This window comes from Rhamphochromis longiceps, linkage group LG3, assembly GCF_057381845.1.
Source record: "Rhamphochromis longiceps isolate RC_006_pf linkage group LG3, R_longiceps_female_GT1.1, whole genome shotgun sequence".
Taxonomy (NCBI): domain Eukaryota; kingdom Metazoa; phylum Chordata; class Actinopteri; order Cichliformes; family Cichlidae; genus Rhamphochromis; species Rhamphochromis longiceps.
Genome location: NC_140559.1, coordinates 15,023,631 through 15,129,812, shown reverse-complemented (window position 1 = coordinate 15,129,812; position 106,182 = coordinate 15,023,631). Strand labels below are relative to the sequence as shown.

Sequence of the window (106,182 nt, the reverse complement as noted above, 5' to 3'; positions counted from 1 at the left end):
AACAATGAAAGATGGAGGATTGGCCAGATGCTGGCCGGTGTGTAAAAATAACTCAGTTGTTTGGTGGTGGCTTTGGCGAAGCTTCCACAGAGGCCAGCAGGTGGATGAGGGAGAGGGAAAGCAGGAGGAGGAGAGACCCCAGGCGGCCGCCGGCCCGAGTGTTAGGTGAATTGAACTTCAGGTAAGAAGTTATGACCTGCAGTCTATCTGAGTCAGATATAAACCAAGTTTAGGTGGAATTTATTTTCATTGTGCTGACTTTTTAGTCAGTTACAATAACTCCTACTGCGTAATAGCTAGCACGAGTTTCTATACAGCTGGGTGGGTGCTATGATGTCACTGATAGTGAACTTTATTTTATTCATAAGGTTAGTTAGTAGAGTTGCCAACCGTCCCGTAAAAAATGGAATCGTCTCGTATTCAGAGAAAATATTATGCGTTTCGTAATAAGGAACACAGTTTATCCCAGCTGCCTCTTCTTCTCTCATTCCCACATAGCAAAATTGGTATGGAACGGATCTGGCCCACACAATGTACATGCTGTAAAAAATGACATACCTTTGGTGGCCCAGACCAGGTTTGCCAGAGGTAATCCACACATGGGCCAGCAAAGGACCACCAGTGTGTCTGCAACTGGCCTTGTGCTGTCCCATGTGTGGGCCACCTTTGGCAAACCAGATCTGGGCCACCAAAGGGCCGTCATTCTTTGAGGTATGGGGGCCATGTGTAAGAACATTGTGTGAGCCAGATCCGGACCATACCAGTTTTGCTATGTGAGATATATGTCAAAGTACAAGCTTATTAAAAAGAAAAACACTTCAATAGGAAAAAAGTATCATAAAGTCTTCACATCTTTCACATATTTTTATTTCAAGGCTGCTATGGCATATAGTGAAGTAAAATACCATAACAACAGTTACTTGTACTTGCTTTCCCCCCACTACTCCCTCACTCATAAATTTAAAAAAAGATAGCACAATGTATCTACAGCACTGACCTCTGACTTTCAGATCCACTTGTTTCTTCAGCCGAATGTTTCCCTCCCTGCTGTAGACGGTGCAGGTGTAGGTGGAGTTGTCTCTCTCTGTGGGGTATTTCAGGGTCAGACTGAGGTCTCCAGTTTTCAGCAGGTCTTCATTCATCTTCGTTCGGTCTCTCTAAACCTGGTCCTGTTCTTCAGGCTGGTCAGAGCCGTTCTCATACACGTGAACCTTCCTGTTATCAGCGTTTCTCCACTCAATGTTAGCATCTTCAGGCAGGGGAACTAGACTACTACCAGGCAGCTGGACAGACTCTCCTGACTCCACCTGTAGCTGGGGGACTGAAAACACAACAAGACAGTGTAAGATTTTGCATTTTACAATGTGTGTCCACCGGGAGCCTTTTCTGATAAAATCAGCTGCTGATTGACAATAAATTAAGAGCTGCTTCACTGTGAATCATCAGTTTTGAAATATACATTATTTCCCTTTAACCCTGTTAACTCAAATCTCATCTCATTATCTGTGATGGAAAATTTCACGATTCTGCCCTTTTCTGTGGTAGCACGACCTGGCTGGATGGATGGAAGCCAGGGGCGGAGCGTGGGGGTGGCTTACTGGGCTTAAGCCCGGGTTGTTTTGTCAGAAGCCCGGGGTCTTTTGGAGTGTAATTTTTTCATAGTTAGATGCCTGGCTGACAACTGTATAAAACAAAAAGTACACACAATATTCGAAGCACATAGTGCACACTGTGGGAATTTACGACTGTGCGTGAATCCCCCCTGATATTGGTATGATCCGAGCTCAGGCACTAAGCGACTGAGCGAGGGGGCGGGGCAGCTGCTGCCTGTGAGTGTGCTGTTGGAGAGACGGAGCCAGCCATACTAAGGAGAGCTTAAGTTTGACCAGGTACCAAAGCAAATCATTCATACCGTACAAATAATGTAAATATGACGGTGCATCACGAAAGATTGATATCAAACTGATCACTTGACCCATATTACGTTACTTGCTCTTCGAGTGAATCAACAAATGGCGAAATGAAAAGTCGAACAAATGCTATTTTTTAGAGAGTCTTAGCTTACGTGTGTTTATTTCATATTTTCAGTTCTTACCCTCCCCGACTAAATCGGTTTCAGTTATAGTAACGGGTACAGAGCCTGAAACAGTAAAAAGACAAAGAACACCGCTTTTATAGGGGCTTCCATCAGAGGCGGAGCCAGACATTTGAAACACCCGGGGCTTAGCCCTAAAGGGCTAAAATATTATATTAATAATATATTATTAATCTGTACCCGTTACTATTCACTTAGCCTGTATGTCCCAGTGAATGTTCTTATAGTTCATGGTTTTCAGTGTCCCCCCCTTGGCCTTTGTGTACCTTTTCGTTCCTAACATCCTTATAATGAAAACCTCACTTTAAGTTTGCCTTTGGGCTGCCTCCATACTTATTCAGAATTACTTGAGCTCACATTCTCACATTATCTAGCATTGTTTATGCGGCATGGTGACTGTTCTGTTAAACCTTTTCTGAATGTCTGTAAAAGACCAAAGCAAATGTGCTTTGCTGGTCTTGTTACCTTGGTAGCCAGGTACATCACAGAAAATCTTGTAGCAGTTGGGAGATGTTTGGCTTTTAATGTGTGTTTTTTAATCTTCCCCTGAACTATCTTCAGTGCAACCAAACAGCAAATAAAAAGAAAGAGAGCAGTATCTTAATATGATGTATCCCTCCCTGCTGTAGACATTGCAGGTGTACATGCCTTCATCTCTCTTTGAGGGGTATGTCAAATTGACACTGAGGTCTCCAGATTTCAGTGGATTTCTCTTCATCTTGGTTCGGTCTCTGTAAAACTGGTGCTGCTCTTGAGGCTGGTCGGAGCTGTTCTGATAAATGTGGACATTATTGTCAGCATTGTTTACCCAGTTCACTTTAACATTTTTAGTCAAGAAGTCTCTGGTATTGCACGGCAGCTGGACAGACTCCACCCATGAATTGACCTCCAACCTGTAGACTGAGAGGACAACAAAGTACAACATGAGCTGTAAAGACAGAAGGACACTCTGGTGTTCATTTTACAATGTGGATCAGCCTGGATCCCTTACTGATGAAATCTGAATCAGCTGCTGACTTTCACTAAACTAAGGAGTCATATCTGGAATTACAAGTATTTTCCCCTAACTCAACAAATTCCAAGTCTCAGCATCTTCATGTCCCAAAGTGACATTAAAACACAACACTTTGGTTAGGAATGGAAATTAGTGGAGAAAAGGAGATAGTAAAAGTACATTTGAGCAATAATTAAAGCAGGTATTGTGTTCGGTTGCTGAACTTCGACTTTCAGCTGTATATCACTTATAAACATAAAGAAAAATATTAATTTTTCTTTGTCTAAAATAAATCAGTGCACTAAAACATCATTCCAACATAGTCACTTGCTCATTTCCTCCATCGTGTGTGTGCCTCTCTGTGACATAAGCTAAACATCTAGCTAGCTAGCTCATCATGTCTCAATCTAAACTGTACACTCAAAAATACAGGAAAGAGTGGGAATCAAACCCTGAATTTAAGGGCTGGTTGAAGCAGTTTATTGGAGATGATACACATGCATACTGCTTGTATTGCAAGGCGGATTTCTATGCCAAACTGAGTGATGTGAAAAAACACATGCTAACACAAAAAAATACTCAAAAGGCAAAGCATTATAACAGTTCCACCCAAATGGTAAATGGCCTGTATTTGTATAGCACTTTCCTAGTCCTTACGGACCCCAAAGCACTTTACACATTCAGTCATTCACACACACATTCACACACTGGTGATGGCAGCTACATTGTAGCCCCAGCTACCCTGGGGCGCACTGACAGAGGTGAGGCTGCCGGACACTGGCACCACCAGGCCCTCTGACCACCACCAGTAGGCAACGGGTGAAGTGTCTTGCCCAAGGACACAACAACCGAGACTGTCTGAGCCGGGGCTCAAACCGGCAACTTTCCAATTACGAGGCGAACTCCCAACTCTTGAGCCACGATCGCCCCATTGAAAATGAAACTGCAGTTTCTTACTAAAAAAAACAGACTCTTCAAAAAAGGCCGAAGCCACCATGGCATTAGCTATCGCTGAACACTGTTCCATGCTCGCATGTGATTATATTGGAGAGGCATGTAGAGCTGCTTTCTCAGACTCCACTGCTGCCACCCATTTCAAAATGCACAGGACAAAGTGCACAGAAATGATTAATGGTGTTCTAGCACCATACTTTCTGAAAAAGTTGGTTGCAGATGTGGGTGATCAGCTTTTCAGCCTCCTCCTTCATGAGTCAACGGGTATAAGTGTTTCTAAGTATCTGGGGGTCGTCATAAGGTACTTTAGTGACACCAAGCAGACAATTGTGTCCACTTTTCTAGGGCTTGTTGAGTTGGAGGGAGGAGATGCCAGATCTATAGCTCGTGTTGTTGTGGGTTTCCTTGAGAAGTGTTGTCTTACAAAAGACAAACTCTTGGGGATAGGAACCGACAATGCATCTGTGATGACAGGGATTAACAATGGGGTCCATAAAGTGCTGAAGGAGGAGTATGGGCTCAAAGATCTTGTTCTTTTTCACTGTGTATGCCACTCGCTGCAGCTTGCTGTAAGTCATGCTTTCAATGACACCATACCCGGTAGTGTGGAGTACTTGGTACGAGAGACTTATAAACGGTTTTCAGTGTCTCCAAAGCGCAGGGAGGCCTACAAGGCCATTTATGAGATTATCAACTGTGGGGAGAAACCTTTACAGATAACCAAGGTGTGTGCCACACGTTGGCTCTCCATTGAACCTGTGGTTTCACGCATTTTGGACCAGTGGGACGAGCTTAGGCTGCATTTTGCAGTCACCAAGTCCAGTGAACACTGCTACATGGCTGAAGTTTTATACTCCATGTACAATGACCCTCAAAATATCTAGTACATGACTTTTCTGAAGTCAGCGCTGGGAGAGGTACAGACCACCTTCAAGGCTTTTGAAGGAGAACATGTAGATCCTCTTAAACTACTTTACAGCTTGATTAGCCTGATCAAGTCTGTGAGCAGCAGGGTGCTGAATCCACTGGCAAATGTTGATGTACTCAAAGAGCCAATAGAGGGATACATCAGTTACAAACCATACCTTGGTTACCTTTTTGAGTCGAAAGCAGCTGAGTTGCACCTTGCGCCTGAGGATGAAAAAAATGTCAGAAAGCAGTGTGTAGCCTTTACCATATCCCGCACTAATGAGTTGTGGGTGAGACTGCCGAACAATATTGAAGCATTGCAGTACATGTCAGTTTTCAATGTGGAGGAAACTCTAAAGCACAACAAGAGCCCTGGAGAAATGGAAAAAATTGCTAATCTCCTTGGCTTCTCCCTTGAAGCAATAGATAAGTTTGCCCACCAATGGCGTACCATCCATCTTAGTAAATGGAATGAGACAAAAAACACAATGAACTTCTGGGGTGAGATTTGGAAGTACAGGGATGCAGCTGATATCAACCCATTTCAAAAACTTGCCATGGCTGCTGTGTCTGTGTTGTCCTTGCCACACTCAAATGCTGAAGTTGAGAGAGTATTCAGCCAGATGAGTGTGGTAAAAAGCAAACTTAGAAATCGGATGTTCTTGCAGAGCCTTAACTCCATCCTGTACATCCGATATGGACTGAAGCTGTCTGGTGAGGCTTGCTATGAGCACCAGCTGCCTGACAATGTTTTGCAGCTTTTTGGCACATCAGCTGCGTACTCATTTAAGTCAAATGCTACAGTTGCTGAACTGTAGAGAATCTTGACAAAAATGAGGATGACCCACTGCTTCTGTGAGCCAGCACAGCCTGGATGTCTGAAAAAAAACCCAATCAGCCTGAATTAGGACCAGACTAGTCCCCATCATTTTTTCGCATTGCCACTGTTTATTTCTACTGTCTGTTTTTGGTCCATTTAGATTGCTAATGTAGTTTGTTAACAACATTATGGTTAAAATGTTCTTCTTTTACCCTTAGTCTTGTGTGGTTTAAAACTACTTTAAAAAGGAAGAAAAAAAAGTAACTCCGCCAGAGTGCCTATTTTGGGTCACTTTTTCCGGTCCCAAGCCCGGATAAAGGAGGAGGGTGGGATGATATGATATTAAAACAATAACTGCTAAAAGAAATGTAACTTTTAGTTGTAAATATAAATTCCCAAATGCATTTAGGATGTTTTTTACTCACTTATTTCTCTCTCCTACAGCGTAGTTTACAAGCATGACCAATTATGCAAATTAGGCGATGACATCATTTAGCGACTTCTAGCGACTTTTAGGACAGCCAATAGCGATTTTCCTTACTGAGGAGTTGGCAACACTGATCTGAGAAAGCAAGACCGAGACAGTGAGACCAAGACAAGACCAAGACCACGTAAAAGTGGTCTCGAGACCAAGACCGGTCTCGAGACATCCAACTCTACCTTGTGCTTGACCATTTTCATAGGAATGTTTTTGCTAAGCCATTGAACTTTGACCTATGAACCATTCAAACATAAAGAAGGCACAAAAAGCAGTCTGTCACAAAAACACATTGTTTGTTGTCTTTTCTTTAGTCGTATCTACGAACAGTGCTAAAGGTAACGCAGCCTGACAGCAATAGAAGAGCATCTTTCTCCGACATGTTGATCCGCAAAGAGCCATTGGCTGAAAACCTGGCATTTCTCAGTTTGCTGTGCAGTGTGTCCTTAAAAAAGTTGTCCTTCCAAACCAGTGGAGAACAAAGGAAGAAGCAGCAGGCCTAATAATCTATCTACAGCAGGTGGACAGCATGAGAAAATCACATCTTAAGAAACAGACACACCATGCACTCCCACATGGAAAGCATCTAACTGTGAAGATTGGGACGGTGGTCCAAACACACTGTCAATGGTGCATTCGCTTCTGATTCAAAGACTGGGGATTGTCCACATTGAAGACGCCCAATCAGAGAGAAAATCAGCTTCCTCATGGTGGAACATCGGCCTTTATGTTTTGCTTTTGTCAACCTGTGTTAACCTTGTGCTCCCTGTGCCTGCAGTCATCCATGCCCACATCATGTCTATATTGAGTCCATCCTTTAATGACCAGGTGTGGACATTTATACGCCATCCAACCATTACCCAACCTGGACGCCAACATGACATTCAACATTTGGACTTCGAACTGGGTAATTTTTTGGACGTTAATTGGACGTCTATGAAAGGTGCAGGAAATTTAAATGATTAATAAGTAATTTTTTTTTTTTACAAATATCAGTATGACACATGAGAATACAGATTATTTATAAACACACACGATGTGCTATGTGTTAGCCTATTGATTTTTTCAGTGTGTGTACCTGTTTTTATTTAACTTGTTTATTTAGAATCAGAATACTTTATTGATCCTCAGGGGAAATTATTTGTGGTTACAGTGATCCAGTATAAACAAACAGTAACAGAGACAGACAATACACCATGTAAGAATAGCACAATAAATTTCAATTAATCACCTTATTTGTTTGTAACCAGGTTAAAAACGTGATTGATTTAAATGTATTGAAATACTAAAAACATTGAAACCATAAACTGTAAAATAATAATGTTTAAAATATTCAAACAAATTTTTAAATGCCTTTTAAAAGGAGTACAGTGTGTTTAACAAGTTTAAACGAGCATTTACATTATGTATGGTTCATTTTTACAAGTTTCCTGTTTTATTGTGAAATGCTTCTGAGAGGAAGTGACTGTGGTTGTGATCGGTGACTCTAAGTTTGTGCCAGTGTGTATGAACTGGACTCTCTCCTCGACAGTCTTTGTGGATGTTCATGTTTTACAAACTGTCTGTGAGAAGCTGGAGACATTTCTGCTCCACATCCACTGAGCAGCTGCTCACTTTTGTCTGAGCCCAGGAGCCCACATACAGAGGTCCTAAGGACACCAACACAGACATTAAAAGAAAATGTTGACCGGTGTTACAAAATAAACCTTTAGTGGACCAAAATTGGAAGTCCAAAATGAACTTTTAAAAGATGTTACTCCGACGTGACTTTGCGCAGTGCGAGTGACATGTAAACATAACGATGTATCAATTGCAGAGCACTCATATGAGGTCCGATGTCACATACACACTCCTAACTAACAAAGCTCTATCAGACTGATTTAAGATTTATGTTATTACCGGGCATCAGCACGTCAAAATTTTCCAAACTACTGATGTTTTTTGCCTTTTTGGTGGCTCCATAATCTGCCTCCAACGGCCATGCACGCTTGTGAAGTTCCTAAAATCACCTCCGATCTAGATCTTTGTCTTTTCAACAGCTCAAATCACATAATGAGGCAGTGACATCATTTCAAAGAAACAAGGCCTCATTTGTCTTTGGTCTATGGGTCTCTTTGGGCCTCAACACAGGCTTCATTTGGACATGCCCCCTGTGCTCAACACAGAAGATACATTTCATCATTACATTAACTATGTAATGCCACATGGAAAGCATTAGCTGCAGTTAATATAACATACTATGATGTATGTAGTTTGTACCTGTAAATAAATTAAGAGGCGCTGTTTGCATTAGCTCCTGTGAAAGCTGTAGCAGTGACAGACTTGGTTAAATGACAGTTTATTTGTCTTCATGAACAAACATGATCAGATTATAGAGCTCATATGGAGTCATGACACAAACATGGTTTTACCTGCTTTTAGTGACAGGCTTTGTAATTCAAGCTGAGGATACAATGGTGTGAGACAAAGATTTACAGCACATGAAGCAGAAACATTAAAACCATCACCTTATCTGAACTAAATACAACAAACATCCTGCTACAGTTTAATAATGAACCAATCCAGCAACAATGAAGGAAGAAACCAAGATGCTCCTGACTCTGGTAAAGGAGAGGACATGAAACACAGACTGCTCTCTGCAAATGTCTAAGCTGCAGGTAAAAATCTGTTGGTCATTTTCAAATCCAGAGACTGTAAACACTGAGCAGAAACACAGAGTTCACCCCAGAACATCTACATGTCCAGCTAAGAAGTGACTTTAGGTTTAAACTTTAGTGTTTTATACAAATAAAATTAAATGTCTCATTTTTCCTCTGTCTGACCCACTGCCCTCCTGTGGTCATGGCCGCAGACATGCCACAGTCTTCACTTCCCCCTGAAGCCCACCTCTCATAGCACACTAGGTTGTCATTGACCCAGAACCATAAACCCAGAGTGCAGGAGTACTGCAGTCCCAGCCACACGAAAGGAGTCGAGGCGTTTTTGGCTCTTTCCTGGACCCATCGCTGCTGACGAAGGTTGCTGATTGAAACCAGGTCATGATGTGTCTGTCTGCAGTAATTCAAGGCTTCCTCCCAGGTTTGGTTTTCCCTGATCAGAATCAGTTTATCTGCCACAAAATCAGAGACAACATCAGTCAGTTAAATCTGGAGTTAAAATATCTGGATGTTTGGTCCAGTTTCACTGGAAGAACAAAAGAAAACATTTCAGTGATTCTTCAGATGAATCAGTCGCTCTACAGAGAAATCTCTGTTCCAACCATCAGCTAAACATCTTCACCTGCAGAAATAAGTGGCTGAAGAAACATACTGACCTAAATCCTCTCAGAGACTCCAGCAGTTCATCTGTTGGACAAACAGCTGAGATAAATCTGTGTAAACTCACCATCATAGCAGAAGAAAGGCTTTCTGTGGTCACATCCAGCAGAGCTCCATCTTCCTGATCTCTCTAACAGAGTCGTAGCACATGTCCTGTTGTTTAGTCCATCATTAAATGAGTCCATGTCCCAGTATCTGAAAGAGAAGTTACTCCCATCTGACCACCTCCAGCTGTCTCTGAACAGGCCGATCCACGAGGCTGTAGATTTCTGCAGCGTCTTAAACTCTTCACTGTATATCTGATCGAGTCCACTGGCCAGGTCAGTGTGATGCTGTCTGCAGTAGCTCTGAGCCTGAGTCCAGGTCACAGACTTATCATTCAAATGAAAGGTTTTATTGTTTTTCATTGTTTCTGTCGAGTCAACAGAAAAACACAAAAACATCTTTATCAGCTAATTTGTTTCATTCTTCAAACTGTCTCTTTCAGGAACATATGATATAACACAGATTATAAACTACATTATAACATTATTAAATATTGTTTCATCATATTACTGTTCACATATTCTCACCGTCATAGCAGATGAACTGAAATGTGTTAGTACATGGATAATCTGCCCACTTGTCTACTGTCCTCACACAGTTCTCAGGGGTGCCACCATAATCATTTGGCTCTCCAGCTGCCCAACAGCTCTTATTTTCAGTGTATTCCTCCCCCGGCAGAGACCAGTGCCACCTCCTGTTGTCTCCTGGCTCGCTGTACAGTCCAATCCAGGCTTGTGTTTGATTCTGTGCAGAGTCTTGAAGTCTTCTCATGTCTGTCAGGTCAAACACTTTGGCCAGGTCTGTGTAGTTCTCTCTGCAGTATGCCCATGCTTCATCCCAGCATCTCTTCTTTAATAAAGTGGTACTCATACAGGTGACATGTGATGAAGACACACTGACCTGAAACAGAAGAAATACTGTTGAATATCTGCTGATACAAGCAGGAAACTCATGTTCCCATCAAACTGTCCAGTTTACAGGTCAATCCTTGATTGTCTCAGTAAGAGTTCATTTGTTTAATGAGTCCTGATCAAACTAAAGGATTTCAGGTGGAAACAATCAGGAGTCCTGGTAAAATGATCACTCACCCATCAGAAGAAGCAGAAACAGACTCCACTGCATCGTCGCTCTGTCACATGAAAATGACTTTTCTTTCATTTAGAGGAAACAATGAATCCAGCAGCTCTTCAGTGTTTGATGGACACGCAGCACTTTATATTAAACACAGATATCTAGTTTGTCACACACTGCTGTAAGAAATATATGATTGTTCTTAATAAATGATCATCTGTTTAAAATTGTCCAAGAAGAAAAAAGCAACAGTTCAAATGTGGTCCACACAGCACCTCTGTACACAGACATGAAATGAGCCTGCAGGTTTGAAACTTACATCTGGTTCTTCTCTGGTGTTCATGCAGACAGCTGTGCAGTAAATAACCATCTGTACTAACACACTCTCTCTTTGTACTCAGCATTTCAATATTAAGATACAAATTTCCCTCTGACACAAAGACACAGTGTAGATATGAGTTTTGAAAGGACTTGTTTACATTAAGTTATGGAAAAATAACAGGAACTGTCTCACTGTGGACTGTCCATCCAGATAAATGAGGAAGTGTGATAATAATATGTAAATATAACTTCCTACTGTTTGTGGTGCAGGTGAGAGACAGTCTATGACTCTCTTTTATATCTCAGGTTTTAAACACCAGTTTCTCCAGTAAATTCTGAAGGAATATGTAAATTATCAACCTTTTCCTTCTTACTTTATGTTACTGGGTGTACTGGTTAGTTGGGAAATCTATATTGCAGACAGATATGAATGTGAACATGAATGGTTGTCTCTGTCTATGTGTTGGCGCTGCTAACAGAGTCTGGTGACATGTCCAGGGTGTGCCAAACGATCACCCTGAGTCGTGAACAATGGACATCACTGGGGTGCTGGGTTTCCTCCTTTTTAGTGCACAGCCAGGTTATTAATGCAGCGGCGTTTAGTTGTTGTTTGTTTGTGGGCCTTTCTGTCTGAAGATAAATGGGAGAAAGGATTCGTAACTCATCCAAGTGACTTCTTCAGTCTGGGCTGACTGCTGGTTTCCCCAAACTTATAAACAGTGCACTTGTACAATGACTGAAACTATAGCACCACTAAAGGAACAATGGGCTGTGAGGTCAGCTTTAGAGATGTCAGGATTTCACTTTTTTATGTCCGATACTGATATCATAAATTTGGATATCTGCTGATATAGTCTATAGTCTATTTTGATAATCAATAAAACTGTTTTTAAAAATATTTTTGTTGCATTTTGTGTAAGTTCGTACTCTTGTTTTAAAAAAACAAAACACTAAAGCTATTCTGTTAACCCTGTATGCAAAAATGACACTGCACCCAAATATTTCATAGTTCAGCAAAACTGATCAGTCTAATAAACTTAAACCTACACCATCCTCCCCATTCTGGTATTTTAAACAGTACTTAGCAGAAATATTAAACAACCCAACTGATAGGGCTGCCAACTCCCTGCAAAAATATTAGGGATTAGTGATGGTTTATCACACATGGTAAGTAAACCAAGCTAAGTGAGGTGGTCGTTGAAACTGCTGGCCCAGATGGTCTCACCCACCACACCCCCACCATTCTCATGGTCTACATGGGAAGGGAATGATGGGACAAGCACAATCGCAGCGGGATCGGCTGCAACTGAGGCGGATGAGAAGCTGGGGTCATTGCCAGTTGCAGTGGAGGACAGACTGTGCAGACCCAGATCACAGTCTGCTGGGTCATCCTAAAGCTGGTGGTGGAAACTCCGTAGGTGAGCAGTGATGGGCTTGATCAAGAACCCAGGTATTGTCCAGGGGCTGGCGGCAGTGAAAATGCTTTAGCTGGTCATGCTGGGCAACTTTCACTTTAGACCTTGGGTTCATCTGGATCCGATAAACTAGGTCATCAAATTGTCCCAGGACAAAGAATGGTCCTTCATACAGTGGGAGGAACTTTTTTACCTTGTTCCTTTGATGAGATAACACACTATCTCCAATCTTGTACTGTGTCTGGAAACAGTTATTGTCGTATTGTCTCTTTGCACAAGTGAATGACTCACGCAGGGCTTCCCTGGTGATGAGGTGGGCTATCTCCAGCCACTCACGCATCTGCTACACATACTCTGGAGCTGAGGGTTGGTTGTCTGGATCGTGGGGTAAACCTGCGACCGCTGGCTTGCTCAATTCTAAGCCAAACATCATGAAGTTTGGGGTGGAGCCTGTATTACTTTGCTTGGTCGCCCTGTAGGCCATAACGGCATACAGGATCATCAGGTCCCAATCCCAATGGCATAATGTGGAGGCCATTATGTTTTGGAGAGTGGCATTGAAACATTGCTGGCCATCTGTAAGGAAGAGGACTCCCTTGCTAGGATTATTTATATTATCTGTATAGCACTTTACAGCACCCCTTTTACTTTATTAAAAGCACCTTATGAAGCCCTTTATTTGGCATCGCACTTTAGACATAGATTTGCACAAAAGAACATTTGCACACAAGTAGTTAAATTTTGTATTTAATATTTATTGTGTATTTTAAAATCAGTTGGTAGCCTTTATTCCAGGTCCTGCACAGCTGCTCCTCATCAAGGAATGTGGTGGCTGTCTCTGAGGAAAAAGGAATGGTGATTGTGAGAAAATAAGGTTTACCACTAAGGAGAACTAATGCAAGTGTGTTTGTGGAAAATCTAGTGATAAAAGTGATGCAAAGAAGTGATTGCAAGATGTGATTACTTACCTTTCTTTCCTGTGTTCTCTCCAAGGTGTTTGGGCAAATGTTTCCCCAGGGGTCCAGACACCATTTAAAGGTTCTGGGAGAGACCATGGGTTAAGGGAGTGTGGGGAATCTTTTGTGCTTACCATGATCTCCCACCCCCAATAATCATGGAATCTTTTCACACAGTTTCTTTAAAAGAACATCCTGACGAGGAGAGAGCCACACTTATATCACCAAGATTCTTCATCCTAATTCGCCAAACTGGATCCTTAGATTTACCAATACTGCTCTTCTAGCTATTCCACATTTACTTTCGCCTCTACGCACCATTGACTCTGTGGCTTGTTTAAAAAACAGCTGAAAACTCATCTATTTAGATGACATTTGGGTAAAGAAGGCTGAATGTTTCTGAGGAACAGAATATGAATATATATAAAAGCAGCCGCCGAAGGAGGACTACCCTTCCAACTTGTCTTGGCACCGCTGCCCACACCTAACCTCGCTGATCTTCCTGCTATACAATTTGCCTCCCATGAGAAAACTCTCAGGCGCAAACATGGCTGCACACTGGTTGAATCTGTCTGGCGCTCCCCTGATGGCCGCCCATGTCTGCCTAAACACTTCTTCCCCTGGTTTCTAAAATGGGCACATGGGTTAGACCATGTGTCCAAAGGGGATGCTACAAGCTGTAACATCGCTATGGTTCACCAAAGGGTTTTCCACAGCAGCTGAGAGGTATTGCAAAAGGTGTCTCATTTGTGCCACCAAGAATGTGGGACGCCCAGTACAGGAAAACACTGCACCAGATATGCCTTTTGACAATCTAATTATGGATTTCATTGAATTGACACCAGCTGAGGGAAAGAAGTATTGTCTGGTAGTAGTGGACATGTTCTCTAAGTGGGTAGAAGCATTCCCGACTAAAAGTGCAGACAGCAGTGCAGAGGCAAAAGCCCTCCTGTCAGAAATCATTCCCAGGTGGGGTATCCCGGGGAAAATCACAAGTGATAATGGCGCTCACTTTGTGAACCAGTTTCAAGTTCAAGTTTCAATTTTATTTCTATAGCACATTTAAAAGTCTCAGGTACATCAAAGTGCTTCACAGACGAACCGCATTTGCGGGGTTACAGCAGTAAAGGAGCAGGAAATACAATTATCAGCAAAAGAAATACAGTTTTAAAATGGTGACGTGACAACAAGCATGAACCGGGGAAAAGTTAAAAACGAAGTTGTTTGGAAGGCAGGTGGGGTTTTAAACGTGATTTAATGGATTGGATGGATTCCGACGCACGGACATCAATCGGCAAGCTGTTCCAGAGTTTTGGTGCGGCAAAAGCAAATGCACGATCCCCCCTAGTCGAGGCATTGCTTGCATTAAGAGCCCCTGGTTAGAGGATCTGAGTGCTCTCGTGGGGATGTATAGGTCAAGGAGGTCGATTAAGTAACTGGGTGCCAGGTTATTTAAAATTTTAAAAGTGTATAAAAGGATTTTAAAAATGATACGATATTTGACGGGAAGCCAATGAAGGTTGGCGAGGGTGGGTGTGATATGGTCATGTCTTAAAAGGCGTGCTGCGGCATTCTGGACTAGTTGCAGGCATTGGATGAGGGAAAGTTGGAGGCCTAAATAAAGAGAATTACAGTAGTCCAATCTCGAAGTTACAAGAGCGTGAATGAGCTTTTCAAGGTCATTATGTCGTAAGTAGGGCATTGCCTTAGAAATTTGGCACAGTTGGTAGAAGCTGGTTTTCACCACTGCAGCCACTTGCTTGTCTAATTTGAGGGAACTATCCAGTACTACTCCAAGGTTTCTGACAGTAAACGATAGATGACTGGCATAGGATCCCAGGCATTGAAGGAAATCAGTGAGCGACTAGGTTTCAAATTGCAAACACACTGTGCATATCACCCACAATCTGGAGGTGCTGTGGAGAGAATGAACGGCTCCTTAAAGTCCAAGCTGGTGAAGTGCTGTGAAGAAACTGGCCTCACGTGGCCAAAAGCACTTCCCCGCGTGCTGATGTATGTGCGGACACGGACCAGACCCCCAGCACACCTGGGCTGTTACCCCGTATCGGGTTCCCAGCCCTCGAACTCTCCAGCCTTCAGGCTCAATCCATGGACTCTTACTTTATTGTTTTTTTTTTTTGTTTTTTTTTTCTAAATGGACTCTTACTTTAGAGTGAATTCACAGCACACAGCATCTATCATAGCTCTGCTCTAGGTTAATCATAGTATTGTTGTAGTTCAAAGAGATCATAGTTTTGGCTTTTGCTCCAAGTTTATTCCTATTGAAATGTTAGTTTAATTTTGCTCACAGTTTTTCATAAGTAAGACTCCAGACTTTAGTTATAGTTACTTTATTGTCAAGTGTCATTGGTTAAATGAGTACAGTACTCTCTGTATATAGTAACCATTGTCCTTAATGTAAATATGTAAGAAAAATTGTGTATGTTTCTGTTCTGTGCCCTGTGTACTGTTTGTTTGTATATGTGTCTTTCTGGCTGCTGTTACAACCAAATTTCCCCTTGTGGGACAATTAAAGGATTATTCTATTCTATTCTATTCTTAAATCATCAGGCACCTTGTGTGTAGTTCAGCCGTTGTGTTTTCACATTACTTCACTGAACATATGAAACCACAGAGTGAAGCTTGACTAACATCTTTTGAGCTGCTTAATCTTTGGATTCCTACCATATATTCAAAGACCAAGGCAAGAACACAAGTACACACACTGAGAAACAGCCAGAGTTAGCTAGTTTAACGTGACCATGTGAATAGCTGACAGAGGAGGTGGGAATGTAGGAGCAGGAGAGCACAAACACTGGGAGCAGGGAAATTCTACTTCGTTAAATTTTACATGCTAGAAGTGCACGTAACCTGGCAAGGATGCTGATGTAGATGCTAATTAGCATTAAGCTAACTCTGTTACAGAGTGTTAATATCGTACACGGTCCCTTTTCAAACAAAACCAATTAGATAAAAATAAAAACAGCACCTTTAATATTATTATCATCATCACTCCCGAATACAGGATAAAGTGTTTCTTTAATGTGGCCCACATGTGCTCCTGCTGTGGACCTGATTTCATTGGTTAGCTGTTTAAACCAGTAAGTACCACCAACAAAGGGGCCTCACGACCAAACCAATATGTATATTCCCAAAAACATGCTCTCATCTGGTCACAGTTCAGCAGCTAACCTTATAATAAACATCATATAGAAATGTTAAACTGAGATCTGAACTGTGACATGAGTGCAGTGTAAACATGCTAACTTCAGGAACTTATCTCAGCTGCTGCAGGACAAGAAACATGTCTTTGGACTGTAGGAAGCATAAAGCAGCCAGTGGACAGCATGAGATCCAGTATTAAAGACAAACTGCTTTGATCTCAGTCTAACAGGCTGGTTTATCAGTCTACTTTAGGCTTCACTGACACACGTGGACCATCACATATTTGTAGTGACTGCCTTCACTCCACTGTGGCCTCCTGAAGACCGACCTCTCCACTTTCACTGCCTAAAGAACAGAAAGGACACAGAGCAGAGCATAAGGACAGACACATGTGAGTGTGACCCTCCATCATCTCCTCTGCTGTGTAACCAGCAGCTCCTCACTCCTGCTTTAATTAATGTAATGTATACTTTATTGATCCCTGTGGTGAAATTACTTCTTTTTTTTCTCAGTATTTCTCATTCACTCAGTGAAGCAGTGTGTAGGGATGGCACCTTGCTCAGCGGTACCTCAGGGTAGCCGTTCAGTGGACATACTGATCAACCACTCTAGCTACTGAGCTATCCCTGCCCTGTGTTTCTCTGACTTGGAGCTGATTGATCTATGAGGCGGTTTGCTTTTTGCTAAAGACACACAGAGACACAGAATCACATACCTTCTTTTTAGCCGTCTTCTACCATTGATGTTTGCGAACACCCCAGCAAAAGCCCACAGGAATAGAAATGATGATCGCAACAATGACGCATGCCAGTGTGATTATTGTTATGTTGTTGGATTTGTATTCTGTCAATAAGAAAAGACAGAAACAAAAAATCAAAACCCAGCACATCTGAAGAAATGTCCCACCAACGTTGCCCTGAACTCTGAGCTGGATCTTTAGTACTGACTGCTAGATTGGATCACCTGGAGGGTTGCCCTGCTGTGATTGGTTGTTAGGTTACAAGTGTTACCTTCTGTCATGCTCTGATGGTGGCATTTCTTTTATTTCTTTCTTCATTTTTAGCTCACTCATAACCAGTGTTGGTCAAGTTACTTGAAAAAAAGTTACTTAGTTACTTTTTAAAAACACGATTTACAACCTGAAGAGGTGATAAAGCGATAGATCTTTCAGCCCAATTCTAATTTTTCTGCATAATCCATCATACAAAATGTAATCAAATGGAAAAGTCTCTTTTTAAAACTTGTTTTATCAGTTTTAATCTTTTAACTTTATGCATCAAGCAAAAATTTTATTATATGCAACATTCACTGACTGGAAGAACTTTGTTTAACATTTAAACCTATTTTCTACACATTCCAGCACATAAAATAAAATATTTTTTGTGTTTACACTCAGTCTTTCAAATAGATGCAAGTAAAACACAGCAGAAAATAAATAAAGTCAAAGACTCAGCGGTCCTGTTGCTCTATTTTCACCTGTATAGCAGGAGGAGGTTTGCCCTGCTGCAGGTGTGCCGCAGCGGTCAGTTGAAGAATCCGCGAGTTTCTCTGTGAGTTTCCCATTACGTCGTTGCGCACTCAGTGCTTGCTTGGAAGTTTAGGGGTTTTTTTTCGCACAGCGGACACTAATGTTTTTGTCACTTTTTATGGAATCAAACTCAAAGTAAGGTCAGTACTTCCACGCTTTAAATGCTGCACGCTCATACTCTCTCCCACAATCGATATGTGATCCATTGTTGATTACAAGTAACGCGTTACTGCCCATCTCTGCTCATAACACTTGATTCAGATATCAGTATGTATCTACAGCACTGACCTCTGACATAGAGCTTCACTTGTTTCATCAGCAGGATGTTTCCCTCCCTGCTGTAGACGGTGCAGGTGTAGATGTTTGTGTCTTTTTCTGTGGGGCGGTCCAGGAACAGACTGAGGTCTCCAGTTTTCACCAGGTTTGCATACATCTCTGTTCGGCCTCTCTAATCCTTACTCTGTTCAACTGGCTGGTCCAGGCCATCTTGAAATACATGAACCCTATGATCACCACTGTCTATCCACTCCACTTTAGCATCTTCAGCCAGATGAAGTGTGGTTTTGCAGGGCAGCTGGACAGACTCCACCCCTGAATCCACCTCCTCACTGTCAGCTGAGAGAACAACAAAGCACATCATGAGCTGTACAGACAGAAGAAAATCCTGAAGTTCATCTTTACTGCAGATCAACCAGGTGTCCTTTCTGATGAACTGTGATGCAGGATTTAAATTGAAATCAAAGAACTGAAGATCGCTGATATTCTGTGTGATATTCAGTTCCTGCACAGTAAAAATGAATGTATATAGTTTTGCGATGGCCAGTGGCTGAGCTGTGGTCTAGTTCAAAAAGCAGTAGTTTGCTTCTGTGTATGCCTTTGATGATTATTGACTTCATCAATTGTTGGTTTAAAATGGAGCACTGTAACAAAAAATAATTTCCCCCAGGGATCAATAAAGTATTCTGATTCTGATTCTGATTCTGATCAGAGGGGACTCTAGAGACTTCACTGAACTATGAGGGCACCACCTCCACGTGTGCTTCACTCTGTGTTTTCTGGCATGTGAATTAGACACTTAGTCAGAATTACTTGATCTCACACTCTGGTATCGTTCACAATTGCTTCTCAGCATGCAGCACATTTTGAATTTCCCTGAAAAAGAACCAACAAGTCTGCAGGAATGAAAGAAAACAGAAGATAATCTCCTTGCAGATGAAATAAATGTAGCTTCTAATGCAGTTATTCTTACATTTGAACCATTGGTCTGACCAGTGAATGTGATCAAAGGCGGGATTCAGATTTCCATGTTTTGGTGGGAGGTTTGTGTTCAGCTCTTCCAGTTTGCTAAAGTTTGGGTGAGTGACACAGAACGACTCATGAACTGCATTATGGGTACTGTAGTATAAGAGGATAAACAGACATAGACCTCTGAACAGTATTGACCTTTGACCTGGTATCATAGGTGTTGAGATTTGTGGCTGACCTTTGACCTGCAGCTGTACATCTGTCAGTGTCCGTTCTTTCCTCCCATCACTGAGGGTGCAGCTATATTTGCCGCTGTCGGTCAGTTGTGGTTTTCTCAGAGTGAGGCTGAAGTCTAAAGAGTCCAGAGCATCAGGCCTCATCGATGTGCGCCCACTGTAATGCCGGTTTTGTCCTTTAAGATCATCTCCTTCTTCTCGTCGTAGGTGGACAGTTGTGGGATCGAGATCATTGCGGGTCCAAGTCACTGTGGGATTGTCGTCAGGTATAAAACCTGAGTGCTGACAGGGCAGCTGGACAGACTCTGCCTCTGTATTTCCTTCTACCTCCACAGCCAGAGCATGCTGGGAAACTGAGGACACAAAACAAAAGAGCACAAATTAACTGCATGCTGTGGGTTTCCCAGTGTCAACGCGGTGAACTGCAGCTCACATCAACTGTTCAACCATCCTCAAAGTGTCACGGGGTGGAAAGGGACAAGTCATCTAAGTTTTTCTACTGTGCATGTTTTGCTGCGTTTTACCTTTTTAATATTTTAATATTGTACACTGGTTTATTTTTATGAGTTTTACTGCATGTTTTAATTGTATTTATTTGGTGACTTGTCCTGGAAAGACTCCGCCCCTACCTGATAATAAACTGATCACACCTGCGAGAGATCCCAGAGAGGCCAATAAGAGGGCCTGGCAGACCAAAGGAAGGGGTTCGACCGAGAGGCAAGAGAGGACTGAAGCATGGAGGCACCCATGAGTGTCACGGGAACGGACGAAAGCCTGGAGTGACACGGAGGCTTAAGAGATGGGGCCTGAGAGGCCTGACGTGAGGCTGTAAGATAATTTACAGAGTGACATATAAGGCGGCTAGAGTTGGCTAATGGAGGACCAGCGCGCAGAGGCACCAGCGCGCGGAGGACGGACAGCACCAGCGCACAGGGCACCAGCGCACCGGGCACCAGTGCAGAGAGTGACAGTACCAGCGGGGAGAGCGGAGACAGCACCAGCGGAAGGCACGGGACGCCTGTGTGGCTTTGCAGTTTTAAAGAAGCGGCGGGCGGAGTTGAGAGCTCTGCCCACCCGGGGTAAGTCTTCGACTTATCCCCTTTTATTGAATAAAAACTGCCGGAAGAATAGTGACTGCCGCTCCTCCCTTTCTCTAGCATATCAAGACGCGAATGCGGAAAGGAAGGAGAGGACTCCGCTGGGTTTCCCTTTTACTTCGCTGGATTTCTTAACTCCCTGGGACTTTTATGCTGTGGTGGATCCCACTGGACTTTTAATGTTGTGTTTTATTGATTTTTATTGTGTTATCCCTTGGCCAAGGTTGTTTTAGTTTATCTTACATTTTTAACTATTTAAATATAATAAATTATATTTTTAATCTTACAGTTTAAATTGTGTGTTTCCCTTGGCGGCTCCACTGCTCTGCCCGTTTTTAGGAAGGTCTCCTTCCTTTTAAAAACACAAAACATCTTGGAAATAAATCAGCCTTTCCGCTCTGTTACAAAAGCAACAACAACAACAAAGCACTTATCATAGATGGTTTATCCATGATATTAATAATAAAAAATAATAATAAACTAAATAATAAATTAATAATAAAGTATAACATTGTTGGCTTTTGATGATGGCTCCTTCAGGCCTCGATGTGCTCCTCATCCTCTCTACTCAAGATCAGACATCACCATTAGTAGATTCATTAGATAAGAATAATTAAAGTGATTTGATAATGAGACTGGTGAAACTTATGGCCTTAAAAACTGACAGATCCTTGGGGCCTATTTTTTGCAGCACAAACATTTGATACCACTTTTGTTGGATTTTGAAGAAGGTGGGGAGGCCAACTTCACTCACATCAAAGAAATGGTTTTGACTTGATCAGTGTTAACCCCGCCCCCTGGGTTTGATGGGTGAGGTTGACAGATAAAATTATTTCATGGTGAGACCTGAAGGAGTCAAGTGTGCCAAAATGAATGAATTAAGTACACCATTAAATAATTAATTACATTTGTCAAAAATATTTATTTATTATTTCTCATTTTAAATAATTATTTAATGGTGTACTTAATTCATTCATAATGTCAGCCCTGGCGTTCTGTCCTGGTGATCCGTGTGGGACTAAAAAGCTCTGATAACGTCCATCCAGCAGCTGATAACAGGGACATTTGGTGCCATGTCAGAGCTGCACAGTCAATCATCCGTTTGGCTCTTTAGTTTGAAGAGTTCAAAGCAGCAGCAGAGAATCTAAAGTGTGTCACACAGCACCAAGTTTCCTTTGGTCACATATGAAATGTGAGTCCGAGCTTCAGCTACACAACAACACACACAGCAGCTGATTGTAACATGAGCTCATCTGAAAGGCACCAAGAAGAATCCAGAGATTTGAAAGTTGCTGCTTTGGATTGTTAGTTTGATCTGAATCAGAATCCAGTGTTTGATGGAAATCTCCTCCTGCTGCACTTCAACACATTAAAGAGAGAGAGATGAAAGAAAAGCTGATGATGAGAGCAGAGAGAGGAAGGTGTACTTACCGTGCAGGAGGATCACAAACACCACAAACATCTTCATGTTCCTGTCAAACTCAGAGACTCTTTAAAAGCCCTTCAGGACATCAGCTCACAGCAGCTTCACTTTCCTCTGCTGATCATCTACTGACACTCTCACACTGCTTCAGACGGGACATGAGGCTGACGGCTACAGTACCCACTGTGACCATGTCACAGCTGATCCACAGAGTTAAATCAAAGTCTGTGAGGAGAAGTGTGAGCAGACGGGTCATTAAGGTGTGTCTGTGTCACAGATCATTTACAGCCCGACTCGACCAAACTTCAGCAAAGCAGCAATAAAATGTGAACTTTGCTAAGAAACAAAATAAACTTGTTAATGTTTAATTTTGGTTCTTAAGTGACGAGTTTAAAGTTTCAGGTCAGTGTTACAGTCTGTATGTAGAGAATAATACAGACATAAAGCCTGCTTCTATGTTATAGATCAGTGTTTGTACGAGTATCCTGGTGACTTTTATGACATGTCACTCGTGTGATGACTGAACTTCGACCTTCACACAGAAACTCAAACTCTGATAAACTGAACCTGCAGCCGAGCAGGTCAGGACTTCCTGTAAGATCTTAGTTTTTACTCTCTGATGGTTTAACTTCAGCTTTTCAGCACATTTATTTAAAATCACAGTCAGAGCCAATAAAACACTTTAAACCAGCTGCAGGTTTGATGTGTTTCATTCATTTAGTGTCATTAAATAAGTGAAGCATCGATGCAGATGCTGCTTTTTTACATGTAAAGCTTCACAAAGACAAACAAAGAAGAAGAAGCAGTCACTTTATGTGACACAGACACATGAAGAAGTCAGACAGGTGGAGTAAAGCTGTGATCCTGGCAGAGGGTAAAATCAATGGTTAACTTCTACAGTTCAGGACAGAAGGACTCTGGGCTTTGTTTCAAAAACCGTGTTAACGACAGAGACGTTTTACAGGCTCAGGATGGACTTCAGTCTTTTCTGGGTGTGACAGAAAGCACACATGCTAACACTGATATGTATATCCTGGTCCCGGTGACTTCACAGTCAATAAAACTGACCCTGCAGCTTCTGTTTGCCCAGTGTCACTGAAAATGCTTCCACAGAACTCAGCTGTGGGTGATTCTGAGATCACACCTGCTCATGATAAAGATCATAAGATTATATTTGAGATATTTTGTGTGGTCATGCAGAGAAGGAGTGAGAAGTGTGGGCAGAGTGAGTGAGATGAGCCTTTGTGTCACGGTCTGGCTGGCAGACCGTGGGGATGTGGGGAAAAGGAGGACCCAGGCGCGGTACTCTGTGTATAAACAGTGCGTTTATTTACAGTGATGGAAAGTAACAATAAACCCCAGTGTATTCCCCAGTCTCCCGTGTCGTGTCTCCCTCGTGCTCTCTGCTCCCGTGTCAGCACCCCCCGGTGCTCGCTGCTCTCCCAAGCCTTCCACGCTCCACCTGTGGGAAACAATAGCGGCAGCTGTCAGGACACTTAGGAATGGCAGGCATACACTTTAAGACAAAACCTAGACAGGGTGACTAACGTGGAGTCTCATGCAATGATCCCGCGTCGGTAGGAGCTCCAAGACTCTCCTAAGTAGCTCCCCCGACGAGCCCTGATCAGCGGCAGGTGTGTGGCTTCGGGTGTGGCCAGTCCCTCCGCAGGGCCACACCCCTCAGGCCTGCAGGTGGCCGAGCTCCATCCTGCAGGCACACCCGCAGACATACACACCCATACCTCGCCTAAACATATGAGTGGGACACAGACTAACACAGCACAGAGAAACACACATATGTACACGCACAGAGAAGGGGAAACGACACCAAAAATACATAATAATAATAATAATACACAGGTCCATGACTGCCCAGGGATCCTGGGTCGCCCAGTCCCAGGACCCTGACACTTTGAGAGCTTCACATGATCACAGCTCACCTACTAGTGATGGGTCGTTCGCGAACGAAATGGCTCTTTTTTCTTCTTTCTCTCACCCTCTCTCGCACTTTTTTCCGCTTCACTCCGCACACGAGCCTTGTGCTTTACGCTGGGCAGAGGGGGGAGGGGCGGTAGTTACACTCAGTAGCACAGGAACAGAGCGGGGGGGAGAGAGAGAGAGCAGGGACAACAACGTCACATTAGAAAGGTATAGTAATCATCCACAATTATTTTCGGTTGCAGATGATAAAGGATTGAGAAAGTTTATTCATGCAGGTCCATATGACAGAGAATATACATGTTCTTTTTGTTTTCATATTATAATTTATATTTAATTGTGTTGTGGTTTGCAGTGTTTTGTGTTGTTTTCACTTTAAATTTGTAAAAGGAAAAAGCTGAAAATTTAAATAGTTAAAACTTGAAATGTGAATAGTTGATTTTTGTATTAAATGATTTATTTATTACATTTTATGTGGAGTGAATAAATAAAAGTATATTTACAGTGGCCCCTACAGACAAAGCACATACAAACTTCAAATCACGTACGAACTCTGAAGCACGTACAAACTCAAAACACGTACAAAAGACAACAGAAGTGCTCCAGGATGCTGGGCACAGTGTTGAGCTTCTGTTACCTAGTGGCTACACAAGCCAGCAAGTACCAACGACCGGATTTGGTGTGTGGTAATAACAGGTAAATGAACTTTTTTTTAAATTATTTGAATATATATGAGTGCCTGTGTATAAATACACAAACAATACACACATGCTTTCAATTGTGTAATTTAAGTGATCTAGTAGCTCTGCTTTGGAAGTTCAGTTCATGCTAGAAATGTGTTTTGGAGTTTGTACGTGTTTTGTCTCTAGGGGTCACCGCATATATTTATATATAAACATATATAAATAAAACCACTTTTTTACGTTAGTAATTCCTTTTGTGCATAATTTTATATTATTGTTAATAATAAATTAATTAAAGCAACAAAACAACCTGAAGAGCCGGTTCGGAGCCGAAAGAGCCGGATCTCTAAAAAGAGCCGGAAATCCCATCACTATCACCTACAGTCTCACTCTCTCTTTGTTTGCAGCTCCTGTGTGACTTTAGCTCCACCTGGTGGTCAGAGGCAGACACTCATCCAGATTTAAATAACTTTATTGGTATTCTTACACACAGAGCGGTAGGAGGGGTTAAACAGGAAGATGGAGGAAACTTTGTGATCCAGCTGGTCGTCATGGTAACGGTCACACAGTTTCAGTCAGGTGATCAGTGGAGTCAAATTGAAAGGATAATAATGTTTCTTTGTTGTGAGCGTAAACAGGTGATGATCTAACAAAGAAAAACGCTTCAATAATGAATCACAGCGTTTATTTTACACATTATTTCATATTTTTAACATAAATGTTGTGTAGGTACTCACAGTATTTATTTCAAAGGGTCATTTTTATTATTTTTTTTTATTCTCATTAAAGAACAGCATAATTTGGATTTTTCTGATCAGAATGAAACTGAAATAATAAACTGAGCTTGGGTCAAAAAGCTCCAGCAGAGTGGAAACATCAGGAAACTCGACTGGTTTGATTATGAATGTTTGAATTATGCAGTGAAAATTAATACTGATTATTTCAGTGTTTAAAAGACCAACTCTGATTATAAACTGTGGGTAATAAACACCAACGATGAGCTTTACTATTGATTTTATTTTTACATATTTCCAGCAGTTTGTCTCTGTTACTGACTTTGACTCTGAGCCTGATCAGCAGGTTTACATAAATACGTAAGTCACACAGAGCCCATGTGAAGCAGGTCTGATTCATAGGAATAAACACCTGGTTAAATGTTCTTGATCTTCTTCTCGTGCACCTCTGGATCATTTTTACCCCAGCTGATATGCTCAGATCTGTCTAGAACCCACGTCTGACCTCTGACCTCTCTGTGCTGACCTCAGACTGACAGCAAACATCAATGTCTGCTTCAAACTGACTTGAATTTGTTGTGTCAGCTGATGGAGCTGATCTGTCCTCCTGCCAGCACACACTGGTGGATCTGCAACATGAGCTCTACTCCCAGCATCAGACGGAGAACCTTCAATGACACAGGAAACAGTCTCCACCCTCCAGATTCAGCAGATTTACCTCCATCTTTATAGACGCCACATGAATGAAAACCAAGTTCCAGCAGCTTCACAGCACACTGAGGAACATAAAGGGACTTCCAGTCAAACATCAGCCACACTGAAGCCGGTGCACAGGTGGTGTTTCTGATTTTTACAGCCTGAATCACACAGCTTCACATCCACCCATCAGGAGACCAAAGACCTGTCAGCTACCTGGTTAAAGTTCACATGTTGGTGTTTTGTTCATGTTGTAACCTCCACTGAGTCACATTAATCTTACTGTGTTCACTTTAATTGAGATGGAAAGTACACTCGTTTCCTTCAAGATGTTCCAGATGTGAGGAGGTCCTGACTCCTGAGAGGTCCCGTCTCCTCAGGTTGAGCACCACTGAGTTAAATTACTTCTCTATCTAAACACACACAGGAGGGAGCAGCAGCTACATTCATAAAATACACATTTCCCATTTCACAATAAATATACTCATAAATATATTTTCAGTACAGAGTACTCAGGAGCAGGCTTTTATTTTGAAATACAAATAGCGCTTATTGATATACGGAAGCCTGTGAATGCCAAAGCCTAAAAGAAAAACTCTGGATTAAATAAAAATACTTTTATTATATATATTTACCTGGAGTGAGAAGTTTGAAGCATGATTGTGTTTTTTACACTAATTTTAAATTTAGTTTACTTGTGCCTTTATTTCATAAATGTCCTAATATCATAAAACATAAGGATGTAGATCACAGCGGGGCTTAATATGTGATGATAAAAATTATAGTAATATATAAAAATAAAACTCTACGTTCATGTGATATTTGTGATTGTTTACAAAATAAAACCAAGTTATTATTTCCTAACTAGAAAAAAGTTTGTGCTTCTGTTTGTACGGATACACGTTTTATTGTTATACATATTTATGTGTTTCACAGTTTCATAAAATCTAGATTTTTATTTCTGCAGCTCCTCACAAACATTGTTTAATTAAGGAACTTCCATAAATCCCTACATGATTAACTAGGAAACAAACATATTTACATTTTAATGGTTTTACCATAAAAGTTTCCTTTGATACCAGCTTCAAACCTTCTCGTTATTTTTCTCTGTTTTTAACTGTTTTCGTGTCACAGTTTATCCATCTGAATATTTTACTGTATTAATGAAGATGTGAAGATTAATACAAGAATAAATATTTCTGATTATCTACAGTCTGAACTCTTCCTCATCTTCATCTTCTCGCCTCCTTCTTCACATTTCTTGGCTTGTTGCCCAGCAACGCGTCCATCTCGGCGATGAGGGGCGGCGTCAGCTGAGACAGCACCTGAGGGACAGAACAGGAAGTGGTTAGTGGCTACCAATCACAGGCCTCAGACTGGACCTCTGACTGGTTGTTTCCTGTTATTGTCGCATTTTTTGTCTTTAACAGCTGATTTTTTATTTAAAATGTGAACTTCCTGTCATATTTCTGTCTTTGCTGTAGTTTTAGCTGTTGTTTATTATTCTGCGTTTATTCAGAAACCGTAAACTTCAGTCAGCCATCTCGTCATAATAAACAAATATATATTTGTTTATTCCAGACTGAGGCTAAATCTGCATTAGTTCCCTCAGATGTTCCCTCGCTGTTTGCAGATCTTGAAGATCTCAGAAACGTCCCAGAAGCTGTAATGTGTACTCGGGGTTAAAGGTCAAAGGTGAAGGTTCAGTGCCATGTTGTTACCCTGACAGAGCCGAGGTTCTCCAGCAGCTGTTCTGTGTTGGAGACGCCGAGCAGCACCGAGCTGACGCCTTCACTGCGGAGACACCAGGCTGGCAAACACACAGAGACATCAGTTAATATCACACACACACACACACACACACACACACACACACACACACACACACACACACACACACACACACACACACACACACACACACTTGTGGTGCTGTAAGATTACCAATGGCCAGCTGAGCAGCCGTGCAGTTCAGCCTGTCAGCCAGCAGGTGGAGCTCTTTGATTTTGCTGAGCTGCTTCTTCCCCTCATCGCTGCAGAGGCGCTCCTTCAGCCAAGCATAGCCCTGCACACACACACACACACACACACACACACACACACACACACGTATTGATCAGCAGGGTAACAGATGGCCTCATTGTGCTGCTCCGAGCTCAGATTGATGGTGTTTGTGCTGCTTGTACCTTCATGGCGGCTCTGGAGCTCTCAGGGACGCCCTCGTTGTATTTGCCCGTCAGCAGGCCGCAAGCTAACGGGGACCAGGTCATGGCTCCGACACCTGACAGACACACAGACCTCATGTTGGAGCACTTTTGTTAAACGGGTCTAAATTTAGAGGCGGACCTGAACAGCTGCTGTCCCCACAGACCTCGGCTGGGTCTCAGCGTCCAGTTAAAGACACAGAGCAACATTTCATCATCGCACCAGCCTGAGAGCTCATCACTGACAGCCACTGACAGAACAACAGACACACAACTGCTGATCGCACAGCTGTACTCTGTCAAAGTGACCTGTGAGCAACAGTAAACATTCCCACACAACCCACAGCTCCCACAGCTCCCACTACAGTGTTTAACGCAGGTCAGCCTTCTACCTGGCCGATGAGATCAAAGAGATGAGATTAAAGCAGGTTCATGGTCAGTGTGTGACCAGGACCACAGCTAAAGAGGTGGCCAGGGGTGGTTCTGGCCCCTCTGAGAAACGTCCTGTCACATAAATGTAACCACAGCTGGAAGTTAGTGGAAGCTGGACGAGGTAAAAGCAGCCAGACGAGCCTCGAGCTGACAGCTTTCACCAGGGTGATGTTTTGAAATTGGCAGTAAAACCACCGTCATCATTCACTTGTCAGCTCATGAGCTCCGAAACCCTCCTTCCTGATTCTAATGAGACCAAATTTCCAAACTGAACATGATTTTTTTTATTTAGTAAGGCCTGGAACTTGACCAGAAACACATCAGGGACAAGTTTACAGAGCCCCCTGCTGGTCATAAAGAGGAATGCATATTTAATGCACTCCAGCACTGACTCGTGTTTCAGACCTGCACACTGCAGCTGTCTGCTACTCAAAGGGTTGATGGTTTGAGTCCAGCTCCTCCAGTCTGCTGCAGCTCAGACTGCTCCTTGTTTACATTGATGATGCAGGACGTGGTTCATAAGGCCGAGCAGACATGTCCTGTAACTGTGCGATCATCACAGTTCTGTGTTCGGCTTTCTATAAGAAACCTCAGACACTGATGAGATAACTGAGAAACCGTGTGTGTGTGTGTGTGTGTGTGTGTGTGTGTGTGTGTGTGTGTGTGTGTGTGTGTGTGTGTGTGTGTGTGTGTGTGTACCGATCTTGTGGTAGAGTTCGGGCAGGTGCAGCTCCACTTTGTCTCTCTGGAAGTAGTGATACTCGGCCTGCTCGCACACCGGAGGGATCAGGTTAAACTGCCGCGCAATGGAGTACGCCTCCTGGTGGACACACAGGTGAGACACACTCGGGTGTTTCGTTAATGAATCTGTCCTTAGATAGAAGCTCATCTCTGTCTATATTTATTTATTTTAATATACAGTATCAGGAACATAAATGTCAAAGCTCAGAGTAAAGCTGTGCAGGTCCCACAGCTGTGAGTTGTGTTACCATGATCTCCACCACGTTCCAGCGCGACGTCCCCCAGTACATGGCCATGCCCTGCTCGATGACGAAGGTCATGGCTCGAACGATCTCTGCAAAAAGAGAAACCAGTGAGTCCCAGCTGCACACAGACTGAGGCTCTCTGCTCTGCTTCATCCAGAACAGGAAAAATGATGTTTTCATCGTGGTTAGACAGAACGCAGTAGATAAAGTTCTATTTCAAACTTTTACATTTGTCTGCTGCAGAGAAAGTTTCATTCACTAAACGTGATGAGCTGTAGCTTTCAGTTACTGAAAACTTTAAATACTGTTGTATTTTGTCTCCATGTGGAGCTACTTTGTTCACGTGTTTGTGCACGTGTGCTTGTGCACGTGTGCTTGTGCACGCTGACCCTCCATCGGCGCGTTCACGTCCGTTCTGTTGGCGAAAACGATGTCCACATAGTCCAGCTGTAACCTGGAGAGCGAGCCACGCAGACCTGCAACACACACGCAGATGGCCATTCTCAGCATGCCGCCATGATTCAATCAAATAATGAAATCAGTTTTATTTCCAGCCTGAAGGACACAAAGTGCAGCTGTCACTCAGCCCTGCAGCATCTGTGCGTTTGGCCCTCGCGGGCCTCCGTATGGCTCACACTGAATCATTTTCTCTCCTGCAGACGCTGAATTTTGTGTTTCTGATCAGCGCTGCACATGAAAGTGATCAGATGCTCTGCTGGTGGAAAAGCTGGAGGTGCGTGGGAAACGTGGTGGGCGCCTCCTCCACCTGCACCGTCAGCAGGGACGCTGTGAGCGTGTGCATCTCTGACAGCTCCACGGAAACCTGCGTCTGCTCTTTCTGTTGTTTCTGCTGTTGTTTTGATGACTGTTTTTGGTGTGAGCTGACGGCAGGAATTATCTCAGACGACCTCGTGGAGGACGCTCGGAGGACTCGGGGGGTTTGAATGACGCTCAGCAGCAGCGCGGCGAAGGCTCGACGTCCTGGATTACTGCTACTTTATCCAGACTTAAAAGATCAGCACAGGAAGATTCTGCTGCTGGCACATCTGTGAGGAGCGATTCAAACACAGCCAGTGTAGTCCAACATAAAGAACCGGACCCTGTGAAGGTCCAGCAGTTTGTCTTTGTGGTCTGACCCTATCAATCAGCTGTGGTGTTACATCATCACCAACGTGCCAGCTAAGCAGCGTTCTGTAACACTCAGAATGTTTGTGCGCTCACAAATCCTCAAAGTGCTGCAGAAAACAGACGAGCTGCACATTCTGCTCAAACAGGATGAAGCTGCTGTGTTCAGCTGCTCCCTTACAGACAGTCGTGCACACGTGTGACCGGGATCAAACCTGCAATCCTCTGATTGTGAGGTGAATGTTTAAACCATGAAGACACGAAGCCTCCGAATACTTCTTTCACTTCTGTCGTGTATACCAGCTGTTTTACAGGTGTAACATTTTAACAGATGGGCCCCTGGAGAAAGCTCCACCTCCTTTCTGCAGCCACTGTAGCTCCGCCCACAAATGTACCAACTGTTGTGTGAAGGTTGAGCATGTTTGTGTCCTTTAGAAAACCTCCAGAGAACGTTAGGACTTCCTGCTTTTACAGGACGAATCATAAAAGCAGAGCTGCTGCTAGATTAGTCTGACGCCTGGACCAGGCTTTACATCAGCGGCACGAGCGGTGCGTTTACTGTCCTGCTGCTCCAGCAGATGAATAAATAACTGGAGGTTTCCACGAGGCCGCGAGTGTCTGTGAGCAGCTGCTGCAGAGACGTTCATCAAAGATGAGGGTTTGTCAGCATCACGGCGACTTCCTGCCACGCTCTCAGGGGTAAATTTAGCACTTAGCATTTCAGAAAGTGATTTAAGTGAACTGAGCTGTTAGCAGCTTTCAGTGGGACGGATGATTGATGCTGCTCAGTGTGTGTGTGTGTGAATGTGTGTGTGTGAATGTGTGTAACTCCTAATCCTGTCTCGGTGTGACTGAGCCTCTTAAAGCCTCGACGACCTCCAGCAGCTGACAGAGGACACTGACTGACCGCTGACAGTAATTAGTCTCTGACTTTTCACCGCTCCGCCTCCTCACATGCGACTCTGAGCTGCAGAGTATCCGAGTAAATGTACTCGAGTTTTTCAGCGTGCTGTGTTTGTTGCTCCTCCACACCATTCAGAGCTGTGTATGAACTATGTGCAGAGGATGCTGGGTAATGTAGGAGAAGTGTGCAAACGGTGTGGAGGGTATTTACAATGTGTTTGAAGGGGGTTTACCTTCAATGATGTGTTTCCGCGACAACCCTCGCTCCGTCTCTGCCCTGTAAACAAACGAACAGTGACGTCACGGTGATGTCACGGTGATGACCTCACAGAAGAACTGAAACGTTAAACACGCCACAGTCACGTGACTTTAACACTGAGTAATCTCATGTAGTCGACAGGTTCTGTGCACAGTGCAGAGAGGACACTGTTACTGTCACTAATCTCTTCTTCTCTCTTCAGCTGCTCCTTTAGGGGGAGCTACACCAGCCCGCCTGCCTACACCTCCTCCGACCTCAGTGTCCTCTGTTACACCGACCGTCTGCATGTCCTCCACAAAGCTCCCCTCGGCTGCAGCAGGTCTCACCTCCATCTTTAAATCGTTAATTCTTTCACTCTTGCTGCTTCCTTCTGTCACACTCCAGTGGATGGAGAGGAGCTCCGACACTTGTCTCCGCCTACTCCACCCTGTTGTGTCTCTCTTCTTCACCTTCTTCTTGCCCTGACCCCTGGTAGACTCCCCCACCTTCACTCCCCCTGTTCCTGCACCTTCCTCCACCCGTCTCCCTCTCATTCACACACACGTATTCCTTGTGTGAATACCTCCACCTCTCCAGGCTCTCCTCCACCTGCTCCCTACTCTCACCACAGGTCTCAGTGTTGCCCACAGAGACTCCTGACAGACCTCATCCATCAGTCTGTCCTCCACCCCTAGAGAAAAGAGTTCAGAGCTGATTCCTGATATAATCCCGCGCCCGCCTTGACCTAAACCAATCATATAGCATGAAGCCCATCTTTCATATACAGTCTGTTGTCAGTGGTCATGAACAGTAAGAAAAATCTTTGTTTCCTGAGTCGTTGTGGCTTCAGCTGTTCCAGTTTTCAGTGTTTCCGCCCGAGTCTTTCTGCTAGTCATTATATCTCACTGACCTATGGTGCAGAAGCACCTGTGACACACACATTCACACAGCTTCAGTCTGATGTATCTGCAGTCAGAGCTGATCTGAGAACAGTGCAGGCACTCGTGATTATAGTAATATGAAAGCATCACTCACTGTCCGCCCCAGTAGAGCTTAGTGGTCACCACATAACTGGACCTCCTGGTGGAGACACACACACACACACAAGTTATTTCAGTGGTATTGCTGTTGCACCGCCATCAGTCAGTGTGAGAGATGGAGCGCGGTTGGAGGGAGGGGAGGAAACGATGGAGATTAAAATGAGGTGGAGGAGACGGATGGAGGGAAAATCTGCTGAGTCACACATCAACACGTCTTCAAGACAAAACACACGTTATTATTCTGGGAGTTTGGTCCAGCAGCACCTCGCAAACACAGCAGTGTGTGTGTGTGTGTGTGTGTGTGTGTGTGTGTGTGCGTGTGTGTGTGTGTGTGTGTGTGTGTGTGTGTGCGTGTGTGTGTGTGTGCGTGTGCGTGTGCGTGTGCGTGTGCGTGTGCGTGTGCGTGCGTGTGTGTGCGTGTGTGTGTGTGTGTGTGTGTGTGTGTGTGCGTGTGTGTGTGTGTGTGTGTGTGTGTTAATGTGAGTCATGCTGAACTTTTGTGTTTACATTAGCTGGACACTGGTTTTTATGCTAACATGTAATAAGGTTGCTGTAGCAGCTGCTCTGTGCTTCACTGTCAGACACAATGTTTAAATCATTAACCCAACGTTATAAAATATCATATGTTTCACTTATTTATGTTCCAGCACTAAACTGCTCTCAGTTTACTTTAAAAACATGTTCATATACAATATGACATCATAATATAGTCAGTTCTCTCATTTTTGCTGTTAAAGATTTAGTGTTAGAAAAATCACTCACTACAAATTCAAAATTTTAAATAGGATAAAGATTAAAATTAAGCATAAGCTAAAAAAATGGATCAAAAGATCCCTGAAATTAGTATAGACTTAATATCTTCTTTTAAATCAATACAGTTATTTTTAAAAATGTAAGAAATCAAAGAAACAAAAAATATCCCAAGAATATGTTGATACAATTACAATTCAAAGTAAATATTATTAAATTAACTTTTTAAATAATTCTTATTGTAAAAAATTATGTTAATTGTATTTTTTAAAATAATGAAGAAATAAATAAATGTTTAAATAATGAGATAAAATGCGAAATAACATCATTTCCATTCATTACACGTTATTTCCAAACCTAAAAAAATCTAAAAAATCTAACAAATTGTAATAAATTTAAATACAAAATTTATATCCCAGAAAAATGATGAAGTGAATACACAATAAAATAAATCAAATCAAAGTAAAATATTTAAGAGACACTAAAAAAATGTAAAAACAGGACTAAACAGAAAATAAAGGATAACGCCAGCATATAAACACAGATTTAGTTCTTTAGGTAAAATATTAATTCACCAGTTTTAAAGCCAGAATCTCTCAATCCCAAACATTGTTGATATAAATGAAATGATTTCATTTCATTTAATGATTTTTCTTGGTTTCTCACAGGCTAACAGTGACCAGCTGGTTTACCTCCATCCTTTCTTCTTCAGGATGTTTCCCAGAGTCGTCTCCGCCCTGAAACACAAACTCACACAATCAAAGATTTACATCCAGATTTCAGACAATCTTATAAATGTAAGATATTTAACCTTATGATAATTCATCTTTTGTGTATGAGCTGAATCACTCCATCAAAGAAACTCTGATGAGAGAAGAACTTGGAGGGTTTATTCTAAATAGAATCTGAGGCCGGGATGCTGTTCAGAGTTTACATGTATGTTTCATGTCTCTGAGAGCAGAGGCAGAGGGGGTTTTTGTTTTTTAACGTGCACTCTGCGACGCCCCCCGGCGACCTCCACTGTGTCCATGCAGCCGCCCTGCAGCGGTCTATACATCCTTTCTTATGGACTAATTAAGGCTGCGGTGCAGCGAGGTGGACGGGAACCAGCTGAGATCAGATGAGCAGACAGACAGTCGGTACTGTACCTCCCCGAGGCGTAAACCTCCGCTGTGTCGAACAAATTCACTCCGCTGTCGTACGCCACCGTCATCACGCTCTCTGCCATCTACACACACACACATTAATACAAGCACAGATCTGCAGAAGTGGTTATGTAATATGTGTTCATGCATTTAGCACACACACACACACACACCCCTACATTACTAACAGTGGACCGTCTGTCTGCACTGACCAAGTGAGGACCTCGTTTCTTTGGAAATATAACTTAAATCTATTTTTTAATGTAATTTCAAACTAAAATGAAACCTGACAAACAGCTTTTTGATTTTTCCTTCAAAACTTTCCAAGCAGGAACTTTGATTTCCTGTCTCCGGAGCCTCGGTCGCCTTCAGTGGAGCCAAAAATGGACATGAAAGGATGTGAAGCAGTTGTTAAAGACGTTCTTATAAAAGTACAGCTGCTTTAACTATATTATTTTTAACATTTAAACATGCTGACGTGACTCAAATATTCCCAAAATAATCACAGACGCTTCATCATTGAATAAATTAATTGTTGCATATAATACACCTCTGACAATAATAGATAAATGAAGAGTACAGCTGAACTTTAAATGGCAGCAAAAGGGTCAAACCTAGAAGAGCCACGTTAAAAGTATATACTGACTTCAAATAAATTCACTAGACATCCTGTAGCTTGATTTTAACTGAACCCTTTTGGTTTGCAGGTCCTCCGTTGGTGAGTGGCAGTAGCCAGGTCCACATTTGTGTAGGTAAACAAACACACCAACACTTCGTACCTCGTCAGAGATCTGAGAACCAAATGTCACCCATGTTCCTGTGAAGACAGAAAAAAGTAACACTGACTGTGTGTGCTGGATATATGGAAATGTGCTTACAGTGTGTGTCTGCTGCAGCTCTCACCCAGTCCTAAGCAGGACACCCTCAGCCCAGATTTCCCAAGATTCCTGCAAAACAACCAAATCAGCAGGTCCACTGATGGATCATTACACCAGCAGGAAGTCAGACTAACCCTCCTGTTACATTAACAAATAAATTCATTTATTTATGCATCATTTAAAGGCACAATTAGAACATCGTTCGCAGACTGTAAATGCTGTTTTATAGAACTACATGGATCTGTTTTCCACACACATCCGCATCATTGTAGTTTGTGTCTCCAGATTCATATTACACAGTCATGATTCAGTTTTTGCTAAATAAATGATGACACGGTGTAATATGTCATGTGTTCATCTGAGGCTGTGTTTAGGTCAGAGTGTTTAATTTATGTCCTGATACGTAAACATTTAGAACTTAAAAAGGTTTAATTTCTTTTATACTTCACTGCACTGATCAGTGTTCATGGTTCCAGTTTGACTGATGTTTCGATCAAGTTTAGTGCTTATTTTTAATGGTTTAACAATCAATTTGTTCTTATTGCTGCTGCTGTTGTTTTTCATTGAGTTTCACATCCTGTGGACTCAAATTCCACTTTCTTGGTCTTCAGTTTGTTGCAGCAGTTCTTGTTCTGCTCTGCAGCCTCAAAGAGCTCAGCACAGAGACACTTGAACCAGAAATCCACCTTAGCAGGAACAAAGACTTCTATCATCACCGGTAAGATAGCGGAGCTGGGATGGCCACAGGGTGAGTCTCTGAGGAGCACCACAGCAGCGACCTCATGGGCCTGCTGGCTGGAAACGTGAGATGGCTGGTGATTGCTTATTAATGTTCAAAATAAGTTCATGGAGACTCCTCAGTATTCTTTCTTTTTTTTTTTAAATCAGCCCATTTTACAAGCACTCTTTAAATGACCGTAACTCAGTTAGCATTTGTGCCATAGAGATTTAAATGGTTTCAGAAAGAAGAGAAGACAAGCTTTACGGGTATATTTGATCTAGAGCAGCGGTCTCCAACCTTTTTTGCGCCATGGATGAGTTTAATGCCCGACAATATTTTCACGGACCGGCCTTTAAGGTGTCGCGGATAAATACAACAAAATAGTACCGGTACCGAAAAAAAGAAAATTTATTCATAACACACGTGAAAAGACCAAGGAAAACAGAGTAAACGATAAAAACGATAACAAAATAACGCTAAAAATGGATAAAAAACCTGAAAACTATACATTTCACACCTGAGCCTCAACTCTCGTGGCCCGGTACCAAACGACTCACGGACCGGTACCGGACCGAGGCCCGGGGGTTGGGGACCGCTGATGTAGAGCATGAAGCCTTCTGAAGGTACTGTCGTCTGAGTACAGGCAGAAGAATCAGCTCTGCCTGCAGTTTACTGTGTGCGCTTCACTTTACTGTAACTCCTCATAACCACTTTGGGCTAGAATAAGTTGAGCTCCCAGTCAGAAATGGAGTCTGGAAAGTCCCATCAACTCACATTTCCAACTAAGCCAGAACAGCTCCAAGTTAACAATTCAAGATGGCGGCACTAAAGGTCAACAGTACCAAAACTTTAAGGTGTACTTCTACCGTTACATACCTGTGACTCAGTAAGTAAGCAGTGCACTGATCGGACTCTATGAATGTTCTGCACTGATGTTTTTTTAAGTGCAAAACAAATGAGTGTTATCATGTATTGCTGGTGATACCTAAAAAGTCATGTGTTTCCTCGCTTTATCTGGAACACCCTAACTCGGGTTTGACATCATTCCCAAGTTCAAACATCCGTGCTCTGATGTATTTAAGTCCACTCAGTCTGTATGATCATTAAAGGGGTAAATGGACTGCATCATTGTCCTGGACAGAGAAAGATGCTAGTTTCAGCTAGGAACAGTCAGGAACAGTCAGGAACAGTCGGGAACAGTCGGGAACAGTCAGGAACAGTTGGGAACAGTCGGGAACAGCAGGTACGGCAGCAGGTAGCTCCGCATGTTTGATTAGGCAGCTTTATGCTGAATCCAACCCCAAAAGGGATTTTGAGATCTTTCACTTGCATTAAATACCAACATTAGCTTTGTATGCAGACGGTCAGCGTTGTAGCTTTATCGATGATTTGATCGCGTTAGCGTCTAATTGATTTGTTGCTCTTGTCAGGCTGATACAGTGATGACCACTGTATCAGCCTGACATATAAACCACACGCAGCATCAACAGCCTCCACGTGATTTCATTGGTCATCACCTTGTTAATGTGCTCAGTGGCAATAAAGCAGACTGAGGTCTGCAGCCAGGCTAATGAGGACTGCTGCCGCTGCATTTAGGGAGCAATAGCAGGAAGATTTAAAGTCACTGTTGGAGTCAGCAGCAGTGCATGATGGGAGCTGTGGTCATCAGTCAGCATGATTTAAAGCTTTATGTCGAAACCAATCAACTTATCGGACAGTGTGATTACAGCAGTGCCTTTAATTTAAGCAAACTCGCTGTACATTCATCAACATGAGTGTGAGGTCAGAGGTCACAGAGCTGAGGCTGATTAACGCTGTGCAGATGCTACAGAACATACATGAGGGAGGGAGCGCATGTTTCATGTCAGGATAAAAAATACCACAAACAGCAGCTTCAGACGGCGCTGCTAAAAATACCCCCAACAGCAGCAGCAGCTGACCAATCAGCTGTGTTTTTACTGACGTTTACAGTTTTCACACATCAAACACAGCCAGACACAAACATCCAAACATCAGCCGGCCGCTTTAGAAACACCTCCACCTCCCCTCTGTTCAAGTCTGGCTCTGATGAAATGACCTCCAGTCTGAAAACCAGCGACACGCTTCAGTGATCGAACAGAAAGAGACTCAATTAAAGTCTGACACGTAAACTGACTCGAGTAATTCAAGTCTGCAACACTCATTCACATCCAAGACCGAGGCGCTTGTGTTCGAGATCAAACAAAGGCTCACATCGAAGTGGAATAAGTATAAATCCATGACATTTACCTCTAAGTCTGAGGCAAGAAAACAAGATTCACATGCAAGTTACCAAGTCTTACACCAGCTCATTGAGGTTTCAACAATCGAATTCAAAGTCGAGTCTGAAATCATCAATGATGACTCAAATATGAGTCCAAGCTGAAAACATATTCATGTTAGTGTCCAAGTTAAAGTTAAGTCTAGGAACACGTCTGAGCTGAAAACATCCAAATTCACATTAAAATTCAAGGTCAATCCAGCAGTTTTTAAAAACTGCACTTCAAGTATTTCATTGAGTTATTTTACAGGAGTAAAGCCTAAAGTTAAGGACACATCCAAGCAACAATATTTACAACCCAAGTCCTGATTAAAGTCAGCAGTTTAAAAAACGCAGTCTGAGACCAAATTACTGGACAGAAGCTGTTTACAATGTGCACATCAGATAGATTACATTAAAGTACAAGTCAGGTTAAATAGATAATAATTGATATATATACATATTAGAGTCCAAGTTCGTTCCACCGTCTTCAAACAAGTCAGCACACAGTAAGAGTTTATCATGCAGTTCAAAGGCATTATTTCCAAGTCTGGGTCAAGTCTAAAATCAATTACAGTCAAGTGAATCATGCATGTAGTCCAAGTCCACAACCAAAGCGTGATTTAGACTTCTGCAGGAAATCTATACTGTAACTTGTGATGTAAGTGGAAACCTCTTTTAACCCAGTGCTCTAACCTCACAAATCATCCAGTCATTGCATCGAGTCTGCGTTTAGCCGCATTCTCGGGAGGCTCACGTCAGGTGACGTGGAAGAATATGGGGCTAAAAGGAGTTTCCAGTTATGCCCTGAGTTTTGTCGTTGATTTCCCGCAGACGCATAATTCAAGCTTGTTTCTCAAATAAAGTCATTTTTCATCTTGAGACAACAGGATTCATACCAGATCCAAGCCACTGGTTTTAAAATGTAGTCTTAGCCCAAGACATGAAACCAAGCAACACTGTCATCAATACTCCTTCATAGCCGGATGTCAATAACGTGCTTCATTGTAAGTCTTGTAAACCATTTCTGTGCCTACGTGTGAGCTCCGGTCTGAGTTCGTCAGTCTTGCTCTGGCTGTGACAGTCCAGGTCCTCAATAATCACGTTTAAGAAAACTGGCAAGTCAAATGTGATTGATATTATATGTTTGAGTCCAAATCATAGACGTTCATGCACACGTCTGAGACATTAAGGCCCAGGTTAGTGTCAGTAGAGTCCGAGTCACTTGTGCTTCAGTCAAAATCAAGTCATTGATGTACGTGAAGTCAGGATCAACAGGTAGAAAGACACGGAGATTCTAAGTCATCGGTTTTAGTACCTGAGACCAAGCTTTCAATGCTAACATGAGAATCATAGTCAGCAATAGTCATGTCAAATAAACATCCAAAGTTTCATGTCCAAATGCAAATCCTGACAAAATCATTAGATGGGACCCTTTTATGTCAGTGATGAAGTCCTGGTGTTAGATTTATGTCCACGTCCACTTTATTCTTGGTCTGGTACAAGCTCTGATCTTCATATGTGAGTCATAATCTGAAAGTCAGTCAAGCAGACGTCCGAGGTACTCGTGAGTCTGTGCCCAGGTTGGTGTCAGCTCACGGCATGTGCTTCATGTTTATGGTGACTGATGTTAACGCCTGAGTCCAGGTCACAGTCCACGATGAATTCATCAATATTCAATCAGGATCAATTCTGAGCCTCGCTTTGAGTCATCAATATCTGAGAGACGAGTCGCCCTGAGACGCACACTCGTATCAATATCTGGCTTCAGACCATTAATATTTAACCCGACTAATCAGTATTCAGACTACATACATGTCACCTGATCGGCTCTACCAAACGCATCAATCAGCAATATAGAATCAATGCCAGGGAGGGGGCGGATCAATATCTCTGATCGGTTTGCTGTACTAGCTCGTTGTTGCTGGTCCTGACAGAACGACCCCGGGTACACAAACGCACACACACACGTGTATGAAACATGAACCTGAGTCACGCTCTGCACCTGTCGGGTCACATGACCACCTCTTTGTGTCACTCTCACTGCCTCACCTGTACTTCATGTTGCTATAACGCCCGAGGGCCTCCTTCATGTGGGCGTGGCCTAGCAGGGTGTTCCGCTCCGAAGGCTCGGCCCTGACCTTTACCTGGCAGATGGGGGCGCTGCTGGTGTTTGCCGCCGCCCTCCGCTCCTTCAGCTGGTGCTCGCTGGCCCCTCCACCGCCCCCACCTCCTCCCATGTTACATGCTATGGACACCTGCATCCTGATTGCCGCGGTAACGAACCTTATGATTATACAAAGAGTTCTAAAGTCTCAAAGCATGATGAGGAGACCGCCGCTGCCGCCAAGGATGCCAGTCGCTATGGTTACGATGGAAAGAATTCATGAGTGGGATGTCAAGTTTGAGTCCACCCGCTGCGTTTGAGCCAATCAGCCAATCAAAGAGATGCAATCAACTTTCCTTCAGTGTGTCCGTCTGTCGGACACCACCGTCCCACAGCAGGAGCCCCGGGAGCACAAGGAGGAGGAGGAGATGATGAAGAGCGTCCCAACAAAGAAGAAGAAACAGAGACGAGGGAACGCGATGCAGAGATGAACGCAGGAAGAAAAACTGGGCGTCCGTCCGTCCTCTGGACTGTGCCGCTGAGCAGGAGAGGGGGAGAGAGGGAGCCCCTCCCCCGCCTGTCATTATTCAGAGCTGGTTGGCTGCACACTGGCCGAGCGAGCATTCAACAAAGAAAGAGAGAGAGGGAGCGCGAGGGCTGTCACTGTGCAGAGAGCACTGTGATAATTGCTACTGTCAGACAGCATCATGGGAAACATGCTGTTAATGTTAGCGAGCTGGAAGCAGCTGAAGGATCTCACCTACAGCCCCAGCACACCTGAGCCTCCTTCATCTGCATCGCATTTAATGAGAAACATGCAGATTAATGCCTGCAAGAGGCAATCGCGACCTGCAAAGAAAAAGAATTAAAAATGTCCCCTCATACATCAGCTATTAAACCCCGGAGAGCGATTGCTGAACAGCAGATAGACGCAAGCAGGAAAAAGCAAAAAGACAACTGTGAAAAAATAAAAAATGACAGAAAAAACAAACAATAATGGAACAAATTTGACAAAAAAACCCAACAAAAACAGAAACAAGAAGGAGAAAAACATGAAAAGGGAATCAAATTGATGCAAGAAATGAAGAAAAACAACAACAACAACATGACCCCCCAACAAAAACAACCTCTAGGAAAAACAACAGCAAAAAATGTAAAAACTCATAAAGGGTCCTAAAAAGCCAATTAAGTCTAAAAATGATAAAAAAAAAAAAACAAAAATGATTTAAATGCCTCAAAGGCACATACAGTTACATGGAGGGGACTTTTCCAACTACACATGCCCTCAAAGGGTCACAAAGCTAGCACAAGACAACCCGAGAGAAGCAAAAACGGGGGGAAAGCTACTACAAAAGAGAAAACATGGACAAATAAGAAACGTTTCAGATTTTCAGTGAAATTACAAGTCCATAAAAAAAACTACAAACATCATGGCTGCTTGTTTTTGCTGTCACTGATAACAAAACAGCGCCACCTGTGGCCGCAGGAGGAACTACAAGACAAGCTCCTGAAGCTTGGAGGACTCAAATAAACTGAGAGAAGAAGAAGACACATGAACCCTTCTCGTATCCCTGATGAAAGTTGATTTTTGGCATTGGTTTAATTTCTCAGGATGTTTCCTGCACATGACAAGATGATGAAGACCCTCCCCCACTCCTCTTCCTCCATCGGACACACTCGTGTGCGCTCATAAATGCGCTGCAGCAGTGCATTAGATGTGAGTGCAGACTCGGCAGGACGCCCGAGGCCAAAGGTTTGGTGTCACTAATGTGGATTACAAGAGTAGCTGCACACTTAGGCGCTGCCTCCATCTCTTCCTGCTCCATCACAAACACTTCACCACAGAAAAGTGGCTCCACGAACCTCCGAGCGATCAGGAAGTATCATCATCAAACCTTCATCTTTGTCTGCAGGCTCCTCTCAGCAGAGACAGCCCGTCACATACACGCTAACGTTTACTAACGAAGGTTTCTGCCTGCATTCTGTCTGTTCGTCTGTTTGTGTTTTAATAGTAAGAAAAGTAGCTTTTGTTCTGCCATCATCACTCCTACGCAGAATTAGAATTATTAGTATAATTATTATTATTAGTAAATAAATTTCAGTGTTTATTTGAAAAGCCGTGGTTTTTCTCAGTGTTTATTTTGAAAAGGCGTGTTTTTTCTCGGTGTTTATTTTGAAAAGCCGTGGTTTTTCTCAGTGTTTATTTTGAAAAGCCGTGTTTTTTCCTCAGTGTTTATTTTGAAAAGCCGTGTTTTTTCTCAGTGTTTATTTTGAAAATAGAACATTAATATATTTTTTAAAGCTGATAAATAATTTTAACTAATTCTTCATTCAGAAGTCCTATTTCAAATCTGTCCAATTTAAGTGCTTAAGTCAGGTGTAATGATTATTATTTTTTTTTATTATTATCATTATTATTTTTCACGCTATTTTTGTAAAACATTATTTTAATTTTATTGAATCTTTTCGAAAATAACACATCTCTGTTCCCATATTATATATTTTTTAGATTATTACAGGTTTAAGACACGTTTAGACATATTTTTTCTTTTTTATTACAGTGAGCATCCATAGAAAATACAATTCAAAACTGGAAAAACTGACTTCTTTTTCTTCTGTTAGAGGTTTCATTGGAAATCTATCAGCTTAATGCTAAGTGGTCTGATGACTTTCAGTTATTAATAAAAATACATTGATGGAAAAATCAAACCCATTCAGAGCTGCCATTAAAGAAGAGTGTAGTTCTGAGTGATTTGATTTCTGGCCTCTACTGTTTTATTATTATGTAAACATCTGTGTTGGGTGTAGTATTTAGCCAGTGGCACTAACTCTCCAGTGGAGACGTCTCAATGGAAATCTGATGAAACACTGAGCTTATTTTGTTTTTTTAATGAGGTTTACATGGACGTCTGTCACCTGTTCTCTCACTGAGGATCACTCTGTACTGAAACCCAATGATTTTACAGAAGGTTGTCAGACACAGGCAGGACTGTGTTTGGTAATGTAGCGTGACCTCGGTCTGCAGAACAAACTGGTCTGTTCATCGACATATTGATCAGGTATCGGCTCGGGTGCTGCTGCCAGCTGCTCACATATTTACACTGTTTCAGTTTTATATATGATAACATTAGCTGAAGTCAGGGATGATGCAGCGCTCACTCTGAACACACACACACACACACACACCGAGCTGATAAACGACTGGAGCAGAAAGTCTTTAATAACAGAAATGTGACTCAGCAGCTCCAGGAGCCAATCAGAGTGAGCCGAAGAGGACACCACACACCGGTCTGACCAGTAACAGCTGCTCTCCAGGTTAACCAGTTCAGCTATCTTCACATTAAAACCAGCTCATCACTGTAGCCCAGTAAAACCAGTTCAAACTGCCATGTGGTTCAAATTATGTGTTTCAGTGTGCCTGTGCCCTCTGGTGGTTACTCCGTGTTACTGCACCTGTCTTTTATGTCACCTGTATTGCATGTCCCTCTGCTCCATGGTGATGTCACACTCCTTCAGGTAGATCTCAAGGCGTCGCCTCTCCATCAGCCTCCGGGCGGCCTCCAGGATCTGAGATGCCAACACCGACTCATCTTTCTCCTTCACATCCTTCTTCACTTCGGTTTTCTCTGGTTTCCCAGAAATCCCCCTGTTTACTTTGGGCTTCTTGCTGAAACCATAGAGCTCCTCCACTGACAACTTTCCAGCTTTTCCTGCTACGGCTGCTGAGGGTCCAGCGGCTCCTGCGGCTGACGCCCGACCCGCAAACATGGCTGACACTGAAATGATAAAACAGGCCTTAAGTCAGCAATTTAACCCAGGAACCCATTAGCTGTGTGGTATTGTTTCGTTTATTGTTCCAGGCTTTAGATGTATAATTTACAAGTTTGCAAAATGCTGCCTGTGTGTAGCTACAGTGACTGATCCCACAGTCTTACCAGCCTTCCTGCAAATGCGGTCTATCCAAGACACTGTGACAATCAGGGTACAGAAACTTCCAGAACAGAAAGCTAAACGTTTGAGTCTCTGATTTCTGTACTCTGGCACAAGAACATCCTGTCATACAGAAGCTTTTTCAGCAAACTTAAAATGATCGTGCATGTACCTTCTTGACACATAACGATGCAGATGGGTCACACATTTGTAACAAAGGATAAGTACAGCAGCTTTCTAGTTTGAAAAATAATAAAATTACACCTGTATGGATGATGTCCTGCTTCACTGTAACACAATTTACACATCTGAGCTCCAATGTAGCAGTTTAGACTTTCACGGTTTTCCCTGCTATTCCTGGCTGTTGTTTTAATACCAGCAGAATGTTTTTGTCTTCTGCTCTAGGCTGTGGCTACTCCATAAATGACAGGTCGCTGTCATGAGGTTACCACAAGCCAACAGATGGTGCTGCTGTGGTTCTTGTATTCAGTTTAGGGTCTGGAGTCCCACAGGGCTCCATTCTTGGTCCTCTACAGTTTCATTTCTACATGTTTCTCCTTCATCAGCAAACACACAATCATTTATCAGAGCTGTGTAGATGATGCCAGCAGCAGCTGCCTCAGGATTACAGCGTCACTTCAGATGCTGGAATTATATCAATCTGTAATAGACTCCACATTAGCTGTAGTGCATATACCTGCTTACAGAACTTATTTTTATACTCATGTCTGCCTCAAACTGTAGCTGACCTGACCCTTACAGCTAGATACACTTTCTGCTTTGTCAAACAGTTTTGTTGATCCTCGTCTACTTTTAACAGTCAGTTTAATCCTGATTTGTGCTCTACACACAAACTTCACCTTTAATGATAAAAAGCTAGTTTTACAGCATGTGCATGTCGTACCTGTTTGTCTGGTTCCTGTCGCCCGCAGCGTCCGTCCACCTTCATCTGTCTGTCTGTGTCCCTGCTGCTGCTCTCATATTAATCCCGTTGGCCTGATCCCACCAATCAGAGAGCAGATATCATGTCTGTCTGATTCAAAAAACCAAAAGTCTGAGTACAGATGTTAAACATGGCGTCCTGCCCATCAACCTCATGTATCTAGCTCTAATCTCACACACACACACTCACACACACACTTAAGTCTTTTTAAATAGAGAGAGGACAGTGGTAGAGTGAGATAGACAACCTGTCCTGGTTCAGGGAAGGCCCTGAATGCACCACGCAGCAGTGGATTAACCTATTTGTGTTCCTGCGTCCTCTAAACGTTCATAAAGCCGAGGCTTCCTTCACAGCAGCAGCTCGAGTGACGTGTGTCTGATACAACAGTACACACATGGTGGAGGAAACATCTGTAAACATCTGTTGTGCTTTTATCTTCATCTGTGTGTAATCCATCACATCATCTGTCCGAGCGGCAGCAGCCTCCACCTGCTGTCCACAGATTTCATTTTAAACCCTGAGATGCAAACATCTGGCAGAGACGGCACACACACAGAAGTTATAATAGCCCTGTGTTCACTGACACCTGAGGGAAACCCCCATGACCACAGGGTGGGGTTTTACGGCTGCCTTAATATGTCCCCTCCTCTCCTCCACATCGAGAGGAGCTGGTTGAGGTCGTATGAGGAGGCCAGCCGCAGGACATGATGGAAATTATTATCTCTTTATTATTTTTATATACAGATTGTTATATCTCAGACGAGTGAAGGGAAATTGTTTCACCTGCTCACACTGATTTTTCTTGCTCGTTGTGATTCCTGTGACGGTAACACTGATACTTTTTGTTTCGTGAGGTCAAGTTTTGCACGTTTAACAGTGTTTTTTTCCACATTACAATCCTGGCAAAGGACCGTACCATTTTCAGGGGCAGGGATGTTAACCTGAGTCACAGTAACTGCACACGTTATTTAAAGTGTTGTAAACTCAGACATTTTAGGGTAAATAAATGTTTCTGTGGCTTTAATACTGAACTGCATGTGTCCATATTACTCAGTCACACCTGAATCCTGTGTTTAATCAGCACAGTTTAAGTCCTGTATTTATATTTCGTTTACACAGGTGATCCCACTGACACTCGGTGTCTCAGTTACAACACAGACCTGTTTGACCTCGATCTGCTGACACAGAGGTCATCCAAAGGACTGCGGCTGTGCTGAATGGGTGTGGATAAATCATGGATCCTGACCAGCCTCTGCAGTTTGTAGCTGCTCTGACACACACACAGGAAATCTTTACCAGCTCACAACACCTGCTTGATTTTAGATTTAACATCCAGATTGTATCAGATTGTATTCCTGCCTCGCACAGGAATCCACCGAGTTTGAGAATAAGTAAAGTGTTTTAAATCTTAGTTTATTTTTACAAAGTGAGGACAAGGAGAGGAAATCTTTATAAGTTGAGGACATTTTTAGATTCTTGGACACTTTCCTGTAAAGAAACAAAAGCACAGATTTCTCTGTGAGCACAAAGATCAGTGTTTAAGAACCGTACAGATGTTGGAGAAACACGGACCATTGTATCTGAATACACCAGGGACTTTTGTTTATGAGGACATTTTTAAGTCCCCACTTAAAGGCAGAAATCCCTGTGAAGTGGGGACTTGAAAGATTTCTTCTTGAGGACAGGGTTTAGTCACTGTAGTGAGGACATTTCTACATGTAAGGACATTATGATGGATACAAAAGTGCTACATAAACATGTTTCCTAGTCCACACATCTGTCTGCAACTGTCTGTCTGTCTGTACTCGTGACTGTTTGCAAGATGGTCCTCACATGTATGCAAAGACCAACGTGTGTGTTTCCAGCTGTTTGTTGGCAGTATGTTTTTCAGTGGGATTAGAGATTACACTGTGGACACACACACACTCCAATCATGATGATGTCATCACTTCATCTGCGGCTCCACCTAATTTTTGCCTCTGCTTGTATTACCCACAATGCACTTGAAAAATGATCAAAAGCATCTGATAGAAGCTGTGTGTTCGTCTGATGAGTGAGGCGGTTCAGCAGGTTGTTTCTGATTGATTGACTGATCAGGTCTTCTTTGTCCACAGTCGTGTGTTCAGCAGGTCAGGCGAAGTGTTCAGGTGTTGATGGAGACTCCGGTATCGGAGCTGCTTCCTACAGCTGAAGGACAGCATGTGGAGGGGGCGGGGTCAGCTCAGACTGAATCCAGCTGTTAATCAGTCAGCAGACCTCAGGCCAGTTACATCACTCACATGTTAACTGTGTGTGTTCAATCAGAGCTGGTTTCTGAGGGTCGATCACACTGATTTCTTCAGCTGTTACAGGATCAAACTCTGGGTTTATCAGCAGGATGTTCACAGACTCACATCCCTCACACAGGCTATGAGTCACGTGACGTGACAGACATAACGCTACACGCAATAACGAGGGTCAGAGGGCAAGTCTGCGCTATGCATTCTGGGTAATTCCCTCAGGCAGTGTACTTCTGCAGAGTTCACAAAGGCTCAATTTATCTGCTGTGCTGCACTTCGTGAGCTCACAGCCAGCAGCAGCGCCCCCCAGTGGTACCACCCAGTCAGCACAGTTTAAACCCTCAGCACTGTGCACACAGGGATCACTGCAGAGACATCATCATAAACTCCGGGTGTGAGCATCAGCAGAGAGTGACGACAGTTTCCAGGAAGTTCCACAGAGCTGCTTTTATTAAAGGTCAAAGGTCAGAGTGGCTTCATATACGTTTAATTCAAAAGACAAAACTTCCTGCCAAGGACATGAAAGAACAAAATAAATACATTAAACTCTCACTGTGAACGTGTGTGTGTGTGTGTGTGTGTGTGTGTGTGTGTGTGTGTGTGTGTGTGTGTGTGTGTGTGACGCTCAGGCGGCTCGTGGGCTGTAGTACGGCAGCGCTCTGATGAAGGCGTCCAGTCGGCTGCTGAACAGCTCGCTCTCCAAGGTCTGCGTGGATGTACAAACCGGGTTCTTCACGATTAGCTCCACGTACAGCTGACAAACACACACACACACACACACACACACACACACACACACACACACACACACAGTGTAAGTCTCTTTCACAATAAAGCCTGCAACACTTCCTGTTTAGCACAGACAGAAAACAGCAGCTCACAGATGATTATTATTAATATTATAGCCCGTCCCTTTGGATTCAGAACAAAACCAAACTGACAAGATTAAAAAAAACACACGTCAACATTTGAAGAGTAAAGTTTGTAACACACAAAGATCTGAACTAAAGAATTAAACGTTAATATGTGACGAATGAAATCTGTCAGCTCAACCCTTCAGGTGAATGAATTCTGGGTAAAAAAAACATTTTAGTTCAGCCTCGGTGTGATAATCTCTGGTCTCTCATGGACCGAATCCTGATGGCCGTTATAGAACGAGCAGATTTCTGTTTATATTATAACCATGATTCAACATGTTGTTCTCTCTCATTTTCCAACTTCAACTCTTAAAAGATTCTTTGAGAAAGCAGATTAAATTTCACATAATTCAACGAAAAGCTGCAGTTCAGCCTGCTGGTTCTATAGATGAACCCACTCATAGGTGTGTGTGTGTGTGTGTGTGTGTGTGTCTCACATTGCTGTAGATGTGCTGCAGTGTGTCCCTGGCGTTGGTCACTGACAGGTCGGTGTTCAAGACGAACTTCAGGCCGCTCGGTGTCTCGTAGTGATGAAGACGATACTTACTGGTCTGAAAGGACAGGAACCCCTCCTTCCTGAGCACAGATAAGGACCACAGACAGGAGGACAGGTGGACAGACAGACTATCAGGAGGACATATTGACAGGTGATGTGAAGGATACATGTCCAGAGGAGACATCTTGCTGACGAAGGAGCGGATGGAGAAGAGCATCCCGTACATCAGCTTGAACTCCTGCAGACACACATAAACACACCTTTCCTTCACACACACTCTCCGTGTCTGATTTATTGATTGCTGATTGGTTTTGAGGCTCACCTCCTCCTTGGAGATGCCCGCCTGCTTCTTGCGGTTCCACTCGTTGTAATACAAACAGTTTCCATTGCGGTCAAATATGTACAAGTTATGAACCGTCATCTGCAACACAGCCGATCACAAATCAATTAACAGACATCCACCGATGATCACTCAGTGGCTCGGGGTATGCCGAATCAAAGACGAGCTCCTCCACAACATAAAAAGTGTTAACATTACTTTCTGTCCCGTGGGTATTCTTTTTACTGCAAAGTTTTAAATACCAGGGATAAAATTGCACATTTTTTATTGTAGTCTGGTCCTCCGCGATGCTGAGACGTAACACAACAGCCACTAAATTATCTGTTAACCTCATTTAAACACACCAGCTTTCTCTAATATGTTTAATTACTCCATTTAACGGAGAAAAACACGTTAAATGTTTTAAAATAGTCGTTATAATCAGGTTTAGCCGAAGTTTTTCTAATCCAGCTCAGTGTTTACCTTATCTTCCTGTTTCTCGCAGGACCCCAACGGCAGAGCTGTTCACTTAAGTGCCCGAATAAAACTGTTTCGAGGAAATTTATACAGCTAAGTTAGACTCTCTGAATTGAAAGAAGGTTGAGTTATTAAATCTAACTTGTAATTTAATCATATGCGAGTTGGTTTGTAACATGGATATTCCGCTAATAGCGTAAATAAAATAATGTTAGGCTTTATGCGCGGACAGCCTCTACTGAGTCCAGTTATTCATAGAGAGAAGATGGCGGCAGCACCGGTAATGATGCCGTACTTCGGCCAGCAAATTTCGTCCAAAAGTGACCTGGTCCCGGACTGGACCCGCCAGGAAGTCAGCACCGGGGTAAGTACGTGTAGCTGTGGTGTTGGGCCGGACCGAACCAGGCCCGGTTCGGTCCCGGTGGAGCGTCTTTAAACGGCAGGTAGCGGCTGAATGAGACAGCAGTTCTGCAGCAGCTAACAGCGGCTAACGGTAGCTGTGTTTGTGAGGAGATTCGGAGCACGGCGGGACCGGACCGGGCTAAACTGGGGGGTAGAGTCCGCGGAGACACACGTGTATCGGGTGGTTGATGAAAGATATTTAAATAACTACAGGGACGCGTGGAGAGCTGGCTAACGCTATGGTTGCATTATGGGACAGACTTGAACATTTCTTTGTTTTTCTCACTTGAGCGTTTTCAATGTGGCTTAAATGGCTTGTCCGATAATGAGCTCACCCGACAAACGAGTCATTTAACAGTCTGAGGAGGAGGAACACGGAGGGTGATGAAGCTGAGAGTTTAAACAGGAGAGATGCTGTCCGATAATGAGTGCAGGGTGTTTATCAGCCCGTTTACCTGTTTGTTTGTTGTCGTGTGTCAGACCACCATCATGGCCGTGGAGTATGACGGAGGAGTGGTGATCGGGGCCGACTCTCGCACCACTACAGGGTGAGAAAACAAACACTGAACACGTGATGATGAGTGCAGGAAACACTCCTTTAACCTCACCTGTCTGTGTGTGTTTCAGAGCGTACATCGCCAACAGAGTCACAGACAAACTGACTCGCATCCACGACAAGATCTACTGCTGCAGGTCAGTCCTGCTCACTGGGCTCCATCACAGGAACTCTAATCAGAGCACAGAAAACCTTTCAGAATAAAACAGCTATGTTTTTAATCTCAGGAAGCTCAGTCTTTCAAAATAAACTAGGTTAGAATCAGCAGTCCTCACAGAAACCCACAGTCTGCAGTCAGGACATTTTAGGGACTCTGTAGCCTTGCAGGAACACAAAGTAACTGCTTTAGCAACCCTGAAAACCACAGAGACATGAAGGGATCTAAAGCCTGGGACCAAGTTTAGGATCTCTGGGCTTCTTATTAAATTTCTGTGCCACTATCATCTTAAATAATATTAACAAGAACTTTTCTGAAGAAATTTAAAGGGGCCTGCCAGTTGGTGCGTATCAGTCGAGCCCGAATTGCAGTTTCTGTTGACCAGTCAGGTCCAGCAGGCCTCAGGTTGGAGCATCAAACGGCTTACAAAAACAGATAGTTTGTCTGTCTTTGCTCAATGTGATGGAAATTTCCAAAATATTGTAGGTTTCCCTGCAGGCCCTTAGTGAAGGTCTTTCTATCTGTTGCATTGTCTTGTGTGGGTGAAAAGGTAAGTGTTTATTTTTATTTATATATATATATATATATATATATATATTACGTTACTCCATCTAGTGTGGTACCAGCAGGGTAAAAGCTAATTATTGCTAATGGTAGCATGTGGGTTATCACTAGCATGTTAACAGGTTAACTAACATTAAGCTAATAGTAAGTGAACTGTAGCTTTTACATCAAAGTTAGCTGAAATGCTAATATTAACTGACATTAGCACGTGGGCCAGCAAGTTGTATAAAATGAACAGGAGTGCACGTTCAGCAGAACCTAAATGGCCTTTAATTGGGCTACGACTGATACGCACCAACTTTCTGTAGAAATGTTCTTTCTAAAATGTTTTTAAAATGATAGCGGCACAAACATTTGACACCACTTTGTCGGATTTGAAGAAGGGGGTCTGTTGAACCTTTGAGATGCCTGATGTTTCTGTAGCACCTTGAGAACTTGTCTGAGAAACTCTTGCCCTCCTGATGAGCGGCTCCTCAGCAGATGTCATGTTTGTGTTCTGCCTGCAGGTCTGGATCAGCTGCTGACACTCAGGCCATCGCTGAGGTCGTCGCCTACCAGCTGGGCTTCCACAGGTAACACACACAGCTTTGCACAGCCTTCCTGTCAGCTCAGGTGAGGCCAATACTCACCTGTGTCTTTGGCCCCGCCCACAGCATCGAGCTGGACGAGCCCCCATTGGTGGAGACGGCAGCCAATCTGTTCAGAGCGAGCTGCTACCGTTACAGGGAGGAGCTGACAGCTGGGATCCTGGTGGCAGGCTGGGACAAGAGGAAGGGCGGGCAGGTGAGACCGCACACCGCCTGGACACATGTGCTGGTGTAGTCCTTTGTGTGGCCAGCAGATGGTGCTGTTTCCACCCTGCAGACTGTAAAGCATCGTCTGTGTGTTACCTGTCTCAGGTGTACAGCGTCCCCATTGGTGGGATGTTGGTGAGGCAGCCGGTGTCGGTGGGCGGCAGCGGCAGCACCTACATCTACGGCTTCATGGACGCCAACTACAAACCCGGGATGAACAAAGAGCAGTGCATGGAGATCACCGCCGCAGGTAACGCACCGCCGCTGCTGCAAGGCATGCTGGGAGCTGCACTCCACAACCGTCTCGCTGACTCACTGTCTCTCCTCAGCTCTGTCTCTGGCCATGGAGCGGGACGGCTCCAGCGGGGGCGTGGTCAGGCTGGCCAGCATCTCGGAGGAGGGGGTGGAGCGACGCGTCATCCTGGGAAACCAGCTGCCCAAGTTCTCCACACACTGAGCGTGCTCCGTTCCACTCACGTGTCTGTTATGTTAATAAAGTTTTCATTTTGTCTCCTCACTGTCGTTGTCTCTTTGATGCTAAAATAACCACAGATCAATCACACCAATACCATGGGTCACTTTGTGGGTGCAGTTCCCCGAGTGTCCAGCAGAGGGAGACACAGACTCAGCAGTGAGCTGAGTGCTTACAGTCAGGGCGATTCTGGGTTTAAGTTTGAGGTCAAAGGTCAGATCCTCAGGGGGTGTGGCACAGCCCGAGTCTCCTCTCTGAGCGCTGCTTTGAAGGTTTTATCTCATGTGTCCGCGCAGACCGGCGTCTGTCCGTCTGTCTACAGAAATAAAGGAGTTTAAAAAGTCGCCTTTCATGGAGGCGCTTAGAAACGCTTCAAGCTGTGCAACAGGAAGTGCAGCTACCCACTGTCTTAAAGTGCTCGACGGCTGAGTTGGCCTTTTCTGACTTAAACGTTTTCCGTGATGAAGCGACAGGCCACTGTCAGTGTTGTTACTTTGAGGTGTCGTCTGTGGCTGATCTGCTGCGAGAGGAGACCAAAGGCTGGAGGGACGTTTCCACTGCCAGGTCACATGGGACGACCGACACTCACTGTTACTGAGTGAGAGAGGGGAGGCGTGAAGTCCACTTTTTCACCTGGACTCTTTATTAAGGAATAAGAAAGTGGATGTTCTCCGTCACAGCGACCCTCCTTCACCCATGAATCTGAGCTCTTCCTGTGTTTCCCCTGCTTGCAGCTCCACCCCCCCCCCCCCCCCCCCTCCTCTGCACGCGCTCAGACCATCTCAGGCTCTGACGGACTCGTGCTGCTCACGCCGGTGTTGAGGTCGTTACAGTTTCTGCTTAGCAAAAGTTTTATTAGATCTTTTTACTTTATTTGTTTGTTTTTATTTCCAGGTGGGTTTTAATCTTATAATATTTTAAACGTTTCCTATTTTTTATGATTTTTTTAAAAATCATTTTCTTATTTTTGTTTTTCTTCTTTTAATTAAAAAAATCCCTTTTCTCAGTTAGTATTTATTTATTCTTTATTTTTACTTTATTTCTGCGTTTTGTGTTTCCCATTTTGTTTTTTTATAAGTACATATATTACCTCTATTTAAATTTTGTTTGTTTTTTTAATTTGTGTGCAGTTTAATTGTTTCATTTCTTTTTTTAAATAAAAAACTTTTTATGATTTTTATATTTTTTAACCTTTTTAATATTTTTTCCACTAATTAAAAATAAAATATAAATAATATTTGGTCTTTTTCATAATAGTTTTTCCGTATTTTCGTTGTTATTTACTAATCCCTTATTTTTATTTATCTTATTTGTTTCAATCGTTTTTAGTTATTTTAAAAATTTCTCTGTTTCATTTTTTTCTGCAGTTCTGATTTTATTTCTTTTCACTTCTGACAATATTAAGTTTTAGGTTTTAAACTTTTAAATTCTTGATTTTTCCGATTTATCTGACTTTTTTTTATTTTAGGAATTCTTTTTAATTTCGACTCTTGCTATATTTTTTTGTCATTTTAAATTCATTTTATTTTGTTTTTCACCTTTTCAATTTAATTTAATTGAAGATCATTTTTATTTCTGCATTTTGAATCGTCGTGTCTTCCTCCGCTGTTGTGACATCACTGGGGGGCGGGACTCTCACCTGTCTGTCAGACGTGTCCGCTCGTCAGTCAGGTGACAGTTTCCCACAGGCCTCCTCTCCTCTCCATCCTTCCTCCTCCTCCTCCTCTTCCTCTCCTTGCTTTGTTCTCCGGGCCGTTCACACCTCTGCCGACAAAGAGCAGAAACAAAGAGCAGCAGCAGGAGGAGGAGGACACCTGACTCTGTCTTTTGTCCTCAGACTGGGAGAAAGAGGAGCTCTCCTCCTTTCATCTCTCTCTCTCTGTCGGGACTGAATGTCTCTCGCCCGCTCTCACCTGTCTTCATGGAGCTGCAGGTGAGAAACTTCAGCCTGACTGTAACCCCGCCCCCTTTAACGTGACAGTTAAAACGGAAACCTGGATCCTCACCAGTCTGACCAGTTTAACTCCAAACATCCAGAAAACACTTCACCTCCTCCTCACAACAAACTGCTGGAAACTCTTCAACAGTCGTGCTGTTCGTTTTCATGAACAATCCGAGGCCGTGCCGCTGAGGATTATGGGATAGATTTATCTCCTGTCCTTCCCTAAAGGAGGCTCCAGTGTCTCCTCAGCTGAAGAATGCAATAAAGGAGGCAGTGCAGCTCCTTCCCTCCATGTTTGGGGAGTCACTGCAGGTGTGACTGTTTCTGCAGGAGGTCAGAAACTACCTGAGAGTGAAAGCATGGCTGCTGAGGAGTGTCCTCCTCCTCAGGTGTGGATTCAGTTTGTCAGACAGGACGAGAGACATTTACATAACAAACACCCAGAGAGAGAGAGAGGAACCCTGCTTCAGTTTCTGCTGTTTTATCTTTAATGTGGAGAAAACGAACCAGAAACAACATCAGCACAGTCTCTCTCTCTCTCACGCACACTCACACACACACAGGACTTCTCGTCAAGCTGAAATGTGACTTTTTCCCACTGTCAAGAGTACTGACCACTGATTAGAACCATCAGGAATAAATAAGACAAAGTGTAATAAATGTATAATAAATGTGTAATAAAGTAATAAAGCGGAGCACAGTGATGCAGATATGTGTCAGTATCATGTGTGTTCATCAGCTTTTTTTATAACTGATGATTCAGCCCTGATTACAAAGACAACAGACAGATTAAAACACAGAAAATATGATTTGTTTAGACTTTTATTAAAGCTGGTTTGATCATTTTGTTCATATTTTATTTAATTTCTTTAATTTTTCAGGAGCTGAACTAGAGAAATTTTCTTAGGGTGGCATGAAAATCAAATAGGGTGGCAAAATGAAAGCTTTTAAAAAACACACATGTGCAGGTACATGTGTTTAAAATGATTCAAGTGCAGTAGGTTTACACGTTTGATATAAATACAGTCTATTTTCTCAGCTCACATGAATGAACATCTCAGTTAAATTAAACATGTGAGTTTTCATTGTATTTACTGTGTCGCCTGTATAATAAATAAACATGTAGCCATGGGGCGGTTCATTACAAACACAAGTCTCACTTAAGTTTCACCTTTTTTTGTTTGAAAACAAAAGATGTCATGAACAAAATCTGAAGCCAAATTTGTCAGGATTTGTTGGATCAACCCTCTGAGGTCCAGAATATAATTGGCCATTTTGACTCGCTTTGATTTTCCATTTGTATTTTATCCTTTCTCCGCTGCCTTGCTTGGGATCATTCTTTCCGGCTCAAACTCACGTGTCTGAATTTTCAGTTGTTTTTTTATTGACATTCTGTAGTAACACAACTGATGTGAAATCACACAAAAACATAAAATCCTACTATCAGTTATATGTTTTGTAAAAACCACATGTTTAGTAAATTATTTTCTGCACACATTTTGGTAAAAAATAAGCTTATAAACAGCTATTTATCTAAACATGCAGCCAATGCATCTTCCGTTTGTTGTACAACCATTTAAAATACTACTAAAACTAAACCAAAACAATCAGGTGTCGCGATAAGATGCCCACAAATTATGTGTGCCGGTTAAAACAGGACACAGGAGAACACCACGGGGATAAACCTTGACAACAGGCTGGATTTCGACCTGGAGACAGTTTACACTGCTTTGTGACATTCATTATTACTCTCATTGTCACACGAAACAATACAGTGACTACACAACAAACTACACAACACAACACACTAACTACACACTTCGCGCTAAGCGCCACAAATCGGGCACATTGCCGCGCGTATAGATCCGTCCCTGCTTTTTTAAGGAATTTGAAGGTTTTGGTCGATTTGGTCTCCAGGCTTCAAAAACAGACATGCGCAGACACGTTCTCTCCACATTCCTTCACAGACTGTCTTCGCTGAGCCCCGCCCCCTTTGGAATGGCAGGCTCCTTCAGCCACTCACACTGCGGCTGCGGGTGTGTGGGCGTGGTCTCATCCAGAGGTGGAGGCAGAAAGTTGGAGCAGCTTTTGTTCTCAACTTTTTGTGCGCGTGTGAGCTGGAGCCGCAGACTGGAAGCACTGGGAGCGCTGGTGTGAGCTCCGAGAGTGTGTGTCCGCGGTGTCCGTGTGACTGTAACTGCGGCTTGGCGTGTGTGAGTGTGTCTGTGGTTCGGGACCCCCACCTCCAGCTGTCCCACCGACCCCTGTGCGCTCTCCAAGCCGCCTCTCGCTGCTCCTCAGACGGCCTCGCAGGCAGCCGCGCCCCGCTGCTCTACGCTGGAGGAGAGAGGAGGAGGGGATGGAGGAATGAGGGGGAGCCGGGTGGGAGCAGAGAGCAGGCTGAGAGCTCGGAGCGGCTGAAGGAGTCGGGTGCCGTGACTCCCTCCGGCCTCCATCTTGGACACTTTGAGGACTTTTTTCTTTTTCTCGAACTTTTCGGCTCCAATGAGGCGCGCGCGGCCGGCGGAGACCGAGCCCAGCTGACGTCAGTGATCGGTGATCGATAGGTGCGACCGGGACGGAGTAATGGGGGCTCAGCGGGGCCCCGTGGCCCACGGCCGGGCCTCCTCCTGCCGCGGGCTGCTGCTCCTCCCGCTGCTGGCGGTGCTGCTGGGCTCCTGCAGGGCGGAGGAAGGTGAGTACTGATCAATACACTCATTATCGACCACAGCTGCTGATCGATCAGACTGCATCGGCCCAGAAACGATGACGTAATGTTACAGACCCATCGATCCTCAGAGAGAGGTTCAGTCACACACCTCGGAGGGGAAACCGGACCCCTTTCTTCTTCTTCTGTGGTTAATACGTTTTTACATTCAGCTCAGAGAAGATTGACAAATATTCACACAAAAGTACACAAATGTACGACTGACGTGCTTTTACTGCAGCAGAGTCTGAGCGGCAGTGAAATCCGTCTTTACTGCAGTAAACTCGGGTTTCTTCGCTCCGTCTGTCCCATCAGCAGGTCTGTGTTCAGGGTTTGACCCCGTGGTTTATGATAAATAGGATTCCTGTGACACTGCACAGTGAGAAGACCTTGTGCCTGTAAGCAGGTGCAGGTAGTGAGCTGTGCACACCTTTACCTGCATGTTCATGAGTAGCTGACTAACTGCTTGGGTCCGTTGCTCATACCGAGGCTGCGGGTCAGCCTCCCCGCCTCTGTGAGCCTCTGCAGGGCGACGGCGTGGAGCCGTGTGGCTCTGAGGGTCTGATGAGGGCTGTTGTTGTGTTGTTGTGGCTCTGCGGTTTACTTCTTCACTCATTCTAAGGAGCCTCCACAGTAATGACATGTTAGCTGTGGCTGTGAGCGGGACACACGGCAGGTCAAAGGTCAAGGTCGAGGAAAACAGAACAGCAGACAGTTTGAGGCTTTAGGTGGAAACAGCTGAACGTGTTTGTGTTCTCACTGTTTTAGTTTTAACACAACACAAACGTAAAACATGAGAAAAATCTCAACTGTGACTTAAAGTTGCTGTTTAGAAGATAAAGTGTGTAGAAATGTTTGTGCTGATCAGATTAGAAATCAGATTCACTCAAAAATCCAACCTTTTATATTTTGTGCGTTACAGTAAAACTTAAACTGAAAACTTTTGTGCTTTTATAAAAGTGTCAAACATTTTGTTAACGTGTTTTATTTACATCTTGATAAAATCTAAAAGAGCCAATCAGACATCAGGACAGCAAACACGGGGGGAAATAAATAAACACGTGAGAATAAAACGATAAGAAACGAGGAAGCATCCTGTTCACTGAGAAATAAACAGAAAAAATCAGTAGTCTCTGAGAGCGCACACTCACAGTTTACCGTGAGCCTATCATCGGCTGTGACCGAGCAGGACGCTGTCTGAGCGCGCTCAGTCGGCTCCAGCGTTTCTCTGGTTTTTGTTGTTGAGCTCTAACGCGAGAGGAGCCCAGGCTGAGCTGAGCTCCCACCTGGGCTGATGTGGCCACAGATCAGCCCAGCCCAGCTCAGACAGAGCTCTGGAGCTTTTTACTGCAGCTGATTCGAGGATTTATTGGTTATTGATCAGGAATCCTCTTACACGTTCAGTGCTGTGTCTGAGCAGCAGTAAAAACAATCATCCTTCTGTCATCACACGACTCCACCGTGTTTAAATTCAGTTTTTAGCTTCAGGGCCATCTGGAGATAACAAATCAGCGTTAGCACTTTCAGGCTGTGTTAGCTCAGAGAGCAGAAGCTCGCCGGTTTATTAGGACCAGCCAGGCTAAATGTGACACGGTTTAGTTTTCCTGATAAAGCGGTCATGTGATCAGAGAAGCTGCTGTTTCCAGAGCGCCTGTTGACGCCCCAAAAAACCTAAACCAGCTTTAAAACTGTTAAACATGCGTGCTGATACCCGCTGAGGGGAGCCAGTTTAAAACCAGCAGGCAGGAAACCAACAGTGCTGCAGCTGCTTCAGATCAGCATGTGACTGGTTACCAATACCTTATCTATCATGCCGTTTGTCAACACAAAGGAGCAGCTGACTGTCACGTGACCCCCCTCCCCAACAGGAAGAGGACAGGAAGTAGAGACGCAGGGGCCGAGGGTCTGAGAGCTGAAACAACAAACTGTTTGATAGCTGATAAATGGTTTAACTGCAGGGTTATTGATCTACAGATACCTGCTCGGTAACATTTCACTCATTAAAACCGGAGCCGAGACTTCTGGCAGCCATGTCATTGGTCAGGTAGTGCCATTAAAAATGCTCAAAAAGGCTCCAACAGCAAAAACTTAGCTACAACCCTAATAATGCAAACTTTAAGCCTTGTTACAGTTTAAACAGCTGAGTTATTAAGGCATTCATCCTCCTTCACAGTTGTGCTGTTAGAAACGAGCATAATTACATGTGAATAAAAAGTAGAGGACCGATAATGAAGCCCTGTGGAACTCCACCACCTGTAAAACAACACCTGTCTCCACAGAAACTCTGAACTAGGCCTAAAATGCTTTGAGTGACGGCTTCTGAGGTTCTTATACACACGTCCTCATGTTTCTCTAACACCTCCTGCCTCTGTCATTAATCTGCATCTCTGCCTCAATAAACCACTACACTTCTGTTTCACAGTGTTTTTGTCTCAGACTGATTGTATTCATTTGTGCTGTAAACATGGACGTTTTAGTCCGAGGATGGAGTCGGCGCTTTAGTCTCGAGTGGACATTGGAGGAACTCACGACCGTATTAAACCTCAGCAGCCTCGTGAGCGTGTGTGCAGTCGACTGAAGTTTACACAAACAGACACTCAGGAAGACTTGAGGATAAATAAATAACAGATTCACACACACTCGCTCTTTAACGGCAGGTTAATCAGCAGCTGAGTGTGTTTGTGTGTGTGCTGGAAGCAGGATCATTGTTTCCTGCCAAACCAGAAAATTACCAGTTAGAAAACAATAGTGTGTGTGTGTGTGCGTGTGTGTGTGTGTGTGTGTGTGTGTGTGTGTGTGTGTGTGTGTGTGTGTGTGTTCAGACTCTGAAGGCTGTTTGAAGCCTCTCTGGGACTTTACTGTTTAACCCTTTGAAGGATCATCCAGCTTTGCTTCACCCGGTTAAGCTTCGCTCTCTGTGCCAGCTTCTCGCGCTCCACCTCTCAGCATAGAGGGTCACATGAAATCAGGAGTTTCTCACATAAAAACAGTGAAATTAGCTAAAGTGGTTAAATTAGACATCTTTCCTCTGGACTCTGGTGCCGCAGAAGCTTTTTTTTACTGTGGGTGTGTCCACATATTGTGCTCCATCTGCTCCCTGTCTTTTCTCTCCTCTTGTCTTTGTTCTGTTGTTCTTATTTTAACCCCGCGCACACACCAAACCTCCCCCTCTCCACCTCTTTCTCCTGCCTCCACCTCTCCCTCTCGGCGCCTTTCTTCCGTCCATAAATCCCTTTAAAGGCGCTGGATTTAATTTCTGACTGAGGATTTACATGTTAAGTGCCGGTTTGTTAATCTGTTGATTGGCCCTTTGGAGGTTTAGCCCTCACACTCACAATAAAGACGGGCATATGAGACCTGTGAGAGTGTCGCCAGAATTTTCAAAATAAAATGCCAGCCACATGTTAGGTTTGACCTTTCTAACAATATCAGCTGTAACATTTAAATGAGTGCACAAATGGTATGTCCAGAAAGAGAAGCACGTGACGTTTTTAAAGAAAGTAATAATAATAATGCATTTAAAAGCCCAAAAATAGGAATTTTGTTCTCTCAAAGTTAAAAGTGTTTGCATTTTTCAGTGTTAAAAATAACCTGACCAGGTAGAGGAGGGTTTAGGATAGGGCTGCTCAATTAATCGAATTTTAATCACAATTACGATCGGGGCTTTCAACGATCATTAAAAATGACTGAGCCGATTATTAGCCCCTCCCTCGTGCTTTACTCTTGCGCTGCTCCGTGTGGCAAATCCAGCGCACCTCTCTGCATTTCGAACACGCGTCACAACAATTAAGAGCGGCGGTCCCCAACCCCCGGGCCTTGGACCGGTACCGGTCCGTGAGTCGTTTGGTACCGGGCCGCGAGAGTTGAGGCTCAGGTGTGAAATGTCTGGTTTTCAGGGGTTTTATCGGTTTTCAGCGTTATTTTGTTATCGTTTTGATTGTTAACTCGGTTTTCCTCGGTCTTTTCACGTGTGTTATGAATAAATCATCTTTTTTTCGGTACCGGTTTTATTTTGTTGCATTTATCCGCGACACCTTAAAGGCCGGTCCGTGAAAATATTGTCGGGCATAAACCGGTCCGTGGCGCAAAAAAGGTTGGAGACCGCTGATTAAGAGGACCCGAGGGAAGCTCGGAAAGCTAAGCAGAAGTTATTTGGAGAGGAGAGTGACTGCTGTTGGTTGAAAAGAGAGGTTAAAAAAAAAACTTCAGTGGTGTTGCACACTATTTTATATTATTTTTTAAAGTCATTATTCAATACATTGTTATTGTTAACCCTTTAAAGCCGGTCAGAGCAGCACGCTCCGTTTTGTGTAACTATTTTTAAATCCCTGTAGAACCTGAACCGTGTAAGCTAGCGCAATATTTTTTTTTGCATATGAAACCGGAGGAGTTGTACTTACATCTTATGCCATCAGCTTGTCCTCTGTCATGGTTTCCTTCCACATAAAGCTTTGCAAAAATTGCATAAAAAGCGCTTGCAGGAACAAAAACATAATATTCCAGAAACACGCTTTGCCGATCCGATCAGCTGTTCATAACACTTCCTACAGTGAAACAGACGTCAGCGCGAACTATCGCATGTCCGCCATTTCCTGCCCGAAACCGGAAGTGACGTCATTTTCGCGGAAAATGTAGTTTTTTATTTGTAGGCCTTAAAAGCCTATACTGGTCATGTTTGACTTTTCTGAATAGTTTCTGAGATGCTTAGAACTCAAACATCACTGCTGGAAATAGTTTATTTTGATGCACATGCTGTTTTCTTTGCAAATTTGCATCATAGGATTGTTTTTTCGTTTTTTCCTGCAGTGTATATAAAAATTGCTGTATCTCCAAAATAAAACTATGAAGACACTCAAAATAAATTTCCTGTTGTAAACTATTTTTTGCAACTTTTTTGTATTTAAAGTTTTGAGGGATAAACCTCTTAAATTTCTCCAAGTAGAAATATATGTAAAAAAACAAAAACGATTTTCAAATTTTTTTGTAGTTTATTGCACTTTTTTGCAATTAATGTAGTTACTATGGACTTAATGCATACATATTATTAAAATATGGGCTATAACAGTTGCATAGCAAATTGAAATGCTCCCAAAAATGGCACTACAACATGTAAAAAAATAATATAAGCTCTGGCGGACTTGGTTCTATGGTAGGTCTTAAAGGGTTAAATAAATATCGTCAAATAATCGAGATTTCAATTTCAGTGAAAATAATCGTGATTATCATTTTTGCCATAATCGAGCAGCCCTAGTTTAGGATTGTAAACACACTAACAGTGAACACCCATCTGAGTCCCAACATTCATAAGAATCAGACACCAATAAAGCGTTCACATTAGTATTTGCTGTTACCATAACCGATATAATGTATACATAATATTGTAAAATTATTACATTTGAATTAATATTATTATTAAAGCATAATTTGAAAAGCTGAAGGAAAATATTTCATGTTGTGATGCAGAAGAACCTATCTCTGAGGAGCCTGGAGTAAACCAAAGCATCTGCACATTTATTCACAGATGGTAAATAAACAGGCAGAACAACAGCTGAGAGCAAAGCTAAAAATATGTTTTAAAAGAGATATGATCTCAGTGTCTTCAGTTTGCCCACAAAATAAAATTTTTAGAGAATATATAAGATCATTTGCTTAAAATGTTACTGATACAAATATGAAGTTCCCCTTTAACCTTTGTGACATGCGCCCCAACACCCATCAGTGGACATTAAAAAACATTTTTAAAAAGTGTAGAAAAAAACCCTTAGTTTTTCTGTATATGGAATACTTCGTGGAAAACCGTCAGGATTTAAGAAATCTTCATCAGATGAAGTTTTGTTTGTAACCTCACCCTGTCCGGCGTGCTGTGACAGGCAGATATTTAACGCTTTCAGCTCTGTTATTTAGCAAGACTATAATTTTACATGATTTGTGGATGGTTTATATTACAGTGAAAGAGGTTAAACCAGAATGGCTGAGGACCAACAACAGAGCCCTGGGGAACTCCGCTGGTTAAAAGAACACATTCATTAAAAAGTAGTAATAATAGTAAAACAGTGGTGTTACCTGTTCTCAAAGCTGTGTCTCTGTTTCATAGTCAAAACAAGCTTTTCATAACTGTAGAAGCAGATTAAAATCTTTCATGTTGGAGCAGAGGGAAGATTTGCTTAGAGGACAATTTTAGGATTCTGGGAAAGCGTCCAGAGCAGCAGGAAGTCAAACTACCTTAACTGAGAGTGACGCACGCTGATGCTATGATCTCAAGCTTTTTCTGACATACCTGTTTCTGAAGCTAAAAAAGTTCCTTCACCTCACATTTAGTCACCGAATGATTAGGTTCAGTGAAAAATGTCCATAACCAAGGGTAATTCTCTCAAACGCCATCAAAGCCTTTGATTTCATGTTACACCCCTACACCAACCCCCACAATGGCTTTATGTCCTCCCAGAGGGCTCCACCCCCCAGGGTGGAAAGCCTAAAGCTATAATGTAATGTCAAAACAGTCGATAGCTGAACAGCTCTGTAATCATCCCATCGAACCTTCCTGTTTCCATTTTTCAGCTCACCGCCTCCATCATTAAAACTGATTCAGAACACTAAAGTTTGAATCATTACATTTTCTAACTTCAAACCTCATCCAGAAAAGAGGATTTTAATGACGTTTCTAAATTTTCCTGTTCTTTCATCTTTTTGGAGCCTATACGATGAACAGTGGAAAGTTTTGGGAACCTTCACCCGACTGCTTTCACTAAGTTTAACGAGCGTCAAAGTTACGTAACCACGGTTCTATGAGTGTAGGCGCAGCTGACCAAGAGCTGGCGGCTGCTTTTGTGTTTGTTGCTTTTATGGTGAATTCTCACAGTGTTTGCTGTTCTCCATCTTCCTTCATCGGGTTAAGAAATTGTGTTTGTTCTGAGTTAAGTGGGTAACGGAGCCCACCCAGTAGTGTTTCAGCGATGTTTGGAAGTGCCTACATTCAGATATGTCAGATGAGGTTTTTAATTGCACAAAAGCTTTCCATCCATTTCAATCGAGTCATTTTCGATAAACAAATCAAATCAAAATCAAATCACTTTTTATTGTCACATCACATGTGCAGGCACACTGGCACAGCACATGCGAGTGAAATTCTTGTGTGCGAGCCCCACAAGCAACAGAGATGTGCAAACACAACAACACAAACGAGCAAAATACAAGAATGGCCAACCTGAAACTAATAAATATATGTACAATATATAATAGTGTATGCATTTCTGGATGTGTATACTAAATATTTTCCTACGTGTGTGTGTGTGTGTGTGTGTGTGTGTGTGTGTGTGTGTGTGTGTATACACATTTTTACAAATTAAATAGTAAAAAATAAAATAAAATAATAATAATAATAATAAAATATATAAAATAAATAAAATATACAGAGTTGAATATGTGCAAATATAATAAACTTAATGTGAAGGCTCTAGGATGGTTATTTTTTTAATTATAATAACTAGCCTGATAAACCCAAATTGTTTAAATGCATAACCTCCAATCACTGATTGATTTACTTGTTTAAGTTATGTTTTGTCTGGCAAACATGTCACATTAAATAAATAACTTTGTTGCGGGTAAAACTGTATTATTGTAATGCAGAGAAAACACATGTGCAGTCTTTTTAAAGTCTTAAATATTTAATGTGAATTACCTTTTGAATGCACCTTACTCCTCTTTTCATTGTGAGTGCCTAATCTAGAGCCAGTTTCATGCATTTCAAATTAACCAAACAAAAACTAAACCACTTTCTACGACTGAAAATATCTCCCACATTTTGCCAAAAAAGACATTCACCAGTGATTGGTAGAAGGAGCCCACAGATGCTGCGGCCTCCATGAATTTCGTTTTTCCTCGTGTAAATTACCCCCGGTTTCCCTTTGTAAAGTTCAGCCTTCAAACCTGTTGAAATGTGGGCTGGTTGTCAAAAGGCACAGAGGCAGAACTGGCTCTGCACTGGCATCACGTCGATGGAAAAGAGATAATGGAGTAGGCCCTATTTTTCTTTCTCCGCAAAAACATCCCTGGAAGAGGTCCTGCGGGGGCAGTTCCTGTGGTTGGAACAGTCACAAAGGTGCACTCTGACTTGAAATAACCTGTTTCCTGCAGTGGAAATCGGCCTCATTAGTGCAGTCAGGTATTGGCATACATTCAGTCATAGTTTCACTGTAGGCATTGGAGTAAATGAGGAAAAGAAAATTAATGTAAAACTCCATTTTTTGAAGGGTTGGGGGGGAAGCTGCTCGGAGCTTGCACTTTGTTTCCTTGACTCTCTACAGCAGAGGTGAGCATGACCCACAGAGACACGGCGGACACACTAATGGGAACTACAGCAGGCTGAAATAAAGCGGACTGATCCTTTAAGGACGCTTTGAACCATCTGGAAGCGAACGCACTCAGCCTGAGTTCCTCCTCTACAGCTAACGAGTAACTTTCCATTCTCCAGACAGACGTCCTCAGGTGGTTTGATTTGTCCGCGGGCCAAAACTCCGATATTTTATAAACTGTCACATGTAAGAAGCAGAAATGTTCTCAGTGTGATTTCTTCCAGTTGACTGTTGGATAATCTCTGCAGCTGTGGAACATTTTTCCAACCGGATGGTTCAAAGAGTCTTTGAGGATTGAGTAAATATCACTAGCAGGGCAAGTTTTAACCGTCCTCCTATGTTTTCAGATGTTTTATGTGCTGATTGCTGAGGAGAACAAACAGAGCTGCAGCTCGTTGTGGAAGATTCCTGACATGTGAAATGAGTCAGAGGCAGTTCAAACAGCCTGAATCATCGATCGGAGTGTTGACAGAGAGAAGATAAGGTGCTCAAACAGAGAGCGATGAAGACGAGCAGGAACAAACACAACCTGAACATCTGTTCCTCCATGAAACTCTCTTAAATTATACAAACACTGTCTGTCTGCTGGCAATGAAATGTGTGTGTTTAAGACGTACAGTAAATATACACATCAGAAACAAGTAGAACCAACATAGTGTCCAGTAAAGGCTTACCTTGTCTGTGCTCATCATTCCAGTGAAGTGCAATGATAAGATCCAGTACAAAGCTTGGTGTGGTTTCTCTAACTGACTATTCAGTTCAGCCTGTTGGCACTGGGTGTGAACCAAACCAAACACTTACTAGAGGTGGGAATCTCCATACAACTCACGATACGATATTATCACAATACTTAACGCACGATACAATATTATTGCAATTTTTTAAAATATTTTGCGATATTCAGATTCTGTCCATAAAGGTAAACATTAAATAAAAAAGTTTTAAACGTAATTAAAATAAGACATGTCTTAAATTAAAATAAGTAAACTGTCATGTTTATTGCTGCCAAAAAAAAGTTAAACACATTTGGACAGTTTCAGGATTCTTGCTCAGAAAAAGGATCAACATGCTCTGAAGTCAGAGCACAAAAACCTTTTTTGTAACAAAATATCGATTTCTGCTGTCCCTGTATCGATACATTATTAGCAAACAAAATATCACGATACTACACAGTATCGATTTTTCCCCCCACCCCTAACACTTACTGAGGATGGCGGACCTCAGGAGGTAGAGCAGGTCATCTTCTAATCAGAAGGTTGGTGGTTCAGACCCTGGCGGCTCCAGTCTTCATACCAAATATCCCCGGGCACGATGCTTACTCCACTAACTCCTCCACTAACTCCACCAGATAGTGGTGTCTAGCTGCTTCCTTCCAGGAATTTACTGACATATGTGAGTCCTTATGTTGATGTTGTGATTATTCTTCCATCATACTGAGGCTAGGATCATTATTCTCTCACTGATGAATTTGAACATTGTGGTGAAAAAGCAGACAGAAGAAATCTATGGAGCTGAACGGACCAATCACAGCGTTTGCAGCTGTGGCGACGTGTATTTCCATTTCCAGGGAGATGCACGTCAGGTTACAGCGTAGGGTTTCAAAGAGGCTTGCAGTTACAGCACAGTTTTTCCCGCTGAAGCATAAATCTTTAGTAACTCAGCTGAACCTCATACCTTTGTCAGGAACACCTGGACTTTATTGGAACACGTGGGCGAACAGCCACACTGACCGTTTTATTGGAACTGAGCTAATTTGGACCTTTTTATCGCTCAGCGGTGCCTGAAGGAGCGTTTGGAGCAGGAACTGATTAATGACATCAATTTTAATGGGAAGATACCATTCCTCTGTGAATTAATGCCTCCTGCTGATGACATACATGTGAAATTGTCCTCTAACAAACTGAGCTGAGCCACATGATGATCCTGGCTGCAGTGTGATGACAGAGGGAGGCATCCACGGACCCACACTTTGTCCCCTCACCTTTTCCAGGCAGTGTAACCAAGCTCTGGCCCGTTTGATCTGCAGCTGTCTCTGCTAAAGTTAGAACATCCTTTACGGCCCCAAAATCAGCCATAAATCTGCAGTTTTCTCCACATCCTGCACCAAAGTTTCCACAAAAAGAGAACACGTCATTGACGTTTGCAGAATGAAAAAGCTCCATTGTTCTTGTTTGTTGTCTTTTAACAAGACTGAGCAAATGAAGTGACCCTCTGGAAGTACTTAAAGCACTGAGTGCGCGGGGTGTTTCATTAGTGCAGGCTGGTACGATGTGTGGTTTTTAGCCCTGATGTGGAGTCACATCACATGACATTCAGTACAAATCTTAATCTGCACCAGAGTCAAACGTTTGTTAGGTTTCTCTGCTCTTCCTGCACAGCCGGTCAGATGGTTGTTTTTAGATCTTTGAGATAAAAAATCGCACAAAGTTCAGCGAGCAGAAAAGCAGCAACTGAAGCAGAAGAAGGAGAGAGTAAAAGGCAGGAGAAGGAACGAGGAGTCGAGGAATGAGAGAGAAGAAAGGAGCGAGGAGGAGTGAGATAATCGGGTTTATTAGAGAGCAAGTCGCAGCACGAGACCACACACACCAACACACACGCAGCCCGACCGGCTCGTGTAAACATCCCGCCAGCGTTGTCATGGTAATTTCCGTGTCCTCGTCATGCACTCTTATCGCAGATGCACTGTTTACAGCGTGTGTGTTCCTTCCTTTGTATGTTTGTGAGGACCAGAGTGCAGCAGCGCGGGGACATTTCTGCTGGTCCGAGGATCCAGACCCCAGTCCTCGCAAACACAGGACTCTGTGTGTGTGTGTGTGTGTGTGTGTGTGTGTGTGTGTGTGTGTGCAGTTTACAGAGTCTATATGGATGTAAACCAAACACACACATGCTGAGGCTTTAATTGGCTCAGGCTGCGATGCTGATTAGAAACGCGTGTGCATAAACTTTATTCGTCCTCTGCGGTCGAGACTTGGAGCTCATAACTTCGGCAGCTTCAGAAAAACGAGTTAATGTGGCGGCTTGTAGAAAATCAACAAAAAGAAGACGAACCTGCAGGCTCGGCGATCTCGTGTCACATCACCGCAGGTTTCTGCGGCGTTTGCTATCACCTGACTGCGCATCCAGCACTTAAGATCCGAGGCCGTATCCCTGATCACATAGCATGACATCACAGCCCTGCGGTGTCAGAGGGAGCGGCGAGGCATTCAGGTGCTGCAGTAGATCAGATACATGAACCCGTGGACATCCTGAAGGGAGGAAAGACGAGAGCATACCAGAGGGGAGTGTCACTAAAACTGCTACACAACCTGAACCCTAAAATTATGTCAGCGGCAAAACCTGCTGTTCCTCTAACATCCCTGCACACCACCAGGCTAAAAATGTCCAACTGCAGTAAAAGTACTTGGACTTTGGCAAAGCCTGTGAACATCTGACATGCCGTCAAATAAAAACACTGCAGATGCTCTTTAGACTCACACAGAGAAACAGAGTCAGGCTTGTATATTTATAACAGACTAAACATAATAATACAACATGAGCACATGTGTATATGAAGCGTATATGAGCTGAAGCGTTTTCTGATCAGTGTTTGCTTAGGTGGTGGAGTTCCACAGGGCTCTGTCATCCATCCCTTTTGTTTTTAAAGCCACTACATGTTTATCACTTTATAAGTCAGTTTGGTTTTATATCTCATAACTCAGGCTTACATTTTGCAGCATTTGAAGTGTCGGGGCTTCCATGACTTACAGGCGGGTGTAGCTGCTAGCTTGTCTGCTAGGCTTCACCTTAGCTGGTACCTGAACTGGTCCTCTGGACTGTTTGTGTGCTCTTGGAGTCTTTTAGAGCATTTCTAATGCAGTTCTTTGACCAATGATATGGCTGCTGTGTGGTTAATGGTGAGATTGTAGGATTTTAGTTGCTTGTTACTGAGCACGAAGTCTGTGGATGCAGCTCGATAGCCAGTCAAGCTAGCTGATAGCATAGCACTTGAACCTCTCGTGCTCTAACTGCACTAACATGGCAGCCACACTACTAATGTTGAGACTCAACTCTGTCTCTTGGTTTTTTGTGGTTTCCTAGGATTTATTAGTACAATAGCAGACCCAAAAGTAGAAGCACCGTAAGTGTTTCTACTGCTTTCCTAAGTTTAGAAGTTTATCGGAGCTCCCCGTGAAGAAATAAGAGGCCCGTGTGTGCGTGAGGAGACGCTGACCTTCTTCTCCTGAGCATATCACACTGGCAGAGGTCACATTTTCATCATGTTTTCCACTCTTGGCGTTGGAGCGTCTGCTGCAGCAGATTAATCATCACACAGTGAGCTCTCGACTCGGCGCTCGCTGCTCATCTGTGTCCGTGAGCTTCGTACAGGCGCCCTGAGACACCCGGGGAGAATTACAGACGGCTTCATTCCTCAGCTGCTGCCAAGCAGAACGATGGAAGGGCCGCTTTCCCTTTCTCCACGCTGTAATCACACACACACACACACACACACACACACACACACACACACACACACACACACACAGTCAGGCGCTCCAACTGTTTAAATCTGCCTGTCGGTTAATTAAAACGAGAAGTGACTGAAGCTATTAGAGCAAATGAATGACGAGACTGTGTGTGTGTGTGTGTGTGTGTGTGTGTGTGTGTGTGTGTGTGTGTGTGTGTGTGTGTGTGTGTGTGAGAAACACAGGCAGGTCAGTGTGTTTTTTCACACCACTACAGATTATTAATCTGGTTAAAGAGAGCTGATGAAGTGTAACTGACGTGGACTCACAGACTCACAAACACACACACACTCTCTCCAGAGCTGTATTTGTGTGTGTGTGTGTTTTGTCTGCCTGTTTTGTGAGGACCATGGTTAGATCTAGACCTTATAAGGACATCAGACCTACAAGTGTCCGTTTGAAGGTTCAGATCACAGACTGTAAGAACAGTTTTTCACTTTGAAGCCTGAACTTTGGATGATTTATTCATCCTTCAGTCTGCAGGTCGACGATCCTTTAGAAAAACAATATTTAAGATTGTATGGACGATTCTTTCTTCTTTCTTTGTCTTAAAGCTGTGCGATCAGAGGTTTTAATAGTTAGTGTGGACCGTCCCCCACACCTCTAAAGCTAACACTCATTTTACCTCGTACGCCACTTTAATCGGAAATGGTCCAGTGCAGCTTTAATCCTGGAAATACAAGTATAATATGTGTTTTTCCCCATGATAGAGAAATTCTGCTGTAGTAAATGACAGAAACCTAAAGTGTAAGAAATGAGTGTGTCAGCAGTTCTGTAGCTCATTACTGTCATTATAAAACTGAAAGGTTTTGTTAGTTAACACAAAATCTCTTTTTTTGTCTTTTACTTAATTTACTGTGGACCCATTGCATTAAAAAAAATAAAAATATTTCTTTCTGATCTCTTTTAGGGCTGTTCGATATAACGATATATCCGATGACATTCACATTACGCTATCGTTTGTTTTGTGGTGTCGCAAATGTGCAGTTTTTGTATATTTTTTTCATCGTTTTATATGAAAAAAATACAAAACAACATCTTGTTTTTATTTGTATTTATTTCTTAGGGTTCTCTCTTTCTCTCATATTTAATATAAACACACTGCGGCCGGCAAGCGACTGTTTTTATGCGTTGACGGTAAAACCATCGCGTGGCTCCTGCGTCTGCTTGTTTATTTTCCACATAAACCTTTTCACAATAAAGCTCAAGATCCTGTTGAAATTTGTCTGCTAGGCTTCATCTTAGCTGGTACCTGAACTGGACCCCTGGACTGTTTGTGGGCTCTTGGAGGCTTATAAACATTTCTAATGCAGTTATCTGACCAATGATATGGCTGCAGTGTGGTTAATGCTGAAATTATAGGATTTTATTTGCTTGTTGCTGAGCACTTTGGCCTAAGAGGCTGTTGAAATTTTAAAAAATAAACTGAATCAAGTGAAAGAGTACACAGAGTGTTTACAGATGAAAAGCAAAAAAAATAAACCTTAGACTCGAACCTTAGAACTTTTCCCCGCATTAATAAATTAATAAATTAATAAATATTTATTAATAAAATTAATAAATAATACATACTCACAAAGAAAATGTCTAAAAATGTATAGTTTCATTCATCGGTCAAAACAACTAACTCCAGGTGCACGACCTGCAAAAAAAAAAGTGAAATCCAGAGATTCACAGAATTTACAGAAAATGTAAACGATGTGTGATATATATCGTTGCCGGGACGATAAATGTCTTATATCGGGATATGAGCTTTTGGTCGTATCGCACAGGCCTAATTTCTTTGTTGGTCTGTTACTTGGTTACTTTGGTGTAGTGTTATTAGCAGAGACAGGGAGAACTTTATTAGTTACACAAAGTGTGAAACGTGAAAATACAGTTAAAGGTCTAAACTTTAATGTCGTGCAGTCCAGCAGGCCAGATTGGAGCTTTACAAGGCCTGTTTCTGGCCCCTGGGCCTTATGTTTGACAGCCCTGGTCTGCACAAGATGCAACCTTTTTTTAACCGTATGCCCTTTGTAAATAAGAATATTATAGTCTGGATGAAGCCAAGTCAAAACAAAGTTATTATATTTTTTTCCGGCACAGCCAGCCTGAAGTGTCTTCACAGTCTCCGTTCACGTGGAGACGTTCCTACACGACTGACAAATGTCCTCCGTATTTTGAATAAAGTAACTGTGAGAACTAATCTTTTAAAAAAGCAAATCTGTAATAATAACAAAGGCCAGTTTCCATAATATTGGATTTTATAAGCCTAAACACTCCAGCCTAACAAAAGTCATCGTGTGGGATTTATGTTATTTTGAAAGCATTCATCCATCACAGCCAATAGCTGCAAGCGACACAGACACTAAACAGGAAGTGAGCCACATAAAAATGTAAAAAATGTCAGTCGGGCCTCAAATGTTTCCACGCGCCTCCGCCCGCCTCACTAAGCCGTCACGATGATTTTATTGATGTATTTGTATTATTTTGAAGGCACCTGGATGTCACAGTCAGCAGAAATGAACAAAGGTGCGTATTAAACAAGCGCTGCTAAAGAGGAAGTGAGATCACATCTCAGAAAACGCCCCATCAGTGCTTCCAGCTGTGCTCGTGACACGCTAAATTTAAGCTTGCAGCAGAGCGGCGCGCTGATTTATGCAGAACTACAGCACCAAGACGTTTACGTTGTTTGGATGTAGGCAGTAACATCAAAGCCTAAGCTGAGGCCTGTCATATTAAAGGTGGGGGAACACCACCCTCCCGTGTAAATGAGTCCTGCAGCAGTGAAACCAGCACGCTTAGATTTATCGCTCTCTTTCTGCGGCTCTGAGCTCTGACTGAAAACAGAAATCCTCAGAAAACAGCAGCATTAATGTTGTATTTGTATGGGACTACTTTCTGCAGAGGACTGATATGAACGTATGGTGGTTGTGGAGGTCTAAGAGGCTTAGGAAGAGGGGAAAAGTGTGAGAAACGTCTGCATTTTTCACCGTGTGTGTCAGGGTTAAGCCTCCTGAGCCTCTCTCCTCCAACGCTGATTACACACCATCACTCACGGCAGATATTACACATGTGCAGGCATGCTTCGAATGTGTGTGTTTGTCGGGGTGTAGCCTGGTCTTCTTCACCTGTCCTCCTTCCTCCACAGAGACACGCAGAGGGAGAAAGAAGCCCTTGTGTTGTATGACCGTCTGTGTTTTTACTTTCCCTGATTGAAGCCGCTGAAAGACCTCCTGTGGGTCGTCTGGCTGAACCTGCTGACTTCCAGTGAAAAATCAGAGCTCATATCAGAGCGCCGCCTTCAGCTGATCTGGTTCTGTTGCTCCGTCTGAGGCCTCCGTGAGTTTCTCTGTCTGCCGGAGTCACCGAGCGGTTCTGATGGTTTCAGGGGTTTGTTGAGCTTCCAGTGGTTGTGGACGCGAGTGCACAAGTTCACGCGGTTTTCCAAACGCTTTTTCAAAAGCTTTCAGAGACACCTAGGTGTTTTCAAAAGAGGTCGTAAAAGACGTGATTTTTAAAAAAGACTTTAAGGAGCTCTGGACACGTGGGATGTTTTCAAAGGGGCATTTTAGTAAAATTGAAGAGTTTTTGCATTAAATACAAGTGTGTTGGAGGCATCTGAGTGGCTGAGAGGCTTTGAGACACCTTGACTGATGATTTGAAGGCTTCAGGCTGACTTTTAGGAGGTTTTAAGCTTTATAAGGTTGGAAGAAGCTGTTTTACAGGTGGTTTGAAGAGCATTTAGGAGAACTTTGGAGGAATTTCTAGGGAATTTAGGGGCCTTTTTAGAGGTTTTGAAAAACTTATAGGAGGCTGCTGGGACCATTGAGTCTGAAAAGATTCCCAAGTGGCATCACTGCTGTTTGAGGAACTTGTTGATAACCTCGAGGGGTTTTACAGATAACTTTAATGCAGTTTCAAAACATTATATTTTATTTTTAAGAGGAATCGAGGGACCTTTAACACATCTAGGCTTCAAAGAACCATCAGGAGGTTCTTGTGTTCTTACATTACCAGTTTGTTGTGGTCATTTGGGCGACTGTTAAGAGGCTTTTTGAGATCTTTAGAAGGTTGTGGGGGTCCATTGGGAGTCTCATGACTTGAAGGTATGTTGAGGACCTTAGGAGGGTCTTTTAAAAGGTTTTAAGCAAACTTTTAAGAGGTTTTAAATAACATTTGCAGCTGTTTTAAGAGGTTTGGAAACACTTCTAGGAGGCTGCTGGGATCTTTAAAACGGTCCAAGAAGTCTCGAAAGGTCCCAAGTGACGTCAGTGCTGCTTGAGGACGTTGCTGACAAACTCAAGGAGGGTGTTTGAGGAATGTTTTAAGGGGCACAAGCAAGCATGTCGTTGGAGCATTTGAGGGGAGTGTGGTGACTTGCCTGTAGAGGACTACGTCGAGGTTTTAAAGGAGTGCTCAGTAGGTTTGCTGAAGACCTGCAGTGGGATGAACTTTGGGTGATTTTTAGAGGATGTTTTATTTGCCCAGGACTTGCTGACTGTTGCTGTCTGTGTTTCAGATGTGCTGATGAACACCAAGCTGGCCACATCTGACCTAAGATGGACGAGCTACCCTGCTGATGACTCGCAGGTACACATCAAAGCTAATCTGTTAGCTTATAGCTAACACTCTGCATTGCTTTGAATGAAAAGCTCACCTATGATCCGTCTCTGTCCTCAGTGGGAGGAAGCGAGCTCGAGGGACGATCAGCAAAACACTGTGCGGACCTATGAGATCTGCACCATCACTAGCACTTCTTCCTATTGGCTGAGGACGCGTTGGATCCCTCTGAAGGCGGCGACCACGGTCTACGTGGAGATCTGGTTGGTGGAAATCACAGGTCGTTTGATGTTGATTAACGCGGAGAAGCGAATATAAGCTCTGAACGTGTCGACGCAGGTTTTCCATGATGGAGTGTTCCAGTCTGAGGCAGCCGTGTAAAGAGACCTTCAACCTGTACTACTACCCGTCAGAGGCTGACGACGCCACGCTCACCAGCCCGGCCTGGATGGAGAACCCTTACATCAAAGTGGCGACAGTCGCTGCCGACCACCTGATGCTGCGTGACGCCAGGGGCCGCCCTAATGTCAAGGTGCTGCGGCTGGAAGGACTGCGTAAGGCGGGGCTTTACCTGGCCTTCCAAAGCCAGAGCGCCTGCATGGCGTTGCTCTCTGTGCGTGTGTTCTACAGGAAGTGCCCGCCCCTGCGCCGCGCCTTCGCCTCTTTTCCTGAAACCGTCCCCCACTCGCTGGTGGAACAGGTAACCATAGCAACAGTGGAGTCTAGCGTTCTTGTACATAACAAGCTCACCTTTGAGTTTAAAAATAAAAGCACTGTAACTGAAGCTTTTGTGTCTACGAGCTTTTATTTTGACATTCTGCTGCAGGCTCAGGGTGTGTGCGTGGAGAATGCCGTGACGCCGCCTGGCGAGCAGTCACAACCTCCCAGCATGCTTTGTGGTGAAGACGGGGAGTGGGTAGGACAGCCGACGTCCAGCTGCGCCTGTCGTCCTGGATACGAAGCAGGAGAGACCGACGTACGCTGCAGAGGTGAGAGTGCAGTCCATAAAACAAAAGACCTCCTGTTAGTTTTCAAAGTAAAAGCGTCATCACTGAGATGGAACGAATGAATCCGGCACATTCGAAGGCCCGAGCCGAGACCTCGGGTTCACCGTCACGACTTGAACTCACTAACAGCTCCGACCATCATTTGTTTTACAAAGTAAAAGCTTCTCCTGTGCGCCGCTTCATTATCAGCACTTAAAATTCTTCGTGGTCAGAACTGCGAGTCCGAGTAAACAGAGAGGAGAAGCTGGAGGCGATTAGAGGGAGAGAGAGCGACGTGTTGACAGTGTGAGAGCGAGCAGAGCAGGGGCCCCAAAGTAAAGCAGGATAAAACTCAGCAGTAATCAGATTACTCTCAGTGTTACAGCTTTACTCAGTAAACACTTTAAATCTGAGGGAAATGGAAACATAAGAAAGTGTTTCTCTTTCCCACCATGAGCTCAGATCACAACGTTTGTTTACATATAACCAGATTATAACCAGATTACAGTCGTTGTCTTACGGCGTGTAAGAGGATTCCTGAAACGTATCAGTAAACAAGGATTACTGTTTCTGTAATCAGCACAGGTATCAGAGGAAGCCGTCACTTCCACAATAAGACCGCAATTGTTTGACAATAGACATCACACTGCTGCCAAACATTACATTTTGTAATGTTTTTATTTATGATTGTTATTAAAGTTATAATGAGAAGCAAACTGATCTTAAGATTAAAAAGAGTCAAAGATTTATAGACAAACAATCTGAAATAAAAAAGCTTTAATTGTTTATATTTTGGTATAACTGTACCTGACTGTCTGACTGTGATACAATAGTATTATTATTATTATTATTAGTAATATTAGTCCTACAAATCTTATTAAAGTCAAAATAGTCACAATACAGAAGTTAAATCACTTAAATTACAAAAGGTTTTGAAGAAAAAAGTAAAATGGTGTTGATGGAGTTTACAATAAAGTTTGTTTAATATTGTAACAAAACAGACAAATCTGATGTGTATTAGTACATTAATTGTTTCAGCAAATCAGCAGTTTTATTAAAACTTGCAACATGTTGAAAAATAACTGTCAACAGTTACAAATAAATGAATGTCTCAGTTCATCAAGGTGATTACAAACAGCTGTTGTGTTTTTATACGAAATTCAACTGAATTTCTAAAACAATGAAAAGAAGGCGAAAATTGTATTTATTAACAAAATTAGTAGAAAGTGAGTTTTTAAAAGTGTAAACGTAATATTTTTATGAAAAACATCCAAAAAATGAAAATGTATTATTTAAAGAAACTTCTGTTTTAAAGTTATAACGAGTCAAATGTTAAAATCCTTTAATTAAGAAACATGTAGATTTAATTTAATGTTATAAAAACATTTGTTGCGTTTGAACTGAATATAATGAAAATAAGATGTGAGATTTTAGAGAAAAAGAGTTGAAAATATGTAGGAAACTTTGACCGAGATTAAAGAAAAGAAATGATCATTTCTCTGATTCTATCCTGAAAGTCAATGTTTAAAACGGTTTGTTAAAAAACAGGCACACTTAGGACACTGTTAACAGTAACTATAGTAACTATTGTTAAGTAAATGACAGGAAGCGGTGTGGGTCACAGTAGAGGAGTGGCTGTGTCAACAAGTGTTCAGCTTCTTACAGTGAGTTTATAATCCACTTTTCACACACAGTCACAAACTGCTGCGCAGTGACTAAAATCACAGTCTGTGCAAACGAAATATGGTTCATGCTGTTATTCATGAAGCTTCACACCAGCTGAAAAACAGAGAAGCACGTGATTATTTGTCATTAAGATGTTCCTTTATTTACTTTTCAAACGTAGCTGAAAATTCTGTTACTTTTAGGTTTAAAGTTGAAAGTTTTAGGAGATTTCTAAAATAGTTGTGTTACACTTTGATAAATTGTTGTTAAAGTATTCGGGGAGTCTCGCGCCGTGCCGGCTCCTTCACGCCGCTCAGGCGTCCTTTCAGAATAAGACTGGCGGTGTGGGGGATGGTGGAGGCCTGAAGGAGAAAGTTATTATTGAGCTGTCGTTGAAGTCGTGTGCAGCTGTTTACTTTAATGAGTAAGTGAGAGGGGTTGTGGGTAAACTGCAGGAGCAGCTGCTGCGGTGTTTCTCTGGAGGAAACGCGCTGTAATCGGAGTCCGTCCTGCCTCCGCGCTCGCCGCACGTTTCCGTCCTGTTTCCACGCTTCCTCTCCTCTCCGCCATCGCCGCGGGATGAAAGCAGAGCGAGGTCGACGCGGGCCGCAGACGGCTTGGTTGTCCAAGTTTCCTGTTATTCTGTGTGAGGTCAAAGGTCAGCTGACTGCGAGCGGGAAGCGCTGCAGCGGCGACAGCAGAAGCAGCGACGTCCTCTGCTTGTCTCTGCTTCTGAGGGAGGGGGAGGGGCAAGAGCCAGGCTGAGTGAAGAGGTCAGAGGTTAACTAGCGCTGCTTAAGCAGAGTGTGTGCATGTGTGTGTGCTTACTCCTGTGCTTGGCAGGGGAGGCCAGTGATGACATCATGGCAGCACTTTCCACATCCTGTTGAAGCCAAGGTCACTTCCTGTCTCTTATTGTCTGTGAGTCTGCACTCCTCCCTTCATCCCTTCATCCCTCTGCGGTGTTCCTGATCCCAGCTCTGAGCATTACTCACATTCCAGGCCAGAAACCCACAGAGCCAAACCTCTCTGCTTTCACTCTCTGCTCTTTTTAACATAATCATGTGTTCATTCTTTAATATTTCCTATAAATGAACCATTTTTAGTTTCCAACCATTTTTAAACCTCAGTGACAGAAATCGACCTCTACGTCACAAACATGTTTCATTTCTAATAAAAGGCTCCAGATGTTCATAAACATCTGTTTGCTGGAGTGTGCATGAGCAGGAGAGGCGGGTGTGTTTCTTTGGGACTGTTTGATCTCTTTCGGGGACAACCACTGACGGGTTTGACCTGTTTCTGGACACACTGAGCTGCTTTTACTGCTTCGAGGTTCACTGTCATGTTTGAGTGGAACATTTGCTTTAGTTGGGACTCGCTGGCACGCCTGATACCTTCATTGTTGGTTTTAGTCCCATTGTTCTGAAGCCTCGTCTTTTTAGAGCCTGAGGCCAGGAGGCAGCAGCCTGTGTGAGCTCTGACTAACAATACAACAGCTCAAATCTTCTCTGACTGACTCAAACTGGTTGTGTTCAGACAACAGGTCACATTCAATGTTTTTACGGTTTGTAGAACTAATTATTACTAAAAGATCTTTATAAATGCAACTGCAAAGCAGTGTGACTACATTTTATTGCTTCAAAATAATTTTCGTATAATATTCGCGTTTTGGCTGCTGTCACGTTCAAATAAAATTCTGGAATTTCACACAAAAATGGAGCCCAGCTGTCTTTTAGTCCAATTAACCTCACAGCAGTTTATTATTGGTCAGATAATTGTATTAGAAATGCTCCAAAAGGCTCCAACGGCACAAATACAATCCAGAGGTCCAGTTCAGGCTGCCTGCCATAGAACCCACATCGCTAATAATTTAAACTTTAATCCTTTTTTAAGCCTAACCAGTTTAAACAGGTGCGGTACAAAAATAGTAGACCCCCCCATAGATGAAGCAATAAACATCCAGTGCATTTACAAGCAGAATTAAATGAAACCTAATTAAAAAGTAGAGGACCAATAACAGAGCCCTGTGGAACCCCACCACCTGTGAGAAAACACTCTGATGTCAGCTCTGGTTTCTGTAACGCACATTAATCTGAGCTTTTTACTGCATTCAGAAAACAGTTGTTTGGATGTAAAACGCTTCAGGTCATACCTTCAGAGGCTTATTATACACGTGTAATCATGTTCTTTTTACTTAAACACCCTGCTGTTCTCTGCACTCTATGATTATACCTGGTCTATTGTTGATATAGGCCTGACTCATTAAACCACAACACGTCGCTCTGTGTGTAACTGAATCTTGTTATTTTTTATATCAGGTTGTAAACATGCTGTAGAGTTGAAATTTTAACATGGAAGTCTATGAGCACTGGCACGCTGCTGGAGCCCCTAGTGGACAATAGAGGAAGTGCGGTTTTTGTAGCGCTTCTGGAGATCTGATGTGTGTGCACATGTGGGTTCAGGCTAATGGTGAAGGTGGACAATCCCATATGTGTGTGTGTTTTTAGAGGTGAATGCTAATTCTAAGCCTTTGTCTCCAGCCTGTCCATCCGGTCATTTTAAAGCCGAGTCAGGACCTGTTGGCTGCAGCTCCTGTCCAGCCAATAGCAACACAAGAATCCCAGGCTCCGCCTACTGCCCGTGTCACTCTGGTTTCTATCGAGCCGACTCGGACCCGCCGCACAGTGCCTGCACACGTAAGTCCCTCTGCTTTTCATTTAATTTTCTTTATTATTGTAATTTCTGACAACACTGAAACCTCTTGTCCTACATTTCCCATCATGCAGCTGGAGAGTGTCTTTCACTAGGACCTCGCCTCTAGTCTCCACAGACTGACGTGATGTAATTTGTTATTAAATAATCTGGAGACCACTTTAAACTCTGTGTAAACTCTGGACCACAAACACACGCACGCACGCACGCACACACACACACAGGGCTCTTTGCCAACAAGCCTCCACGCCTCTTTAAGTACCCCGACCCACCCCTTTAACTACATCCCCTCAGGCAACAGCAATTAGGCAAATTAATAGGCTCATTACCTCTTTGTGCTTGTGTCCGTGTGTGTGTAATGTCGAGGTCTTACAGGTAACGACTGCACACACGCACACACACAGGTCTCAGGTTACTCTGATGTTTGTGTGGAGGCAGGAAGTTCTTATCTCTCAGCTCCTCCATCAGTCTGCAGACAAAGAAGAAAAACTCATTACGCAGGAATGAAAACAGGCCGCCTGACTCTCAGGTATCAGCCTGCCTGAGAGTTGCTGCTCAGGGAAAAAAACGTAGATGATGTTGAGCGTCTGACAGGTGATACTCAGCAGGCACTGACCTGTGACCTTTGACCTCCGCAGAGCCTCCCTCGGCTCCTCGCTCCCCGGTGAGTCAGCTCAATGACACCATGGTGACTTTGGAGTGGAGCGAGCCACTGGACCGCGGAGGACGACATGACCTGACCTACAGAGTCCTGTGCTCCACCTGCGGGCCCGCCACTGCCACCAAGGTACGCCACCGCCATCTCTGTCACCATTAGCACCAGTCTGAGCTGTCAGATCTGACCCCGCCCCTTTTCTTCTTTCTCCTCTTCAGGTCACTTCCTGCTTCCCATGTGGCGACAGCATTCTTTACCGGCCGGCGCAGAACGGCCTGACCCAGCGGCGTGTCGTCGTCTGGGGGCTCCGCCCACAAACAAAGTACATCTTCACCATCCAGTCGCTAAATGGCGTGTCTGCACTCAGCCACTCAGAGCCAGCCTCCAGCAAGCTCAACATCACCACCAGTAGAGATGGTACAGATACACACTACATTACCCAGAATCCTTTCGTGCACACAAACGTAATGATCAGTGAATGATGGTCTGTGTTTCTGTAGTTCCTCCTCCAGTATCTGGTCTGAGGAGGGTGGAGGCCTCAGAGAGCAGTCTATCTTTAGAGTGGAGCGTCCCAGTTGTGCACAACCAGTACAAGATCCTGGACTACGAGCTGCGCTACAGCCCTGAGGTATACACACATGCGTGCATCACTAGGACCTCTATGCTAAGTTAACCCTGAAGTAGGGCTGCTCAATTAATCGAATTTTAATCACGATTACGATCTGGGCTTTCAACGATCATTAAAAATGACGGAGCCGATTATTAGCCCCTCCCTCATGCTTTACTCTTGCGCTGCTCCGTGTGGCAAATCGAGCGCACCTCTCTGCATTTCGAACACGCGTCACAACAATTAAGAGGACCCGAGGGAAGCTCGGAAAGCTAAGCAGAAGTTATTTGGAGAGGAGAGTGACTGCCGTTGGTTGAAAAGAGAGGTAAAAAAAAAACAAACTTCAGTGGTGTGGAAACATTATGGGTTCAGTCAGACGTGGATCAAGTAGACACAGTGTGTAAACGTTGCTACAGTGTTGTAGCTGCACCACAGAGCAACACTGCAAAGTTCACTAAACACAGATGTTTACATTTTTCATTTATTTCTTATATCGCAAACATTTGCACTGTTATCAGTATTTGCACACTATTTTATATTATTTTTAAAAGTCATTATTCAATACATTGTTATTGTTAACCCTTTAAATCCCTGTAGAACCGGAACCGCGTAAGCTAGCGCAATAATTTGTTTTGCATATGAAACCGGAGGAGTTGTACTTACATTTTATGCCATCAGCTTGTCCTCGGTCACGGTTTCCTTCCACATATAGCTTTGCAAAAATTGCATAAAAAGCGCTTGCAGGAACAAAAACATAATATTCCAGAAACACGCTTTGCCGATCCGATCAGCTGTTTGTAACACTTCCTACGTCCATCAGCACGAACTATAGCATGTCCGCCATGACCTGCCTGAAACAGGAAGTGACGTCATTTTCGCGGAAAATGTAGTTTTTTACTTGTAGGCCTTAAAAGCCTATACTGGTGTTTTTAAAAGTCATGTTTGACTTTTCTGAATAGTTTCTGGGATGCTTAGAACTCGAATTGCACTGCTGGAAATAGTTTATTTTGATGCACCTGCTGTTTTCTTTGCAAATTTGCATCATAGGATTGTTTTTTGTTTTTCCTGCAGTATATAAAAATTGATGTATCTCCAAAATAAAACTATGAAGACACTCAAAATAAATTTCCTGTTCTTGTAAACTATTCTTTGCAACTTTTTTGTATTTAAAGTTTTGAGGGATAAACCTCTTAAATTTCTCCAAGTAGAAATATATGTAAAAAAACAAAAACAATTTTTAATTTTTTTGTAGTTTATTGCACTTTTTCGCAATTAATGTAGTTACTATGGACTTAATGCATACATATTATTAAAATATGGGCTATAACAGTTGTATTGATGTATAGCAACAAAAATGCTCCCACTAATGGCACTACAACATGTAAAAATATAATATAAGCTCCGGCCGACTTGGTTCTATGGTAGGTCTTAAAGGGTTAAAGCTCGTCAAATAATCGAGATCTCAATTTCAGTGAAAATAATCGTGATTATCATTTTTGCCATAATCAAGCAGCCCTACCCTGAAGTTAACCTGGGCCCTGAGTCCATGTGAACTTCAAACCGAAGCCTTTTTTACGTTCTGTCTTTTAGTGTGTGTTTATAAAATATATCTAAAATTCCAAGAGCGTACTTCTTTGTAAAACATTCCATCTGGTTTTAGCAGGATCATCTTTGTAGAACAGGGTTTGGTTCTGTGCTGGAGCGAATGTATGTCTGCATATGTTAACTCTCTCACACACACACACACACACACACACACACACACACACACACACACACACACACACACACACACACACACACACACAGATTATAAGCGCAGATTAGATACGTTGTTTAGTCCTGTGAGGACCTTTGTTAATGCGTGTCACTAGGACTCCTGCGTTACTCTAATGCCTACTCTTAACGTGTCCTTATCAGGATGGTGAGGAGTCGGTAGAGTGGCAGTACGTGTTCAGCAGGTCTTCTTCTCTGGTGCTAAACGGGCTGCAGCGGGCGACGAGATACCGGGTGCAGGTCCGCGCTCGCTCTCAGGCCGGTTACGGCTCATTCGGTGCCGAGACCGGCTTCAACACGCTGCCTGACGGTACGAGGTCGCATGCTATTACATTTTCTTTAGAGTCTGAGAGGTGAAAACACTGAGATTCACTCCTGCGTGTTTGTTTCCTGGGTAGGTGTGTCCCAGCTGATGGTGACTGGAGTCTCGGCCTCTTTGGGGATACTGGTGCTCGCTGTGGCGGCCATAGTTGGCGTGTTCTGCTACCGGTGAGTGCGTGTGTTCAGGATGCACCCTCCCTGCTCCCCTCTGCAGAACAATAGAACACACTGACCTCAGGTTCACACACACACACAGAGCAGGGTGGGACATGTCGACTATATTAAGATGGAGAAACTCGACACTGTGAGAGCGATGGCGAGATACGGCGAGATAATCACATTCCTGAGAGAGCGACAGAACAAAGGATGTGTGTGTGTCTCCTGAGGAAACCAGAATCCCGCAGCTGCTCTGAATCTAAACAGCCGTCTGTACCTGTCTGTCTGTCACCAGGAGGAAGAGGAGCGCGCACATCCACGACAAGAGCGGCCACTACCAGATGGGGCAGAGTGAGTCTGACAGCCAATCAGAGACAGAGCTACAACTCGGCCAATGAGCCAGTCTGATACAAACGGTTTTAAATGAACGCGGCCGACTGACGATGATGATTGTGCTGTTTTTGTAGCGATGAAGGTTTACATCGACCCATTTACCTACGAGGACCCAAATGAGGCCGTGAGGGAGTTCGCCAAAGAGATCGACGCCTCCTTCGTTAAGATCGAAGAGGTCATCGGAGCAGGTAACCCACACCTGTATGTCTGCGTGGTGTAAACTTCTGTCACGGGCAAACTCCGCCCTCCAAGCCATAAGTTTTTGATGAAATTCTCATCAATCAGACCATTTCGGGTGTTTTAAAAGAAACTGTGAATGCTCAGAGAGTGTTTTTACGACTCCAGGAACCTTTTGAAGGAACATCTGTGCAGCTAAAGGTTTTAGAGACGTCAGCCTTTTTGGGAATGCCAAAAACCTTTGAATGGTTTCGTGATTATTGTAATAAGTAAATCATTAAAGATTCAGGAACACATTATTAGTGGATATGGTGGCGTATATTTTGGGAATCTTGAGGAATTTCTCTGGGATCTGGAAGCATTTGTGGATGCTGTTCACCTCTGGAGCTTTGTTAGGGAGTCTGCACGGACGCAGCAGCACGACAACAAAAAGCCCAAATATCTTCTGTTGTTTCTGAAAAGCCAAAACAAACTTATGGGTCTTAATAGGACTTTTATTTTGTAAAGTCTTCCAGATGTGTTTGTGACCTTTGACCCCCTCGAGAGCGGAACATTAACTTTCCCATGATGAGGCGAAGCTGTGTTCGCACTAAAAGAAAACATCAGATGTCATTTGTTCTCCGTCATGAACCCTGTTTTATTAAAAGTAAACACGCCACGTGCGCGTTTGTGCGCGAGTGTGTGCGAGGGCGTGAGAGAGCGTGATTGATTGAGTGTGTGTGCAGCTACTGTAACAGTAGTGCTCTCAGTGATGACATTGGTGAGATGTAACTGGATAGCGGTTGCTGCGGAAACAAGGGTGCAAACTTTTCACCGCCGGCTGGCGAGCGCGCTCAGACACACACGCAGGCCACATGTGCGTGAGTGCTGAGGGAGGTGTTGACGTGCTGGTATGCGCTAATGAGCCTTAAAGGAACATTACACCCCTCCAGTATCAATAACACGAGTCCTCTTTATTGAGTAGATATGGGGCTGCGCGGCGTCGAGGGTTCGGCCCTGCTGCGATTGGCTGTTTTCAGGTGACCGTGTGACCTCATTAGTTGCTCTGACACGTGGAGTCCCTCAGGGTTCTGCTGTGGGTCCTCTACTGTTTCCGTCTTCAAAGAACGCAAAGATCTGCCTCCACTTAGGGAAACTTCGTTGCCTCCGGCTGGCGTGGACTCGCTCTGCTCTCACCTTAGACGACGCTCAGCGGCAGGTCTGTGTTTGGATTCTGGGGCTCTGCTGTCAGCCGATCTCTGCACCTCCAGATTTACATCCACCTGAACCTTTTTACACTCACTTTAAGCTCCACCTCCACCCTCTCATTTCCCGTGACCCCGCTCTGTCTGATTGGCCAGCATCCCCTCAAACCTCCTCCAGCTTTTCTTACCTTTGCCTATTAGATAAAACGAGATATGAGGCTGTTGTCTTCTAGCCTACAGGTGGAGGTGAATTTGGCAAGGTGGCTTTTCTTTTCTCATATTAGATATTTCTATGACATTAAGCCTGAAGGAAAACAAACACCTGGGAAAATACACCTGTGGAACGTCAGGTCATTACATTGTTGTTATGACTCGGCTGGATACACCTGGGCAGGAGTATGACTGTTTATTTTTACGTTTGCTGTCATAACCATAGCCAATGTTACTACGTAATCTTTCATCACCTGCCCATGTGATTGTTTTTTAACAAAAATAACACCACCTCGGTGTTACCTTCCCATTTCCTGAATCCACGTGTGGGACTAATAAAGGTTATCTTATCTTATCTTATCAGGTGAGGACAGGTGCACAGACAGTGTTGTGTTCAGTATATCTGAAATCTTTTCACGTGGCAGTTTTATCATTAATCTGGGGATTAAATTTGAATAAATTATCCCCAGTGAAATACAGGTGTGTTCTTCCATTTGAATTGTAACTATTGTAAAAGTAATGTAACCTGTGCCGTATACCTGTACAGGTGAGTTTGGCGAGGTGTGTCGTGGTCGGCTGAGGATCCCGGGCAGGAAGGAGAACTACGTGGCCATTAAGACCCTGAAGGGTGGCTACACGGAAAAGCAGAGGCGGGACTTCCTGTCGGAGGCGTCCATCATGGGACAGTTCCAGCACCCTAACATCATCCACCTGGAGGGAGTCATCACCACTTCCTGCCCCGTCATGATCCTCACCGAGTTCATGGAGAACGGGGCGCTCGACAGCTTCCTGAGGGTGAGAGGGGGACAGTCACAGAGCAGCAAACCTGTCTGACCTTTTCCCTGTCTGACCCTCTACCTGTCTGACCTTTTCCCTGTCTGACCTTTTCCCTGTCTGACCTTTTCCCTGTCTGACCCTCTACCTGTATGACCCTCTACCTGTCTGACCCTCTACCTGTCTGACCTTTTCCCTGTCTGACCTTTTCCCTGTCTGACCCTCTACCTGTCTGACCCTCTACCTGTATGACCCCCTACCTGTCTGACCCTCTACCTGTATGACCCTCTACCTGTCTGACCTTTTCCCTGGCTGACCCTCTACCTGTCTGACCTTTTCCCTGTCTGACCCTCTACCTGGCTGACCCTCTACCTGTATGACCCTCTACCTGTCTGACCCTCTACCTGGCTGACCCTCTACCTGTATGACCCTCTACCTGTCTGACCCTCTACCTGTCTGACCTTTTCCCTGTCTGACCCTCTACCTATATGACCTTCTACCTGTCTGACCCTCTACCAGTATGACCTTCTACCTGTATGACCCTCTACCTGTATGACCCTCTACCTGTCTGACCTTTTCCCTGTCTGACCCTCTACCTGGCTGACCCCCTACCTGTCTGACCCCCTACCTGTATGACCCTTTCCCTGTCTGACCCTCTACCTGGCTGACCCTCTACCAGTATGACCTTCTACCTGTCTGACCTTCTACCTGTCTGACCCTCTACCTGTATGACCCTCTACCTGGCTGACCCTCTACCTGTCTGACCTTTTCCCTGTCTGACCCTCTACCTGTCTGACCCTCTACCTGTCTGTTTTCAGATGAATGATGGCCAGTTTACCACCATCCAGCTGGTGGGGATGCTGCGCGGCATCGCAGCAGGAATGAAGTATCTGTCTGAAATGAGCTACGTCCATAGAGACCTGGCGGCTCGTAACATCTTGGTGAACTCCAACCTGGTCTGTAAGGTGAGGGTGTGGCCCTGCACACCTGTCCGCTCGACTAATCTAAACAGATCTGACAGTTGTGGTTTTGTGTTTTTCAGGTGTCAGATTTTGGCCTGAGCAGGTTTCTGACTGAAAACTCGTCAGACCCGACGTACACCAGCTCTCTGGTGAGTAACTGTCACAGTCTGTCTCTTTATGATTTCTGATATCCTTATCTCAGACACAAAGGCCACACCCATCTGCTGTAAGGGACAGCCAATCAGGATAAAGTTGGCTTAAAGGAAAGAAGATGAAACGGGCTCTTTGAGACAGAGGATGGACTGGGGGGGCTGGTTTCAGATAAAGGTTTACTTTGAACTGTGAATCATGCAAAGCTGCTCAACTCGCATGTTGTTGCTACAAGTTGAGTTTTGTCTCTGGTCATGACAGCTCTTAACAGGAAGTCTTTTATTCATCAGTAGATGATGAATGTTGTCTTTAAGACCTTCATCATCAATCACGTCTGTCTGGTTGGTCTTTCAGCTCTGTTTTGGTTCTGCTGGAGATCCTCAGAGTTCTGGTCTCAGTCCTCTGTTGTTGAGCATTACCTGGGTGCTTTTATTGTGAAATTCGGTTATTACCTGACTGATCCAGTCTTGTTTTTTAGGGCGGCAAGATTCCCATTCGGTGGACGGCTCCTGAAGCCATCGCGTACAGGTGAGTGCCAGTACTGCAGGCTGGCGTAGTGGATAAAGGCTTCCTCTTCTTATTGTTATTATAGTGTTCTGTAGATAATCATTTGATGATTTTACTGTCTGATTGCAGGAAGTTCACTTCAGCCAGCGACACGTGGAGTTACGGGATTGTCATGTGGGAAGTGATGTCATACGGGGAGCGACCGTACTGGGACATGAGCAACCAGGACGTAAGGAACAAAGTTATACATTTAAAACTTGATTGTTTGGAGGTTCATGGACGTGAAACTACGACTGAATCATTAGTGCTCATTTACAATAAAAGAAGCTGAAATTATTCCAGCAAAGGTGTCCAAAGCTGATGGTTAAAAAAGCCGTTTCATCAGAATGACAGAGTGCTCACTGCCTCTCACGCTTCTGCTTCATCAGGTGATAAACGCCATCGAGCAGGACTACAGGCTTCCCCCGCCGCCGGAGTGCCCCGCCTCCCTGCACGCGCTCATGCTGGACTGCTGGCAGAAGGAGCGAGCCAACCGGCCGAGGTTCTGCGACGTGGTGGCGTCCCTCGACAGGCTGATCCGAAACCCCACCTCCCTGAAAGTGACGCACCCAGAGGCACAGAGGTGAGGCTCGATGAAGGAGAGGGGGAGGGGGCCAGAGCCGTGGAATGTCATTCAGGCACCAGCTGGTGGGTTCGGGGTCAAAGGTCAGAGTGTGGTAGGGAGACAAAGGAATGTGGGGCAGCCAGCTGTGTGATTGACAGCTGTTTACACAAGCAGGTGCACATTCCTGGATTAAAACTCCAAATGAAGCCGTGTCCTCCCGACTGTCCACCTCCTCTTTCAGTGAAGGAACATCAGAGACACGAGGAGGAGGAGGAGGATGGAGATCAGTGTCAGATAAGAATGAGATTGTTTTAACGGCGAGAGCAGAGGCGGCGTGCATGTTTGTGCTTTCTGAGAGGAATAAAGTTCCTGTAGTTTGTTAGCAGCAGATAGTAAAGCAGTACCACGGGTGGAGCAGCCGCTCCTCGTTCTGCTCCGCAGCCTCGGGGAGCTCACCGTGGGCCTTTCAGGTTCTGGTTAAACTGTGCAGACCAAACAGGAAGTTAAGTTTCAGCTCGCCTTACGTGCATGAGTTCAGTTGCTGGGTATTTTGGAAATTCACAAATATTTGCCAAAGGGCGGAGGAGGAGTAAAGTGATGCGAGAATCTCAGTGCGAGGCTTCTGTGACACAGCGCAAAACTATTTTTTCTCTCTTTGCCAAAGTGGACATATTTTCACTTGCACGAACACGTATGTGGCACTGTTGCCTGGCACGGATTTCAGGTTGTTTTGAACACACCGTGAGAGCAACCCTCCATAGCAGGACGAGGACCTCCACCTGAGTCCAAGAGGTGGAGGTGGTCCATCCACCACAGCAGCTGGCCAATCTGCCGAGAGAAATCGGAAAACAGGAAACCTCTGGGATCAGTGGTTAGCAAGGACTGAACTTTCAAAATAAAAGCAGGACAAGTCTCCTGTATAATAAGTTGAAGCAGTGATGCAACACTGTAAAGAAAATAATTTAATACCATAAAACCATCAGACTGGGTGTGACGGTGTGGTGGAAACCAGCAGGGATGAGTTTATCCTGCTGTGTGACACGATCCTTCCTGATGTTCAAAGTAAAGTCATGTGCTTGGATACAACATGGTAACATTTCTGTCACATGAACACAAACGTTTTCACATGACTCCGGTCTGTCTTCTCCATCATCATTAAGTATGGGTGCCTTATAAAAGCAGACGTTTCAGCCGTTTGTTGGTCTGAAGCTTTCAGATGCAATTTGCAAACAATTCAACATAATCATCACAGCAAATTAATCTCAGACTCTGCACTTAGATCAGGACTGAAAGTGTGAGGCTTGTTTGGAAGAGCTGACAGGAGAGAATAGGCAGGTTTGGAAACTATCTGAGAAAACTCACAAGACAACGTCCCAGCCTGGAAGTGTAAAATACACCATCATGGTCGGAGAAAACCAAGTTGACCATGAGCTCCTATTCTGGAGTCTGTCTGACAGCCAAAGCTGGGCCATGAACGGGATAATGATCCCAAACACAGCAGCTCCTGGGAAAACTTTCTTCTTTACACCAAATTACACGTCTTTGATTTTAAGACTGAAAAAGGGGTTAAAATGTAAACCTTAGCAGCTATATTTAAGACCTACATGTCATTTTAAGGGTTTCGTGGCTTGAAGCCAGCACGCTCTGCTTATTTTAACCTCAACCATAACAGAGCAGGAGAATAAATCTCGCGCTCACATATTCATGCCACATATTTTATAGGCTGCAGGTCTGAACACGCTGCTCTAATAATGACTCGCTGAGGAATGTCATCGTTCACATCTGCCCTGTCCTTTCAGCCTGTCCCATCCTCTGTTGGACCAGCGAGTCCCGCCTCCTCTGTCGGCATGCGGTTCGGTCTCCGAGTGGCTCCGAGCCATAAAGATGGAGCGCTACGAGCAGAGCTTCCTGCAGGCCGGATTCACCAACCTGGACATCGTCTCGCAGCTCAACACTGAGTAAGACACTTATTCTTTCTGTGATTGGCTACCTGCCAGTCATCACTCAGGGAAACCAAGCTCTATATTTGTATTTATTTATTTGCATCACCCTCTTTCTGTTTCCATAGAGACCTCCTCAGAGTGGGCGTGACCCTCGCAGGGCACCAGAAGAAGATACTCTCCTCCATCCAGACGCTCAGGATACACAAAGCTCCACCCACCATGCTCTACTGACCAATCGCAGCCTGGTCACAGCACAACACTCAAAATGACCCTGACGCTGTCCACCGTTGTACCCGATCCAGCCAATGGGAACGCTTTACAGCCTGAAACACTAACTGATGCAGTTTCAACCAATCAGAACGAAGGAATGAGATGACTATTCTTTGACGGGCTGGTTGAACCTCAGGATTTCTATTGGCTCGTCTCGCTGAACCACATCCCGAGGTTGCTTGTTTTTTTAAATCCACTCTGAACAGCAGAGCTCACAGAAATCAGCCAATCAGCATCCAGCACAGAAAGGATGTTGGAAGACTTTGGAAACTATTCCTTATGTGGACTCTTCTGATTGGATGTTCCTCCACTGTAAAGACTAAGCTCCGCCCCTTGCTGGGAGCATAGCTTTCCCAGCCTGTTTGATGGCTGGATTTCCAGGGCAGGAGGATTTTCCACTGAAGAAACACCAAGAGAGAAAAATTACAGGCAGAAAATGACTAAATTCTGCTGGAAACACAAGCAGGATACTTTGGTTTGTACTTCCTGTAGAAGAAACAAACCCTTTGCAGGATGCTGCCACTGTGACCGCACAGACCTCAGAGCCTTTTAAAATGAGCCGAACGGGTTTTACGGTGACATGGCCGGTGTTTGAGTTTCTTCAAGCAGGAATCTGAACACACGTGTTTCTGAATGACATCTTGGGAATGTGGGACATGCGGGAATTCCAACGCACCGGTCGGTAATCTCCCTCTCAGTGGGATTATTTCCACACCAGCGTTCAGGACCATCTGAAGGGATTCGTGATGTGACCTGTCAGCATGTTCTAGCAAAGTTTCAGCATCATACTGTTTGTAATCTGTGAGGAATATTCTGGGTTGCCTCAGAAAACACCAGTGTACTTTTCAAGGAAGTCTTTGGGAATGTTCGCTCCCTGCTCAGACCAGAACTTCTCCAAATGTGACTCATCGGGTGCTGAAATTCTCTGGATTAAGGGAAGTCATGTGGGAGTATTTAACTGTACACACGGTAGTTTTCTCAATCAGACTGAAAGTTTTTTAAATTGTTCGGTGCCTACAAACGATCGAAGCCCACCTGTAGTGGGTTTCTGTGTTGTGAACGTACTCAAGTGTATTTTGTCCTCCAGCTGTAAGGCATCCATCATCTACATGATCTCCCCTTTATAGACTCAGCTCCCTGTGGCCTAAACGTACGTGACTGTCATTTATCAGCCTTTCACGTGTTGGGATGAAGCCACTGCAGGTTTAATGTTTTAAGACCATTTTCCACAGGAAGTGAAAAGCCATTCAAAGCTTCAGTGTTGGACACGAGGACTACGTTTGAGGACTACAGCAGACATCTTTTTGTTTAATCGTGAACTATTGATGCTTTTGTATCGTAGCACTTTTTTTTTTGTACCTGATATTTGATCGTATTTTTACACAAAGCAGGAGATCAGAGTTTTTATAGTAAACCTACATTTCAGGCGAAACGTCGTCTTCACTTTCTGAAGAGAAACGTATAAAAGCAATCTGCCTTAGCTTTCACGGAGGCGAGTGAGACGATCCAGGTTCAGGACCAAAGATCACATCTGCCCACTGGAGCGAGACTGTGCGTCTGCCTCGCTACATAAATGTTTAACGGCGGCCCACAAACCAGCTCTTCCACTTTTACAACACTAACATTAACCATCAGGCCAACATTTGGCAGTTTGCCTCTTCAGTCTCTTCTGTTCTCCGGCCAAACACTCATTAATGTGAGGAGCAGTGTTTGTTAGCGATGCTTCACAGACAGGAAATACCTGAACACTGCCATCACCTTCCTCACAGAGCCACCATCGTGGTCATCGTCTCAGGTGTAACTCCAGCAGACGATGATCAGCCAGTTAAAACCACCAAACTAATCATGTGACCTGGAGGAGATTGTCCACTGCAGTGTTTCTGCAGAGGTTTGCATGCATGCAAAGGAGCTGTTGGGTAATAGAATATAACAGGTGTTCTCCTACATTTTAAACGTCACGATAAGTCTTGTATCCTGTCGTTGCAGAGCAGTAACCTGGTAGGAACAGACGAGACTGAAAAGGCCTCTGAGATCAGAGCTGACTGAAATATAGAACAAAAAGAAGGGATTGTTGGCTGTAGATCAGGGGTGGCCAACTCCAGGCCTCGAGGGCCGGTGTCCTGCAGGTTTTAGATCTCACCTTGGGTCAACACATCTGAATCACATGATTAGTTCGTTACCAGGCCTCTGGAGAACTTCAGGACATGCTGAGGAGCTAATTTAGCCATTAAAATCAGACACATCTAAAACCTGCAGGGAGGCCTGGAGTTCCCCGCCCCTGCTGTAGATCCTTCGGTTATAGGGTGGGACTTTTGGATGGATGAAAACATGAAACTGCCAAAAGGAGCTGCCGACATACTTTGGTGGGCCTCCAGCTGGAGGCTGAAACATCCAGTAAACCTTCTGTCATCCGAGTTCTGATCATCAGGACTGAATCACCATGAAAAGTCTGAGTAATCCACTTCTAATGGTATTTTTACTGAATCGCATAAACTGGTTCATTGGTCCATTACCTGCCAGTCAAAGCACTAACAGGCCAATAACAGCTCCTCTTTGTCATGCCTCCTTTCTGTAAGTCACAGTGTTGCATGATGGGAGTTTGAGTCAGTGGCAGTCCACCATCGATCCACTTTCATTGGACAGACAAATGTAAACACTTTGTTTTGGGAAACAAATTTTATTTAAATGCGTAATTTTGAATGTTGTGAACTCAGCTCTGCCTTTTATACGTCCACACTAATGTATGAGAATATTTTTATTGTTAATAATGTTGTCATAAAGAAGGATGTCCACTGGGCGAGGGAAAACTCCAATAAAGATGCCCGACGACACGTCTGCTGCCTGTCTGTCTGCTTTACGTTAAAACCAGGAGAAAACTTTTACTGTGCCAAACGGTTCCAGTTATTTATGAAGTAAAACCAAACTCAGGCGCCTCTTTGTAGCCGTGTTACGTCTGAGTCACCGTCAGTGACAAATACGTTAGCGCGCAGATATCGGAGGACGGGTTGTTTTGAGCTCGCAGAGGTCGGGAAGGAAACGTGGTTTGGCCTGATTTAAGCTCCAGATGAGACGGGATAGATCCACTCCAGGCTCAGCAGGTTAAACCCCCGATGGGAGCGTAAGAACACGGCGCTCGGCAGATCAAACCCAAAGGTGGGCCAGCTTTAAGACGAGCTACAGGTTAAGGTTAGGTATGAATCGTTGTAATTATGAGTTTAGAGCATCTGAGTCAGAGGGCTGGGTTTGGATTAGAGCGGGTTTATCCCGTTAGAAGACGGGATTTTGGTTTTTGAATGTTGTTCTTTCAAGTCACGCAACCAGGTAACAAGGAGATCATTCTGTAGAGTGTAGATAATAATAAAGGGAATCTAACCCAACCCTGTGATTGGGTAGTTTTAGGTACTCCGCAGTAAGCTCGGCTTCACTTCTCTGCAGACAAAATGACGCCACCTTGGTACTTCATGGTTAACAGACTCTTGCAGTTCATGGTTACATTCTGCCATCGGCTTCATCCTGCTGGGTCATATCACACGTCCCAGCATCTGGTTTACCTGATCTAACAGGAACTGATGCAGTCGTCTTAGGAACGTTTCACACACAGGATCGTTTTAACGATTTTGATATCGATCACTTCTAAGGCCGCTCGTGGCCTCACTCTGAGCTGCAGCTCTGACCTCTCACTAAGAGCACATACCTTTAAATCCTCGGGCAGATGTCTTCAGCCTGTTTTGGGGCGTGGCTGAAGACCAGGGGCCGAGGCTCTGGAACAATCTGCCCGAGGTGAACGTTTATGAGAGAGCCTTTCCCCGTTTCACTCGAGATTTCATTTCCTTTCAACTACATTTTATTTCCTGCAGAATTTCTTTTACGATCTTTGTGCACATTTAGCTTTCTGACTCTGTCACATCATTATATCATAATATGTGGATCTAAAAAAAGAACAAAGACACTTAGATTAAATATATGACGACGCCTCAGAACAGTGATGTGAATATTTAATGAAACCAGGTTCAATTAATCTGATTTTAATCAGAAAAGATTTCCAAACAGCCTGATGATGTCATGTTTCCCCGACTGATCTGCAGAACAAAACACAATGAGAAAGAAAACAAGGCGTTATCTGTGAAACAAGCTGTAATTAAACCTCGAACAGACGAAGCGTGTAAACGTGACGGGTGTAAAACTGTCTCAGGTTCATTACGAGGAACGAGAACAACATCTGTCCTGCTGTCATCTTCTGATGATGTACAACAGCTCTCGGTTTTAGTCGTTGAGCCGCAATTTGTGAACTCTTCAGAAACGCCGACCTTTGACCCCGAGCTCTCTCCAGGTCCGTGTTACGGCTGCAGATAACGGCCTGTGTGTGGCGTGTGTGCAAATCATAGGAAACTTAAAACAGTCTCCTCGTTTCCTCTGACGGTGATGGTTTGAGCTCAGAGCACAGAAGAGTTTCATTTAACTTCAGATTGCCTTCAGTGTGACCTTTGACCCTCAAGAGACAAACAGACCACCAGCACTGAGTGTTTCTTATCAGGGCTGAGATGATGGAGGGATGGGCGGCTGACAGACAGAAGGCAGACCCGATGGAGGTCCGAGACATCGTCGTGTCTGCTGACGGTGCGTTTCATTTATAACAGCATCGGGCAGGCGAGAGGTCGGGGTTCACTCAGAAGGTTTGTGTTTGTTTTAAAGATTAACTTCAGGCCTAATTCACAGTTACTGACAGAGATGAGCAGGGAGGGAAGAGACTCCTGAAAAAGTGTTTTTCTGTGTCTGTCGTGCTCAGGTCACTGCCACAGACCCACCAGCTTCTTCTAATGCGAATCTTCAGATCAAAGTCTCCAGAAGAACTGTGGGAGCAGCAGAGCTTCTCAGAGCCGCTTCCTCCTGCTCCTCTGGGAGACAAAGACACAAAACCAGCTGACATCCCAAAAACCCTCCCTGAGGAGGCATCCACAGATAATGCACCACCTCAACTGCTCCCCTCCCCTTCCAGGCGCTTTTATTGTAATTTAAAGACCCTCCAACAGTTTATGAGCAAGCATTCGGCGACAGTAGGAAGGACGAAACCTCCATCGGGGCCAGGATCGGGAGCTGTGACTGGTTGCGGGTGAGGGAGGGAGACAGGAGCCTCCCTCTAAGCCTGAGAGAAGTTTCTGATGTTTGTACCAGGAAACTGGAAACGGTTCAAACAGCAGGCGTCTGTCTTCTCCACTTCTGACCACTATTTCAGGATCCCTCCGTTTTCTGTGGTTGAATTTGAAGCTACTTCCTGTCTTTCTGCTTTTCCAGTTTGTCGTGCACGTTAAAGGCAGTCGTAAAAAGCGCTTCCAAAAGCTTCAGCCCTGCAGTCTGAATGAGCCTGACGTGACTCGATTGATGCTGTGATGATGTGCTGAATGCGAAACAGACTGTCTGAACCAGGAGAACAGAGGCGCGTCGCAAACAGGAAACATACGTTTGAATGCTGAATGTTGCAGCCGAAGCCTCATAGTTGCAGAGAGCAGAAGGCCCTGTGTTTACTATAAGCTTACAGACTTTCCCTTTGAGCGCCTGAAATGTGAGAGCGTAAATGCATCCTGGGCTTGTTCCCCTCAGATGAGTCCAGCATGTGCTCCACTTTCAGCTAACAGATGTGAAAATTGCAGCCGAGCGACTCGGCAGCTGTCACTGATCATAATTAGCTTCTGAAATCTCCATTCACCGCTCAGCGCTCGCTCTGTGACATCTCCCCGAGTTCCCTGAACCTCAGCAACTCCAAAGTAAGGAGCCGCGTTCCTCCAGGCAGGTAAGAGCACGCCGCTCCAGGCCGGCAGGTGTTCCACTTTAACGCCAACAAACACGCAGCGACGGCCACATGTGGGAGGTCAGAGGTCAGAGCAGCTCGAGTAGGAGCATGTGGTTCGAGTGACTGACAGTCGGCGAAACTCGAGCCTGAACAAACACTCGACAGTCTCGGGCTCTGAGAGCAAAGGCAGGGCGTTTTCTGCGACCCTTCACCTTCATTCATGTCGTTTGTGGCTCCGCGTACTTCACACATTCTCACTGATCACCATGACGATGGAGAGTCCAGTCGTTCCCGTTTCCGGGTCCAGCTTGCGTCCCGCCATCATGCGACTAATAAACCTGAAAAGCTGGCAGATGTTCCACCAGCTGTTTGTTTTGCAGTTGCTTTTGGATAAACTCGCTTTAAATGCGGTGCTGCCCTCAAACTGAGCATGAGCAGGACTCTTCAGTAAATCAGTTTCAGGATTTGGTAACTGATATGTTACCTTTGGGGGTTTCTATTAAAAACAGGCTCCAAGCTTTTCTGGGGACTGTGATTTAAATCTTCCCCCATAAAGACAACATTTGACGACCTCCTCCGAACCCTTAATGACGAGTGCCGTGGTATATATCAATAAAGTTGTGGTTAGACAACTATTAGGATGGTTTCTGGGTTTTTCCAAGAGTTGCTGCACAGGCAGAGACCACCCTCACTAACTGGATGTCATCTTGTTCTACAAGCTGAAACATAGAAACAGCTCAGTTCAGAAACGAGCTTCACGTTGTCTCCTAGCAGGCCTTTCAGACGTAAAGACACTTTAAAGTAGCAGCGTCTGTGCAGGCAGGCGGCGTGGATAAGCCCTGTAATACTTCCTGTTTCCTGCTTCGGGACTAGCTCAGGTCCAGGTGTCTAACTCTGTAATCTTTATATAACTTGTTACGCATGTCCAGATACAAGCGGCTCATATTAGTTTCCTCCTTGGCTGAATTCAGGCTCAGACATCCAGCGGCTGCAGTAGAGCTGCTGAGGTGGTTTGAGCACCTGAACGCCTCCCTTTGAAGGTTTCTGGGCAAGCCCAGCTGGGAGGAGATCCCATGACAGCGCCATAACTTTTTGGAGAGTATTTAAATATTTCCCTGTCCCTGGCAGATTAAACATCGCTGAGGAAAAGGGCGTCTGGATTACACTGATTAAACTGCTGCCACCGTAGCCGAGCTTCAGATCAGTGGAGGAAAAAGGATGGATGTTACTTAATCGCAGGACATTTGCGTTTTTTATTGAAACCGCATGAAGTTCTTCCAAAACTCCTTCAGCGGTGCCAAGAAATCGTAGATCCTCCCAAAGAACCACCGAAACCTCTGAAACCTCAACTACAGCTGTGAGAGCTTAGAGGAAGACCTCTGAGAGAGCGTCCGAGCAAACTCTCCGGTGTTCCCGACGATCAAACTCTCTGACGTTCCCCTGAAACTGAAAAACAGCACAGCAAACACCTGAACCAGCCTCACGTTGTTCCTCAGAGGAACACTTTTATTACTGAGGTGCTCCTGAAAGTGTTTGTGAGCGAGTTTTAATCAAGTCTGGATCAGAACCACGAGCTCAGGTTTCACTCCTGTCCCTCTGGTCATGTGACGCCCTCCCCTCGAGAGCCTTCCACCCTGCGAGCCTCTCGGCGAGCTCCTGAAACTCCTCTCGCAGTCTGCCGCCACCGCGCCTCGACTCCCAGAGCTCATCTGACAGAAATGACTTCCAGACATGGCGCAGCGAGCGAACAGCGAGCGGGACGTCAGCAGCGCTCGTCTTTATAAATACCAGCTGCTCGCTCAGGGCACAATCTGATGTGAAGCTCTGCCGGGGCGGCTTAAAGCCCGGTTTAAACCAGCACCGATACTCTGTGTGTGTGTGTGTGTGTGTGTGTGTGTGTGTGTGTGTGTGTGTGTGTGTGTGTGTGTGATGTATAGGAAGGAACATTTCAACATGTTATTTCACTTTAATGAGCACATTGTTGGCAGAGGGACGCAGAGAAATGAAAAAAACAGAAGGTTTGTGTTTCATCTCTGAGTGCTGAGGAGTGTGTGTGTGTGTGTGTGTGTGTGTGTGTGTGTGTGTGTGTGTGTGTGTGTGTGTGTGTGTGTGTGTGTGTGTGTTATCCGTAGAGGTTTTGGCCGCCCTCCTGCTCTCTGTCTTTGTCTCCACTGCGATCAGGACTGACAGCCCTGAAGTGCCTGAAAACATGTGTGTGCTCCATGTCAGTGTGTGTGTGTGTGTGTGTGTGTGTGTGTGTGTGTGTGTGTGTGTGTGTGTGTGTGTGTGTGTGTGTGTGTGTGTGTGTGTGTGTAACAGTCATACATGTGATTTTTTCCAGTTGAAGACTCTCCAGTTTCCTGACAAACCTCCTGACAAACCTCCTGACCTTCAACATACCAAAAACCCTGGAAACTCTTCAAGCACCTCTGGATCCTCCCTCACAGCGAACCAGTGGGACCTCCTTAAGGACTCCTGGAAACTCCCCAATAATCCACTTGAACCCTCTGTAGGTCTACCAGAACCTCCTCATACACATCTGGGAGCTACATGCTGCCTGAGTCTTTAACAACCTATGAAACTCCTCGAATCGCATCAATGACTCTCAGAACCCCCGGAATAACCGCCGAAGCTCCCTGAGGTCCAGGCATCACGCTCAGATATTCCTCACGTCCTGGAGCCTCACCAACATACACGAGCACAGAGCGATTGCACCGACAACCTCAGAACCTCTTTACAAAACCACAGGAGTAAGACTGCGAGTTGGTCCAACAACTGGAGCCCCTTTTCAAGCAGAAGCAGAAGCTGTGAGGACTGTTTCTTCAGCATCTTGTTGTGTCAGGGTTTATTCTGGGGGCTGGCTGAGTGTTACTAAGCCTACTTCTAACTGCTGAGTCAGCCTTTGTTAGCCTCTTGACATTGACCAGGTCACAGGCCACTTATCTGGGGTTAATTGAGGTCGAGTTGGGTTCATTTAGAGAACAAAAATGCAAATCTGAGAAGAATTTCCAGAAAAAGAAGCTGTATCAGTAGAATTAATTTGAAAGGTATCATAGGTGATGAAACTTGTTTCATCCTAACCCTTACTGGGGGATGTTAACCTCTAACGCTGACCTTTCTCTGGCAGGGTTAGACTCGGATGGTCTCAACAAGCAAATAGTCGACAAAGAAGTGTGGATGTTGTCTGAAGTCTAACCAGAGCCTGGAAGAGTTTCCAGTGACCTGCTGGAGTTTAATCCCTGAGGTCTAAGTCATAGTTGTTGACCCTAAATCTAAGCTAGCTCTAATCCCAGCCTGAGCCATCAGAGAACAAAGGAAGTCTCCGCTGTATCTGACGCACATCAGAAACGGTTTACGTCTTTTCCCAAACAAGTCTGTTTTCTCAGAAACGCAGGGCCAGGGTAGAGTCGGGGTTATCGCCTGACGGTGGCTTAGACCTCACAGGCTGAGAGGTTGACATCAGTCCTTAAACTTTACAAGCCAAACCTGAGTCTGGTCTTTAATCTGTCCTTCATTACAGTGCAGGCTCATGGGAAGGAACACAGTCAGTCTTTTTGATGCTGGTTCTAAAAACCAGCCAATCACGCGCCACATCTTAACAATGGCCAGGTCACTGGTGACTCATCCAGGATAAGGGTTGGCTTCATAGTCCCCTCAAGTCACATTTGTAAGTTGTAAATTTAGAGCTGATCTAAGCATCCAAGATGTGAATATGAACAGCAGTAAAACTTTGTGCTCTCTGTGCTGAGTATTTGTGACTCCCTAAATAAGTCATACAGAGCACTCCAAGAACACGCTGCAGCATATATAACTCTGTAATTCCTCAGCAGTTACTGAAATATTTTTGCTCAGCCCATCGAATTAAAGCTGAGAATGTGCTCTGTTTAAATCCGCTGTGCTGACATGCAGAGCTGCAATCATGAGAATTAGTTCCCAGTCCAAACATTTTCAGAGTTCAGCTTAAAAGCAGCAGGACTGCAAAGTGTCTGAATGAGTGTGCGCTGCTCTTTCACACTAATCGCTGGAATAATATTGTGACAGTGACTAATGGGCCCTTCAACACACACACACTGATGTATTGTGTGTGTGTTTTCGCTCTGATGTTATCTGATCTGCTCTGAGTTCAGCTCTCAGCACTTTTATTTATCCTCTCCCCGGCGGCCATGTTGGAGCTGCGCAGTGTCCCAGTTTCATGAGACCCTGGACTGTTCCAGGCAACACACTCTAACTCACACACTGTGACACACTGGGACACACACACTGTCTTCATGCTCACAGTTTCTCCATCGTCATGGTGATCAGTGAAAATAATCACAGTTTCTCCATTTCAACATATTTTTCAAACATCTATCTTTACAGCTCAGCGTCTACAGGACGTCTTCGGTGAGTCTCCAGCTGTTTAACAAACCATTAGCACCTCTGGAAAAACAGCTACATGTTTTTCAACCTGCCCAGATCATTTTTAAGACCTCAAACTCACTGAAACGTCCTCACAGACTCCAAGAACTTGTTTCTTAGTTGTTTCAGAGACTGTTCGAGCCACTAATTCTCCCTTCATGATAAATGATGAAAGCCATCCCTACCTGAGTGAAGAGCTCCTGGGAAGTCCAGGAGAAACAGTTTGTCAAACATGTTGCAGCCTCCATAGAGCAGCCTGTCCAGCTTCAGGAAGTCTTTCTTGGATTCATGAGAGGATCATTTTCAAGTCTGATAATATCTGAACGACACATTCAGATATTCAGATATTATGAAGGGCCCTTGAAAACCTCATTGCATCCTTAAGTGCTCCAAACAGCCCTTCGAGACATAAGATAAAATGAAAGATCCCAACACTGCCATCAAGGTTCTGTTGACCTGTTTCATAGACCCTCAAGTCGTTATCAAGAACACAGGGACTCCATGAAGCTCCCAATAAACATGTGAATCTCCTTCAACTGTTTCAAGGACTTCAACTATAACTTATCTCCACATTCCAACGTTTCTCTTCTCTTTCCCGTCACCTCCAGCACAGTCACAGGGGACAGATGACCTCCACGACCACGTGTCTGAGGTTCCTCCAGAGAAGCATCCTGTTCCTCGCTGTGCTGCTCACAGGACATCAATGGTGGTCTGAGCTGACAGCATAAACATCTTGAGATGAGCGTTGTTGTGAATTATGAATAAAACAGAAAGCTTACATTAGAGGAATCTACTGCAGGATGCATCAGAAATTATAAACGAGCACTTCAACCTTCCAAAGATTTCACTGAAACCTGTTCCACACCCTGAAGTATCCTGGCATCTCCTAAGCCCTCGCCCTCTCTGTTTCCAGGACTGTCTAGGACCTGGTGTAGCCATCAGAAAATCCTGAATGACCTCAACAAGCCTCTCAACATGTCCTTCAACCTCCCAACAAAAGCCCCAAATCTCCTTAATCTTACTTTGTGCTGTTTCAAGGACTTCAAGTGGCCTTTTAAGAAGGACAAGACTTCCTTTAGGGAAGTAAAAAGACTCTGGGAACTTCCTCAGCACTGCATCCGGAACTTTGAGATCCAGAAAACGTTGTTAAGAACCTGAAGATGGACACTACACCTCCTGGAGCAGCCTTGTGACCTTCTCCATGACCTCTATAACATTTCTCAGGGTCTCTGTTTGAAGCTCCTGGAGCACCTGGAAACAGTTTCAAGGAGACACAAACACACACTCAGCTGACATGTGTGTGTTGTGAAAGAAGAGACAGGAGGCCTGTCGCCATGCTAATGATCATAGCTGTCAATCAGCAGGTGATCAGTCAGCTGATAGGCTGACAGGCTGACACCTTCCTTCCTGCAGCCCCCCACCCCCCGACCTCACCATGAACCACACACACACACACACACACACACACACACACACACACACACACACACACAGTAACAGGATCTTGTTTTCAGTCTTTTTGAAGGCTGAAACTTAATGACCGGTGACTCACACACTGCAGGCTGTGTGTGTGTGTGTGTGTGTGTGTGTGTGTGTGTGTGTGTGTGTGTGTGTGTGTGTGTGTGTGTGTGTGTGTGTGTGTGTGTTGAAGTGTCTCAGATTTTCCTGCGGTCCCATCAGACCTTGAAGGTATCGCTGATATCAGGTGATGTATTCACTGTCTGCGTGCTCTCTGCATATTTGCTTTGTGTGTCTGCAGACACGGTGAACCCGCCTGTAATATAATACATGTAAGAACAGAAACACACGCACTCTGTCAGGTGTGCTTCAGGTGTCTGTGAGAGCAGTGCATTGTGGGTAGCTTGTCAGAAACACTTCATACAGCTCACAGACGTTTGCTCTGCAGTTCAGTGATCTTCTCTGGGATTCTCAGGACAACACAAATATTAAAACATAAAAGCATTTAAACCAGAGTTTGACCTGATCTACATATAAGCTTAAAAGGCTGAAGCCGAACTTAAAGGTGAATCCAGAGAGAGGAGGAGAGGTTCTCTTTGTGGAACCTCAGTGCTGCCTTCAATGCCTTCCTTCAGTTCCAGGAGACGTCCGACCCAGGCCTCCAGCACAGCACTGCCTTTGGACACAGGACAGACCACCGCTGCTCCTCCTGTCTCTCAGTACTGGAGCTCCACAGCGCTGTAAGCCTCCCTGCAGCACATTTATACCCTTGCACCTCTTTGATCTGGAGGTCACAGCTGATTTCACTTCCTGGGAGCTCTGAGGAAGATCAACCTGCCACAGCACCTGCTGGTGTCCTCCTGTCACCTGACCTGTGGGATCCAGGTACAGCAGGAGTAATCAGACTACTACAGAGAAGACAAACACACCCACACCTCACCGACCCCGTTACACGGCATAACATCACACTGATGTCACATGTTTTACGTGAGTCGTGCAGGTCGTTTGCTGCAGCCTGGTGCTTTGAGGATATGAGCACCATTTTGATAGTTTGTCCTGCAGTCTGAGTGGCGACACCTATCTTTCAGGAGAGTACTGCAGCGCCTTCACGGCGAACATAAATCAAAATGACTGCAGATGAAGTCACCGCAGCATGTGGAACGACCACATGGCGGCTCTGGGGCCTGTACACCTCTCTGATACTGTGTGCACGCATGTGTAGGTGGTGCGTTAAACTCTCTGCAGGTATGCGGAGGTCTACACAGACCCTCGCGTCTTACATCACTGGGACCATCGTGGAGTCAATGAAGGGAAGCCAGTATAGGAGAAATCTGCTGTCTCCTTCTGGTCCCAGTTTTAGGACATCCTGATAATAATCAATTACAGTATTCCAGCCTAGATGGACTAAATGCATGATCTAGTTTTTCTGAGACAGGATATTTGAGGATGATGACGGGTGAGGCAGTCCTGCAGCTTTATGTAAGCACAGCTTGGATGAAAGGATGAAAGCTCAGAGCCTGAAATGAGCAGAAACATCCACTTTAAGCATGAAACACAACATTTAGCCTGGAAATGGCTGAATGTGCTACTGTTTCTGACTCTGCTCATACAGCACATCTGGAACACATCTGCATACATGATTCATATTTAGAGCAGCCCTCTGTGTGTGTGTGGTTTCAATAAACACTTTGGAAGCATCAGGATTTCATCAGCACATATCTGATGTCTCCTCGTCTCTGTCATGTTGCTCTTTTCCTGATTTAAATGTACGAACTGTGCGAACTTTGATCGTCTCTCGTCTCCGAACAAAAGCTCGACGCCGCCCCGCTCCAGCTCCCTCCTTCCGTTTGATCCCTTAATGAAACATTTAAAAAGCGTCACGGTCTGGGCTCGGAGCGCCGGCCTTCACGAGCTGCTTGTAACCAGAAAGTCAAAGTCTTGAATTGTGGAGCCTCAAATATGCGAAGCAGCTCAGTGAGTCACTGAGTTTCTCTCCCCTGTCCTCCCTTCAGCTCTGGTGCTGCAGAGCAGAAACAGCAGAAGTTCTGAAAAGCAGAAGTGTTATCAGCAGAAGTATTCAGGGTGTGACGGAGGAGTGTCGGCTGCTCCTGCAGGACCGGGTTAAAGTGTCCTGGCCTTCACTGCAGGTTTCGTGCCAGCTGTTCAGGTGATGCTGTTTATTCCAGTTTACACACATCTTTTTAAAACAAAGACGTGGCCACTGTGACATCAGCTGCTTGTTTCTGGACCTCTGAATCTTCAGCTCACTGATGGCTGCCATCATGGCTCATGGTCATCAGCCTCAGGTCAGCCTTCATCCACTGGTTTGTTTCTGGGCATAAATATTATTGCCTTTTCTCCCTCAGCATGAATTTTCCAGCATGATCTCATGTCCACAAACATGTAAAGTGTCCTGCTGCTGTCAGGAATCTGGACTGTAAATAAAAGATGAAGCTGCCCACATTTTAAATCAAACCGCTCACGTCTCAGCAGAAAACGGCTCACGGAGCGCAGAGATCAGCTGAGCAGGAGGCTCGTTTCCTCAAAGACCAGACGAGTCGCCCCCTGCTGGACATTAGAATAAACTCCTCATTACATCATTACAAATTATGATCTGTTGACACATTCAGGACATTTTTTCACACATTAAAATCATGAATGTCTTACATTCTCACTGGACGTTATTTCCATCAGAGTGAATCGGGATCTGCGTCGGTCCATGGGTGTCGAGGTCACAAGGTCAGTACTGCGGTGTGAGCGTGTGCAGGTGTGACAGTAGGTTCAGCCTTCTCAGTGATCGGCTTCCTTCCTCTTTTCTTCTTTACGATGTTATTATTAAAGCTCAGTTAAAGTCATACAGCTATAATTCTGTTATTGCGGCTTAATGTCTGAACGTGGTTGTTATGGAAACATCACTGCAGGCGCTTGTCTTTAGTGACACTTGGTAAGAAACATGTGGTATTTCTTTACTGTGGGACGGCTGTAAAGAGGAAGTGATGCAGCTGAACTAGTCTGTGTGTTTAGATCTCAGCCGTCGTTCACACAGCATGAAGACCCCGTCAGTGTCCCTGCTCCTCGGTGAGTCCACACTTATCCAGCTCTGTGCACCCACAGCGTCCACACACCTGAACTTCACTTTAAACCTGCTCTAGGTTGAATTATTACGGCTACTCTGAGCTGTGCTGTTAGAAAGAGGAACAGTGAAG

The 106,182-nt window shown here is 44.1% G+C and overlaps 5 protein-coding genes and 1 pseudogene across 8 annotated transcripts; 2 read left to right on the top strand and 4 right to left on the bottom strand.

Moving 5' to 3' along the window:
• Positions 1 to 8,669: 8,669 nt before the first annotated feature.
• Positions 8,670 to 10,734, bottom strand: LOC146673079 (C-type mannose receptor 2-like; annotated as a pseudogene). The gene is made up of 4 exons (XR_014910393.1): positions 10,701 to 10,734; positions 10,140 to 10,512; positions 9,635 to 9,979; positions 8,670 to 9,359 (listed from the first exon to the last, which is right to left on the bottom strand). The product of XR_014910393.1 is annotated as a C-type mannose receptor 2-like (transcript).
• A 4,895-nt stretch (positions 10,735 to 15,629) lies between these two features.
• On the bottom strand, positions 15,630 to 22,253 carry LOC146673078 (uncharacterized). The gene is made up of 5 exons (XM_085401632.1): positions 22,078 to 22,253; positions 19,552 to 19,902; positions 18,357 to 18,683; positions 17,256 to 17,383; positions 15,630 to 16,885 (listed from the first exon to the last, which is right to left on the bottom strand). The coding sequence occupies exons 1-3, from the start codon at positions 22,112 to 22,114 to the stop codon at positions 18,517 to 18,519; spliced, it is 555 nt and encodes a 184-aa protein (XP_085257758.1). The 5' UTR covers positions 22,115 to 22,253; the 3' UTR covers positions 15,630 to 16,885; positions 17,256 to 17,383; positions 18,357 to 18,516.
• A 3,669-nt stretch (positions 22,254 to 25,922) lies between these two features.
• Positions 25,923 to 44,695, bottom strand: LOC146673077 (voltage-gated potassium channel subunit beta-3-like). Of its 2 annotated transcripts, none has more exons than XM_085401536.1 (14): positions 44,397 to 44,695; positions 35,847 to 35,890; positions 35,723 to 35,760; positions 34,947 to 35,026; positions 34,491 to 34,535; positions 33,044 to 33,088; positions 32,004 to 32,047; positions 30,132 to 30,218; positions 29,746 to 29,831; positions 29,456 to 29,576; positions 28,307 to 28,401; positions 28,065 to 28,185; positions 27,842 to 27,930; positions 25,923 to 27,445 (listed from the first exon to the last, which is right to left on the bottom strand). In XM_085401536.1, exons 1-14 carry the CDS (start codon positions 44,693 to 44,695, stop codon positions 27,353 to 27,355), a joined length of 1,287 nt encoding a protein of 428 aa, XP_085257662.1. In that variant the 3' UTR covers positions 25,923 to 27,352. The 2 variants fall into 2 exon arrangements, with proteins under 2 accessions (XP_085257662.1, XP_085257663.1); XM_085401537.1 differs by lacking the exon at positions 44,397 to 44,695 and adding an exon at positions 40,873 to 41,490.
• Positions 44,696 to 48,507: 3,812 nt separating this feature from the next.
• On the bottom strand, positions 48,508 to 51,170 carry trappc1 (trafficking protein particle complex subunit 1). 2 transcript variants are annotated; one of them, XM_085401638.1, is made up of 5 exons: positions 51,146 to 51,170; positions 49,815 to 49,913; positions 49,660 to 49,730; positions 49,434 to 49,572; positions 48,508 to 48,833 (listed from the first exon to the last, which is right to left on the bottom strand). In XM_085401638.1, exons 2-5 carry the CDS (start codon positions 49,911 to 49,913, stop codon positions 48,705 to 48,707), a joined length of 438 nt encoding a protein of 145 aa, XP_085257764.1. In that variant the 5' UTR covers positions 51,146 to 51,170; the 3' UTR covers positions 48,508 to 48,704. The 2 variants fall into 2 exon arrangements, with proteins under 2 accessions (XP_085257764.1, XP_085257763.1); XM_085401637.1 differs by lacking the exon at positions 51,146 to 51,170 and adding an exon at positions 50,295 to 50,414.
• Positions 50,494 to 53,278, top strand: psmb6 (proteasome 20S subunit beta 6). The gene is made up of 7 exons (XM_085401595.1): positions 50,494 to 50,652; positions 51,171 to 51,238; positions 51,318 to 51,383; positions 52,474 to 52,539; positions 52,621 to 52,750; positions 52,867 to 53,011; positions 53,091 to 53,278. The coding sequence occupies exons 1-7, from the start codon at positions 50,497 to 50,499 to the stop codon at positions 53,216 to 53,218; spliced, it is 759 nt and encodes a 252-aa protein (XP_085257721.1). The 5' UTR covers positions 50,494 to 50,496; the 3' UTR covers positions 53,219 to 53,278.
• Positions 53,279 to 56,722: 3,444 nt separating this feature from the next.
• LOC146673074 (ephrin type-B receptor 4b-like) lies at positions 56,723 to 94,163 on the top strand. Its single transcript, XM_085401435.1, has 21 exons — positions 56,723 to 57,870; positions 75,240 to 75,310; positions 75,401 to 75,543; positions 75,620 to 75,980; positions 76,107 to 76,269; positions 80,472 to 80,627; positions 81,282 to 81,430; positions 81,517 to 81,715; positions 81,799 to 81,926; positions 83,826 to 83,991; positions 84,080 to 84,170; positions 84,454 to 84,509; positions 84,626 to 84,739; positions 86,670 to 86,917; positions 87,715 to 87,861; positions 87,939 to 88,007; positions 88,487 to 88,536; positions 88,645 to 88,744; positions 88,944 to 89,137; positions 90,919 to 91,077; positions 91,188 to 94,163. Exons 1-21 carry the CDS (start codon positions 57,762 to 57,764, stop codon positions 91,291 to 91,293), a joined length of 2,979 nt encoding a protein of 992 aa, XP_085257561.1. The 5' UTR covers positions 56,723 to 57,761; the 3' UTR covers positions 91,294 to 94,163.
• Positions 94,164 to 106,182: the final 12,019 nt, after the last annotated feature.

Coding starts and splice junctions, on each gene's coding strand:
- psmb6 (XM_085401595.1), top strand. CDS start 50,497: ATGTTAGGCTTTATGCGCGGACAGCCTCTACTGAGTCCAGTTATTCAT. Junction 50,653..51,170: donor GCCAGGAAGTCAGCACCGGG/GTAAGTACGTGT, acceptor GTCGTGTGTCAG/ACCACCATCATGGCCGTGGA. Junction 51,239..51,317: donor GACTCTCGCACCACTACAGG/GTGAGAAAACAA, acceptor TGTGTGTTTCAG/AGCGTACATCGCCAACAGAG.
- LOC146673074 (XM_085401435.1), top strand. CDS start 57,762: ATGGGGGCTCAGCGGGGCCCCGTGGCCCACGGCCGGGCCTCCTCCTGC. Junction 83,992..84,079: donor CTTCAACACGCTGCCTGACG/GTACGAGGTCGC, acceptor TTTCCTGGGTAG/GTGTGTCCCAGCTGATGGTG. Junction 91,078..91,187: donor GTCTCGCAGCTCAACACTGA/GTAAGACACTTA, acceptor CTGTTTCCATAG/AGACCTCCTCAGAGTGGGCG.
- LOC146673078 (XM_085401632.1), bottom strand. CDS start 22,114: ATGAAGATGTTTGTGGTGTTTGTGATCCTCCTGCACG. Junction 19,903..22,077: donor GTTTGTGATCCTCCTGCACG/GTAAGTACACCT, acceptor TTGTGTCCTCAG/TTTCCCAGCATGCTCTGGCT. Junction 18,684..19,551: donor TGTACAGCTGCAGGTCAAAG/GTCAGCCACAAA, acceptor TTGTTCTCTCAG/CTGACAGTGAGGAGGTGGAT.
- trappc1 (XM_085401638.1), bottom strand. CDS start 49,913: ATGACGGTTCATAACTTGTACATATTTGACCGCAATGGAAACTGTTTG. Junction 49,731..49,814: donor CGGGCATCTCCAAGGAGGAG/GTGAGCCTCAAA, acceptor GTGTGTCTGCAG/GAGTTCAAGCTGATGTACGG. Junction 49,573..49,659: donor AAGATGTCTCCTCTGGACAT/GTATCCTTCACA, acceptor ATCTGTGCTCAG/GAAGGAGGGGTTCCTGTCCT.
- LOC146673077 (XM_085401536.1), bottom strand. CDS start 44,695: ATGTTTGCGGGTCGGGCGTCAGCCGCAGGAGCCGCTGGACCCTCAGCA. Junction 32,048..33,043: donor AAGCTCTACTGGGGCGGACA/GTGAGTGATGCT, acceptor GTTTGTTTACAG/GGCAGAGACGGAGCGAGGGT. Junction 29,577..29,745: donor GGAACGTGGTGGAGATCATG/GTAACACAACTC, acceptor TGTGTCCACCAG/GAGGCGTACTCCATTGCGCG.